Source organism: Lissotriton helveticus, chromosome 3_1 (assembly GCF_964261635.1).
Source record: "Lissotriton helveticus chromosome 3_1, aLisHel1.1, whole genome shotgun sequence".
Lineage (NCBI taxonomy): Eukaryota > Metazoa > Chordata > Amphibia > Caudata > Salamandridae > Lissotriton > Lissotriton helveticus.
The window spans coordinates 1,429,508,239-1,429,652,417 of NC_136061.1; the positions used below are offsets into that span (position 1 = coordinate 1,429,508,239).

At 45.3% G+C, this 144,179-nt stretch overlaps 2 protein-coding genes and 1 pseudogene across 5 annotated transcripts; all 3 read right to left on the bottom strand.

Moving 5' to 3' along the window:
- Nucleotides 1-2,849: 2,849 nt before the first annotated feature.
- On the bottom strand, nucleotides 2,850-112,459 carry TMEM177 (transmembrane protein 177). Of its 4 annotated transcripts, none has more exons than XM_078682086.1 (2): nucleotides 112,399-112,459; nucleotides 2,850-3,957 (listed from the first exon to the last, which is right to left on the bottom strand). In XM_078682086.1, the coding sequence occupies exon 2, from the start codon at nucleotides 3,941-3,943 to the stop codon at nucleotides 2,981-2,983; it is 963 nt and encodes a 320-aa protein (XP_078538212.1). In that variant the 5' UTR covers nucleotides 3,944-3,957; nucleotides 112,399-112,459; the 3' UTR covers nucleotides 2,850-2,980. The 4 variants fall into 4 exon arrangements, with proteins under 4 accessions (XP_078538212.1, XP_078538210.1, XP_078538211.1 ...); XM_078682084.1 differs by having other exon boundaries at nucleotides 112,346-112,458; XM_078682085.1 differs by lacking the exon at nucleotides 112,399-112,459 and adding an exon at nucleotides 112,224-112,358.
- On the bottom strand, nucleotides 103,847-112,376 carry LOC144824262 (calcium-transporting ATPase type 2C member 1 pseudogene; annotated as a pseudogene).
- A 165-nt stretch (nucleotides 112,460-112,624) lies between the features above and the next one.
- LOC144823509 (glutaminyl-peptide cyclotransferase-like protein) lies at nucleotides 112,625-114,373 on the bottom strand. Its single transcript, XM_078682083.1, has one exon. The coding sequence runs from the start codon at nucleotides 114,336-114,338 to the stop codon at nucleotides 113,190-113,192; it is 1,149 nt and encodes a 382-aa protein (XP_078538209.1). The 5' UTR covers nucleotides 114,339-114,373; the 3' UTR covers nucleotides 112,625-113,189.
- Nucleotides 114,374-144,179: the final 29,806 nt, after the last annotated feature.

The window sequence follows — 144,179 nt, forward strand, 5'->3', positions numbered from 1 at the left end:
TCAGGGCTCTGCACTTAGTCCCACCTTATTTGATGTGTATGTCACCCCCTTGGTCGATTCGATTCACAGTTGCAGGCTGGCTGTATTTTCCTATGTGAATGACACACAGATAGTGATGTCTATCTCCTCACAGGTGGAAAAAGATGCAAATAATTTCTGTAGATGCATGTCCCAGTTTGCATATTGGATGCAGAAAAATTGTCTCAAACTGAACTCTACCAAAAAGCAGAACGTCTGTTTCGTCAAAGAAATCTCCTTTTGAGATGCATCCTGGTGGCCTCTGGAGCTGGGTTCACTACAGAAAACCAGTGCAAAAGGCAAAAAACCTGGGAGTTATTTTTGACACCAAACTGGGTTGCTCTGCCCAAATCAACGCTGTAACCTCGGCAGGTTTTCATACGCTGAGGGTTCTTAAGAACAATCTTCTGTTCATCCCGCTTGAGGTTCAGAAAACTGTGATGATGGCCTTCATCTATTCAAAGTTAGACTACTGCAATGCCCTTTACTTGGGTGCCGCTAAATACGTGCAAAAGAAACTTCAGTCCTTACAAAATGCGGCAGCTAGAACGCTGTTGAAGGTGCCCAAGTTTAAACCCATTTTTCATTTAATACATGACCTCCACTGGTTGCCGGTGGAGAAGAGGATTTGTTTTAAGGCTCTGTGTATAATACACAAGGCTCTTTACAGAGCCGGCACTTCCTTCTTTCAGGATCGGTTCTCCTGGTACACTCCCAGCAGACACCTCAGAATGAGCTCCGCACAAATGGTCACAGTACCAAGAGTCAGCAAAGCAAAATGGGGCGGTAGAACGATTCAGTTCTGTGGTGGGAAGTTATGGAATTCTCTGCCCATTGCACTACGCTCCCAACCGATCTAGCAGCAATTTAGGAGACAGCTGAAGACCTGGTTGTTTGTACAATTGGTAACTGAGCTATCCAAAGTTACCCCCCAGGTCAGATTACCATCCTGGTTTAGAACCTGGTTTGGTTCTTCTCATCGCTAAGACACCTTCGGGTATTGCGCGCTATACAAAACTATTTCATTTCATTCAAGAGAGAGGTGGGTATGTTGGGGTGAAACATGGTGCACTACGGTATAAGTTGAAATAATAATGCCAAATAAGACGGGTTTTCCAATAAGATTACGTTATACTTAACACAGCATTCGATCCCTCAAAAGAACTCTTTTTTATAGGTCATGTTATGCCCAGGTTCTACTAGGGTCATACGGGCTCCATCTAGTAGTGACGTTGCAAACATAGGAACCAGGTGGCTAGACACTGGGAGTCAACGATCCCTGCTGTTGTACACCTCCAGGTGGTCTTTAGCCTGCAATTGACACTACAAGAATAAGCCACTCGTTTCCAGTTTTATCCTCCTGCTCAGTTTATGGAACTCACCCTTCTAACCGACGAAATCTTGCACATTTCCTGAATGAACACATTGAGTTGTTTAACGTCCTAGCTGCAATCCTCTTTATTTAATAAACTCCACATAGGCATGATTACCTGAGTGAATATGTACCATGTTTTTTAAGGAATCCAACTTGTTTTAACCTTGTTCCTTCACAAGTGCCTAATGTTTACTTTTCGACTGTTAAAAAGTCAGGAATAGTACTTCAGTCAGGTGTTGCTCACTTGTGGCACGCCTGTCAATGGTTGAAAAGGGACAATTGCATGTACACTTGCATGTACTGGTAGTAATCTTAGCCACTGACACTACTTCCTGATTAGTATTATGAGAGACAGTAGCTCCTGACAGTAAAATTAAAGATCATAGGCCCTTTTAGTGTCAGTTGCATCTTTAAACTTGTTCTGGGATGTATTGGTTACCGCCACAACCTGCTCATGGGAATTTACAGCGTCTTGGGATGTATTGGCTACCGCCACAACCTGCTCATGGGAATTTACAGCATCCTGGGATGTATTGGCTACCGCCACAACCTGCTCATGGGAATTTACAGCGTCCTATCTTTAGCTCCCTGGGTCGAGGATGAATCCAAGGTTATTTAAAGATTCTCAGGGATGATTGATGCTTTTGGAAGGACCTCAGTGGTTACCGTCCCTAGTACCCCATCTAGTATCAGCTGATCATCCACTGTGCAAGGGTATGAATCATCGCCATTTGGCTGTCTTAACTTCACAGCAGATGGTCACTATTTTGGTTTTTGCGTTTGGCCTTCTCTTTTTAAGTCTAGTTGCTGTCCACCACCTCTGTAAGTGTACACCACCCATATATAAAGGTCTTATCGAATACTTCCCTTAAGGTACATTTCTTACAACTGGGGCCTACGGTTCAAAAGACTGCTGAGGGAGGAGTAATTGGTTTAGTATTACTGCTGATATATTCTCACACACCATCCATTGGATTGCCCCAAGGCTACACTACTGCTACTGTATCAAATCATATGTGTGAGTGAATTTTGAGATCAGAACACATTGATTGATCTAGCAATTAAATAATGTACTATGCATAATTGCAAATTTTCAAATCATAATAAAGGATCGTGCTAAGCAAAATCGTGTCTGCCACAGTATCGGTAAACCTATGGCATTCCTAATACTAGGTTATGACAATCGTAGACACTGCCACCATGTCCATCCTATAGCATTTGCTTCACTCAATAGAAAACTCACTCTCGAAAACCCTACGACCATCTCTGTTTTTTTTTTCCATCTCAAGGACAAGGGTTGAGATTGTTAAAATGAATTAAGCACGTCTCCTCTCTGCTCTGTTATTTTGATTAGAGATTAGGTAAACAATACAAAACTGCCTTTTGCAGTAGGAACAATAACTTTTTTTAAATTCCATTCCAAAATCTAGGTCATTAGAAAAATGAGAACGTTCGATTGTTTATCAGGGTGTTTATTAGATGTCGAATTTACATGGTTTTGGGTAACAAAAGCACAACATTTCAAGGACGAACTTCATTTCTGAAAGTTAAACAAAAACAATTTAAGATGTAAGCATTAAGAATAATTCACATTTCAGAGCTTGGCGTGCAGCCCTGGGTATGGTTAGCTTTGAAAATATTCAAAACCAAGTCTCTTCTGGAAGTGTATGGAGCATGTTTCAATCTGAACCAGAACCTTGGGAACAGGTTGCCACTTGCAGCATATATTTCTTCTCCTTGTTTGCCCATAAGGTGACGTAAAGTCCGGTTGCATGACAGCATTTTATTATAAAATTCAACTCCACCTTTGGCATAGTCTTTGGAAATGGCAGCAGCTGTCCTGTCGGATTTGTAATCCAGCCACTGGTTGATTGCATCATCTGTAAAAAAAAAAACAACTAACCCAAAAGTCATAACTGCCAGGTTACAGAATCCGCGCAACAAAACTGGGCCCAAATACAGTCCTAAAAGCTGCTTTATAGCTACTCCAGACAGGCATGTGCCAAGCAGGCAAAATGGGGCAACTGTGGCATGGATGAGGGGGCTATTGTCTTTGACATACACAATTTCTCTGGCTAAAGCAAATTTCTGTGCCTCATGTGACAATGAAAGAGCATCTCTAAGAGCAGCGCCATCTGTACTATCCCAGTCAACTACTTTATCATTTAACACCACCATGCGGTTCACAATTCCTTCCCCATCATCTTCTTGGTTATTGAAGTTTGCAGGGATTCCAACCAAAGATCCACTGGGCAGCCATGGTATTCCAGCACTTACAGGGTGAAAGCCAAAAGCCGCAAACACAGTGTATTTCTCGGCAGATTTGACACCAGTGTCTTTAAGGACATCCTGGAAAACATCACATAGTTTTCTTGATAGTTCGTCTGGTTCCCCCTTAGACCACGACTGGTACACGGTCTTGAATGTTTCTTTGGGAAAAACATGATACGATATGTTGGCACCAAATAATCCTGCGCAGGAAGCAGCTAACATGCCACTTCTATATTTCTGGATAAACGTAGTAATCCTCCACAGAAATGTATTTGCCATGGCTCATACTAAACCTGCCAGAAAGAGAACAATAAACATTGTTAGATACATCAAAAGAAATAAACATTGGCACTCTTAAAATAATGTTCTGTCCTCCTACTCATCCAGCAATTCACAGTAACGGCAGACGATTCTTTGTTCTACACATTACCATAAATAATCCTAGTATGAATTCCAGTAACTAATTTACAGTACCATTGATGAGTAACAACTGAAATATGTTAAAACCTGTGTTGTACAGCGCTGTCAAGAGAAACAAGCGTTGGCATAGCCAATAGGTCTCGTCTTTGGAACCTTATAAATGTTTAGACAGAACTATTGGATTTGCCAATGTATTTATGCTATGCTGTAAAGCAGTGCTGCATGTTGAAAAGATGAAAAGTTATAATAAAAAAAAGGGTTGTAAGTATTTTTCGTTACCTTAAATGCAACCAATAAGACATAAAACTGCACGACCCTATTAAAAAAAGAATTAACTTAAAAAATGTCTTCTAGTTTTCTTGTTCTTGCAATGCTTATTGAGAAGAAGTGGAATTAAAAGTATTATTTTTTCTAAGATTACAAGTACTTCTTTTTGCCTGTGTCACGCTTAAGGCATCAGTAAGACATGTAACCTTCCTTATATGGTGGAAAAACTTATTTTTAGTCTTCCATGGTACTGCCGGGTGGGGGGGGGGGGGAGGAGAGGGTGTGAGGGGGGATTCAATGTTAAATCTCCTTGCATGTATGTATAAGTGAAACTCACAATCGCAAATAGGTATGTTCACAATTACAAAACCTTTTCAAAATTGGGAGAAAATTGCCTGTGCGTGCAAATTGCCTCTCTTTTTTTGCATTTTTATGTAGCACAAACTCTGACCCAAAGGCATTGGGGTGCTTTACGTGAGCACCAATTACATTGCACAAGTGCACATTTATTTTTGGTAGGCTAGAGGAGATTAAGTGAATTTCCCAGAATAGATAGACAGACACTACAATAAACACATTGAAGTATACTTCCATATTCACACAATAACGTACAAAGGCTAAAACCAGGGCCACTGGAATTATACGGCACGGCTAAGTAAATTATGAGGCAGAAGGCAAAATTACATCAACTCACCACAACTCAAACAGACTAGGTATGGAGATCGGTTGATAAACACAAGACCTCAAACACACTTACAGTCACATCACAGACTAAACAAAAACATGAACACACATGCTGCTTTACAGTATAGCTTAAATACATTGGCAAAGCCAATAGCTCTGGCTAAACACTTATAAGGTTCCAAAGGCGAGACCTATTGGTTATGCCAATGCTTGTTTTACTAAAGTTGCAGTAGTCTGGACATTCTTCAAGCTGTGGGGATGGAGTCTGCACTCCAATAGTCTAAACCCGAATTACCAGTCCTCTGGATCTTGTTTTCCTTTTATTTATGCCCACTCTTGATCAGCTGAAGTTTTTTGCTTTTCTTTTTTTTGCTAGAAAAGTAGATTTAGAAACAGGTCTTAAAGGGCCGGATCTGAGGAGTGAACACGCGTTTTCCATGTCAGTGTTTCAGTCGGTTGGTTACTACCGATTGTTCATTGACAATATTTATACAAATCGGAGCTCTACTTTGTTGCTCGGATAGCACACACTTAACATTTTGAGGATGGCACTTTAAATCTGTTGCACTAACTTCGTTGTGATTTGCATTTAAAATGTATGTCTTCTTTTGAAATGTGTGTCACTCTATACAATGCAGTTTTAGTCATTAACTGTGGATGTAGTTATTAATAGTAACTTGTTTCGCATGTTGGAAGTACTGCAGATGCTCAGTCCGATCTGACATGTGAATGACTCCCCCAGCCCTTCGGCCTTTAGAGACGCTGCCACTGCCCCGGTTCCACTGTGCTTTTTGCAGCACTGGCTCATCGTGAGTTTCTCAAGCGTCATCATAGCAGCGCTGCTTGCACTTAGCTCGTGAAGGTCAGTCTGCGCGTGCCCCCTGCTTGCACCAGACTCAAGCAGACAGTCTACTCTCACACCAGGCTCAGATGGTTCAGTGTCAATCACGTGACATCACATACTTGTGTATGTGGAAATAATAGCAGGGGAATCTCCTGAAAGCTGAAAAAACGTCTCGGGTCAAAAGCCAGGGAAAAGACCAATATTTTGTGAAAAGAATTACGGATCAATGCACAGTCCTTTCTCATTTGAGAAGGGACGTATCGGGTTTCACCCGCCTTGAGCCAGGGAAAGGCGATGCCCGCCTCTTGGAAAGGGCAAGGCTTCTGTTGAACAGCAGAACACACTCTGCCATTCAGCATGTGCCGTTCACATAAGCGTACACGAAGCCCAGAGTCCAGAGAACACACATGTAAACACACAGTGTGAGCTCAACACACATGTGCGCGCTGCAGCGTGCAGAGAACCTATTCGTATACAAACTGGATTTAAAGTGGTAAATTGAAATAATGGCACAGCTGAGCTCCGAGCGGAGCACTGGAAAGGCAGACCATCTGTGCTGTAAAGAGCTTGTGACTCGGCTCTGCCATTACGTGAGGAGCAGATACACAAAAAACAAGCAGGGGTGGTAACAAAGAAGCACAATTCCCAATTAGAAGCTAGTAAACAAGCTTAAAGCACACCCTTCTACGTCATCCGAAACAAAGATGGCGTCGGACTGTCCAGATGGGCCGTCCTAAAAGTGGACAAGGCGGTAACCCAAAAGTACGATTTCCAACCACGCACCCTCATTTAACATAAACGATGACGTGTGCCAATTAGAAACAAGGGCGGGGCTTTAAGTCCCTTCAGAAACTGTATTGATTCCAAAAGGCCCTCGCATGGCGAGAGCAGCGAATGCGCGCTGCCAACGCCAGGCGAGACCTAAAAATGTTTGCAGGTAAGTGTTTTAAGAACTAGTTATTATTGTGCCCAATCCATAGCATTTGGAATTGCGATATTCCCTTCAGGACTGGGGAATTATTTGGAGACTCAGTAATTCTGGTTCGTAATCCACCATGATGTTCTTTCCATCCTACCACTAGTTTCATGGGGAGTTATTGCCCGTATTCAGCAGTTGGAGTTCCCGGCTGAAATCTACAAGGCCTGCGGACCTTGTAATTGCCTATTGGCCGTTAACTCAGTCACTTCCACCATTGGTAATTCCCGGGGCCTTGTAATTGGCTCTTTGCATTTATTTACATTCTCAAACATAGTACATTAGAAATTTTAAATGGGACCTCAAACAGGGGGGGGAAATAACTTCCACTTTGGTGGACATTAACATTCTAAAATGTGCACTTACATTTTTTTTGTTCTCTGAATGACTCTGAAAGCAACCAAGAGCAGCATATTGAGCCTGTCCGCTTAGGCAATTAAAAGTAGCTTAGTGGAGGGTATCTTATGGGTGCCCAAGCAAAGAATGGCCAACTAGGTCACTTTTAGGGTCAGAGTAGTGCCATAAATATTTACTGTTTGGAATTAGATACTCTCGATTTCAGATATGACCTGAAAGGGGGCAAACACTAGATATAAACGCTGTTGAATTAATGACACCAATTAAGAATCGCTGTCAAGTGTAATGTGTATATAGATGTTAGACCTGTCAGCCTTAGGGTGGCCTTCCCCTCAATTTTTTGCTTTCCTCCTCCATACAGTTTTGCTGGCCTCAGGACTCTGTGCACTTTACCACTGCTAAACAGTGTTTTTGTGTGCCTGCTAATATTGGCTTATGAATGGGGAACATTTGTAGAGCATGAGGCTACTCAGAAGCGTGCCCCAGCGCTAATTGGCATATTTAATTTACTTGCAAGTCCCTAGAAAAGTGGCATTACATGTGCTCAGGGTTTGGAAAGTAAATGCTACTAGTGTGCCTGCAGCACTGATTGTGCCACCCTCTTAGGTAGCCCTTTAAGCATGACTTAGTTTTGCCACTGCAGCCCGGGTGTGCAGTTCTGAACTGCCATGTCGACCTGGCAAAATAAACCTACAGGAAAACGCTCCCGCTAGGCCTACCTCTCCTATAGAGAAAAATTGAAGTTAACTTATTACATCTTAGAACTGTATTCTCCAAATGGGAAAAGGTAACCAGTTAATGTTTGGGGTCTCTGGATTTGGAATTTAAAATCCTAACTTACGGTGATGTCGGATTTTAAATTACAATTTGGAAAATGCCACTTTTAGAAAGTTGCAAAATGATTGATGGACAGAATGATGAACAACATCAAACACTCACCCCAGTACAGAGATTGGGGCGTAAATCCATTGTTTTTTTGCTCCCCATGGCATTCCAGTTTAAACCCAGCCATATGCAAATCAGTCTTGACCCTGCTCCACATAGGAACAGTCTAGCCGGAACTGCCAAGCCACGTCCACCCTGGACCAGAAACAAGCAGCCTAGGACCGGTTTCGGGGCATTACCCCTCCTCAGCCTGTCTAGCTTGACTCTAGTGGCATGGAGAGCACGGGACCCACTTCTGGGCCTACCAGTCCCACTCGGAGTGGGACTGGTAAAGAACAATTGATGGACAGAATGATTAACAATGTGAAACATTCACTCCAGTACGTTATCACTAATAAAAAGCAGCTTCAAATGCATTAGTTCAGGATGACTACCATACGGAAAGTCTTGTATTTGATTTAGAGATCAACTTGTTGCTCCATTTATGATACAAATCTAAGCCAGGTTTAGGGTTTACACGACAACTGACTTGCCTCTCAGTTAAATAAATTGCATTGTTGGAGCGGTGTTTATTTGGGAGAGGAGACACTGCTGCCCAGTACCCAGGGCACATGCGCTGGCCCCTACAAACATGCCACGTTGGTCTACACCTAGTTGCCACATACAACGTACAACGTACCTGAAAGTGCCTAATATATGGCACAAAGTGTATCCAGGACCTGTAAAGTTAAATCTCACCAGTGGACTGCAGCACATATTGTGCCAACACTAAAGTGGCAATGCAAAACATGACTGCAGGCATGACACAAGTAACCTGGCTGTGCAGATATACACTGCAAATAAATTTGAACTGTCAAAATATCCCTCTTTGACAGGCCTAAATGCTTTTAAATACTAAGTCTCCCATAAGGCAAGGGGCATGATATATTAAAGTAGGACATGCAAAAGTTTAATGTTAAACATGTTCTTACAGTGAAAATGCCGTAAGAACTATTTAATTGTAGCAGAGTTAGTCCATAAGAAAGTATTGGGAGTGAATATTAAAGTTAAATAAAGCGATCTCCGACCAAAAACCACATAGAAAGTTCATTCTTTGATATTTTAATAATATTTATTACAAATTCAATTCATGGCTAGTCGGATTTGCAACAAATAATTTACAAAATGTACTTTTAAAACAAATTACCTTTAGCCTGCCTCACACTGCTAAAAGCCCATTTATCTGAGCGACCAACTGTCAACCAAGAACTGAATAGCTCCTTGATTACGTGTGAAATAGCTCTGAGAAGTGTGAGGGTGTGTGTGTGTTTTGACCTTTGCGTGACAGGATAGCCTGGGGGCTCTGCCCAGCACCTTTTATACAAGTCAAAGGATGCCTACCTGCACTGGCAGATACTCGCACCCGAGCCTGCCTTCCTTTTGTCCAACTAACGAGCCAGGCACCAATTTCAATGGGAGAGGAGCTGCCCCTAGAACAAGGTTTGAGTCACCACAGAGGAGTTTGCTCCTTCTACTGACTATACTTCTTGGTGGACACAGGAGTGCTGCACAAGGGAAGACCGGCCCTGTTATCTGGGTTTTAGGTAGAGAGGGGCAATATGTGATTATATGCAGTAGGGCACAAAGGAACTGTTGCAAACGTGGGTGGGGTTACTCCTGGGAACCTTTTCCCTGTTGATCAGGCAGGGGCCAGGAGTCACCCCCACCCACAGACTTCTGCTAGGCATATATGTGACCCCCCCTTTACCCCCCTCTCCCCCAGAGGAGTACCTTCTTCAGAACCCTGCTGGACTTGTGAAAAACAGAAAGATTGCTGCGCATGCTGATGTGACCTGTGAGGTGAACTTCAAGGGCGGGACCTGATCCCACATGTACCCATGACTGAGAAGTGGATTCCAAACGTCATTTAGCTGACCTCCTTTTAAGCTACCGTTATACAAAAGCTGCAAGAAGACCACATTCCTGAAAGAGTCCAGCTGGACTTGCCCTGGACTAAGCTGGTGGTATCCATGGAGAGAGTATTGAGCCCAAAGTCCTGTTCCTGAGGTCCTGGAACCCTTGGCAGGCATCAGAGCCTAAAACTAAAATCTGTGACATAGAAACTTTTTCAAGACGTTTTGTTTGGAGAACAGATAGAAACCAGGGTATGACCTGCCAAGTGAAGCAGAGGAAGGTGTGTTTCCACTCGGCCAAAGATTCAGGTTGCTTACGCTGGGAGCTTTTTTATAGCAGCAAATCCATTTCAGCGGGACATCATGGAGAAAGTATCTGTAACATTGGAGCCCTCTGGCTACAGCTTGCATGCTTGCCCAACTGGAGGAATCTGAGTTCCCAAAAAGTGACCAAGTTCGAAGAAGAAATCTTCAGTGGACGAATGCGCCAAAGCTATCCATCCAGCAAGAGACCTTCCTTGGGCACGAATTTTGACTTACTCCGGCTCCGAGGTTTCTCATCAAAAGTCAACCGTGTCATTGAAACTTTGTCCGACAACTATCTAGCCTTGTGGAACCCATATCGGGCTTAGCCTGCTGCCTTGCTCCGCTAAGGATTTTTGACTTCCACTTCTGAGATTAATTCAGAAGGCAAAACTTCCGAACAGGACAAACCTGGTTTCTGTAAACAAACCTGCGCTATATTTTGACTCAGGATTAACTTGCACTTAGGTTCTGGTCAAACACAACCAGATGACTATGGTTGAGGCTTAACGCTTTTTGGCACCATTTTTATTTAAAAGAGTAAAAAAAAATAATCATATTTTGGGTTCCTCTTACTGGATTTTTGTTGTTTTTGTGTCGTTTGTCTGCACAGTGCCATAGCAACTATGTGTTGAGCACAGGTGTAAATTAGTGAAACCTCTACTTGGACTAACAAAAACTGTGACCATATTACTTGTGGTGGACTACCATCCACTCAAACTAATAGTCCATTTTCTCACAGTGCTTAATTACATGTCTTTGGAAAGCATTCAGCGCTACGCTGCTGTGACCACCATTTAGACACCCCACCACCTTTTTCATTCCACTTAAAGCATTGCTAAAAACAGTAGCAGACTATTATTGCAGAATGTTATCCGATTCCTTAATTATTTGTTAGGCAGTAGCTCTCACCATGTCTCAAATTATTAGGACCAGGACTGCTGTCCTATTTTATTTCCAGATGCACTCTGCTACCTGGCGCTGTTATGAACCTTAATGTACTCCAATATAGGCCCAAGTAGCTGCACGATCATTTTGCCTACATTTGTCCTACTTTGCTCTACATAACGGCTTTGGCGCTGACCTTTTACCTAGTTAGGTGCTGAATAAATGATGTGTGGTTTTCTTCGAAAACTAGCCTCATTTATTATGCATGAGGAATCTTAGTATCACAGCAGGATTACCATCTTCTGCATAATAACTCTGTACAAACGTCACCGCCATCGTCTTCCATAGACGATAGGCCTACAGTACAATGACCCATCTAGGCAGAACCCCTGAGGGTACCTTTCGGGTACATAAGTACCACATCTCCGCTGGGCAAGCCAGAGGAGATGCTTCCATGCTGACACGAGGCGCTGAAGTCCCTGCACGCAGACACTCCAGCATGCAGTGATCTGACATCCCTCGCAGGGTGTCCACCTTGAGACCAATACGGGGTCTTTCGTTCTCTCCTTTCAGGTAATGCGGTTGGCTTTTTCCTAGGGGGATTCTTGGCTATACACCTAGATACATGCTAGGTACAATTAGTTAGGGTTTGCATTTTAGGAATATTTATGACTACTGCCATGCATGCCTGCATATATTCACTGTTTTAGCACCATGGTAGAATTCTACGTTTTATTTACTTTGCTGGTGTGTATAATCATATATATCCGTTTCTGTCTAATGGTTGTTGCAGCACACGTATTTTATACTAGAATCACACTGGTTCAATAAATGCTTATTGATAACGTCCCCTCCGTTTATTCTGTATCTCTCTGAGACGAAGTGAGCACGAGTGACTGAGCGAAAAGTACTGTACTGTTTCCATGATCCCTGAGGGGTAAGGGTTGTCATGTTCGATAGTTGCCAGAAACTATTCGCTCCTTGGTAAGGTTGTGGGGCTTATAGTGGCACTGTGAGCTAGCTTGCCTACAGACCAACATATCCTGTGGGCGGTGTCTGGAATCAGTCTGGACACCAATTAATTAGTTTACGTTGTCTTAACGCGCAGATCCTCTATAGATTTGTAGGAACTACACGACACGCTACTTTCTGTAGATTCCCCCAGGGAGTTAGGCTGGTAGCAAGAGAATGAAGCGACTAACACAGCAGGTATGACGGGCAGAAGCACGGTGGTGTTATAACGTTAAAATGCAGCAAGAGTCCAAAAGTTTAATAAGCACTGCATTAGTATGTAAAAAAGACTCAAAGACCGTAGTTTGCGATAAGCGCACAAATGTGTTAAAGCAACATTTGATAATAACTGTTCGTAAGCGGGGTTACTTTCGTGATGGCAAACAGATGGTGATAATGCTAAAAAAAAAAAAAAAAAAAAAAAACCCTCCGAAGTCGAGTAGAACGGACTCCCTAAGATAACGGAAGTTTAGTATGTCGCATAGATTGCCATAAGGATGCGTTTGTTACGTTTGGATAGCACTGAGATATGTCGAATATAACACTTGGAATAAGATTGCTTGTGGCATAGATGAGTTGTTAAGATGTTGCTCTTTTTTAAAGAAACAGTTACAATTTTTTTAAAAGAAACAGTTACAATTTTTTTGAAAAAAACAGTTACAATTAATAATGTTACTACTCACAATTAAAACATTGCTTGTAATTATTCACTTCCAGCTACCCCTGACGAAGGGCTGAACCGCAGCCCGAAATGCATTGGGTGTTAAAATGAAATAAAAGACTGCTACTCTGAACAACTTGATGTATTTGGATCTTATTTTCACGAGAGGTCCGGATGGACACATGTAAATATGAGAAGTTGCCAAAATACAGTATGAACATCGTGTGGATTGGTCAAACAAGAATATAACGTAAAAAGTAATGAAGAAAAAGATTAAATTGAAAAAAAAAAAAAAAAAGCTGAAATGGTTGAAACTGACGTTGGATTTGGAATCCTCATTAGCAGTGCACCTGGGAGTGGAGTGTGTCTTTACGCACTCCCCATATGTATATACTTTGGTAGCAAGAGCAGGACTTGTTACCCACTTAGCTTCATTTCCAACTATAAACGAGAAAGAAAATATGCCCAAGTAATTTGTTGTATCTCTTTAGGAAAATGTAACTCATTTATGAGGTTATGGCAAATCAGTCAATTATATTGGTGAACTGAAGTATTAAAATAGCTCACATAACTTGGACACTCATGTAGCAGTTTTAGTACAACATTTGAGAGGGGAAAAAAAGAGGGTAACATGACAACAGACATGGGCCATATCTCAAACAGCATCCTGAATTTCTTTTTGGGGTGACGTGGTCATGACTTCTAACCAGCTCACCTACTTCGCAGGTTCTACAATGATTCAGGAGAGAAAAACACCAATAAACAACAAGCATTGGTGTAGGAATGTACCCCTTTTTGCGTGGTTACACTCAACTTTATGTGCCCTGGGTCCCTGCCAATCAGATTCACAGGGCTCAAGTTCTTTCCCAAGACAGGGCCTTTGTACCCACACATCCTTGGCCACAGGTAAGCCCCTTGTAAAAGGTACCCTAGGTACCAAGGGCACTGAGACCAGGGAAGGCGTCTGAGGGCTGCGGTACCTAGTGTGCCACCCTTAGAGGCCCTGTACCTTAACACTCACACACTGCCACTGCAGGCTGTGTGTTTTGGCGCAGAGAAAAGTGAAGAATCAACATGGCACACATTTCTGTGTGCCATGCCTACAACCCACTGCCTGAGGCCTAGCAGAGTGCACTAGCCCTCAGGTGAGGGTACAGTGGCATGAGCCCTGTACCCCTACAGTGTGTAAATCATGAGGGAACAAAATGTACACGCTTGTTTGTAACCATTTGGGGAGAGGACGAGGTAGTCAAGATTTCCCTTTCCACAAAACTGCGATCTCAAAGGCTTTACGGTTGGATAGATAAGGTCTGGAGATTTCAGTTGGTTCAATTACAGCAAATAAGGACACAAAAAAAACTGGGAAGTTTGGTAGCAAACTTCTCAGCACATTAAACCCACACTGACAGCAGTGTGGGATTTAATGTAAAATGCACTCCTAAGGCATCTTAGAAATGCTCCACTCCCCCCCAAAAAAAAGGAAAACACAAACGACCAGCCGTAGTGTGGTTCCTGAATGGCTGCCTATCATTTGCCACCACCAGACAGGTTTCTGGACCCCTCTCCTCTCTGGGTACAGAAACAAATCCCATCCTGGGCAGAGGCATCATGCCTCCTCCCTCAGGATGGGCTGGGTTCATGAACGGGAAGCTTCGGAGGCCTGCTGCCTTTAGGAGCTGTGTCTGCCTTTTGCTGCTCCTAGCAACTGGCTACTACCGGTTTTGCCTCCACTTGGGACTCTGCCAATTAGGGAGAGGCTCATACCCCGCTGGAGTGTGGCATATTAGGAGGAGTACCAACCCCAAGGAAAGGACCCATTGGTCCCAACCTGCATACCCCTTTAAACGCCCCTAAACCTAGTATTATGCGGCAACCCTGAACCTCGCCTCCTCAGATATGAGTAAGAAAGAAGGACCGAAGAGCAGTGCTGACCCAGGAAGAGGCGACATTTACTGCTTTGGCCTCAGCCGTACAGGCCCATCCCAACTCAGATCTGCCTACTGCGATGAAACCGGCGCGGCCAGCAGCCAGCAGCCCCCCAGAGCCCAGAGGAACTGCCCTGTACTCACCTTACAGACTGTCTCCCTCGAGCACCGGATTTGCTCAACTAAGACTCCAAGACCGGAATCGGGATTCTAGCAACTCCGCAATTCTGCACCACTGTGCACCCGATGCCATGAGTTTGAGTGGCCCAACACCACAAGGAGGTCTCCCTAGTGATTCTGGCCTCTGGGATATAGTGATCCCCGACCTCCCTCAAGCCTCAAGACGACACCTGCAGCCTCAACCTGAAGGGTCCCTCCCGACTGGAGCTGGTAAGAAGGACCCAATGCCAAAAGTCACCCCTACACCCGATGCCCCACTGCCTTGGGTGGCCTAACTGATGTTGTACAGGCATCCCCCTCAAGACCCCAACGTACCTCTCCAGCCCATGTTCGCCTTCAGGAAGCCTCCCTGCTTGAGCCTGCAGCAACTTTGCCAAATTGAAGGTCTCCACTGAGAAGCCATGGGTCCCAGACCTCTTCTTAGCACCCTTCACCGGCCGCACCAGTACTGCTGGTGGTGCAGCTTCTGTGCTGGTCGTCGGCCCGGCAGTGCTGACTAGCATAGCAGGGCTTCAGGCTCAAGCCAGGCTTTAGTCTTCACTTGCTCGCCCACCTCGAAGGTTGCAGTGAACAAAATAATGGCTATGGTGCGAGGGCATTGGCTGTTGTCTGATTAGTGGTTGCAGGAGCGCCGTCCATGGTGTGACCTGTTCTATGGGAGCACAGGCTGTGGTCTGTGCTGTTGCACACTAGTGCTGGCTATGATGTAGCATGTGTGCATTGAGTTCTAAACTGAGCAATGAAAAGTGGATCCTATGGCCTAGTTTTGAGTAAAAAAGAACCACAGAGTATGGTGTAGAGGGTTCCCCAAATGTGTGAGCGTTGCTGCACTCTGGTGCGTGTTATGGTGCAACGACACAGACCGTGTGTTGGGAGGGCTAATTGCTGCAGGTGTGCAGAACGCTGGCTGATGTACAAGCAGGGGTGCAGGAGCAACCACTACGGCGAGACGCTGCTGGCTATGGTATAAGACGTGGTGTAGAGGAGATATCTGTGGTATAGAAGAGCATTGACAGAGATGCAGTACCAGAGCATAGACTGTGGTAAATGTTGGAACCCTGAATGTGGTGTAAAAGTGTGGTCCGTAAAGCGCAAGCTATGGTGCAAGAGCGCTGTACCACTGGAGTGCTTTATCAGCTGAAGAAGAGCTGACTGCAGTGCCTGAGCACTGGCGGTGGTAAATGACTGGGTTGCAGCTTTCTGGATCAGCACCTGAGCTGCCTGCCACAAACTCCAAAATGAGGTAAGCGAGTTCAGAAGGTTGCGACTGCAGGGACCAAGGAAACAAAGGCATATTCATAGATCATCTTCCGATTTCCCAATACTGGTCTACTCAGGCAGATTAGATCACCAAAAAAAACAAGCATTTGCAATGCAATAGGTCTCACATTAGGAAAGTTTGAGCTATTGGTATTGTAAATGACAAATTTTGTATTTATGTGTTGGTTTTGAAAATAGCTAAATGAATAGCTTTGTTATTTACAATGCCAATAGTTTTAACCTTCGCAAATGTGACACCTATAGCATTTGTAATGCAATATGTGTTGTATTTACGTGACTTACATGTATTGATATTACAAATAACAATGGCTTTTTTTTATAATGAATACGTAAATAAAAGTTATTGTAATTTATAATGGCAATAGCTTAAACTTTGGTAAATAACTTTTGTGAAGATTATGTTCAGTGTATTTTATTGTGACGAAAATCCAGGAACAGAAGTGAAATATTAACACTTTTTGGGACATTTGTAATAAAGCTTGAAACATTTAGAGAACATATTTGAACCAGTTGTTGAATGGTTGCACAGATTGATGCTGTGGTGGCGCTGAGTGATGTTGTGGTGCCCCTGAGTGATGCTGTGGTGGTGCTGAATGATGCTGTGGTGATGCGACAGATAGAAAGAGCGAGAGCGATATATAGATAAAGTGAGGGTGACAGATAGATAGAGGGAGGGCGATAGATAGAGTGAGGGCGATAGATAGAGTGAGGGTGATAGATAGATAGACAGATATAGTGTGGGCAATAAATAGATAGAGTGATGGCGATAGAGTGTGATAGATAGACAGATAGAGTGACGGCGATAGATAGACAGATAGATAGAGTGTGGAGTGTAGAGAGAGGGGTATAGAGAGAGGGGTATAGAGAGAGGGGGTATAGAGAGATGGGTGTAGCGAGAGGGGTGTAGTTATGCGTAATCTTTCTATTTGAAATATATATTTGGATGTATCTGTACAAAACGCGAGTTAATAGCTCGGAGTTCTTGTGAGCGCGGATGGTTGTGAGAGTGATCTAAAGGGATTAGTGGGATGCGATGCGAGTCAAGAGGACAGTTATCTAAGAGAGGAGCGAACAAGGAGGAAGAAAGTTAGGGAGGAATTAACTTGTGAGTAAAGGTGGTTTAGTTCCCTTTGGAAGTTTCAGTCAGGACTCTGTTGTTACACTTGTGTGCTCAATAACAAAATCGAAATGGCATGTAAAGATTTTCCGCATATACAATCAAGACTTCCCATTGAACTTGTGTTATGAAAAAAGTGAACAAAAATGCACTTCTTTATCTTAGGGTTGAATAAAATAAAGTACAGCAAGAAGAAGAGGAAAACCATCTTTACTTCATCTAGTATCAGGTGACGCACATATCAGATTTAAACAAGTGCACCGCATCGATGCAACTTCTGCAAAAGGGTTGTAAATTATGAAAAAAGTGACCGTACCACTGCTCCCATCTATGTTAGGTGGAGAGGTCATTCATGACGTTTGAGGGGAGCAGAATGGCTTGCTGTCAGAAAGGCATCAGGGGCATGAGGTCTGGCTGTGTCGCTCCCTCCAATAGGTGCAGTAATATTGTAAAATAAAATATGCCACCAGGGACAAGAAAACATACTGGTTTTACAAGAATACAGAAAAAGTAAGCAGTGACATATTTACAAGGCAACACTGATGTTGATACATTTGACATAGTGACATGATGCGCCATATGTCTACTTAGCAGTGGAGTGCATTATTTCATTCTTACGTTTGTCGCACTGGTACACAACTTTAAAAGGAAAGACTACGGCTATTTACAGTTTTGAACGAGTAATCCAAACTCCCTGTTGTGCTCTTTTCTATTCTCCACCTCATCAGGTACAAGCAGAAGGCATTTCATGTGGCACACAAAAACGCAGCGGGAAAGGATGGACAAGTAAGGGTTAAAATCAAAGCTGATAAGGCTACTTTCGGCTTTGACCGGGTAGACCAAATTCGCTGGTTCTGTTCTTTTCTCCCCCCTCACCTGGTACTGACCAAATGCCTTTCCTGGGCAGACTGTGGAAATGAAAACGCAGCTGGTGAAACTGAAAACGCAGCTGGTGAAACTGATCTCAAAACATAGTGCCCCTAAGGGACGAGTCTACTCACCTGCACAGACAGATCACGCAGACGATCACTGCTCTCTGCAGGTTTCTTGCTCGGCTCGGGCCCAGGCGCCGGTGTTCTCAGGCATGCAAAGCAGATGCAGTGGCCCAATAAGAATCAACCTCTCAAGTGGACCAACCCACTGGTAGAAGACTGCAGGGACGTGCAACTGGCACGTGCAACCTTTGGAGCCTCATAGCCAATGAAAATCATAAAAACTCCAATCTCGCTCAATCGTAAACCTCAGTACAAGCGTCACAGGATCGACATCCAATGGGAAACTGAAAAGTGCTCTCTCAGCCAATCACATGGCAATGTTTTAAAAGCACTGGGCAGAGAGTATTTGGGCTGCGAGGAGACGTGGGAGGGCGGGGGCTACCCGCGCATGCGCAACATACGCCATTCGCGAGCCCGGAGCCAAAGCGAAGTGCGCGAGCCGAAGTCCCGGGTCCCAGGAGGGGGCCCGGGTGAAGAGCAGCGAATAGCACGGCGGGGCTCCCATGCCTAAGGGGAGAGCCCCGCATTGTGCTGCCAAAGGACCTGGAGTACAGAGATGAGGTAAGGGGGGGGGTGCGCATGTGAGCGTGTGTGTATGCAGTGTGTGTGCGTGCGTGTGCCTGCCTGCGTGTGTGTGTGTGTATGTGTGTGTGAGTGTGGCTGTGTGTATGTGTGCGCGCGCGACAGAGAGGCATGGCTGACTTCCTGGGACTCTGAGATAGGATATGTGCACCGCGCCGGCCTGGGCGTGCGCGCCCACGAGGTGCAATCGGCGCGCGTGTCCGAACCCTGTCTCAGATTCCCAGGAGACTGATAACAATAGTTGTCGAGCTAGACGCATGCTACGCATGCGCACTCTAGCTCGACCTAAAAACACGAGCGGGATCAATGAGAGAGTGCGCCTACACTCACCAAGCAGCAGAGCACCCCATACGCAGTAGATCCGATTGGAGCACAACAGCTGTCTTTTTCGACTACGGTCGACGAGGAAATTAAAGGGTGCACAGTTAAAGGCGGGGCACAGGGGCACGAGGGTTGTTAAAGGGGCAGGCAGCAGTCATTCCGAGGAGGAGGCAAGGAGCAAACTGCCTAAACTCAAACCCATTTAAGAGCATTTCTTGCTCAACCTAGACACACGTTCTATTTCGAATCACATTTGCTGTGGGGGTATGTTTTAAAGATAATTGCTTCTTTGCTTGTAATACATTGTGCTTCACATTCTTCAATTATAAAAATATGAATTGCAAGCACATGCTGACTTTATAACAGTAAAGGACAAAGAACACAAAAACAAACAGGCTACAAGGCTACAGCAAACACGGGCAGAAAACGAATACAATCAAACACTGAGGCGTAAAGATACCAGTCAGTCAGTCAGTCAAAATACTTTATTTCGGCTTTACAGCCATAAAAGCAAGATAAAAAATACATGCATCCAGTATAACTTATAATTAAGAAGGTTACAGGAGCAAATAAAGTTGTGAAATCAAAAGACCAAAATGTATAATATAAACAATAAAATACAATAATGACAGCCATAGCTCATAATAAATAACTTGCCAATCCTACAGATTTCGTGAACACTTACAGAAAGATACCAGTACTTGGGGCGCTACATTTGCGGGAAGAAACAAAACCCAACAAGCAGTTCCCCAAATGTAATAACGTGCTTGAGCTAGGAATTAATACTATTTGTTTTTAAAAACACAGTAAGTGTGTCCTTTAAGCTCCTTTTTTTGGCACAGCAAAGTTTATAATAAAAACTTAGGTTGAGGCTGAGGTACAGTCACAGCTATTGTTTAAAGCAATCTAAAAAAAGAATTGAAAGGCTGCATTGTTTGAGAGGGAATAGAATTTTGTGGTTGAGGTGAAATTGCAAATATTGCTTAAAGCTGTCTTACTTAACAAATGAAAGGCAACATCTTTGAGGTGAAAAAAAGGAAAATTTAAAGCTGAATGTAAATGTTGCACTCTTGGTCACTTATTGGACACCCTTAAGCTAAAATAAGTGAAGTGTAAAATTTGTCTGTGTACATTGCACACATCCTGTGTTTTTGCAGTCACAACTATTGTGTAAAGCTGTTCAACATAAAATTGAAAGGCCACATTGTTCAAGGGGAATTAAGCTTAGTTTGTGGTTGAGATGCAGCCACAAGTATTATTTAACGCTGTCTAACTTAACAAATGAAAGGCAGCATTGTCTGAGGTGGAATAAAAAAAGCCTTCACATGCAAGGTCTTTTTCATTTGAGATCAGAAAACATGTTTCCCACACTGCTTTTACTTGTAATGTTAAGAGGGACGTTAGGGCTGGAATTTATTTTTAGGTCGAGGCCTCGTCCGCACTGCTGTAAGCAGTGGGCGGAGCTTAAGATTTTATGTTTTCCAGTATGGGGGCTTGAACCCACCCCTCTTCTCCATTGGCTGGCCTCGTAAATGCTGGCCAGCCATTGACGGAGAGGGGCGTCACTCGGTTCAAGCCCGGTCTTTAGCAGATTCGGGGGCGTTTCTCGCTCGTTTTTTAAGCCCCGCCCCTTTTCTAGTGGTGGGCGTTACACCCTCCCTCTCGCCGAGGTCCCAGTCTATTCCTTCTGTAATGTACCCTTTGCTACTTTTGCCTCATGTAACTTAACGTATGCTTTTGTAATTTGTTCACTCGTAATCTTCTCATGTATCATTACTGTTCCTATTGTGAAGCGCTCTGACGCACCACCTGCAGTGACCTGAAGGGGCCGCCGCGCTGCCCGCGGCGACCCAGAAGTGCTTCCCCCCAGGACCCGGAAGTACAGGCAGCCAAGCAGGAAGCAGCGGGAGTGAAATGTTACTTTGTCTGGATTGGGTTTAAGCTAAGCAATCACAGGTGGCTGTTAGAATGCACGGATGGATGCCCTTACATTAATAAACGTATGAATGGGCGATGGAATGGAAGCGCCGAGTGCTCATCATGCCTGGCGCTCGCAGGCGTCATGTCGGTCCTCCGGTCGGCAGGGGTCTGCAGAGAGCAGGCAGGACTCTGCCTTTTCTCTCTGCTCTCAATGAATGCAGAGCCTGCAGGCAGGCAGAGACCGAGGAGGAGGAAGAGGGGGCCAGCGGAGCTGGGACAGAGCCCGGGGGAGGCAGCAGCCAGTTGACAGGTACAGACTGGGCAGGGGACAGGCGGTGCGGGGAAGTATATACTGGGCGGGCAGAAGAGGTGGGCTCTGTATGACCGCCCACCCCCCGTTTATTACCACTGTCCATTGCCCCATGGGACAACCCCTCTACTGCCTGTCCGGCGCAACGCAGCACCTACCTCTCGCCGCACACCCACCCCCTACCGCAGAGGACACTTGCACCAGCACATCCTTCTGACTCCACTGCTGCCACATCCCAATCCCTTCCCCTCTCAGCCACATCTCAGCCCCATCTCACACCTGACTTCATCTCACACCTGCCCCCAAACTCTTCTTCACCGACCTCTGTGTCCTGACGCTACTTATGCTGCCATGCCCTCCAACCCTCAAACCTTCCTCGTTTATCAGCCCAGGTCATACCTTCTCTCTTACAGCTTCCGCTTACATCATTACCCACGCTGCCTCACCCCCCTACCTGCCATGCATGCAGCCATCATCCACCACCTTGCCTTGCGCCCCTGTTTGCTTCGCTTCCCTCTGCTCCTGTCTGCCCACCCTTCTCTCCCACACCACCATTGCTCCAGACACCTCGCCTTACACATCTGCTCCATACAAGTTGTTTCCTTCCTAATCTTTCTCAATACTGGTCCTTCATGTAATGTCTTCATCTTTGGTACTTGGTTGTACCATAATATGCTTATTATATATGGGTATTTATGGCAGCCGCCCCTCCTCCCTTTCCCAGTTCGCCTTTTCTCTCCTTTAACGTTCTCCAATATCTCCTCTTCGTCATCTGTCCAGTTCTGCTGCCTCTTCGCTTCACTCGCTTTCTCCGGTGTCCTTATCTTGCCCAAGCACGTGTCCTCGTTTCTCCTCTTCCTTTTCCCTCCTCTTTCCATCTTCCTTTTCCCTCCTCTTTCCATCTTCCTTTTCCCATTGCCTTTTCTTCACGCCTCTAGAGGCTCATATGTGCGATCCGGACATGTGGTCCAGGAGGTGGCAGGTCACGTTCACTGCAACCAGTGGCAAGCCGTGACCTTTGGGCACAGCACTCATGCACAGCAGTCTATGACCTGCCACCCAGGTGAGGGTTAAAGGTCGGCAGGTAGGATAGACCTGTTAGGTAGTTGTACCGGGTGACCTCTTTGTTTGTAAAGAATGAGCTATAGATGTTTAGGAGGTGTAGTATACAGGATGTTAAGCGATTATGATTGCATTTATATAGCGCCTACTACCCTGACGAAGTGTTGATTTGCTTTGCTGTTGTGCCTGGATATGGGGTTGCACAAAAGGGGGTGGTGATGGACGGAGCATCTGAACCAATCAAACACTCACACCCAGTCAAAAGATCTGGGTTTAATCCATCACCGTTCTTTAGCCCACTCTGCTACCCCAGTTCAGACATGGCCATCTGCAAATCAGTCTGACCCTGTGCCTCATGGGAACAGTCCAGCCCGAACTGCCAAGCCATGCCTCTGTTCCCTGCTTCTGGTCGTTTTTGGGTCTCGCTGGCAATGCATCCGCAAGGATGCATTTGTCCAGTTGGAGACCAATAGCGATCAGTCTGGGGGGAAGGAGGACAAGAGGGTGTACGAGCTTTTCAAGCTGGATTCGTGTGCGCGAACGCGCACGTCGCGTCCCGTGCCGTACACATGCGCGCGCAGACAGACACTCGCTCACACACACACACACCCCCTCCCCCACAGTCACACACACGCACTCCAAGACACACACACACACACACACACACACGCACGCACGCACACACGTGCACACACACACACATACACACACATACACACACACATACACATACACAGCCGGCCCCCCGCACGCGCGCGCACACACACACACATGCTCCCCCCCCCGCCCGCAGCTCAGCAACCCACTTACCGGCTTCCTCTCCTCAGCTGGGCAGCAGGACTCTTCTTCCCTCCTTGGGCACCGGGGCGCAGGGTAGGCTCCTGCCTGCTCCGGTGCTCCCAACACGGCTCCAATCGCGGCTCTTCCGTGGGAGGCGGGGTAGGCTCCCGCCCTCCTACTTCCTGTTTCCGGTTGTCGCGCCGGCCTGCCTGACTTCCTGGTCGCAGGCCGGCAGAGTGAAGAGGATGTTTGATTTGCGGTATTTATTTATTTAGTTATGCATTTTTATATAGCGCGGACTTTACCCGAAGGCAGTATTTATTTATTCATGTATTTATGCATTTTTATATAGCGCGGACTTTACCCGAAGGCGGTATTTATTTATTCATATATTTATGCATTTTTATATAGCGCGGACTTTACCCGAAGGCGGTATTTATTTATCCATGTATTTATGCATTTTTATATAGCGCGGACTTTACCCGAAGGCGTCGGAGGCTTCACAACAGGAACAGAAATGAAACATAATGAGAAACATTACAAAAGAACAGGTTGCAAAAACATACGTTACTTACATAAGGTAATAGTGACAATTGTGAGCAACCAAAATACATGAGGTAGTCAAAAGTGCACAAGAGGAAATGAAAGTGACAAGTGTGCAGTTATAAGAGAAAACAGAGTATGATTAGAGGTATAGTCCTGCAATAAGTGCTAGACACTCAGGCTCAGGAACAAGCGTTACATGGGCAAGGTGGCACTTGTGCAAGTATCAAAGGTAAAGACATGTGAGAGGTAGCAGCCGTGTGTTGCAAGGGCAGAGTGGTGTGTGCATGTTACAAAAGGGCACCGAACATCAGTACATGGAAAATACTGCAAAAAGGCAGACCCTCCAATCACAGGCATACACTGGGAAGGCACTTCCATGGTCATGGAAAGTAGAAATTATCAGTAGTGGGAAGTCTTCCTCACAATAGCAAGAGGACGTGAATTACTTTTGGAGGTGTCTCTGGAGGAGGAGAACTTTGAGGTCCCTTTTGAAGGCCTGGGAGGAGGCGGTGGTCCGGAGCTTTTTTTTGTCCTCTCGCGGTTTGTAAATACAAAACATATTGCATTACAAATGCTATAGGTATCACATTTGCGAAAGTTATAACTATTGGCATTGTAAATGACAAAGCTATTAATTTAGCTATTTAAAAAAAAAGAAACATAAATAAAAACTTTGCCATTTACAATACCAATAGCTCAAACTTTCCTAATGCGAGACCTATTGCATTGCAAATGCTTGTTTTTCTTGCCTCTGTTCCCTGGGGTGTTACTGGGCAGAGATGGGCGTGTGGCTGCCCTCGATTGAGGGGTGTGTGTGTGTGTGTGTGCGTGTGTGTGTTGGGCTGTGTGTGTGTGTGTTGGGCTGTGTGTGTGTGTGTTGGGCTCTGTGTGTGTGTGTTGGGCTCTGTGTGTGTGTGTGTGTGTGTGTGTTGGGCTCTGTGTGTGTGTGTGTTGGGCTCTGTGTGTGTGTGTGTTGGGCTCTGTGTGTGTGTGTGTTGGGCTCTGTGTGTGTGTGTGTTGGGCTCTGTGTGTGTGTGTGTTGGGCTCTGTGTGTGTGTGTGTGTTGGGCTCTGTGTGTGTGTGTTGGGCTGTGTGTGTGTGTGTGTTGGGCTGTGTGTGTGTGTGTGTGTTGGGCTCTGTGTGTGTGGGTTGGTGTGTGTGTGTGTGCGTTGGTGTGTGTGTGTTAGGCTCTCTCTGTGTGTGTGTTGGGGTGTGTGTGTTGGGGTCTGTGTGTGTGTGTGTTGGGGTCTGTGTGTGTGTGTGTTGGGCTCTGTGTGTGTGTGTTGGGCTCTGTGTGTGTGTGTGTTGGGCTCTGTGTGTGTGTGTTGGGCTCTGTGTGTGTGTGTTGGGCTCTGTGTGTGTGTTGGGCTCTGTGTGTGTGTGTGTTGGGCTCTGTGTGTGTGTGTGTTGGGCTCTGTGTGTGTGTGTGTGTTGGGCTCTGTGTGTGTGTGTGTTGGGCTCTGTGTGTGTGTGTGTTGGGCCCTATGTGTGTTGGTCTCTGTGTGTGTGCGTGTTGGGCTGTGTGTGTGTGTAGGTGGCTCTGTGTGGGTGGTTCTGTGTGGGTGGCTCTGTGTGGGTGGCTTTGTGTGGGTGGCTTGGTGTGTGGGTGCAAATGCAATAGGTCTCACATTTGCGAGAGATTAATCTATTGGCATTGTAAATGACAATGCATTTTATTTATATGTTTTAAAAACAAAAACAAAGAAAAATAATGTCATGAGCAATGCCAATAGCTCTAACTTTAACAATGCCGAGACCATTGCATTGTAAATGCTTGTTAATTTTTTTTTTACCATTTCCACATTAGCTAAATTGCACCAAAATCACAAGAAGTTGTGGTGCTGTTGGGACTTGAATGGGGTTCGCCACTTCAAATGACACAGCTCAGTACATAACAAAGCACACAACAATATGGGGGTCTCATCATCTGCAGATCAGTGGCCTTTGAAACAGGGGAACCTGTAAAAAGGTGAATAAGACATTTTCCCGTAACATTGTAAATGAAGAAAGTGTTTGAAGCACATTTTCTTAACTCAAAGGTAATGGAATGTGACAGAGCGTGTTGTATAACAGGCAAGCAGTCCCCTTTATGTGATAACGTGTGATTGAGCTAAGAATAAACATACACTCACAAGGTCCTCCCCAGCCATGCCTTAAACACAAACTCAGGCAAGTTAAAATTAACAAAAAAAACACAGTAAGGATCTGGCTAAGATGCAGTTGCAAACAGTGGTGAAAACGAAATAGACAAGGGTGGGGGCACAGTAGTGGGAGGAGGGAGGGGGGGACAAGCGCAAACAGACGGGCAACAGGATGGAGCAGACGGGAGAGCCAGCTAGGAAGGTGGCACTCTGTAGAGTGGCTCAACAAAAAGAAAGGAATAGGCCTCAAAAGGGAGAGCAGTGCAAGGACACAAGTGCTAGGTCAATGCTCTTGGGGAAGGTCACATGCAAGAAGAGAGAAGTACTAGCCAGCAGAAAGCAAGCAACTGAGAGTGGCTTTGAAGCCCACCAATGGTAAATAGTGGAAACCCACGAACAGTAAACAAATGTCTCAAAGAGACAGCACATACGCAGTCTATGCGAGACCTAAAAAGTAGTTGCACCCAAATGTGAGCTGTGGAAAGATACAAGTCAGCTAATCATTGTAAAGAAGCTGTGCTCCATCGTAGAAAAAAACCACAAGAAGAGATCAGCAAGCTGTTGAATAAGAAAGAAGAAAATGAGAGTCTGCAATAAAGCCAACCAGTGGTAAGCAATGGGTAAGCCCATTGTAAGTTCACAATAAGACCTTTGCAGCCAGAGAGTTTTCACTCATAAATCGTGAGGTACTGCTATATGACAGATGCCTTAAGGTCACTGTTGAAAGTAAGTGATGCATCAGTGATGATACAGAGATACGATCCGGATAGTTTTGAATGTCCAAATGAAAATATTCAAAAGCTTCTCTACATACAATTTAGAAGTATGTCTATAGGTTATTTAAAGCTATTAAGAGAAACGTGAGGGACCCAAAAAAAATGTGGATTGCTTTTTTTTTTTTTTTTAAGTATACCTTAGTATTTTCATTTCAGCTGAAATCTCACTTCTGCTAGCAGTAAACGTAAACAGCGTTATGCAAACATGGATTCTTTAATCAAGTCACTGATTCAAAGTATAGATGTTTCTAGTGTGTGCTGGAACACTCTTTGAAACGGGAAGGCAGACGTGCACAAACGAACCTGTCATGAACTTTGTTAAGTTGAGGTGCCTGGGCTTCTTGCTGCCTCACTAGATACACACGGAAGGAGAGGGGGGTATGAGAAATGGGGGAAATCCTTTCACTTCGAGTCAGAGATTAGACCACAATTTACAGCCCTGTTAACAGAAATGCTTGTGGCTAGTCAAAACACAACCACTCGGGCGAAATGTGGTTTCAGGAGTTTAAGCATTGGCACAGCCAAAAGGTCTTGCCTTTGGGACCTTATAAGTGACACTAAGTCAATCAGTTTGATCCAGGAATACATGCTTGCCTCAGGAAACATTTTTGGACACATTCCCAGACAGAAAAACAAGTGGCTTGATGCAAGTCAACATCACTTTAACATTGTAAGTGTTGCCATCTTGAAACGGTTTCTTTGCTAAATGTAACAAAAAACGTAGCATATACTAATACAGCATAGCCAAAAGCAACAAGAGGAAGCAGATGTTAAGAGTGCTTTAAACTGGAAGAATGTGGGGCATGACCAAGATGGCGGCTCAATAGGACGTGATGCTTCGTGTCTCCCGCCAGCGGCCCAGCAAAGCACCGGTGTTTCGCAGCTAATACAAGGCAGATCCTTGATACTGCGTGCCCACACATCGAGGCCGAGGCAGAGACGGTCGCGGAGGTGAGCGACTGCCGGGATTCTCACCCGCAATGTTAAAAAACAGCAGTGACGCCGGGAGCAGCCCTGCCGGGGTGCGGGCTAGCATGGGAGCGGCCTTGCAATGGTGCGGTAGCGGACGGAAAGGCGAGGTCCGAGAGCACTCTGGCTCTCGTGAAGAAAGAGAAGCAGAGGGAGCGGGCCGAGCTGTCTAATTGTTGGTGATCGGAGTGCAGCGGGAGACCCAAGGGCACCTCACGCTGGGCGGAGAGCCAGCCGGTTCCCGCTGAAGCAGTCAGCAGCGGTGCAGTGGGAGGCCTGCCATCTTGCGGCGCGGCCCAGCAGCAGAGAGACGATCCTGAAGGATGGTGGATCGGCAGGCCTACGGAGCTCCGTCCGCCCCGCCGCGACTCAGGCAAGTGACCAGCTCAGGGAGGAAAGTCGCAGTGTTCAATCGACACTAGGAGTGCGTGGAGAGGGGCGACGATTTTCACCCGGGGGCGGCTATTGATGTGTGAGTGACGCCCCAAAACAACTGTGTCTAGGCCTGGGGACAATATCAGGAACATCAATCCAGCCCAGAGCCCTGAGGGGGCCTGGAGCAGTGCAGCACTTTGGAGGTGTAGCGGAAGGTGCTGGACTCGAGGATTGCGGCAACAAGCTACGCCTAGCCCTGGGGGTCGAATCGTGCCCCTTCGATAGAGGGGCTCGATGATCTCGTGGGGGCGCCCAGAGGGCAGGCGCGCCAGTTAGAGCCTACGCTTATTACCAGAGACGCCGCGGACCCACAGAACTCCTCGACCAGAGAATGGGGTAGTCACCGGCCATACTGAAGGGGACGGTACAGCGTCAGCGGGGGAGCGGCGCCAGCAGGCTTCCACCAGGGAACGAGAGGGGACCTCCTGGAGTGTCGCTGTAGTTGTACGGATGGAACACACAGACGGCCCTCAGACGGAGGGTCCGCCTAGAGTCCACGGCACGCGGTGCCTCAGAGGGGGCAGCGAGAAGACATCAGGGTCTGGTGCCACTGCACTACACTCTACCTAAACTCACCTGGGGACCCATCAGCGCCCGCTCTAGCTGAGACACAGCATGTCCTCTTCCTGAGGACGGAAAGAAAAAACCCTAAAGGACTTATTTGCAAAGGCCCAGGGTGGAAGCCAGGCGGGCGACACACCCGCACATACTGAACAAGCTGCACAAATGAGTGATGAAGGTGGGCAGCCCATAACAAAGGCCTTCCTAAAATCCTTGTTTGTTTCACTGCGAGAAGACCTTCAGACACTCAAGCAAGACCTCACGGCCGAAATTAAAGTAGTCCGAAGAGATATGGACAGCATAGGGGAGAGGGTTGCCGAGTTGGAAGAGAAAAGTGATGAAGCGATACGGAGCGGTCGACTCTTCAACAAGAAGTTGTCCGAATTCACGTTAAGCAGGTGGAACTACAATCCCACCTCGAAGACCTGGAGAATGGCTCCCGCCACCATAATATCAGGATACGAGGGGTGAAGATCAATGAGGAACCGGACAACATTTTCACCTATCGTTTCACTCTCTGAGGTCTCACATTCGAGGTAGGCTCAGTGTACGCCCCTAATGAGGGACAGGAAAGGTTTCTGCACAGCACTCACCGAAGCGGCAGCCACAACAGAACAACGGATCCTATTGGGGGGGGGGGTGGGGTGACCTGAATTTGGTGTTTGATAATGACGTAGACAGATCAAGTCAACGCACAGGGCAGACAGGGGCACTATCGACGGCAGGGTTAGCACGCTTGCAAGACTTAGGCCTCAATGATTTATGGCGCTGCTTCCACCCCCATAGCCGTGAATATTCTCACTACTCTATTGCGCACAAACCGTACGCTAGACTAGACTATCTGCTGGCATCGGCACCTCTGCATGCACTAGCAACAAACGTAGAGATAGGAGTAGCTTCTCTTTCTGACCACGCACCAGTAATTGCCACTTTCACTTTCCCACCCATGCAGCGACCCTCGGGACAATGGCGCCTCCATGATACTCTTTTACACCGTGCAGTATTAGTAGAGCAGTTACAGCGCTCAATAAAGGATTTCCTCCCTCACAATGATAATAACGACACTTCCCTCTCTACACAATGGGCAGCGCTTAAAGCGGTCATACGCGAGGAACTGGTGCCCATCTCAGCAGCAGAAAATGCAGAGCGTAAGTGCAAGAGGGACGACCTTACCCAACAAACAAAGGAGCTAGAACAGATACATCAACGGACAGGGGCACCACAGGTCTGGCGTCAATTTAAAGCCACGCGACAACAGCTCGCGGCACTAGGCCAAAACAGAGTGGAATATGCAGCCCTCAGGCTGACACGCCTATTATACGGGGCAAGATACATGTGGTTGCCTCCTCGCCCACAAATTGCGGGAGACCAGACAGAGGCAGGGGGTTCAGGAGATTCAACGTGGGGATGGGCGGAAAGTTTCAGAGGATTCTAAAATTGCTGAGGCATTCCGAGATTTCTACGCCCATCTGTATGCCAGCTCGCCTCGGTTTACTGCGGACGGAGCTGCTTATCTCGCAACCACTGACCTATCCGCTCTGACTAAAGCCCAGGCTGATCACTTGGACAGATACATAAGAATAGAAGAGGTCATTGCGGCCAACTCACGCCTTAAGCTTGCCAAGGCCCCGGGCCGGATGGCTTCTCTGCAGCATTCTACAAAATATTCCGTACACTGGTGGCAACAATCCTCACTAAGATTTTTAATTTGTTCACTAACCTGGAGCGATACCGGGAGACATGTTTGAAGCTTCAATAGTGGTTATCCCAAAATCGGGAAAGGACAAGACTAAATGCGGAGCTTATTGCCCCATATCTCTTCTCAACGTTGATATTAAGCTATATACCGGGATACTAGCTGCTCGCCTTGTGCCCCACATGCCTGGTCTGATTGACCCGGATCAGGGAGGCTTCATCCCTCAGCGCCAAACAAGCGATAATACAAAGCGGGCACTCCACCTTATCGAGAAAGCCTCTCGGACGCAGGGGGAATATATGCTGCTCACTATCGATGCCAAAAAGGCCTTTGATAGGGTCCATTGGCCATACCCAGAACAGGTCCTTGAACGGGTGGGGATGGGGGAGAAGTTTCAAACATGCGTCTTAAATTGCTATCGGTTCCCAACAGCCACCGTACGAGTAAATGGCTACACATCATCCCGGTTCCCCATAGAGAGAGGCACGAGGCAAGGATGCCCCCTGTCACCCCTTCTCTTTGCATTTTATTCGGAGCCTCTGGCCCACCATTTTCGACATAACCCAACGATAACGGGGATTACATTTGGGGGTGATATCCACATGATTAGTCTATATGCAGTTGACGTTCTGAACTCGTTGTCGAACCCAACTCTCGCACTACCAGCGTGCCTCACAGAATTAGAGACCTTTGTGCAAGCCTCGGGGTTCAAGGTAAATCAATAGTGCTGGACCTTTCCCTAACATCATCCACCTGTGCATACCTCCAGGAACGTCACCCCATTCAATGGGCGACAGGCTCAGTTCCCTATTTAGGGATCCAATTAGCACCCTCCCTACCGACCATAGTGACCACTAATTACGCACGGTTGCGGTTGAAATTCTGCAAAGAATGGAGCCAATGGAAGCACTACCCACTTTCCTGGCTGGTAAAATAGCTGCAGTCAAAATTACTATATTACCTCAGATCTTATATCTGTTCCAAACCCTGTCTCTCGGACCTCCAAAGGGGTGGATACAACAAACGCAGTCCGAACTTGCACAGGTCTTTTGGAATGGTCGCAAGCCACGGATGAAACAAGCATGGACGATGCTTTCACTGGTAGAACGGGGCCTTGGTGTTCCTGACCTCCAAATACATTTCCAAGCAACACAACTGCGTTATTTAGTAGAATGGAGCCGACCGGAGTCGGAGAAACACTGGTTGTTCCAGGATCAAGTAGTCGCCGCCAGACCCTTAAAGGGGATCCTCTTCCTTCGGAAGGTGCACAGACTGCTCAACCTATATGCGTCCTATATCACCTGGGTCACCCTTGAAACATGGGACGCACCAACCTCAAACATAACATAACTACCTTCCCTTCACCACTTACTCCTCTGCTCGATAACCCCGATTTCCAACCAGGCATGGATGTGGCTGCCTTTACACGGTGGAGGTCCTCAGAATGCCACTCCCTAGGCCATCTCTTTGACGTAGACAGGTTCATACCATTTCAGCAGCTCAGGTCGGACTACGGATTACCTGAACCTGAACGGCTCCAATATATCCAGATTAGACACTGGGCCTTGCATACCCAGGTTAGGCCGTCTGCCTGTAGACACCTCTACGCTTACGAGAAACCTAGACCGCACCTAGGTGTCAAATACTGTGCTTTCCCACATATGTCCACCCAGGCCTTCCGAACCTTTTGACCTACCCGCTAAAATCCCGTAGAGGCCGCTTGATTGCAATAGCGCTGGGTTCGGCAGTACAAAACATTCTAACACATTGGCGCACCTCTCAGATCCCTACCTTCACAGGTTGGCTATATAGCCTTTGGCATGTCCTGGGAATGGAGAAGTTGACTTTGACAATAGCGGGGACGGGATCCATGTTCAATGATCTATGGCAACCATTTTTGTCCCTTCTCTCCTCTGAATTCAGATGTCCCAGATATCTCCGCCTCCTGCGGCTCTCTGATCCGCAACTGACAGGGTCGCGATGTCTCAGTTTAAATAGTGGAATCAGGCAACGTTTATATTTGTTTCTTTGGTGGACAAGGGACAGGGTGGGGTGTGGAGGGGGTGGGGGGTGGTTAGAATAAGTTTCCTTTTCAAGTCATGTTATGTTTGACCTCATTGCGATGTGTTCTTTACAAGCTCTGACCTCCCAGCTATGGCATTCGCTAGTTGTGTGCCTATGACTATGATACAGCCCGTGAAAATGCCGAACATGTTGAATGTTGATCAATTTCAATAAAAAGAGTTAAACCATAAACTGGAAGAACGTGTGATTGAGGAGTAAAGAGTTAGAAAGCGCCCAATTTAACAACACAGTACTTTTTTCTTTTAAAGTCACCTAAAATAGTTACTACATGGAAGTTTTCTGAACCCGAAAATGCATGTGTGCCATTTGTTATCAGACACCAATAGGGAGAAAGCTAGTCTTTTTGGAAAGGACAAAATCAACAAGTGATACTGCATTGCACCACAATGCCAGCAAGGCTTGCTCTTTAGCTTCTGCGGACCTCAAGCTGCCTTCTCCCGTACTGCGCAGTTACCAAGGAAATCAGGATTCAGTTATGAAAGATTCGAGGGACGCATAGCTGCCATGTAGGACATTTCCATAATTTCAGTGTAATTATCAATGACATTCAGAAACTATGAGGGACAAAAATTACATAATTGCATGTTAAACTTGGCTTTTACAGCGGGTTTACCCTCAGACTTTTTGGCCTACTGTTTTTTTACTTTGTTTTTGCTGGTTTTGTGTCTCTGCGCACTTTCGACTGCTGTTCAGTGTTAAAGTGCAAGTGCTCCTACCATAAAGTGGGTTATGAATGGTTTTCCAGGACTTGCTTATTTGATTTACTACTAAGTCTCTAGTACAGTGCACTGTGTGTGCCCAGGGCCTGTAAATCAAATGTTGCTAGTGGGACGGAAGCACTGATTGTGCCACCCACAAAAAGCAGCCTTTTGAAGGGTTCTCAGACCTGCCACTGCAGTGTCTGTGCACAGTTTTTACTGCCATGTCAGCCCTGGCAAGAGCACCCACTTGCCAGGCCCTAACTTTCCCTTTTCTTACATATAAGGCACCCCCCAGGTAGGTCCAAGGTACCCCTGTGGGCAGGGTCCAGTGTATGTGAAAGGTGGGACATGTACTGGTGTGTTGTACATGCCCCAATAGTGAAATACTGTGCATTTCGTTTTCACTATTGAAAGGCTATCTTTCTCATATGTTAACATTGGGGCTGCTTTGTAATACGTTTACAAATGTATCTGGCCAAGTGGAGCTGATAGAAAAAGGAGAGTTTACTGTTGTGTGATGGATCTTTCCATCCCGCATGTGACCTTTTAACGATTGCACTCGCTGCGCTATATTGTTGCTTACTCCCTATGGTCGGTTGAGCCGATCCGTCAGCGTAAATAATATATTCAAACTTATCTAGAAGCATTATTTTATTAGGTAGAGGATATTCTTGTTCGTATTGCAGGAATGCTTGCGTCTTTAAATTTGGGTCTTACCTGTATTCTACATCTGTTGCAGTGAGAGAATTAGCCCATTGTATCCATCTCGGATGTAGGGCTTTAGTGTTATGGACGCTTGCTTTTGTCGCAGCCTCTGAGGCTGTGACTGGAGTCCCTACTATTATTCGTTTTCCCTGAGCCAGTGCTCTTTATCTTACTACCGGATGAACAACACAGGGTCTTGACTCCTAACCCAGCAAGGCTAAGCCAGATATAAATAATAAAACAACACAAATGCCAATACTGGACTTAACTTTCAGAATTTATGTTAGCACCTATATGAATAAAACATAATGGTCTGTTTACTATAACGTCACTAGTTTATTTATTTATTTGTCTCACTAGTCACTTTCTTTTTACTTTTTTATTTCTCAGAACCACTTTTTTGTGCCTATACAAAATATACAGTAAAAACCAATCAATTACAATGACATATTCACTATACATATTTACAACTCATCCACTCCAAACTTTGACTAGTCCATTCATACTACACTCAAACACACACATGCATATAACATGAAATCATAAGGTATGGCCCTTTGCCAACAGAAACACTTGAACGTACAATTTATGTACCCTAATCGTTATCTCAGTGTGACTATGTTACATAGAAATATACAGTTAGAACCTAATTTCTTAGAATCCTAACAAAGTCCTTCTAAACCTTATTGTTTGACACAGGGCCAAGTAAGGTTGACGCGTTTCGAACCCCCTGATTGCGGGGTTCTCTTCAGGACCATAGAACTCTACAAAAAAACAAAAGACAAATGTGCCAGATTAAGTCACCTATTCCGTGAAACTGCCTTTTTATATCAACATACAGCCGCCAACCGGCTCACTTCCACCTACCTTATTTCTAGTGGAATTGGTGTCCCTTGGGAGGTCATGTGGTGTAGTCACAATGTTCTGGACATAAAAACAGTTACATACAGACATTTACTATAAACAGATGGAACCTCCACATATTTGCATAAATGGGTACAATCGTGAAGCGACGGTCTATGGCACCCACCTTTATTCACGATGTGTAGAGCGGTAGCACTAGATGGAAAGAAACTCAACATTAATGGAGGAAGAGGCAAACTAGTGCATCTACAAAGTTACTCAAGGCTAAATACACCTTAATTACGTGTTGGGGAGGCTCGTAGTGCCTAAAAAATTAACGTGAGCCGAGAATTACTTTCAGACTCCCGCCGTGATTAATCACATTTTGTTAGAAAACATGGAAGTCTCAAGCAGTAAGACTTACCCGGTCTCCTATGCGGTGCTTCCACACCGGGTGGGATGATTACTGCAGACGATTACTTGCTAAGCGATTCTATGGACAGAAACAGGGGGACTAAGTTAGAACATTAAAGGAACCGGACAAGCGGGGGGAACAGAAAACTGCCTCATTCTCGACTTACGTTCTTGTCCGGTATGCTCTCCGTGAAACAGTCCGAAAGTTTGCCGTGCACAGCCGGCTATTACGTATTTCACGCTCATTCCTGGCCACGTGATCAAGTTTTCCTTAAAGGAACAGCGCCTAGTGAACTTGATGGAACTTTATTGATAGTCAAAGAAGTGTACGTTAACACACAATCTTTGATACTGTTCTACACAAGTGAGTAGACCGTTAGACAAAACGTCTCTTTTGTTAAGTTAACCAGCATTGTGTTCCCAACCACTTTGGATTATACTCCTGACACACTCACCAATGGCACGGCCACACGTGATCTGAAAAGGGCATTACATCAAAACGAAATTAAAAACCGGGCTTCGTACGCGTGGGTTTCTTGAAGAGGCCTGGCTTTGACACTCCGATGGATCCAAATCATAAATCCGAGGCGTGCGCAGTCTTAAGCGCTATATGGAAAATGACACTAGGACACCAAAGCTCACTCTGGTGCCACCTGATTCCAAAAACCTCTCCGCATGCTTTATCTATGATTTCAGCCCTCACGGGCTGTGTGGTCCATCCCCCATATAATTTGCGAAGCGGGCAGGTTGCTAATGTCACTAAATCACGGGTTCACTGTCTTAGGGAGTAGCTCTGAAGATTTCAGAAATCTCATTCAGGCCATTTAGGGCAGTATTGTACTTCATTATTAGTAATGCCTCCCGCTGTCCCAGCCTCAGCTCCATATCCCCCCCTCGGGGGTCCTGGTCAATTTTTGAGATAATGGTCCAGCGTAAATCCTCCTCTTTATGTTTTTTTGATATCCAGTGTTGGACCAATGGTGCGTTGGGTACTTCTCTTCTAATACGGGATTTGTGCTGCGTGCTCCGCTGGCGTGCCTCCTGTGTGGTTTTACCAATATATAGTTTTGGGCACGGACACATGATCCCGTATACCATATTCCTTGTCTGGCAATTAGTGAATTTGTCATGTTTCCAGTGAATTCCATCAAAACTGAACACTGCACCTTCCTCCGTTTGTGCACAGCATGCACAATTACCACACTTATGATGTCCTACTATTGGGGGTAACCCCAACATGCCTCTTAATGTGGGTTTAGTTTCACGAGGAAGGGCTGCCCGCACAACATGATTTGCCACACTTTTCTCTTTTTTAAATGCGAACAAAGGCGGTTCTTGAAAGTCACAATGTAGATTTTTTACCAGATGCCAGTTCTGCATTACCATTTTTCGTAGTTGATGTGAGCTAGGGCCAAATGAAGTTACACACACAATCCTCTTTGTGTCAGGTTGTTCCTTCTTTTGTAACAAAGTCTCACGAGGAACCCACCACGCTCTTCTTAATGAATGTTTTAATAGTTTTTTCGGATAGCCTCTTTCACGTAGCCGTTCCATCAAACCATTAGCATGCTTGAAATATTCATCTTTGTTGGAGCAATTTCATCTAATTCGTAAGAATTGACCGAAGAGCAAATTTTGCTTGAGGCTTCTAGGGTGGTGGCTTGTGTAGTGGAGAGCTTTGTTTCTATCGGTCGATTTCCGAAACAATGTGGTTCCCAATGCGCCCTCCGTTGCATACAGTTCCACGTCAAGAAAAGTGATACTTTTATTGGATGCAGTGTGGCTGAATTTGATGTCCTCAGTCCTCTGGTTAAGCCATGTCACAAAGTCATTTAGTGTCTCTTGGGTCCCCGACCAGATGAAAAATACATCATTGATGTATCTGATGTATTTGGTAATAAATTCAGCGAACGGGTTGTTGTTGTAAATAAATTTGGTCTCATAAAGCCCCATAAATAATACTGCTAGCTCCGGTGCAAAGGAGCAGCCCATGGCCACCCCCTTCGTTTGAAAAAAGAAGTCAGTATCCAACTGAAAATAATTCTTTTGCAGGGCAAACTTCCATCAAGTTCACTAGGCGCTGTTCCTTTAAGGAAAACTTGATCATGTGGCCAGGAATGAGCGTGAAATACGTAGAAGCCGGCTGTGCATGGCAAACTTTCGGACTGTTTCACAGAGAGCATACCGGACAAGAACGTAAGTCGAGAAAGAGGCAGTTTTCTGTTCCCCCGCTTGTCCGGTTCCTTTAATATTCTAACTTAGTCCCCCTGTTTCTGTCCATAGTCGCTTAGCAAGTAATCGTCGGCAGTAATCATCCCACCCGGTGTGGAAGCACCGCGTAGGAGACCGGGTAAGTCTTACTGCTTGAGACTTTCATGTTTTCTAACAAAATGTGATTAATCACGGTGGGATTCTGAAAGTAATTCTCGGCTCACGTTCGTTTTTAGGCACTACGAGCCTCCCCAACGCGTAATTAAGGTCAGTTTAGCCTTGAGTAACTTTGTAGATGCACTAGTTTGCCTCTTCCTCCATTAATGTCGAGTTTCTTTCCATCTAGTGCTACCGCTCTACACATCGTGAATAAAGGTGGGTGCCATAGACCGTCGCTTCACAATTGTACCCATTTATGCAAATATGTGGAGGTTCCATCTGTTTATAGTAAATGTCTTTATGTAACTGTTTTTATGTCCAGAACATTGTGACTACACCACATGACCTCCCAAGGGACACCAATTCCACTAGAAATAAGGTAAGCGGAAGTGAGCCGGTTGGCGGCTGTATGTTGATATAAAAAGGCAATTTCACGGAATAGGTGACTTAATCTGGCACATTTGTCTTTTGTTTTTTTGTAGAGTTCTATGGTCCTGAGGAGAACCCCGCAATCAGGGGGTTCGAAACGCGTCGACCTTACTTGGCCCTGTGTCAAACAATAAGGTTTAGTAGGACTTTGTTAGGATACTAAGAAATTAGGTTCTAACTGTATATTTCTATGTAACATAGTCACACTGAGATAACGATTAGGGTACATAAATTGTACGTTCAACTGTTTGTTGGCAAAGGGCCATACCTTATGATTTCATGTTATATGCATGTGTGTGTTTGGGTGTATGATGAATGGACTAGTCAAAAGTTTGGAATGGATGAGTTGTAAATATGTATAGTGAATATATGTGATTGTAATTGATTGTTATTTACTGTATATTTTGTATATGCACAAAAAAGTGGTTCTGAGAAATAAAAAAGTAAAAAGAAAGTGACAAATGAGACAAATAAATAAATAAACTAGTGACGTTATAGTAAACAGACCGTTATGTTTTATTCATATAGGTGCTAACATAAATTCTGAAAGTTAAGTCCAGTATTGGCATTTATCTATATCTTACTACAGCAGTCTGTACTGCTGTCAGAATTTTTTCTATGGATGCAAAGCGCATCTTAGCATTTGTATACAAATGTGACTTGTATGCAATTGGTACTGTTTCACCTTCATTGTATGTCAGATAGGTGTACCCAGATTGACCCGCAATTATAGGGATCAACAGGTTGCGTATGTTTACGCGTGTCTGTAAATGTTTTGAAGCTATCATGTCAGCTTGTAAGAAACATAGTGTATCTTTGTTTTCCTGTGTCCAGTTTCTCGCTGAGAAATCAGGTTTTATTAAGTCATAGAAAGGTTTTACTCTTTCTGCGTAATCCCAAATGTATTTTTTACCGAAATTTAGGAATCCCAGTATTGATTATAGATTTTTTAATGATCTTGGAGGTTGGAGCAGTGTGCATTGTTAGAAAAAAATTGGCTGCTAGGCTTTTTCCTTCACTTGAAAGTTCATATCCTGGAAACAGGACACCGTGGTGGGGGATTTTAGATTTCTTAATAGTTACATTTGTAGCCCTCAGATGCAAATCCCCAAATTATGGTGTTCACCCTGTTCAAATGTTCATCTAGGTCATCGTCCGTCAGACAAATATCACCCACAAAGGACAATGCCTCATCTAATTTTTGAAGTAACTGTTACTCTGGTCAAAAACAACCCTGGGCTGTTCTTATACCCCTGGGGGATTCAACAAAATTGCCTCTGGGACCCTAGCACTGAGAATGCGGCGAAATACTTGCTTTCAGGCGCTATATTTTGCCCAAAAAATCCATTTGAGATATCAAGTGTTTTATATTTTTTCCACACAATGTTATTCATGAATGCGGCACTGTGTGCATTTTAGAATGTGAATGTCGTAGTGCAAGTGTTTAAATGTCTAATCTAAAACTAGATGATATGTATTGTTAGGTTTCATGACGGGAAACAAAAAGGTTGTCATTTGAGAGGTGCAAGTTTCAATCGCCCCTTGGTGTTCAAGTTGATCTAAGATCTCCCTTACCTGTTTTTTTTAGCTTCTTGCTTTATTGGATACTGCCTCTGTGCAGTTGGTGTATTTTTTAAAGTAATTATGTGGTGGGTTGAATCCTCATCCCATCCAACATAGTTTTTGTATAATGCCGGAGCATGGGCTGCCGCCCACTCCTGCGCATATGTATGTTGCAAGTGCCTGGGAATGTGATCTGAAAAGGCTGGTGGAATTGCCATTTCTCCTTTAGGGCTATCCAAGACGTATGCTGGCGGCCAATCTTGTTCAGCTAACAAAACGTCATAGCCAAACGTAAGGTTCTCCCAAAAGAGACCTCTCGCTTTCCTACTCTTGTGCCCCCTCTATTTAGAGCGTTATTTCATACAATTTATGTGGGACACTTAATCTAGTATCATGTGTTTCCACCGTGATATAATCATTCAAGTCCGCTGTCGCCAGAAAGTCCATCAGGTTCGGGCGAGCTATTGTTACGTCCGCCTCACTGTCTAGCATCATCAGAGCCCATTCCTTGTTCAGTCGTCGAGTCCTCAGAATTCTGGGCATGTCTGATCTTTAGACCTACAACGTCCTTCTTTTTGAACTGTGGCTTTTGCTTTGGCTTCTCTTCTTGTGTGCTGGTCGTCTCTGGACTTTGTACGCTCTTCTTGTCTTTCTGACCGTCCTTCCCTCTCTGAGTTTTTTGATGAACTCTGAAAGGAAAAAGAGGAACGTTTATCAGCATCATGATGCCTGTCAGGTTTCCTAATAATATCCCTATTCCTAAGTTTATACCTCTTTTCTGAGATCTACCTAGGGATTGAGATCGGTTTCCTTTAAAGTTTTGGTGTTTTTTATTATTCCACTTCTTTTTAGAAGAAGCAGGTGTCTGCTTGGAAGTTTCCTTTTCAGGACTGCCCATCAGTTGTGGTTTTAAAGCTTTCACACCCAAACTGTCTCTGCCTAATTCCGCATATGCAGTTGCAATTATTTTAGGTAGTTTGTGTTCCTGTTCTAAAGGACTGAACTCCCTTAGGGGTTGGTGGATTGCCACTGAAGCTGCTTCCCCTTTAATATTAGCTAGTATTACGGCTGATACCTGGGCATAGTTACCTAGTAACTTCATCCCTACTTTCAGAGCAAACTCTGCTCCGTACTCGTTCTGCATTTGTCTCAATGCATCAGGTATCACTGCTAATGAAGGAATACCAGGAGTTCTAGTATATATGGCAGCAAAGACTGTACCCCAAGTGGTACAATCTTCTAATTGGGGTGTTATCCCCATGGGGAAGCAGATTGTTAGCATTCTGTGTTTTTCATATGGGGTAGTATTCGGGAATACTGCCTTGAGCTGTGTAATTTTCTAAGCTACCCAGAATGGCATTTGTTCACGTTTAGAGGGCACTTTGCCCATCACTGAGTGTAATGTTTGTGGTATGATTTTAGTCGCTGTACCCTGAGATTGAGTTCCATTTGATGCAAATGTTGCTGGCTGGACTGTGAAAGTCCTCATGACTAATTGCGTCAAGTTTCTATAGATTTTAATTAAATCTTTGTGTTGTAGGAGTATGTCTCCTGGTGGCATGGTTTCAATGTCAGGATGTAGTGTGTAGGCCGCTAATATTGGCCATGTTGCCCCATCTCCTCCGAGTGGGCCTAATCTTCCTCTTCCTCTTATGTGGGGTAGGGCAGCTTTAAACCAGTATAAATGTTCCTGGTACGCAAGTGGAATCTATGTCCTCAAACGGACCATATTCCACTGGTGCATCTCCTTCTGTGTAAGAGTGAAATGTCTGTGTTCTCGCACCTGCTGCCGGGAATGTAACCCACAAATAAAATACCTCTGTTTTATTTGATTTGTGTGCCTCAATAACGAAAACTACTAAGCCACCCCTAGCTGATAAACCATTTTCTAAAAGCTTCATGGTGATTGTATGTCTGAATTCTTCAGCAACTGGAATTCTGTCTGCATTGTCTTCCCCTGAGAGGTGTAGATTTACTCTTACGTCGCCTCCTGTCTCAGTCATTTTGTAAAGAAGAAGATTGTTCTAGGGAACCAAGATAAGGTTTTAATGCACAATTTTTAGGAACACTGTGTCCTCCAAGCTTCACTAACCAACAGCTAATAAATAGGATTTTTTGCCTACTCAGCTGTGGCGGAGTTTGTGCCCACCAACTCCAGACGTCTCTGGTGTTTTTTGAGTAGGGGTCTCTGAGAATAGCACGACTGAACTACTCAGATTATACTGTTAAATAAGTACCCAACCAACGTTGGTGGCGACATGTCGTGTAGTTCCTATATTACCTATACATGATCGGCGCGTTTCCGATAAACCGTGGGTTTGGTGGCAGACTGGTTCCGTGCACCCACACCAGATACTTTAGCCTGTTTGCATTAGCTAGCTCACAGTACCACTAGAATATCCCCTTATCAGGGAGAGAATAGTTTCTGGCAACCTCAGAACATGACAACCCTGATAATGTACTACTTTTCGCTCAGTCACGCTTGCTCGCTTAGTTCGTCTCAGAGATACACAGAATAAACAAGCTGGGCGTTTCAATAAGGATTTATTGGACAGTTAGTATTCTAGTGTAAAATAGATGTGCGGTAACAACCATCAGTAGCAGAGATATACGGTTAGCAATACTACAAGAGTAATGGGATGGTATAGTTCTACCTTTTTGCAGAAATTATGAATGAATACAAGTATAAAGAATAAATGATAATAGGTCCTTACTCCTACGATGTCTCCCTAACTAGATGTACCTAAATGTACCTAGCATCTGTGTGGGTGTTATGCCAAGAATTCCTCTAAGGTCTAGCCACCCCATTACCTGAGAATTAGGGAATGTGGGACTCCGTCCTGGTCTAGAGTTGAACACCCTGCAAGGGATGTTAGACCACTGCTAGCTGGAGAGTCTGCATGCAGGTACATCAGCGTCTCTGGCCAGTGTGTCAGCCGGGAGTCACAGTCTCCTCTGTCTTTCTGAAGCAGGACATGATGAATATATATACACCCACAGGTTTCCCCAGGAATCCTACCTTGCTGTGTTACTGTGTTGTCCTAAAGGATGACGTTGGGCTTAAACTTTAACATAGATATTATACAGGAAATGTTCATCCTGCTGTGCTTCTAAGAAGCCTCATGCATAAATGTAGGAGTATCAAACCTGGGAAAAACCTGCATTCTGAATACAGTGTAGTATCTAGGTAAAAGGTCAGTCCCTATGAACCGTTGTGTGTAATGTAGGGAAGGATTATAGGTGAAAGGTTGCAGTGTTACCCGCGCCTATATAGGGTACCCATATGGAATATAACATTACTATGCCCGAACTCAGGATTTCAAAATACACATTTTAGTAAAGATGATTTTTATATTGGGTGTTTAGAAATACCCCTTTTTAGAAAGTGGGTATTTCCTTGTCTAACCCTCAATGTGCCTCTGCCTGTTTTGTGTATTAGCTGTCTATGCTTTAGACGGACAGGGCTGGGGATGTGCATTCCCACTAGACAGATAGAAGAGGGGACTGAGGTGTGTCCTGCCTTTCCTGAGTGACTCCTAGCCAGGCAGATTAGACCTGTCTGTATATAGAGTAGTCAGAAGAGTTGTCGCTTGCACCAGAATGGACTGTGTCTGCCTCTCACAAATCTTTCTCCACCTCCTGTGGTGAACCTGGCCTGAGCCGGGGTGAACTGGTTTATGTATCCTAGTGGTACTTTCTTATTACCAACATCAAGGGGAAAAGTGATATAAGTGTTGGTTATGTGCAGATGCTTTACACACTGCCTCTGAGATAAGCCACACTGCCCGTGCCAAGCTACCAAGGGGGTGAGCAGGTTTTTTTTTTGTTTTTTTTAGAAGTTTGACTCCCTTATTCTGAATTGGAAGGGTCCCTACTTGGTTAGGGTAACAACCTGCCAACTAGAGACCCCATTTCTAACATTAGTGTGTTAGTTTTTTGCAGACCCCTCGCACAACAAACACAGCTCTGACTGCGATTTTCAAAATGCAAGAAACACGTATAAGTTGTTTTCAAGGTCAAGTAATTACTTGTACGGAAAAACAGTCCAAAAAGAGAAACTCCAACTTTTACCCTCTTCGGTCCCTACCTTCTGTACCCTCTCTACACATTCTCTACTGTTGTGAATTTGCTTTTTATCTAACCTCCATTCTGCCAATGCAATGACATTGCAGTGAATTCGCAGTATTCCGGGACCATCGGCGTAATTTGGGCAGAGGACCTGGGTTGATTAAATAAAATGAGCCAGTGCACTGCATCAGGGTTTGTTGCTGCAGTAAACCCCTTTGTGCCTGTACTCCAATGAGGCAGACCTCATATTGAGTTACAATCCAACCTTCTATTTCCCCTGCTACTGACCCGGCCCAGACCCCCTCATATCTTCTCAAAGAATGCCATATCCTTCTGCCAGCGCCACCTATCGGCCTACAGCAGGTCAAGTCCCTGCCCCCTTGGCGTCCATCTGAAAGTGGAGAGGCTAAGGGTGACTTCACCATTGGCACCACAGATTGGATCCCCTCTATCTCCCCTTCTCTAAACTGCTCTCCACACTTCTAATCTCGAAGGCTGCCCTACTACTGATCGATGCCCCGTCCCGTCTGCCAGCCCACCCTTCAATGGGCCCATTTGGATACAGCAGGTCAACTTCGTGCCCCTCTCCGCCATCCCTGCTCCTTTGGGTCCATCTGATGGTGCTTCTCATTTTATTAAATCGAATTGCACTCTTATCCCAGGATTACTAATGAGCAGCTGTCACCGACTCACTTACTTTGTGAGGCGAGCGGAGCAGCAAATTAGCCATGGGCAGCCTCTTGGCGAACTTGCCGGGGGCAAACACCAACCACCCGGGCATGTTTCAGACTGAGGCTCAGCAGTACATCCACAGTATGTGCTCTGGGCTCCAGCAGCTGCCACGGTTCAGGGGTTCGGCTGGCTCCAGCAATAGGGATCATTCTCATGTTATTTAAATAAAATGTACCTGTGAGCGGGCAGCGCTGGCTGCCATTACCACTGCAGAATTCCGCCCATTCTACACTTCCGGTTAGGACGCGGTCTAGTCGTCCACCGGAATCATATAAAACGGCAAGCCTGTCTGCGCCTGGACCGGGCCCAGGGCCAGAACCTCTGGTCTTTTAAATGCTCAGGCGCACAGCTATATCGCAAGGGAGCTACTCCTTCTCAATAACCGCAGGGACAATTGTCACCTGTCCACTCCTGGCTATGGACATGCAAACTGTCCCTGCAGTTTTATACTCCTGCAACCACAAAGGATTAGTGCCTTCCAACCCCTGAAATGTTCCCAGTCATGACCCTTCTAAACTTACAGAGAACGCTGAAATTAATTGTGGCCTCACAAATGTCAGATCACTGGCAAAGCACAAATATGAAATTGCGCACATGATCTTAAACTTGGAGTTAGACATAATTTTCTTATCAGACATCTGGACAGATGCTGCCTCTGACCCTGACTTTGTCACTGCAACCCCATCTGGATTTCGGGCTATCAGAGTCGATAGGCCACTAAAACGAGGTGGTGGAATAGCCATCATCTTTAGGGAGCATTTCCCAGTAACTTTCCATTCCATCTCCACACCTCTGTATGAGGCTCTTCACTTTGCTCTCGAACTCAGCCCAAGGCAGACTTTCAGAGGCATCTTGTTGTACCGGCCTCCAGGTACTAGAAGTACCTTCACTTCAAATCTAGATAGCCTGCTGTTAGCTATTGATTTAAACAATGATTATACCATCCTTTGTGATTTTAATTTTTACCTTGAAGACAAGGGTAGCAGGGAGACAGGGGTACTGCTAGACACATTGGGAGCTGTAGGCCTAACCCAACTAGTACAGACCCCCACACACGAGTCAGGGCACACGCTAGATGGTATCTTTACCTCGGCCTAGGGTCTCGTATTAAAAGAAACCCTTCCTCTGACTTGGTCAGACCATTCATTAATTAAGTTCAATCTTTCAATCTCCTCTCTCGGGCTCGGAGGGACCTCCAAGCCCCCAGCCTTCACTCATATAGAGTGGAGTAAAACTGACAAAAAGATCCTCCGCACACATTTGGAGTTCACAACCACAATTAAATGGTCACCCAGAAGTAATGGTCACCAAATATACTGAATGGCTCAATAAAGCAGTTAAGGCCTCAGTATCAATAAAAAGAAACTCAGGTAATAGGAGCACCCCTTCTGCCCCCTGGTTTTCTGATGTACTACGGAAAGGAAAGCAAACATTTTCTCGACTCGAAAGGTGTTGGCGAACAAATTATCCCTCACACGAGGAAAGCGTACAGAACGGCCCTAACACAATACAAAAATCTACTGATATCAGAAAAGAGAGTTTATTTTACTAAACAGATTGAGGAAGCAAAAAAATCCTCTAAAGCACTATTTACAGTAGTAAACAAACTCCCTATACCTAAAAATACAGGGATAAAGGGCAATCAAAGGTTTTGTAATGACATTGCAGCGGCTTTTAAAACCAAAGTCATGGGCATTTTTAAAGACTTCGAGGATACAACAGTTCACTTCCCCACAATTCTAGCTACAAGCCCTGACCTCGAAAAGAACACCCGGCTTAGCTTCGCCGACACTTAATCTGAAATAGTGGAAAAATATATTAACAAAGCGAAGTCGGGATCCCCCTCCGACCCATGCCCGCCAGCATTTCTGAAAGAAATAGTGGTCCTGGTGAGTACTGGGCTAACATAAATTTTTAACTAAATGTTTGACTGTCAATTTTCCTTCCATGTGGAAGGATACCTCTATCCTTCCGCTGCTAAAAAAAAACCAACCTGGATCCGACCAACTACCGTCCCACAGCCCGGTTGCCACTGCCAGCTAAAATAATAGACAAACTCATGAATATTCGATTAACCCAATTTATTCGTGAAAATAATTTGCTCGATCACTCCCAGTTTGGTTTCCGCCAAGAACACAGTATGGAAACGGCACTCATCAAAGCCACAGATGAGATGAGATCAGAGCGGTGATGGAGGGAGGAGACACAGCTGCCCTTGTGCTCCTCGATCTGTCAGCCGCTTTTGATACAGTTGATCACTCCTTCTTACAACAGTGGCTGGAGAGTCTGGGGGTCAGGGGTTCGGCACTAGACCTTCTGCCCTCCTTTCTCAAAGACAGAAGACTAACAGTTTCGGTTGATGGGTATCACTCAGAGCCATATACCCTCCTGTGTGGAGTACCACAGGGCTCCTCCTTGAGCCCCTCCCTTTTTAAAGTTTACATCTCCGAACTGGCTCCTATGATCCGAGACTTTGGGTTCAGTCTGACGTCTTGCGCAGATGACACTCAAAGTGGTGGCTGCATATAAAAATCTGGCTCCTCCTACTCAAAAATGTCAGAACTGCATGCGTACTATAAACAGATGGATGAGTACACACGGTCTTAAACTCAACTGTGATAAAACAGAGGTCCTGATCTTTGGTAATATGGAGCCAAAACTGGGTCAATCTGTGGTGGCCAGCAGAGATGGGAGAATCACCAAAATCAGCGGTTGAGGCTAAGAATCTGTGAGTATGGTTTGACAACAAACTTTCGCTCTCTCATCATACAAATGCTACTGTCTCAGCCTCCCACCTCTGTAGTGTAGTTCCTATTATCCCAATAGGCTCTGCGCATTGGAATAATATCTTCAATAGTATAGACGTAGGACAGAGGTTAACTAGGTCTTCTACTGTCGATATTAGACTTAAAGTTTAATGTTTGCCAGCTAGCTCAGAGTTCACTAGAAACTTTCTCGAATAGACAAGGAGGAGTTTAACCTCCCTGGATAGACAAGAAGGGATTTAGTTTCTGACAACCATAGAACATGACAACTTTGCTCTCCCCTAATCAAGAGTGTATCTCTAGAGTCGTGTGAAAACAAAAGACAACTTATTTTACTCAGTCAGTTCAGTGCATTCTTAGTTTCACCAGATTGTAGAGAAAAGGAAGAGACGGGTGTGTTCAATAAAAAGATGTTATTTATTGATCAGTCTCTTTTCTCATACAAGAGAAATGAATCGCTATTATTGCAATACTTATAGTTAAGTAAAGTGCATACAGTAATAACAGAATTATAAAATAATACTGTAAAAGCATCGATATGGTTTCTTAGCCATATGATACTTAAAATGGATAAAATAGATACATACATATATACATTGACTAATCGTACTCAACTGGTGCTTCTAACTACGCCTACCCCAATGTACCTGACCTAAGCCTAATACGTGGGCGGGAGTAGATAAGTAGCAGTTTAAGTTAAGTTTGTTTTGCCAAGAGTCTGCTTCAAGAATTCTCTACAAAGGGTTATTCAGTTCAGTACCTGGGATTTAGAAGGCTGGAGGGTTGGTATCTCTATCTCAGGGCTTGATATTCCAGCTGCCTGCAAGGGCGGCTTGGAAGCGCCGGAGCTGGATTTCTCGGCAGGAGAAAAGGCAGCGTCTCTCTCTCAGCGCGTCAGAAAGGAGGGGCAGCGTCTGTGGGCTTCGCGGTCAGCTGGGCTCCTCGGCAAGTCTCGCTGCTCCAATCTTGTCACCACCTCGTGTGTTTGCTTAAGGCAATGTCGGTATTATTTATACCTGAAAGGTGCCGAGATTGACGTAAGGATGGACATAAATACGTCAATAAGGATGTCATACGAACTGATCGTTCGCACATTCTTTACTGAAGTTCTCGGTTAAATCAAAACAATGGCTGTGGGGATTTCCCAGGTCGTGGTAGGTTTGATTTGTTTTGAGAACACCGTATGACTATTAGGGGGCTGGAGAAATAGTGCTTGCCTAATGAGATGGCATGCGCTATGACCTAATCCGATAACGGGTTTCTGTGCAGTTGAATGGCTGCTAGTTAATTATTAACCAGACAAGGGTCAGAAATAGGGGGATCGATACAGTACCCATAGTAAATACATCACAACTCCTTATTAAGAAAATAAGGAAGATGCTTACTTACATTTCAGTTTACACTAGAAAAACTGTGGTAACATCGCTAATTCAGTCCAAACTGGATTACTGCAACGGGCTTTAGCTGAATATACTGTCCAACACCCCTAGGTGCAAATCTGTATCTAAAGAGATTCGCAGCCTGCACTGGCTTCCTGTGGCACAACACATTAAATTCAAGGGTCTGTGTTTGGCTTATAGAGCATTTACCCACACAGGTCTTGTCTTCCAGTAAAACCTTTTTGCCTGGTATGAACCAAAAAGATAGCGGAGCGTGGCTAAGCACGCAATGGGAACGGACGGGTTGAGGTAGAGCTCCGATCCGAGCTCCGTCTCCCCAGGCCATTACTCCGCTAAAATTCTCCTGATCCGGCCTCCAATTGGGGCGCTGTGTGGGGGCATCGGCAACCACTGGCTGGCGAAGTTTGGGGCCCATCGGACGCATCCGACCGCACCGGTGGTTCCGGCCGTGACGAGGCCGCTTCCGAGGCAACTTGGCCGACGGGCCTGCTCAGGAGACCGAGGCTTCTGGAGGTAGGCGAGGCCCCGAAACGCGGCCTGGAGGTGGAAGAAGTGTGGCGCATCTGTGGCACTAGGCACTGCGGAGACGCTTGCTGTGACGACCCGGGAGCGAGTAGGGGTCGGATCACGCACCTGGCTGTCGCCTGATCTGGGGAGCCCCCCCCCTGCACTACTGCGCCAGGGACATCATTGAGGAGCGCGGAGGGCGCTGGACGAGTCGCTGACTACCGGGAGCCCTGCGGGCTGGGACTGCCTGGGGTGCGGCAGGGTGCAGGTACTGTCTGTGTGGAGTCGGGGGGCACATTTCACCCCCCTCCCAAGAGAGAAACCAGCTGATGGACTTACAGGCCCGGCGGATGATCCAGGCTCCACAGACGATTGTGGGTGTGCCGTGGCCGCCCCTAGCGTGTCCTGACCGAGAGAGGCCGGGACCCCTGTGGGTGGTCGGAGTCACGGGTTGTGGCCTTGAGGAAGAGAGGCCTCCTTGTTATCGGAGGTGCTGTACTCCGTGGAGAGGACTGCTGCGGCAACTCGGAGGCGAGCCGGGGTCGGTACCCGTGCCCAGCCATTGCCTGGCCTGGAGGGGCCCTGCCCGCGCCGTGTTGAGGCCAGTGCTGCGGCACGCGGGGGCGCTGTGCGCGCCATCGACCGCTGGATGCCCTGCGGAGCTGGGGCTACCTGTGGAGAGTCAGGGTGAAGACGCCGTCCACTTGGGGCTGGCGCGGCGGGCCCCCCCCTTTGCGTCCACACAATACGGACTCCTTGGGAGTGGATTCCGGCCTGCACACTTTGCTGAAGGAGACGCATATCCTGCTCATTGCCCAGCGCAATGTGCAGTACTGGACGGCATTGAGGAGGGATGCTGGTGGACTCCCCCTCCCCCCCCCTCCCCTCCTCCGGTGCTCCGCCGTCCTGCAGTGAATCGTCTAAGTGCTCCTTGCTAGAAGCGCCCAGTGGAGATATCCCTCTTATCACCTGCTGTACCTGAGTGCCCGCCCTCCCCCGTCTCCTCTGGTGCAGGCCAGAGCTCTACCAATTATTGGACACTGTTACGCTAGACGCCGGCTCCTTACTTACCACGCTACCCATGTCTGGAGGTATCAGGGCGAGGACTGGCTCTAGCAGCTCGCAACCGAAGAGAAGGATGGAGAAGTCCATGAAAGCGACGGACTCTGACCCAACGGCGGCTAAACTTGATACCATGCTGGCAGCCATGGAGCGTTTGGAGAAAATCGATGCAACTCACCTACACCTCACTAGAAGCCAAGATAGATGGTGTGGCTGTCGATCTAACACACTTGCGTGCTGACCACAAGAAATTAGCGGAACGCACCACTACCTTGGAGGGCAATGTGGCAGATCTTACACCACGAGTCGCTCAGTCTGACAAGTAGATGAGAGACCTGCTGAACAGAGTTGAATTCTTAGAGGACCTTGCTGAGGATGCGGAAGGGAGGGCACAGAGAAACAACGTGAGAATAGTAGGAGTGCCGGAGCGATGGGAGGGGAAGGAGCCGGCGACAAATATGGAGAACTGACTGAAAACACTGTTATAGGAGGACGCATTGTCACCCCACTTTGTTGTGGAGCGGGTGCACCGAGTTCCGACATGATCACTGCCTACGGGATCTAACCCCAGACTCATGCTCATCAGAATCTTGAACTACCGTGATCGGGACTCCATACTGCGTGAAACCAGATTGCTCCGAGATGTTCACATTGACAATGCCAAAATCATGTTCTTTCCCGATTATACAATTCAAGTTCAGCGTCAAAGACACTCCTTCCTAGTAGTTAAACAAAGGCTCCGCCAGCTAGACCTCAAATACTTCCTTCTTTATCCCCCGCCAGATTGCGAGTGATAGCCCAGGACAAAACGCACTTCATCGCCAGCCCGGAGGAAGTTGAAGCCTGGCTGGACAGTGGAGTAACTGCGGACTCCAGGCAGTCTTCTGCTCTTTCATCTTTGCGGCGTTTCCAAAGGGCCCCGCCGCCGCCGCAGGAACAGATCATCACCAGCCCGCGAGACACGGACGGTGGCAGAAATTGACCTGCCTGCGGAACTTGTGCACAGTGAACAGCAGGATGCTCTCTGAATGGTAGCGGAACTCAGTGGGTCGCCAGACACGGACGCCGCTTTGGAGGCCAGCCCGCAGGAACTGCCCAGTGACGATGAACTCATCTACGGGCTGCCGACTCCCAGATGTCCACGGAACAACCAGATGCAACTCCGCAGATCGCAGATCTGATTCATTGAATGGACGACTACATCACTTAAGGCTGATTTCCTGCTTTGCAGTGCGTAGGTGCTGCTACTCAACTGTACGTCAACCATGCCCACGACCTTAGCCGCAGCCAAGGCCTGAACGCCTATCACACTCTTTGACATCGGCGCAAGGCGCAGTGAGCATCAGCTCTGTGGTGGTTGCTTTCTGGGGGTAGGGTATCCCAGCGGGATCTGCCTGGCGGACAACCTGGGTGCAATTGCACTGGCGCCTCGCTGCCTGAGTGGAGTGCCGTTGGGATTCCTGGGCCCCCTGGCGCCCTTACTGATTCAGTCACTCAGGTGTAATAGACTATGCTATTCCCCGATGGGACACTTTATGCCAGTCGAGGCAGACGCAGACTCCCTGGGGAGGGCAGCGTTCAATCTACTTGTTCAGCAGTTGAACTATCATCGTTGTGCCATGTGCGCAGCGACCCCCCTGGACCTAAATGTTCGATACCTCATTGGAGAGTTTGGACGGCGGCATGTTTAGCAGTCGACCTTTCGGTATTTTCCGGTTGTTGTGTTCTGTTTGGTCCGACGCACCACTTGGATTGCGTCTCTCTCTTTATTTTGTGCAGTATTTACGAACATTCACTGAAAAGTCTTTGATGGCTGTGTGTGGGGGGATGGTGGGGGGGCTGAGGTGGCGACTTGCTGTGGAGGAGTGGGAGTGGGGTGACCACCTGAAACTGCAATGTCAACGATAAAGATATGCACGTGGAATGTAAGAGGAATGCACACACCCTCGCGCAGGTACCAAATCTTTTCCTATCTCAAACGACACCGGATTCAGGTAGCCCTCTTGCAGGAAACACACTTAAATGACGCAGAAGTTGCACCGTAGGTGGCGCGGGCAGCTTTATGCCACCACATATTCGTCCTACGCTCGTGGGGCGCTGATATGGGTGAGACCGGGGCCACCTTTTGCGGTCTCACATTCCCATATAGACAAGGAGGGCAGATGTGTGCTTGCTCGTGGTAAACTGGATGGTCAACTAGTGGTCCTGGCTTCGCTATATGCCCCTAACACAGATCAGGGAGGATTCCTTGCGCAACTAACTATGGCCCCTGTCTGCGGCTCCTGTCCACGGGGCTATGAAAGCGCTGACTAGCTGGGCATTACAGTGGGATCTGCACGATGCCTGGCGGAGTCGCAACCCAAACACAAAGATATACTCTTATTACTCCGGCGCACATACACTGCACGTCAGATTGGATAGATACATGCTGTCAGGCGAGCTGCTCCCGTATGTCACTGACACCTTCTATGTGGGCCGTACCCACTCGGATCACAACCCGCATGTCCTGGAGTTGGCATGGGCGCGCCCACACCCACCTGTGCCCACTTGGAGGCTTCAACCTGATCTCCTCCTTGATGCCTCCTTTCGCAATTCAGTAAGTACGCGTCTTGTTCAATACTTTGAAGAGAATGCCAATACAGCGTCCACCCCCCAAATTGAGTGGGATGCCTTTAAAGTTGTAATCAGGGGCCACTGCCTAGGCACACAAGCTGGCATGCGGAGACAGTTCGATAGGGACCTGACACATATTGAAGCGGATTTACTTCACAAGGAGCGCGAGGCGGTGGGGATGACACATCACTACACGAAACGCGTGTGGAACATGCGAGGTTCCTAGAGAGATTACGTCATCTTAACTATGAGGCCCACTCGGCGCGCACTCACCATCTTGGGGATAGCCGTGAAAGTTGCTAGCATGGCTGATCCAGCAAGATACTCGGACGACACCGGTGGCAGCAATACGCGCTAGCGGGGGTGGTGTCGTATATACACAACAGCATACATGAAGCTTTTGTACAACATTAAACGTTATTAAATCAATCTAGACTACGAGTCTCTCTTGCTCACATAACTGCATACCTTTCTGACATTGTGCTGCCAACAATAGACGATACGCAACGAGACGACTTGGAAGCCCCGCTCACGCCTGACGAACGGCGCAGCGTCATTTTCTCCCTTTCTAATGGCAAGTCCCCAGGCCCGGATGGGCTGCCAGCTGAATTTTTTAAAGCCTATTCAGACTTATTGATCCCCGAGCTATTGAGAGCATATGCGGCGGCCATATCGGACTCCTCCCTCCCTCCCACGTTGAATGAAGCTACCCTCATTGCCCTCCCTAAGTCCGGCACGAACAGCACCCATTTAGGCTCATATCGCCCACTAGCCCTTCTCAACACTGATTACAAGATACTGGCTTCCGCATTGGCTCAGCTACTGGCCCCCTTGCTTCCCGCTCTTGTACATAGCGACCAAAATGGTTTCGTACCCACACGGAGCACCTCCCACAATATACGGCGCTTGTTCAAGGTGCAAAGATACGCCACACAACAATGGCCCAGATCCGGGTGCCTGGTACTGGACCTCGAAAAGGCTTTCGACTCTGTGGAGTGGCCCTACCTGGTGGCGGTGTTAAGGAAATAGGACCTTGGAGATGATTACATGCAGATGGTGGGATTGCTATATCAGAAGCCCGCAGTACGAGTGCGCTCCGGTACGCTGCTGTCAGACACCATTCGTGTTAGGAGGGGTACCAGGCAGGGATGCCCTCTGTCCCCGCTACTTTTTTCATTGGTGATGGTACCCCTGGCGGCACTCCTGAGGGACCAAGGCATGGAGGGGGGGATCCCCTAGCGGATGGGCTGCACAGTGTCACTGTATGCCGACGACTTACTTTTATATATCAGAGACCTAACCCGCTTTCCGTTGGCCCGGTCTGATACTTTCTGCGCCTTTGAAACCATGTCGGGACTGAAGGTCAACTGGGCCAAATCTGGAGTGTACTCCTTCTGTGCGGACACACAGGAATGTGAGATCCGCATTAATAATGAGAGACTCACTTGGTACCCCACCACGTTTCGATATCTTGGGATTTATATTTACAGAACTCTACCTGATGTGTTGGAGGGCAATCTAGTGCGTGCTATATCCTCCTTGCAAGCACAGATGACTTTCTGGAAAACCCTCCCTTTGAATGTGCCTGCTCGCGTCACACTGGCGAAAATGATCGTTTTACCCAGACTGTTATACTATTATGCTAACATCCCAGTGTATGTCCCGACTCGCATATTCCGAGAGCTAGAAACCTCAATTAGAGGCCTAATATGGAACACAGGGAGATCGCGCATGGCGCTGAAGAAGCTCTATGCGCCCCCCCCCCCCGATGCTGGAGGCATAGCAGTCCCCAATCTGGAACTGTACTACCTGGCGGCACAGATGCAATGGGTAGCCGGATGGCTAAGTGGGAAGAATTTGTGCGATACCCCCACGGACGCCACGACCTGGACCCAAACGCAAATTAACACCCTGTTTCATCCCCTGACCAAGACACCCTGCCCCACACAACTGCATCTGGCAGTGGCTCGCAAGTGCTATGTCAGGAGTCTGAAACTCACCTGTGCTGTCACACCGTACGCCCTGGTGCTTCCACTGTTGGGCACACCCAGGGATGGAGGAATAGTGACGGAAGCAGCACTAACACGATGGACGCAGGCCGGAGTAGACACAGTGGGTGACCTATATACTGAAGGCGTCTTGGTTCCGTTCGAAACACTAGCGGCGGATACGGGCCTTCCAGCCGGGCAGTTTCTCCTGCATGCAGCACTTTTGCATATATTTTCGCGGCGGTGGGGAGACCTCTCGGAAGAACTGCAGACACACTCATTAGTACAGTACTTGCACGTCATGGGACATGGCTCCCAACTGGTTCATTGGCTGGTACAAGCTCTCCTGACCCACACGCAATGCTCCTCCCAAACCCTGCGAGATAAATGGGCAGAAGATAGGGGAAGGGCATGGACGGACAGGGAATGGGCAGCAGTGCTGGCCGGTGCCACCAACATACCACGAAACTCCCGCTTCAAGCTTATCCAACTCTATAGAATACATCGCGCATACTTGTCACCTGATAAGGTCAATAGGTATTTTGAGGTCACAACGTCGGTGTGCCCGAGGTGCTCCCTTGTGGGTGCGGATTTACTTCATATGTTGTGGTCCTGCCCCACACTACAGACATACTGGCACACCGTGACTGACATGCTGACAGAGGGTGTGGGCGAGGAACTGCGACACACATGGGAGATATGCATACTAGACCTATACAAGAGAACAAAACTTATTAGAGTCCCTTCCAGATTCTGGGACCTTGGTCTTATCACGGCGAAGAGGCTCATCACCAAACATTGGAAGCGCAGCGGACCCCCCCCTGGCAACGCATAACTCTTCATAGAGAGGAAACTGCGGGGCTGCGTAAATACCCCATCGCACAAAGCTGGGATGATGCCTTGAAGTCTTTCCACCGGGCATGCCACAATAGAGGAATTGATTAGTAAGGTTCTCCTCAGGCCCCACCAGGACGACAGGTGGGGCAGGGGGGCTATGCGTCTACGTGAATGCTTGGCACCTGACGCTATTAAGTGGCACTACTCAGATATACTAGGAGACAATACTACTCCCCACTAGGTGAGGACCCTGCTCCCTCGAGGCCACGACCCTGGTGTGATTACAACATAGAACATCACCCTTTTCTTTGCCGAGGATTTCCACCCGCGGTGGACTTCCCAGACCACCGGCTCCCACACTAACCTTCCCCCGAGACCGAAGACACACAATCAAAGCGTTAAATCGACAGACTCCCCGCACACCTGTTGGTTTTTTTTCTTTTTCTTTACTTTTGATGTTATATTTTAGCATACTTGCGTTTCTTTCACAATTGTTCTAGTTGATATGATGTTTTGAATAACATGCTCTCCGAACCTTACATGACATATATCAGCATCCATCAATGACACTGTCGGGGATGACACACCCTGTATCCGTCTTTTCCATTAAGAGCAACAAGAGGTGCACGGCTAGAAAATCCGCCCCTTATGTCAAGCGCTCGCGACACCCGAGAAATACAATTCTTAAGACCATATAGCTGCACCATCTCTAAAGTCACTTTTACCACATTAACCCTCTATAACCGGTTGAATTACGACTCGGGCCTTGTTGTATTTCCCCGGCCCTCACAACGCCTTCCTTAAGGTACACTATAAACATTGCTTTTGAGGTATGTGATTTCTTTTAACACAGGAAGCGCCCTTGAGGATGTACTAGCTTGATGTAATGTGATACCTGACTGAAGTCCTGTGATGACTTACTGCTTTTACCTATGCAAATTAACATGAGTACAGGAAGTCAAGTTGAATTTCTCAGATTGATGTTATGATATGTATTGTACAAGCACAGTGAAAACCAATAAAAGATATTCAAACAAAAAAAATGAACCAACCAGATAGCTCCGCTCTACAGGGGCCAGAATTTGAACATCGCAATGGGGTGGCCGCAGCTTTCTCCATGGCACCTCCAAACTCTGGAACACTCTTCTGAGTGCGCTCAGAAGTGCAAGCTCCCTACCCACTTTCAGGAAAGGACTAAAAACATGGTTGTTCCAGAACTAGACGCTAGAGCAGGCTTACTGTTTTCTCAGCGCCAAGACACATCCGGGTATTAGTGTGCTTTATAAATCCCACAGCGCTCTCATTCCCCATGATGTCACCTATGAGGAATGCCGCACTGGTCATTCTATTGTTACATTAGAGCAGCTCAGCCAGTCCCCAACCCTGCCGTGAGAAACACACATAGCGCACTCTTCAGCTTTAATTTCAGCCAGCATTTTTGGTGCATGATTATCAAAGCCTCGAACAGCTTGACAGCCAAGAAGGTGCTATGGTAGTACAATGCCCGACTTTCCATTTCAGTGTGGCGATGCGGACCACCACACTGAAATGCGTTGGTCTAACACCTGATGCATGGTACTTGGCTGGGCATGGGATGAAAAAGGCGAATAAGCAATCAATGTTTGTGCCGAATAAGTATCTGCAATTGGGATAGACTGATAACGTCAGGAACATACATGGTGTGGCCAATCACAGATTGACACACACTTCCACAGGCCAACACTGAGGAGTGTGAAATTATGGAGGAAAGGCGCCAAGATTGACTGGTATCCAAGAGCTCCCAAACTGCAGGATTTCATAGATTTTGCAGTTTATTGCATTTACCAAAGTTATGACTAGAGGACAACTTCTGACAAAAGACCCCTCTCCATTCTCCCAATCAGTGATAAAATCCTGAAGGTCCAGCCAACACGTGTTTCGTCATTAGGAGTGTTAACCCACGACTTCCTCAGGCCTGTCTTGATGAAATAAACCACCTTGAAACTCTGTGCCATCTATACGTCCGTCCCTGTCAATGTCAATAGGTAGCGCAATCAGTGTCCAATGATAAGCACATAATCTGTGAAGTATGTAGATACTATCCAAGTACACCTCCTTGTCTAGGTGTTATCACCAAATTAACATAGGATAAAATATCCAATGCCTTGTGTTGATCTGACACGCACGCCGATCTGCGTTGCGTCGTCAGGTAGTATCAGTAAAGGGGCACCAAGTGTGGCCCAACGGACAACTCAAAAGGGCCCCTATCTGCATCCTGACCGGCTCCAACTGTGAGGAAGGTGTGGGTTAGCTACCCAGACGACGAAACACGTGTTGGCTGGACCTTCAAAGAAGATAATAAAAGCACAAGAAAGTCTACACTGTCATGTGCAATTATGCTTATTACAATATTATAATTCAATAATGTGTGCTCAGGCTTAGAGTTGTTTCCAAGGCAGATCCCCAGCGGTCATACTTAGGGGTTTTGGGTGGTTCCCCCTCCCTTGAGCATCATAACAATAGTCACCAAGCACAAACATATCCGTCAAAAGTGAGTGCCATCACCACATGGTGCCTCATCACCCGCTACATAGTCATCCTCAGAAGATCACGCATGTTTACACAACTTCTTTCATTGATGGGAAGGTGGAGCCAAATGTGAGCGATGGCCAACCTCCCATTTTGAAAAAAGTATTTTTTCAGCATCAAAGTTATATTTGTAGCAGAGCCGGACTAGGAAACCAAAGCAGCCCTGGCAAGTTTTGTCCGACCGTGCCAAGCAAGTGAGCCCGACCACTGCATGGGGAAAGGGGCGCAGCGGGGGTTCTCCACCCAATAACATTTTAGAAACGCAGTACATTCTACAACACATTTGTCAGTATATACTCAAGGCTTAAGTGCGGAACCCAGTTAAATAAAATAAAAAAAAGACAAACAAAACTAATAAGCCCCCCACTTGCAGCCCAGCCAATTACTGAGAACACAAGCGCAGATGTACGCTGAAGTGGGTACAAAAGGTGATTCGCTGCAGTCGCAGTGAGGAAGTTACGGCGGTGAGAAGCAGTGTGGAGAGATACACCTGATCTTATTAAACCACAAGCTGGTCCAAGATCTGCCACAGTGCAAAAAAGAGTGACTCTCGAGAATCCCAGTAAGGAGAGAGGGATGAGAAGGGTCTAACAACAAGGAGGGTGAACCCGAGGGCAGTCGGGGTTGAAAAGGAGGCATGACAAAAGTCGTACAGCAGTCCCACAGCAGCCCCTGGGGATACTACCCACAGCACCCCCACAGCAGTCCCTGGTGAGGGACGAGCTTTAAAAAAAACAACAAAAAAAAACGGGAGCTGTCAGCCACGGAACAGCGCGACAAGTAGACAGCCAGGCAAACCTCCTGAGAGTAGATCGACAGAACGTGCAGCGTGCGTGCGCCCCACACCTGTCAGCCTACTGTGTACCTCTACCAGATCTGCACCATAGCGAGCCTCTGGGTGCTAAGTTAAACGTTACAGGTGCCCCATAGCCCTGGGAGAACCCTCAGCCAAGTAAGTGAGAGCGAACAGGCTCAGAACACGTTTCCCACAACCATTGCAAAGGTACCGCCAACAAAGGCTTAGCAGATGGTATAAAAACTGACCCAGGCGGCTCCTTGGCACTGAAAGGAACATACTGTAGTGTAGTTTCTATATTCCCAATAGGCTCTGCGCATTGGAATAATATATCCTATAGATTAGACGTAGGACTGATGTCTACTAGGTCTCTATCGGATATACTAGACTTAATTTGTGAGTGCCAGCTAGCTCAGAGGTCACTAGAAACTTTCTCGAATAAACAAGAAGGGATTCGTTTCTGACAACCGCATAAACATGACAACTTTGTTTCCCCAAGATAAAACTGATCTTCAGAGTCGTGGTAACAATAGATAGATATTTCACTTAGTCAATCGTGCATGCTTCGTTTCACCAGAGACGCCGAGAAAATAGATAGACGGGCGTTTTCAATAAAAGGATTTATTGAACAGTCTTCTTTCTCAGGCATAAGAAATTAACTGCTAAAATCGTAAAACTGGTTGCAAAATATAATGCATACAGTAGAAAGAGTAGAATAAAATAATACTGTAAGAGCATTGTATGGTTCCTAAACCATAAACAAATACATTCATAAATAACAAACGCTAAAAGTACTCAACTGGTGCTTCTAAAATACGCCTACCCCGATGTACCTAACCTAAGCTTAGTACGAGGGAAGAAGTAAGTGAGGTGTAGCATAAATATAGAATTCTTTTGCCAAGAATCTGTCCAAGATTTCTCTTAGGGTCTAATCAGCTCCGTACCTTAGTTAGAATTAAGAAGGTCAGGCTCAGGACTCGATTTCCCAACACCCCGCAAGGGGAGCTTGGAAACACTGGAGCTGGATTTCTTGGCAAGAGAAAAGACAGCGTCTCTCTCAGTGCGTCTGCTGGAGGGTCGGCTTCCTTCGGCACTTGCTGTAGCAGGATGCGTCGGGCAAGTAGATAGTCAAACTGCTCCAAACTACTGTGTGTTTGCTAAGGCAAGTGTGGGCATATTTATACCTTGAAGTTGCGGAGTTTGACGTAAAGGTGGACATAATAACGTCATTAAAGAGTCTCAGTTCTTTGAAAACTCCATGAGTTCTTGGACAAGTTAGTTCTCGACAAAGGGGAAGTCCCTAGCTGCTGAAGCCGAGTTTTCTGAGAAATCGTTGTAGATTTTCGGAACTAGTGGAAGTATCCCTGCCGTATTTGGACTGCATGAGCGAAGGCCAAATATGGTTATGATTTCTATGCCTATATAAGGATATGATGTTTTATACCTATATAAGGGCATTAAGTGGGAAAATTACAATAGGGTCCTAAAATGGTACACAATACCCACTCCACATTATCATGTTAATCTAAGATCAAGTACTAAAACATATAATCTAGAGCATGTGTGTACAACCCCCAGAAATTCATATAAAATGCATTTGAAATGGTTGCACACGGAAAAATGAGCATTTGCATAGTACGCATTAAAAAGGAAATTATGTCATTGTAATATGGGAAATGCTAACCCAATGAATCACGAAATTACATTTATGAAATGGCTCTTAGTTACAGAAAAAAATCGAGACCATCCCATAGCAGAGTATATAAACTGCCTTGGTTTGTAGATAAAGTCAAAATTGTTCCGAGGATGTATTCAAAGAATTCTTGTTCTCTAAGAATAGTTCTACTTTATGCAGATTACTTTGTGCCCAAAAAAAAAATTCAATTTTGGAGAAAAAAAAAGTCAAATCAAATGTTAGAAAAATACAGTTCCAAAGTTAGAAGTTTTGTTTTGAAAAAGCGAAGGTCGAATTCAGAGTTCATAGAACGCTGTGTGCTAATTTCAAAAGTTATTCTCGGTGTCAGGAGAAAAAATGTAATCGTCTAGGTTGGCAAAGAAATCGTCTACCACTGTAGATGAAAGTTGAACCACTTTATTAAGAAGATCAATTGTATACAGATGTGAAGCATCGCCGTCAGCGTCAGCCGCATTAGCAATGTTCATAGCAGATGGTACCTGTGTGCCTGGAGGGCCGTGCATCTCACCTTCAGCTGGATTTGCCGGTGAGATCTCAATAAATGTCGTCATCAGGATTGGCAGCTGTTGGGGCAACACAACACATGAGTCGTTACCGGACCCAGTAATGCGTCAACATCCGTTGGCATTGCCGATGGTAGTGTTAGACAGATATCTAACACGCATTCCTCTCCACAAAGCAGGCATCGTAGAACATTTAAGATGCAATCATGCCAGATTGGTCTGAATGACAGAAACCATGTGGTATTCAGATCTCTTAAACGAGCTTAGTCAAGGATCTGTGTTTAACGTTCAAGATACTGAATCGCCAGAAGAGCATTTTCCATGGTAATCTGGGTATCGTTGGTGACTGGACTTGCCATATCGGAGCAGAAGGAACAAAAAAAAGTATCCCTTCTACGAGTCCCAAGATGAGTGGCAGGCCGCCGAACACAGAGTCCACGAAGTTTGGAAAAATGCCCAGGACTGCTTCAAACGGTGCTAACAGTTCCCAAAAAAAATCGCCTTAAATACATGTACAATACCACTGGTATCAGACATGTTTAAGATACGACCTAACATTTCTGCAAAATGTATTGGGCAGTTTGTTGATAATAATGCATGTATCTCTGCAGAAGTCCTTGCAACTTGTAGATCATACGTCTCTTTGGATGAGATCAGTGGCACAGTTTTTTGCAAAAGAATGGCTTTAATTCTGCTTAAAGTATCAATTCGTATAGAAGAGATGTTCAGTGAAGGCCATAGCGGTGACTCCCCGTCTATCTTGCTTTTTGGAAACAATACTTGCATACAACAAGTGGCCCTGGCTGACACATTAACTAGATAGGCTATTCCTGGCATCATTCCACAACAGCTGTGATCAATAACATTATGTAACTACCACTGGAAAGCTGCCTAAAAACTGGATCTATCACCGCTGTGGGCGAACCCTCCAGGTGGCAAGAAAGGTTATTTGAAGAACCCTCGCAGGCTCCGTGTAAATTAATACCTTGACAAAACAGTGTACCGCTTAGTGAGTTTTTACAATTTTTACCACTAAGAAATACCTCCTATCCCCCACTCCAACATTTGTGTGTGTATGGTAAATCCCAGGTCGACTTAATGTATTCTTTACCCAACCTTTCATACAGGCCTGCTGGTATGTGTTTTAAGCAATACTGAACCTGGAAAATCGTCACTGGTATCGTGATGGTGCCATGTATTATCCATTCAACGGCTGGTTTCTCAGTGGTAATCTCTCAAGTTTTTTTATGCTCAGCACCGTATAGTCTGCTCCCCTTTGTGATAAAGAGATTTGTTTATCTGTAAGGTTAAACCCAGTAAACAATGACGTGGTGTTGATTAGACGCCAAGGCACATAGCCAGAACGAAGGATTTGTAGCGTCCAACCTAGCAGCATTATAGGACGTAATTGAGACTGGCCGTATTGTAACATTAGCAAGTCTTGTTCCATTATGTCTATGGCAGAGGATACAGTGCTGTCCAAAGAATAAATTCTGGAGGACAGAGTTGTTAACCCATTGTCAACTACAGAGAGGGCTTTCTCTAGATTACTACGATCAATTTCTTGTATTCGTTCAGCTGTTTCCATTTGCGTGACTTTCCATGCTTTGTGGTTCTGAAAATTCTAGACTCGTGTAATTATTCTGGACTCGAGAATAAAAACTTCATCGTAACATGACGAATTTAGTATCAAAAGACCGAGAATGACGAGTACACTATGTACAAGCATTTTCAGCATATTCAAGTGACGATTTAACCTCGAAATCGTCATTTTCGTACAGAACCCTCAACTTCCATTTTGTGTATGGAAGCCATTTTGTGAGTTGCCCTTTACATAGGCTTGTAATCCAGCTGAATTAGATTCCACAAGGACACGTACACCTTAATCGACTTTCCTATGACCTGTACAAGTTGGAACCATTGCCCCAGGCCGAACTCGTTAGGTCAGTTCCCCTCCCAGTGGCCGAACAAGATAGCATCAAGGCTCAACAAGCCATAAAACCATTTCAGCGCACACACCTGCCGTATCTTGCTCGCATCTGTCTCTGCTCTTTTTGCTTCACTTGCTTTATGGTGGGAAGGTGCCCGTTTTTATTGGGGGTCCACCGATATCTGATGAAATGTTGGGCCTTACCGGGTGATTTGTTGTGGGCAGCACTAAGTGAAATATGGACATGTCATCATCATGACTCTGCCTTTTCTTTGTACTAGAAATATGTCAATGATCTACTGTAAAACCAAGAATGTTTGCCTGAAGCTTAAAATTCTGTATAAGAAGAGAAGCCTGACTTTGTAAATTCGAGCAGTCTCCTGAGAATATACTTCCCGTGCGTTGTACTTCTAGGACACTTGTTACCTTGGTTGCAGCCAATAAAATCGATCCTTGACTTCACCTAGAAGACTGAGTTTCTGTGGTCTGAATCAGGAAGGACTCGAGGTCTCTGGGTGTACCCTGACACCACTGGGCTGCCGGTTCTGTGCCGGTTCTTAAAAACCCAGTACCTCCGCTGGCGCCCAACGTGGGGCGATTCCAGCGGTACCAGCCCAGCCAGAGGTTCGTGAGGAGCTTCGTGTGAAAATTCCGGAGGACGGCCAACCACTTCATCGACCCCTGCATGTCGACGTGGTCCGAAGGTCTTTGCTGCGAGGTTCCCCGCTTCCCGACGGCTACGAAGGACTGCTGCCCTGGCTATCGCCCTGATTTGGACCCTTGAAGTTTGGTAGAGCGAAACACTAAGACGAGTCTTCTGGTGACGTCATCGATATTTCAGTTAAGTATAAGTGGAGCGTCTCCCAGTCCTTAGTTGGTCTTAGTCTTGGGTATCCTTTGGGATAATTGTTGGTACTTGCAAGCACCAAAACCGAAGGACTCGTGTATTCACGATAAATATCGTAATCGATAATCCTTTGAAGTTTGGAACTAGACTAGAGAGCGAAGATGCCTAGTCTTAGACTTAGAACTTTGTTTTGTCTTGGTTGTAATAATAGGGACTCCCGATTGGAGGACTCATGTCCGGTTCCTCCGGTTGGAACTCCAACTTCCGAGTTATATGTCAAACACGGAGTAGGCCCCATCACATACAATGAAGTGTGGATCAAATACACCAGAAAAGATGGTGTTTTAAAATGGCCCCAATATGGTAGCTTTGATACCGAAATCTTAGATAACCTCGAAGTTAAACTGTTCAAAAAGAAAGCCCGGCCGGCGATGCTCGATTCTTTCCGCCTATGGCGTAAAGAAGCCAAACAAAAGGAAATTAAATTAGAGAAGAAAAATGATAGAGAAAGGGGTATTTCCGTAATGCAAGCTGCTATGCAGTTTAAAGATAATGAAGAAGAACAGATGAGTGAGCAGTTGCACAGGCAACGTAAAATGGCAATAGATAAGTGCTATCCAGTTTTGCCGCCTCTTAAACAAGATGCAGCGGAAAACCTTGAAAAAGATCAGTTAATGACGCATTTATTAAGTTCGCCACCTCCCTATGCACAGAATCCTATAGCACCTCCGCAAAACTTAGTTGCACAACCTGTGATTACATTGCCTCCTGCTCCGTCGGTGCAGCCTCCTCCAGGCCCACCGACCACATCTACCTCACCTGTGCCTTCTACGACTTTGCCTAGTGCACCCTCTGCTATGGCCTCTACTTCTGCCTTATCTCAGCCCGTTTTTCCACCTGTTCTTCCTTCAGTTTCACCTTCCGTTCGGCAGGAAATGGCCAGCACTGTTACTAACCTTTTCTCACCTTTTCTCGGGTCGCCTACTACGACCCCTAACACAGGACGAAGACAGTTGCGATTGCTGAGGAAAGCAGGGATATTTTTTCCTTCAGTTTAGGAGGACGCAGCTTCCGCTTTAAACGCGCTCCCCAGGGCTACTGTGAAAGCCCATCAATATATAGTCAAGCTTTAAAAATACAGCTCGACACGATTGTTTTACCTGAAAGTGCTACTCTTGTACAGTACGTTGATGATTTGCTCATTGCTGCAGATACTGAGGAAATATGTAAGAAAGCCACATTGTCATTGTTGCGACATCTGTGTGATTTACATCACAAGGTGTCACTTTCCAAACTGCAATATTGCCGACAAGAAGTGACCTACTTAGGTCACCTCTTATCGAAGGAGGGAAGGAAACTGACCCCAGAAAGAATAAAGGCCATAGCGAAATTGAGTGTGCCAAAAACACAGAGAGAAGTGCGTGCTTTCTTGGGCATTACATCGTACTGTAGACAGTGGATTCCAAATTTTTCGTTATTAGCCAAGCCTTTGGTGGCATTAACGTGTAAAGATACACCCAATCCTGTTCCTTGGTCTGAAGAGTGTCAGAACAGTTTTTCTGAATTGCGCACAGCATTATGTTCGGCTCCTGTGTTAGGTACCCCCAACTACAGTAAGCCTTTTACATTATATGTCCATGAAAAGGAAGGTTGTGCTTTGTCAGTTCTGACTCAGTTATTTGGGGACAAACAACGTCCATGCGCGTATTTTTCGTCGACTTTGGATCCGGTAGCTAGAGCATTGCCAAGTTGTTTAAGAGCCACAGCGGCAGCAGCTGTTTCTATCCGACAGTCTGCTGGTCTAGTAACGAATAATACACTAGTCGTGATGGTCCCACATGCAGTAGACACGTTGTTAAATAGAACCAAGACACAGCACTTAACTAGTGCTCGATTGTCAGGTTACGAATTAACACTATTAGCGAGTCATGTGCACATAAAAAAGGTGCAGTACTTTAAACCTAGCTACATTGTTGTCAATTGTAGATGAATCAGACGCTTCAGAACAACATGATTGTTTTCTTAGAACAGAAGAAGAGACGAAAGGAAGAGTTGATCTTTATGACACTCCTCTTGCTGAATGTGATGGTACATTATGGGTGGATGGTTCATGCTTCAAGCTCCCGAATGGTGACACAACTGCAGCATATGCTGTCACAACTTTGCATACAATTGTTGAAACTGCACGTATTTCACATAATTCAGCTCAGGCAGCAGAATTAATTGCACTTACAAGAGCATGTGTGTTGTCAAAAGGAATGAAAGTGACTGTCTACACAGACAGCCAGTATGCATTTGGTGTGGCTCACAGTTTTGGGCGATTATGGAGAGAACGTGGGTTCCTGACTTCGCATGGAGCTAAGATTCAGCATGGTCAGTTGGTGAATGAGCTTCTTGAATCACTGACTTTGCCTCTGCAAGTGGCAGTTGTGAAATGTAGTGCCCACAAGAAGGTGACTGACGATATTGGTCGTGGGAATGCATTTGCTGACGAAACTGCGAAAGAAACTGCAAGAAATGTGATGAGCCGAATGTATGTTGCAGGCCCTGCAAGATGGACTGGTGATGTTGGAATGTATGAAGACACGATAGAGAGTGTGAAGTCCATCCAAGCTGAGGCCACAGAGAAAGAGTTGAGCACGTGGAGAGAAAGTACGGGTAAAATGGATGCGAATGGTGGATGGAATTATCAGAGCATCAGAGATGGTTGTTACCCGATGCATATGTGCTTGCAGTAGTTACAATGGCTCATGGAATGGCTCATATCAGCGTAAAAGGGATTTGCGAGTTGTTGGCCCCAGTATGGCAGAATTCAGGGATTCCCAAGTGTGCAGAGAATGTCGTCAAGAATTGCATGGTATGTTTGAAACACAATCCTGGTAGGGGAACCCCAACTCCAGCTGGTCATTTTGCACCTCCTACATATCCGTTCGAGGTTTTGCAGCTAGATTTCATCCACATGGAGAGGTGCAACAACTTAAAATACGTACTCGTTGTTGTTTGTGCCTTCTCGAGATGGGTAGAAGCATATCCCTTAAAAGACAATACTGCCTTATCCACAGCGAAAGCCCTTGTGAAAGAGTTCTTCCCCAGGTTTGGAATGCCTAGAATGATCTGGTCTGATAATGGAAGTGAATTTGTGGCTCGAGTGATGAAGAGAGTATGTGAAGGGCTAGGTATACAGCAGAAGTTTCACGCTGCAAACCACCCCCAATCAGCTGGATTAGTAGAATGCTACAACGGCACTTTAAAACTTAAACTGGCCAAAATTCAAGCGAGCACAGGTCTTAAATGGCCTGACGCTCTCCCTTTAGCACTCCTGTCCACCAGAATGACTGCGCATTCACGAGTGAAACTTAGTCCTTATGAAATTTGGCCGCCCGGCCAACATATGGGGAGTGCCACGACCCACCAAGTTCAGCGAACTTCTACACCCTGTTTTGCTTGCTTATCTGTATGAACTGACGGCTAAATTGCGTGTTTTGCATCAACAGGTTCACGACACCCTGCCTCCGGTTTCTGAGACTCCAGGCCACTCCATCGACCCTGGCTCCTGGGTCCTTGTTAAAAACTTTCAGGGAACCAAGAACGACCAGCCCAGGTGGACCGGACCGCACCTCGTCCTTCTTTCCACAAGATCCGCCATTCGAGTGGAGGGAAAGGCCAACTGGATCCACGGGGTCCACTGTAAAAGAATTCCTTTTTCTCTGCCTCATGACCCGTGGGTCCAGAAGGGTGTCACTGACTCAGAAACTAAAACCGTGCCACATCACCTACCTTTCAGTGATGCACGTGTAAAAAGAACTGACTCTGAACGAGAAAATGAGAACATTTCGCACGAGGCTGTGCCACCATCCAAGCGATTGAACACTACAGAGCCTGAACTCTTGTTCCAGGATCAAACAGTACCTGGAAGACAACGGTATAATTTGAGACCGAGAAATACGAACTAATAAAAGCGATTTCTTTTGCAATTCGAGACTAAGATCCATGGACTAATGAAAAAAAATATTTTTCCTTCCAAACACCATTTTTGAAAGGACAGCTCTCCCATCTGAGAAACTTGCTTATTTTTGTTTTTCGTACCGCCATCCGGGTTCCGCTGCTAGGGCCGCGGTTGCTTAAAGTCTTTGGGGTGCAGCTGACGACGTTAGGTCGGTAGTTCTAGTTGGTCCAAGGGAGTTGCCCTAGACTGACAGAAGCATCCCTTAGCAGAGTCAACCTCCCACCGCGGGCAGCACTTTAGAGAGGATGGAGTTTTCCGAGATGGAGAGAACTGCCAAACCAACGAACTTTAAACGCAAATTATGTAACGTGATGACAAAGAAAAGTTTTATAATATTGTGCATTTTTATGCTATTCAGTGTAATGATATTTTTAATAAGTTATGTTTTATTCTCTTTTCGTGTAACATTTGCACCCACTGCATCACCCATACCTCCTCCTACTGTTTCCTCTCATTCTTTCCACCCTCTTCCTGACCATGATTCCAATAGGAGATTGGAGTTCATTAATAATTCCTTTGTTCAGCTCTTGCACCAACACCAACTTGTAATGAACACAACTAACTGTTGGGTGTGCGGTCTTATGCCTCACACAACGGATAAAGGTATCCCTTATCTGGTCCTGCCTTTCAGCCACAATGGTTCTGTGTGGGCATACAGAACAATGTTCATATAAGCGCATGAAGTCTACCCCCTACGTTCTGTAACAGACAATCCTAGAAAAAGTGCTCTAGTCAAGGGTATAGTAGACATGTTTAAGGAAGGTATTTCTTATGAGACTATCCCGAGAGACGAGACACTAGTATACATAGGATGGAACATGACTGGATATGGAGCTACTCTGAGTGAGAAACAGCAAGCTAAGAGATCTTCCCCGATTTGGATTGTACCCCATCAGGGTCATCTGTGTCTGCAAGGTAATGGCACAAATCCCAGAGCTCAGTTAGGGAAGAGTATCTGCACTGAAACGTATGTTTTTGCAGCCCAGACTTCCCCTGCGTTTCTAGCAGCTAAGGGTACTTATTTCATCTGCCACGATAGAGCCTATACATGGTTGCCCCCTGACTTTTCGGGCTCATGTTTTGTTTCATTTCTGTTGCCCCCCACCTACACAGCAGCGGCAGATTACCACAAGACAAGGATAGTTAGAGGTGTCTTGGGTAAAGAAGACACTGCAGGTCAAGAATTTGGGGACTTTGCAAAGGGTTTTCTGCCGTTCTGGGGATCCATGGCTAACAGCAGGAACATAAGGCAATTGACAAGGGTAGTTGAGTCCACCGTGATTGAAACTGCTGGTGCCCTTAGTAACTTGACTGCTGAGCTCCAGTCGGATCGACTTATGACCCTTCAGAACTGGGTCGCGTTGGATGTCATACTTGCAGACCGAGGTGGGGTATGCAGATTGATCCAATCGAGTTGCTGTGTTTTCATCCCAGATAACGCTCCAACAGTGTACCAGGCCATCTCCAAACTACATAAGATTTCCGAATCTATTCATGTGGATAAAGGAGATTGGTCGTTAATGGGATGGTTCTGGGAACTGATATCCGCCTGGGGATGGAAAATTCTGATGGTCATTGGGATGGTCTTAGCCATTCTTTTCCTGTTCTGTCTGTGCATACAGTGTGCTCCTGCAATATGTGGCCTCTGAGTCACATCATGTGTAAGGAAACCTGTATCAAGAGATGAACTAAGTACTAGAATGATGTTACAGCAACATCTCAATGACTTTAGGAATATAGATCTGGACTCAGATTAGCATGAGGATAGATTAATTGCCTATGTAAGGGCAAAAGGAGGGTTTGTGGTTCTGAAAATTCTAGACTCGTGTAATTATTCTGGACTCGAGAATAAAAACTTCATCGTAACATGACGAATTTAGTATCAAAAGACCGAGAATGACTAGTACACTATGTACAAGCATTTTCAGCATATTCAAGTGACGATTTCACCTCGAAATCGTCATTTTCGTTCAGAACCCTCAACTTCCATTTTGTGTATGGAAGCCATTGTGTGAGTTGCCCTTTACATAGGCTTGTAATCCAGCTGAATTCGATTCCACCAGGACACGTACACCTTAATCGACTTTCCTATGACCTGTACAAGTTGGAACCATTGCCCCAGGCCGAACTCGTTAGGTCAGTTCCCCTCCCAGTGGCCGAACAAGATAGCATCAAGGCTCAACAAGCCATAAAACCATTTCAGCGCACACACCTGCCGTATCTTGCTCGCATCTGTCTCTGCTCTTTTTGCTTCACTTGCTTTATGGTGGGGAGGTGCCCGTTTTAATTGGGGGGTCCACCGATATCTGATGAAATGTTGGGCCTTACCGGGTGATTTGTTGTGGGCAGCACTAAGTGAAATATGGACATGTCATCATGACTCTGCCTTTCCTTTGTACTAGAAATATGTCAATGATCTACTGTAAAACCAAGAATGTTTGCCTGAAGCTTAAAATTCTGTATAAGAAGAGAAGCCTGACTTTGTAAATTTGAGCAGTCTCCTGAGAATATACTTCCCGTGCGTTGTACTTCTAGGACACTTGTTACCTTGGTTGCAGCCAATAAAATCGATCCTTGACTTCACCTAGAAGACTCTGAGTTTCTGTGGTCTGAATCAGGAAGGACTCGAGGTCTCTGGGTGTACCCGGACACCACTGGGTTGCCGGTTCTGTGCCGGTTCTTAAAAACCCAGTACCTCAGCTTCATTATAAGCAGCGTATATGAAACGTTTATGACGTGGATTACAAGATCCAAGTAAGAAGTCTCGTAAAGTCGATGCCATCTTTAAGCAAAGATAAGTGTTGTTTTATTTCTGGAAGTGTGGATTTCTGTAGCCACTCATTGCATAGTTTTCCTACACTGTAAGTGGTTATTATCCCTGCATGTTGTCTCTGGACATATCTTGAATCTGGCCTAGTGACTGTAAACCCTTGTGTCTTGTTCAGGAATCTGTTTTGACAGATATTCGTGTCTGTGGGCCAGATTAACCATTTTTTCCATTCAGGATTTGTTCTGTTTTGTTTTAAAATATAATTTACGTCTACCTCCTCATCTGTAGTGCTATTACTGTCAGGTGTGGGCTGAGGTATGGACGGTTTGTTTAAATCTTTAATCTTAGCCAGGCCAAGACAAGATGTCTGTTGAACAGTCTCATTTAAGAACAACATTTGTTCTGGGATGATGCAGGCTCTGAATAATGCTTCTAGACCTTGCACCTGCCAGTGCTTTGTGCCCCAGACAGTTTTTGTCTCAATGTCGTCTTTCCAAAAGTTAAACCCCAATGTGGACAACTGAGCATAAAAGGCTGCAGAATCGATCTGTTTAGTATTAGTCAACATACTTTTCATGCCGGTCTTATTAACATTTCTAAAGAAAAATGTTTCTGGATTTGTGGTATTGAACCCTGAAAAGTATGGAAATTTTCTATACAATGTTTTAGAGCTACCCTTTGGTGGCGTTGGACAATGTTCCCATTGATTAGAACTTAAAACATTTCTAGGGTTTGCAGATTTGTGCAAATAATGGTGACCAAAATGATTAAAACAATACATTTGTTCATAATCTGATGAACCTTCTAAGTAATCATGATTTGTAAATTTTGCTGACATTTCTAAGTCTGCCATCATGTTATTAACCGTCTCAAAGTCCCAATCATCAGAAAATGTGCTGGGTGAAACGAAATCACTCAAGGAAACCTTAAATTGGTGTGGAATCTTCAGCAGCTCGACAGGACCATAAATGTCATAATCAGTTCTAGCCCATGCTATTCCACCAGGTAGAGGAACGGCTGTGATGTTCACTGATGATGGGTCTCGTTGTTCACGATGAGATGATTTGTGTGGCTTCAGAAGCAAGTTGATGTTCTTACTTGCTGTGTCCACTTTACTGTATTTTCCATCTATCAGCTTTCCCAAAATTAAAATGAGAATCAGCCAGAGTAGGAGAAAAAGTACACCTAACGCAATACAAAATTCAGCCCATGGTGAAACCAGATATGTATTTGCAAGCTGGTGACACAGTTCCGTTAATTGTTCCATGAAAGTTTTATTTGCTGGCGTTGTTTCAGGTTCACTGGGATCCTCAGAAAAATCATTAAAGTTGATGAAATAGCCAGAGGCAGTTCTGTCAACTGTTGGTATTGCATCTGGATTATTTGAAAATCGCTGGAGCTGCTTGTTCCCTTGACATATTCGTATAGTCAGATGCTACATCAGTGTAGATGGGAGTATCTTGACAAACTTATTTGGGTTTCAAGAGGCACAAGTTCCATGGCTTTGTTGCATAGTCCTTCTTTACTCACTGTAGATTCTTCAAAGGTGATGACTCTTTCAGTTTGAACGTCTTGGATAGTAGCAAGATTTGGTCTTCTGCTACATCTTTGGAGGCCACTGGGCCTACTACTTATTATCGGCCACATGATGTGGTTTGACCAGGTCGATGGACACGACTCGGTTATCCTTTCTTCCAGCAAGGGGTGGCAGTAACACTGATCTTGTTCCATGGATTGCTAGCACAGGTACTGGTTTTCTGTAAGAAGGCCCAAATTCCTTCTTGACCGCGATCTTTTCCCGGACTAGATCCCCGATTTTTGTAATCCAGACAGGTCTTGCTGGGACAGGTGTTTTTTCTTCAGTGGTTTTTGGCTTCTGTAATGTGTTGCTTAGATTTCTTCGTGTTTCATTTAAGTCCTGCAAAACAGCCAAACGATCTTTGATATCAAAGGGTTTTTAGTTCTACCACTGAAGTGTGACGATCGAGGTCTTCAACCAACATTCTAGTACCAAAAAGCATTTCATATGGAGTGATTCCACCCAGAGAATTTCTTGGCAGATTATTAAGACTACGTTGGACACTTATTAGATGTTTGACCCACCCATCACCCGAACCCAATACCCTAGCTGTTATAGATCGCTTTATGTCACGTTTCTATCCACAACCGAATTTCTCTCAGGATGGAATAGACTCGAAAATCGCAATGCAACGCCCAAATTGGCCATGGCCTCCTTGTAAGCTTTGGAGCTAAACGCAGGACCCTGGTCAGAATGTAGCGTGCCGATTGCATATATGCCGATAAAGACTTCCAAATCTTTTATAACAGTTCAGGCGTCAGCCGAGCGCAAAGGCGACATCCAAATGAATCTTGAGCAGGAATCCACTGAGACCATGATATATTTATAGTTGCCATCCCTCCGTAAGGGACCGCAGTGGTCCAGGTAAACGCACGCTAATGGTTTATTTGAAATTAGAAGGGGTGGCTGCGCCGAGCGTTTCAGTGTTGAAACTTTCATTTTCTGGCAAATTTCACGTTCCAATATATAGTTTCTGGTTTGTTTCCTCATGCGCGGACACCAGTATCGTTGCTTTAATAATGAAACTGTGGCGGAAATACCTGCGAGTGCAGAGGCTAGCCCTTCAGGTGCTGCTAAGATCAGTCCTAACCTGTGTTCCATGTTTGGGATTACTCTATCCCCCACTCCAGGTATTCGAGCAAATGGAACATTATTCGCATCAGGTATATAAGAGTACTTGAGTGGAAAGCCTTTCGGTAGTGGTTTACCACTGTCTTTTATTGAAGCAGTGACAGCTTGCATTATTCTGCTGTCTATTTTTGTTTTTGAACGAGTGATTGCAGCTACGGAAGCCGTTTGTATAGCTGCCTTCATCAGCCAATGAATTCCCTTCAACGTGAACGCCATCATGCTGATGACTCAGTGTATGGATCACGTGAGTCTTTTGTAGTTCTTTCTGCAAAAGAACTACTTGTTCCCAAAGCATTTTGTGCTTGATTGTGCCACCTTTTGGGTCTTTGAAACCATTTTGAACCCAATTCTGCAAGTATTCATTGTAAGACTGGACACAGTAATATGAATCGCACACTATGAGTGTGGGGAATTCGCCATCGGTATTTTACAGCACCATCTTGAAAGCTTGGAGTTCAGCTCGCTGAGCTGTTCAGTCTCCTAGTGATTGAGTTTTTGTGACCATGGGTCTGAATTTACCATCGCGCCAGCGACACTTAACAATCACGCATGCAGCACTATAAGCTTGTTTACCCCCAATTGGGGGGATGTGCTGTTCCGTCTGTATAGATTATACATCCGTAATGTTCTAGAGGCAGAACCTCAGTTGGCAGAGGACATTCTTATTCGTATTGGAGAAATCTTGAGTTTTCAAGTAGGGATCAAAAACGTATTCAGCGTCTGTTGCAGCAAGAGAGTTAACCCATTGTATCCATCTTGGATGTAAAGCTTTTGAATTTGGAATACTTGCTTTTGTCACTGCCTCCAAGGCAGGTGCAGGCGTAACGACCATTATGGGTTTCCCCGTTGCCAGGGCTCTCTCTTTTGCTACTGCAGTTTGAACCGGTCAGAATTTTTTCTATTGAAGTGAATTTCATTTCAGCTTGAGTGTACAAGTGTGATTTGTAAGCTATTGGTACCTTTTCACCTGCATTAAAGGTTAGGTATGTGAATCCGCATCTCCCTGAGATGATTTGGATTACAAGGTTGCGTACATTGTCGCGTGTTTGTAAATGTTTTGTTGCTAACATGTCTGTTTGCACTGAACCCAAAATTTCTGTGTGTTTTTGAGTCCAATTGGTTTGTTTGAAATCAGGTTTGAATAATTCATAGAGAGGTTTTACCCTTTCGGCGTAGTTTAGAATGTAAGTTCTTCCGAAATGCAGGAAACCTAGAATTGACTGCAAGTTTTTCCGCGTTTTTGGAAGTTGGAGCAGCGCACACTTTTCTAAAAAGTTGACCACCAGGCTTTTGCCCTCACTTGAAAGTTTGTATCCAAAGAATAGGACATTGAGGTGGGCAATTCTTGACTTTTTAAAATTGAACTTGTATCCTTCAGAAGCGAACCCAAGTATTATGGTGTTCACTCTTTTCAAGTGCACATCCAAGTCAACGTCTGGATGATAGATGTCATCGACATAAGATAATGCCTCATCATCATACATTTTTAGTAACTCTGTTACTCTAGCTGAAAATAACCCTGGACTACTCTTGAATCCTTGGGGGAGTCGGCAAAATGGACGATGTGTCCCCATTATTAAGAAAGCGGTCAAATACCTGCTTTCTGGTGCGATATTTTGACAGAAGAAACCATTTGAAATATCTAATGTTTTATATTTTTAGCGCACAAGGTTATTCATCAGTGCTGCACTGTGTGCATTTTGTGCTGCAAATGTTTTGCAGCAGTTTAAGATGTCTGTAATTCAAAACTAGACGATATATTTCGTCTGGTTTGGAGACAGGAAACAAAGGATTGTTCATTGAGGAGGTGCATGTTTCAATCACCCCCTGGTATTCAAGTTGATCTAAGATCTCGCGGACTTGTTTTTTAGCTTCCTGCCTAACTGGATACTGCCTCTGAGCAGTAGGTTGATTTTTTTAACTGGATGTTAAGGTGAGGAGAGTCCTCCTCCCATCCCACATGATTTTTATATGATGCTGGAGCCTGGGCCACAGCCCATTTTCTGGCATAGGTGTATTTTTTTATTAATAGGAATATGATTGGAGAAGGCTGGCATAATGATTTCTTCGCCATGTGGGCACTCCCTGACAAATTCTGGTGGCCAGTCTTGTTCAGCTAGAAGAATGTCATAACCCCTAGAGAGCTTCTCCCAAAAGAGTGCTTTTATTTTCCTAGTTATGTCCCCCTTCATCCGGAGCGTTACTCCATGTAACTTATGGGGTACACTAAACCTGGTGTTGGCAGTTTCAACTTCAATGCATTCATTCAGATCCACTGTCTCCAGATGATCTTTCAGGATCCTGCGAGCTATGGTGACCTCTGATGTGCTGTCCAGCATTGTCTGGGCCCACTCACCGTTCTGGAGTTGTGTCTTCAAGATCCTCGGCATGTCTGATTTTATTACTTGCTACCTTCTTTTTGGAGAACTGAATTTTCTTATTTTGTGGAACGTGTTGATCGTCTTTGGACTTCACGCGTCCTTCCTTGTGTTCTGATCGTCCTCTTCTTTCTGATTTCTGCGAGGAAGTCTGAAAGGTACGAGAGGAACGTGTATCAGTATCTTGATATCTATCAGGTTTTCTCAAATGATCCCTATTTCTGAGGTTATACCTCTTTTCAGAGTGCTCCTTTTAAGGAGATCTACCTCTGGACTGAGAACGCTTCTCTTTAGGAAGTGACTGCCTACTATTTTCCATTTCTTTTTAAGAGTAGTTAGATTATTTTTGATAAAAACTTTCAGGATTATCTGTTAGTTCGGGCTTTACAGGTTTCCCTCCCAAACTATCTCCTCCTAGTTCTTCATAGGATTTCTCAATATTTCTGGCAAGTTCATACGGTTGCTCAGTAATATAGAGTTCTTTTAAATTTTGGCAGATTACCAAGGATGCTGCTTCACCTTTAATGTTAGCTAATAAAATAGCTGAGACCTGTTTGAAATCTTTCAGTAATTTCATACCAAGATTCAAGGCCAGTTCTGCTCCGTATTCATTTTGAATCTGTCTCAGGACGTCTGGTATTACGGCCATAGACGGGACACCATGTGTTTTTGTGTAGATTGAAGCAAAGACTGTACCCCAAGTGTCACAGTCCTCCACGTGTGGTGCTATCCCCATTGGTAAACAGATTGTTAGAATCCTGTGTTTCTCATGAGGTGTACTATCGGGAAATACTGCCTCTATTTGAGTAATTTTTTGAGCTAACCAGAATGGAATTTGTTCCCTTTTTGCGGGCAACTTACTGATGACTGACTGTATAGTCTGTGGTGTGGTTTTGTTTGTGTTCCCCTGATGAGGGGTGTGCTGTGGAATCCTTATAGCAGGTTGGACTGTAAGAGTCCGCATGACATATTGTACCAATTGTCTATGTATTTGTATTAATTGTTTTAGCTGAGCTAACAGTTCTGGACCTGTCATTTGTTCAATAGCAGGATGTGGTGTATAGGTGGCTAGTACCGACCATGTTGCTCCTGGTCTACCTAGTGGACCGAGCCTGGTAATGTGATTTTGATGTTGTAGGGCGTCTTTAAACCAGAGCTGATGCTCTTGGTAAGTTAGTGGAATTTCAACGTCCTCGTAAGGAACGAATTCCGTTGGATGTTCCGCTACTTTGTAGAAGTGGAACACGTGTTGTTGGATTTGCTTCAGGGAAGACAATCCATGAATAGAATACCTCTGTCTGCCGATATTCATGTGCCTCTATGCTAAAAATTACCCTACCACCTCTTGGTGATAGGCCATTTTCTATAAGCTTTATAGCTGTGGTTTTCCTTAGGTTTTACGGGATGATTATAGCATCGTCGTCTTCATTAAACCCTGTGGGGTTAAAACCTGGTCGGGCTGCTGCTGCAGCTCCACCGGCTTCGTTTTCAGTAATTTTTTTTACCAAAAATTTGCAGAGCAAGTTTCAAGGAAACAAAGATAAGGTGCACAATATTTTGGAACACTGTATCCTTCAACGTTGAACAAACCAAAAACTAATGCATAGGAATTTTCGTCATACTCAGTAATGGCGCATATTTTATCCTTTTACCCACTCCAGACGTCTATTGGAGTATTTTACGGGGGAAAAGGTGTCTCTGTGAAAAGCACAACTGAGTTACTCTAGTACCTAGTCTTACCAAACGTTGGGCGCCATGTAGTGTAGTTCCTATATTACCAAAAGGCTCTGCGCATTGGAATAATATATCCTATAGATTAGACGTAGGACTGATGTCTACTAGGTCTCTATCGAATATACTAGACTTAATTTGTGAGTGCCAGCTAGCTCAGAGGTCACTAGAAACTCTCGAATAAACAAGAATGGATTAGTTTCGGACAACCGCATAAACATGACAACTTTGTTTCCCCAAGATAAAACTGATCTTCAGAGTCGTGGAAACAATAGATAGATATTTCACTCAATCGTGCATGCTTCGTTTCACCAGAGACGCCAAGAAAATAGATAGACGGGCGTTTTCAATAAAAGGATTTATTGAACAGTCTTCTTTCTCAGGCATAAGAAATTAACTGCTACAATCGTAAAACTGGTTGCAAAATATAATGCATACAGTAGAAAGAGTAGAATAAAATAATACTGTAAGAGCATTGTATGGTTCCTAAACTTCAAACAAATATATACATAAATAACAGAGGTTAAAAGTACTCAACTGGTGCTTCTAAAATACGCCTACCCCGATGTACCTAACCTAAGCTTAGTAAGAGGGAAGAAGTAAGTGAGGTGTAGCATAAATATAGTATTCTTTTGCCAAGAATCTGTCCAAGATTTCTCTTAGGGTCTAATCAGCTCCGTACCTTGGTTAGAATGAAGAAGGTCAGGCTCAGGACTCGATTTCCCAACACCCCGCAAGTGGAGCTTGGAAACACTGGAGCTGGATTTCCCGGCAAGAGAAAAGACAGCGTCTCTCTCAGTGAGTCTGCTGGAGGGTCTGCTTCCATCGGCACTTGCTGTAGCAGGATGCGTCGGGCAAGTAGATAGTCAAACTGCTCCAACCCACCGTGTGTTTGCTAAGGCAAGTGTGGGCATATTTATACCTTGAAGTTGCCGAGTTTGACGTAAAGGTGGACATAATAACGTCATAAAAGAGTCTCAGTTCTTTGAAAACTCCATGAGTTCTTGGGCAAGTCAGTTCTCGAGCAAGGGGAAATCCCTAGCTGCTGAAGCAGAGTTTTCCAAGAAATCATTGTAGATTTTCGGAACTAGTGGAAGTATCCTTGCCGTATTTGGATTGCATGAGCGAAGGCCAAATATGGTTATAATTTCTATCCCTATATAAGGATATGGTGTTTTATACCTATATAAGGGCATGAAGCGGGAAAATTACAATAGGTTCCTAAAATGGTACACAACAATACCAGAAGTGGATCATAAAAACCCCATAGCAAAACCAACACCATCAGCACTACAAGAGGACACAACGAAATACAACAGCAGAACCCAAACATCCTTGTCAGGCTGACGAGAAAACACAAAACCACAGTGGCCCAGGTACAGGGCGAATTGGGCTACACCAAGAAAACCCGGAGACTCACAAACATGGCGGGGAGTGAGTCAAGACTCCAGAAACAGCTTAAAAGGAACAAAGGTGAACCTGCAATATCCGACTCACCACTCAAACAGAAGCCAGACATCAATGGCACCATAGAGATGATCTTAAAAAAGCTGGCGGATTTCCATTACCTGGCGAAGACCACGAAGCAAACCACAGACGCAATAAAGTTAGAGATAGCGGCGGTCAGGGCAGACATGTATACCTTGAACAACAGACTCACTGCAGCAGAACAAAGAATAAGCGATATCGAAGACACAGATCTAAGCGCAAACAAAGAGCTGAAGACTAACAAGAATCACAGCGACACTCCAGAAAAAAACAGCAGAATTGGAAGACCGCAACCACCGGGGAACATCTGAATTCTAGGAATCCCGGAGGGGGCTGAAGGCGCGGCGGGCTCATGCTTGGCTTTCCTAGAAGATATGGTCCCCAAACGTACTAACCTAAAATTCGATTGTCAGTTTGAGCTTGATAGGGCATATAGAGTCCTCACCTTCAGATTCACAACGGCGGCCCGACCAATAATCTGAAAGCCTCTGAGGTCACAGCACACAGAAGCCATCTTCAACTTTGCACGTAAAAAACACCAAATCACATGGAATGGGCAGAAGATCATATTCACACAGGGCTACTCTAAACCCACCGTGGACACTAGAAAAGATTTCCTTGCCTTACAAGATAAAATGAGGAAGAAAAACATACAATTCTCTTTTATTGGCCCAGCCAAATCCAGGATAAGTGACAGCGGACGTTCCCACCTTTTTGACGACCCTAAGGAGCTAGCCAAATACCTGGACGGCCCGACAGCCCAAGAAATGGAGACCTCTCAAGCCGGGTCCAGCAAAAGGAGAGCCTCGCCTGAGCTGGGGAGTGAATGAACCTGCACAAGCCTGTACAAGAAGCTTGCACCCTGCAACTACCTCAACAACCACTATCTACCTCATCAGATACCTCATTAACTACAGGGGTGGGGGAATCATATCGCCCGACGCCCGAACCAAATAGATTGTTATAATGGGCAAGAAGATTTAATGTCTATTTTGTCCGATGGACTAAATCACTAAAAATATACAAGCTGAGGGCACTCTGGAGCGCACAGCACAGTGACTCGCTCCTCTCCCTTGGGCTGAGTGGTCGCTCCCCAGTGTCCTCCTGCTGTGTGACTCGGTATCGTTGCTGCTTTCATTTGTTTATATTTGTGCCTAATAATTGCTGCCTGCTGTGTGCCTAGCTGCCGCTCTGATAATCTTGCACTTTACAATTTAAAAGCGCCGCATTTTTTCCTGTTAGCGCGTTTCCGCTGTGCTCCCCCCTCCGCCTCCATTTTGTTGGTGTTGTTGTTGTGGTGGTCATCTATAGCCCGCCCCGCCTCCCAGCTGAGACGCCCTCGCCCCTCCCCCTCCACCACCCATATATGACAGTTGCTCCCGCGCGCAGCGTTCACGCGCAGCGTCCGCGCCCAATCCGCGCCGAAGGTGCGCCAAAGGTAAGCCCGTCTACGCCCGTCCGCGCCTGGCCCACGCCCAGCGCCAGACCCCCTGCCCCTCGCGCTGCCCAGCCCTCCCGCATTACCTACGATGCCGCCACCCTCCTAGCCCTTAACCCCGGCCGCGCACCCAACTGCGTCCAAGCCGCCCCTGGACAAACGCATGGACCTTTCTCCTGCTTCTCCTGCAAATTCAGCGGCACCCTCAACATCTCCGCTACGACCACACCACAGATTCCCGACCCCAACCACCTACATTGCATCCTTCTCAACACCCGATCGGTCCACAGGCACGCCATTGACCTATGGAACCTGCTAGACACCATTTCGCCGGACATCGCCTTCCTTACGGAAACATGGATGAATGCTTCCTCCGCACCAGACATCACCATTGCCATCCCTGAAGACTATAAGATCACTCGCAAAGACCGTACCAGCCACACAGGAGGAGGAATCGCTATCGTCCATAAGAAATCAATCCGCATCACAACCAGCTCTGACGCCAACCTCGCCAACTCCGAACACCTTCACTTCCAGATCCACATCGACCCCAAAACCACACTCAGAGGCACCCTCCTCTACAGACCACCAGGACCCCGCGCAAAATTCAGTGAAGACATCACAGACTTCATCACCCCACACGCGCTCCCCTCCAAAGACTACATCCTTCTGGGAGACCTCAACTTTCACCTCGAAAAGATCAACGACCGCAACACTGCCATCCTCGTGGACAACCTCGCCAACCTCGGACTTAAACAACTAGTCACCTCCCCCACCCACATCGCAGGTCACACACTCGACCCCATCTTCACATCCAGCAACCATGTCTCCTTCAGCCACACCACTGACCTCCTCTGGACTGACCACAGCTGCGTTCACTTCACCTACAACAAACCAAAACCCAGCATCCACCTCCAACCTACCCTGCAAAGAAACTGGAACAAAATCACCACGAACCAAATCTCCGCATCGCTCCTTCAAAACACCCCAGCCCTCTCTTCTAACGCTAACGAAGCCGCCGCCAACCTCACCCTATGGTTATCCAACACCGCTGACACCTTAGCACCACTGAAAAAACGTCAAAACAAACCTGGCAGCAAGAAGGCCTCATGGTTCAACGATGATCTCAAGAAGTCCAAGAAAACCTGCCGCTCCCTTGAAAAGGCCTGGAAAAAAGACCCAACCACCAGCACCAAGGACGCCTTCAAAAACGCCACCCGCATTCACCACCAACTAATCCGAAAAGCCAAGAAAACAGCATTCAAGGATCGACTTGACAACAACGCTCACAACAGCAAGGAACTTTTCAACATCGTCAAGGAATTTTCCAATCCCTCGGCCAACTCCAACGACATCACCCCCTCTCAAACCCTCTGCGACTCCCTAGCCTCATTTTTCCACCACAAGATTGCAGACATACACAACAGCTTTGACAACCAACCCGGAAACCAACCCACCCTACCATCTGCTGATCATCCTCCCCCCGTGAACACCCTTAACGACTGGAACCCTATCTCCACTGAGGACACCATCCGCCTGATGAATTCCATCCACTCAGGATCCCCCACAGACCCATGTCCTCACCACATCTTCAACAAAGCAGATTCCGTCATAGCACCGCACCTCCGAGACGTCATCAACTGCTCATTCAACTCCGCCACCTTCCCGGAAGACTGGAAACACGCTGAACTCACCGCCCTTCTGAAAAAACCCACAGCGGACCCCACCGAACTCAAAAATTACCGCCCCATCTCGCTTCTCCCATTCCCGGCCAAAGTCATCGAGAAAGCTGTCAACAACCAGCTCGCCGCCTTCCTCGAAGCCAACAAATCCCTCGACCCCTCACAATCTGGCTTCCGAGCAAAACACAGCACTGAGACCGCCCTCATCGCAGCAACAGACGACATTCGAACTCTACTGGACAATGGAGACACAGTCGCCCTCATCCTCCTTGACCTCTCTGCAGCATTCGACACAGTCTGCCACAAAACCCTTTTACAACGCCTCAATAACATCGGAATCCAAGGAAAAGCACTTGAATGGATCACCTCGTTCCTCACCGGAAGAACCCAGAGAGTCCGCCTTCCACCATTCAAGTCCGAGGCCTCTGAAGTCATCTGCGGCGTACCACAAGGATCCTCACTCAGCCCCACCCTCTTCAACGTATACATGAGCCCCCTCGCGGCCATCGCACGCCAACACAACCTCAACATCATCTCTTACGCGGATGACACTCAACTGATCCTTTCTCTCACCAATGACCCCAGCACCGCCAAAACTAACCTACACGAAGGAATGAAAGAAGTTGCCGAATGGATGAAACAAAGCCGTCTGAAACTGAACTCAGACAAAACAGAAGTCCTCATCTTAGGTACATCCCCCTCTGCATGGGATGACTCCTGGTGGCCGGAAGCCCTCGGAAAAGCACCCATCCCGACAGACCACGCACGGAACCTAGGCGTCATCCTGGATTCTTCACTCTCAATGAACAGACAAGTCAGCGCCGTATCCTCTTCCTGCTTCAACATTCTTCGCATGCTCAGAAAAACATTTCGCTGGATCCCCGCCGACACAAGGAAAACAGTCACCCACGCTCTGGTCACGAGCCGACTGGACTACGGAAACACCCTCTACGCAGGTACTACCGCAAAACTCCAGAAGAAACTCCAACGAATCCAAAACACCTCAGCCAGACTCATATTAGACATCCCACGCAACGAACACATCTCTGATCACCTTAAAGACCTCCACTGGTTACCCGTCAATAAGAGGATCACTTTCCGACTGCTTACCCACGCACACAAATCACTCTACGACATCGGTCCAGAATGCCTCAACTCACGACTGTCCTTCTACACCCCCTCCCGCCAACTACGTTCTTCCAGCCAAGCCCTCGCCACTGTACCTCGCATCAACAAGACCACCATGGGAGGCAGATCCTTTTCATACCTGGCTGCTAAAACATGGAACTCACTCCCCGCTTACCTTCGCCTTACCCAGAACCACCTAGCATTCAGAAAGCAACTTAAAACGTGGATATTGGACAACTAATCCTTCTCCCCTTCCTAAGCGCCTTGAAACCCTCTGGGTATGTAGTGCGCTATACAAATTATATGACTTGACTTATGACTTGACAGCCAATTCGAAATACATTCGGAAAGCCTTTGGGGGCCTTTGAGAGGCTAAAAGCCCGTGACTGGGCTCTAGCCAGTGATTGGCTGGGGGAGTCTTGAGTCAAAAGTCAGCTCCACACTGGTGCTGCCCGCATGCTTAACCCAGCTGCTGTACATGCAAGGGTGGGCGAAGAGGTAGGAAACACGTTTTCTGCTGCCAGGTTCCAGTTCCTTTGGCCGCAAAGCCTTGCGGTCTCTCTGCCGCTGTTTGCTGCGTGGCTTGATTCCCCCTTGTTCACCGGTATACGTCCAAGGCAGGCCACAAGTCTTTGGTGCGCTTTGGCGCACTTCCTGGAATTGGGAGCGGCAGGTTTCTGTCTCAGACAGACTGTATGCTCACCACAGTGGTGTAAACGTTCGCCTCCGCGGTGGGAGGGGGGGGGACCTCCCTCCCCTGACTTAATTACTTTTCATTACACCACTGGCTCCCCCGACATGCGAGTCAGTCTGATAATGGTTTATGCAGCGGTCACAGCGTTAAGAAAATTACGTGAACTGTGATGCTGCATGTTATGGGCTGGGTTCAGTGAGCGTGGGGGCAGGTTAAAATTAATGGCATTTTAACATAATTTACAATATAGTGAGAAGGAGCCAGCCGATCAATGAGGCCCCTGTTGCAGTGTAACAATGGAACCAGTGCAGCGTTGATCATGAGTGAAACACGATGAAAGGAAGTTCACTACATAGAGATATTGATCTTAACTTTGTCTCTGCTTTTATGGAGGAGGACGAGAAAACAATCATACTTTAAACATCTGGCAGGATATCAGAAAATGCTGCCTTGAGAGGTTATGCGTGCGCTGTAAATATAAACATTCCTGTGGTTATGCAAATAAAGTAACATTTGAATAAAAGAACGGCCACATAATGCAGAAGGCATCTTTGTAATTCAGGCAATGCTATGTGTGCAGCGTATGTCACACTGATCACTCTTGCCATCCAAACCCAAACGAAGTCTCCTTTACCAATACCCTACCCCACAGTCTTGCCTTTTCCTTATTCCAATACCCCCACCTGGCCACCCACCCCTTCGCTCCACGTCTTCTTGCTTAATCAGTGCCCACACTTTACTTCTAAATCTTGCCACTGCGTCCGTGTCAATTTTAGAGGCTTTAATCCGGTCAAGAAACGGGTTATTGTCCACATTTTGGACTCATTACTGTTACCCTGTACCTTTACTTGGTTGCATTTTTAGTCTCCTAAACCTAATCTAAACAGCCCTCACCGTGCATAGCGCTCTGGCGGTTTGTGCTAAATAAGCACAGCCACTGTAATGAAGAGGCAGGAAAGGTCTAACTCTAAACTATGCAGTAGTGATGACTAAATTATGTGGCCACAAAATGAGAATTATATAGCATAATGCAGCAAATTTTTTTAAAGTATTACTTCATTATTTTCCCATCTGTACACGGTAACACTGTCTATATAAATGTTTTGCCTAATTACTTTCAGATGAACTCCCAAATACAGCAATAAGCAATGTAAAAGTGACCAGTCACTACTTGCGATGGGCTTTCCACTGAGCGGTAGGATGTGTCCCTACCTTTTTAGTAACGTTTGATTTGTTTGAGCTAGAATCAACATTTTTTGTTCAAATTTGCAGTTTATGTAGCATGTGATTAATTCTATTTCAAATGATGTGGAAAATGACGCAGCTGTAAAACCTCATAATTAGAGTGGCTCTGTATATGAGTCACAGACATACACAGGATCTACCATCAGTGGGGGACCATCTGTCATTTGCTACAATATAAAATGGCAAAAATTGCAGAAGCAAACTAAATTATCGAAATATAAATTTATAGGTCTCACAATCACTTTTTATTGACCAATGCTTGGAATTATACAATATTCCCACCTCAGAATTTTATGCAAACACTGTAGTTTGTTGCTCAGTTACGTCAGCAGTAAAAATAAGTAAATACCAGATCCAAGGAAAAGGGACTCTTCCACCTGTGTGAATTTTCGTCCTATGTAGACATAAAGGTTTGTTTTTCTATCCCTACATGTTTTTCCTGTGTGCCTGTCTTAGTGCCTTCTTAATGCATGTGCCCATTTTAAAATATCTAAGCATCATACCGTAGACCCTTGGAATGCTCAGCTTCTGAAAGAAACAAACTGATTAAACAAGTTGCTGCAACGTTAAAACTGTACATTTCACCTGGCTTCCCACAACTCCCATGTCAGCATCCAGCAACAGAATTACAAGATTTTCCGGAAGATAACAGACATCTGGGTAGGCAGTGGGAGGCTGGGGACATTGGAAGGAGAGAGACTAGTGGCAGAGAACTCGGATTTTAAAGAAAAGAGTGACTACTTTACAAATCTCAGTGAGAGAAACTTGCACATCTATTGCTGAGCTGCATGTCTGCTAGGGAAGCTTACTCTGCTGGTGCCATTACTATACCAGTATTGTGAACAATGGTCACCATCTGTTTGTTTGTTTATTATTTTATTATTCAGTTAGTTAAAACCATAACAATACACCAAATTCTAATATTAAATGTTTGCTACACATAAAAAAGTGCATCTCTATAAACATAAAATCTTAGAAGATTATACAATTGCAAAATACTTTCCAAATTATTAACATTTAGTGCATGCTCATGAATTTGTAGAAATGTAATCAATGTACAATTCATTTCGGGTCATTGGAGTCTAGTCCACATATGATAGCTCTCCTGCCCGATCTTATGCCTCTGTCCTGAAATGCTCGCTGCAATATTGTGGTTCGCGCTAGTTGCAATGTCTTACAGTGACATACAAGATGAATGAAGTCTTATATTTTATAACCACAATGCCGGCAATTATCATTTTCTTTTGGTTTCCAGTGAGGGGCTTCCGTAAGAGTAGGGAACTGTCCGAACCTTAACCTTATTAATTTCCTCTTTACGTAAATGGAATATGTGGAGTCTAGATAGGCCGCTTGTTTCAAGGTTTTATAAGTATTAATCAGTGTCCACAAGTGACTTCTTGTTCGAAAAAGATCTTTATCGGTCAATAATGAGTGGAACTTTGCAGCTTTATTTATTATTAATTTGAATGCTTGGTAAGGCATTTGTTTACTCCACAGCTCCCTTGTATATGTCATCTTTAAGGAGTGTTCAAGAAATTTGTATGCTGGTGAATATTTATCTTGATCCATTTCCTGCCATAAGGATTCATTAACACCTTCGAGTCTCATGACGAGCTGAGCTCGTCATGAGCCACGGTGCTCGTGTGCTCATGACGAGCTGAGCTCGTCATGACCGTTAGAACGCTCGCACGCTGGGGAAATTCCCCTGCTGTGCAAACGTTCTGCACAAACGGGTGTGGTAGCACACGACCACCGTGGCTAAAGACGAGCTGAGCTCGCCATGAGCACGGGGGCGCTGTGCGCGCCCCCCGCCCCCAGCACAGCAGGGGAATTTGCCCCGCTGTGAAGGGGTTAAGGCCGTTTTTTTCTATGTTTTGTTTTATTTGATACCATACTTTAATATATGTATAGAGCCTTCCCAATGTTTCATTCATTAGCCCAAACTCCAAGCGCATTTGAGCTTGTGAGGCAGTCTTCAGAAGTAGAAGAACCTTTTTGTAAATGCGCGTAATTAGACTGTTTAGCGTTTCTGCGTCATAACCATGCATTGCAGCACTGGCATATGATAGTGTTGGCAGTGCTTTGGCTGACATTACCGTTAACCATGGTTTCAGAGACGGCCTTCCAACTTCTTTGCAAGGGTTTTGAGGGCGAATGTTAGGGCCCCTTCTCGTTGTTTCATATATTTTTTTTGATCACGAAACAAAAGTTTGTCGTCAGTATAAAAACCCAAATATTTATAGCATGATACATTCTGCAACAGATTTCCCTTTAATCTAATTCATTGAGTCGTGGCTGTGCAATTTGTAATAAGCATCGTTTTAGTTTTTGTGAGATTTAACTCCAGGTTATTTGCCGACAGAAATTCAGAGAGTTCGTTTAGTAGTCTTGTCAGGCCTACCCGAGTCAAACTTAGGAGAACAATATCATCTGCATAAGCCAGATGCGATAAATGTAGTTTTCCTAATTTGGGTGAATGGGAATTAATTCCATCTAGCTGTCTTGAAAGGTCTGAAATAAATAAATTAAAAAGGTGCGATGCTAATACGCACCCCTGCTTTAGCCCCATGTTGGTGTGCACTTTCCTTGATAGTCTGGCTCCATTTCCAAGTTTCATGCGTACCCAGGTATCTGTCTAAAACAGTAGTAGACCTTTCAATATCCTGTCCGGTATGCCCCAGGATTTTAATTTGGACCACATTAGTTTCCGATCGACGCGGTCGAAGGCAGCTTTTAGGTCGATGTAACACAGATGAAGATCTTGTTTTCTGTTTTTACATCTTTCTGCGATCAACGAAAGAGACAAAATATTTGTAGTTGTTCCGATACCCTTCCTAAATCCAGTTTGATTGATTGTTATTAGGTTACAAACACTAGACCATTCAGCAAGATCTTTAGGGATTAATGAGGCAAAATATTTGGCTTCAACATCCTGTAAGGCTATTAGCCTGTAATTTTTTGGATTCGATCTATCCCCTCCTTTGTAAATTGGGGTGATGTTGGATCCTTGCCAGCTTTCTGGAATTTGATTGAGTAATTCTACATCAGCATATAGTTTCCCGAGTATTGGGCTCCAGTACTCCGAGTCATATTTAAAAGTAGCCTGGGGAATGCCATTTGGACCGGGTGCACCGTCGCTTTTGCCTTTCTTTATTATGTTGGTTATTTCTTCTGTTGAGTAGTTTACTCCAGTGACCTGCAATTTCATTCCTTTTTCACTAGTGGACCTCTCAGTTGGAAAATAAAGGTTATCCATGTCATGGGGTTGTTCTTCTTTAAATTTATCCTTAAGGAATTTAACCCACTACTGCTCCTGTATATGCGATGTTAGGATATTTAGAGGTCTCCTCAAGTTGTTTATGGACTGCCAGAATTTATTTACATTTGAGTGTTTTGAGTCATAAATTAGTTTAGTACTGTGAACAAGAGAACCCTGGACTGCTTCGTCCAGTGCTCCATATACTTCTGTGAGAGAAGAATGTGAAGATGTAGCAGTGAATACACAATAATATAATCACACCACACCTGCCCAGCAGTGTAAAAGGAGAGATTGATTTAAATTGCCCATTCCTTCCTTTTGTGTATTCTTTAGTTGTGGATACTGTCTCACTTAATCACAGCACCTCTGCTATGTAATGTTTGCTGCCCCATAAACAGTTCATAAGCTCTGCCAAGAAGTGCAGTTATTTCCATCCACACATTTATCAGCGCATCACATGGGAGTATTTTTGAAACTGGAAAGATAAGAGTTGGCGCTAGGATGGAGAACACTCTTCTGTCCTACAGGTTCATATTCTAACACACAGTCAGTGCCAAAGATGCTTCAAGAAATGTAGTCAATTACTATTCTGCATATCTACCTTTAGGTACTAATTCTCTACATTTTAAAATCTGTCACATGCAAACTGGTTGATAATTGGGTGCAGTGCACGCGGATGCATCTGCACACATGCTGTACAACCAGCCTGTAAAACACTTGCATTTAAGGGTACATGACCGTGCACTGAATAATTGGACTTGCATTGGATATAAATATTGGACAGTATGTTGCACTGATTGCAGTGCAGCTTCTCTCCGTGCAGATCTACTTTAGTTAGTTATGGAGTAGGTAGGGCAAGCAGATATCTTCCCAGGGCAAGTAGATTTCTGTGACATTTTGTCCCTTAGCCAAGTAGATTTTTCAAAAATGTACACACCCCTGAACTATCTCAACAAGTTACCACAATGCCCACCTGAAATCTTGTACACAGGAAGTATTGCCCTATGGAGCAACGAACAATCGCCGTCGACGGCAGCTCCTCAAAACCTGACACTCTATGATGGCTCCCTACACAAGAGACAATCTGAATAACCTTTATCCTGTACAGAAGCTGGGACAATCTTCATATCCTTTGCCCTATATAGACGCGGGGGCAGGTGATAAGGGGGGGGGTCATAAACATAGAAGTAGTACAACTAAAAGAATAATAAGCAGCTAGATAACTCTAGACTCTTTTGGAAAAATAAAGACATTGAACACAATCAGTTAATCCTCGAGAGACGGGACGGCGACCCTGTCGCCGCACGCCTACCATACAATGTTTTTGTGACGGGGGAGGGGCTGGAGGTGGACGAGGGGGGGTCACTCAGCTCTATGATTTCTTTATTCTCCATCTTCCTTTCCACTTTCACCCCTTTGTTCTTTACACAAGGGTCCTGGCAAGTATGATAACCGGCAGTATTTTCAAGACATGGAAGTCCAACAAACAATGGATAGTGATCATAATCCTTTGGTCCTATCAATTGCCCTTCCGTGGGAAGTAGGGAATTCATTATCGCCCAGTTCTAATTGGAAATCATCCCACGAAGTTGTTCCAAGCAATTGTGGTAGGCGATTAAAATGGGCAAAAGTCGCCGCGGACGAAATGAGAATGGTCCAAGCTGGGACCATAATGATGAAAGCTAAGTGCCTTTTGGGTGCGTTGGATTCCGATAATGGCGTTCTTACGACATTTACGGAGACCATCGCATCGCTTAGTGACCTGTTTATAGTTCCTCAGGGTAGGGCCAGGGCTACTCGGAAAGCTGTAATTAGGGGTAGAGACCAATGGTACTCCCCCGCCTGTCGTGCAGCCAAAAGCGTACTTATCCGGGCGGTTGGTAAGAAAGATGCCGCTCAGATTTCACTCGCTAGGAAAAATTACAAAAAAGCCCAAGCAGTGGCAAAGGACACCCATGAAACAAACTTTTGGAGAGACCTAATGGACACCTGCTCCAGTAAGGACTCAAGGGGTTTCTGGGCCTTGCTTAGAGGAAGGGACAGGCCGGTCGACTCACTGCTGACATGTAACATCACAGGGGAGGCCTGGTTGGCTCATTTTTCTAAACTCTATTCTAACCCATTAGGGGCTTTGGGCCAGATCAGGGGTCCCAGACACAGCGTGCCGGAAGCTAGCATAGATTTAGACTTCACTTTTACACCTAAGGAGGTTGAAGTAGCGATCAGGTGCCTTGTGTCCAATAAGGCGGCAGGCCCAGATGGCGTCCCTGGCGACTTGCTCCGGACTAACTTGGAGGCGTGGAGTTTATTCATTGCCCAACTTTTGAATGAGGCCATGAAGGGCGGAGGCCTCCCAGATTCATGGAGGGTTGCGGAAGTCGTCCCTATTTTTAAAAAAGGTTGCAGGGACGACCCTGCCAACTACCGTCCTATAAGTCTGCTTGATTCCACCCAGAAGGTAGCAGGGAAGGTAGTTTTAGGGAGGATTTTGCAGTGGGCCGAGGAAAAGCAGGTCTTGTCTGACTTTCAGGCCGGTTTTAGAACAGGTACTGGCACGATTGAGCAGACATTTCGATTCCTAATGCTTTATTGGAAAGTGGTAAAACTGGGCAAAGGCAGTCTGTATCTCGCCTTTATAGATCTGCGGACTGCCTTTGACCTAGTCCCACGCAACCAATTGTGGGCTGTCCTTGAGGGCTTGGGGATGCCCTCATACCTGCTCGCATTGATCATTAAATTCCACGAAAGCAATTTTGCTCAAGTTAGATGGGGCGCGCAGGGCCAAAAAACACCTCGCATCTCTGTAGACAGGGGCGTCCGCCAGGGGTGTGTGCTAGCCCCCACTCTGTTTTCACTATATCTAAACGGAGTGGTGGAGCATCTTCTTAAACTACCAGCAGATGCACCCTCCCTGGCGGGCAGGAAGATACCAACTCTCCTGTTTGCAGATGATACCCTGTTGATCTCGAAATCCCCGCTAGGCCTCCAAACGTTGCTATCAAGGTTCCAGGGCTTTTGCGACTCCAGGGGCTTGGCTATTAACATCAGCAAAACCAAGTTCCTGGTGCTGAATCCCCCTAGGAAGACAGTACACCCCCCAACCCTTGACTCAGTCCCACTAGAAAGGGTAAGGGAATTCGATTATTTAGGCATCCGACTCTGTGACTCTATGAGTTGGAAGGCACATCACCAAAAAATTATTCTGACGCATAGGAGGGTCACAGGTGCGTTATTAAAAGAACATCGTGCCTCTCCCCTAAAACCTATTGGGGTGATACTAGATATTTATAGGGCAAAAGCTGTGAGTGCGGCGTTGTATGGGGCAGAGCTGTGGGGCACGCAGAAATTTGACACTCTGTCCCAGCTTGAGAATAAATTCCTCAAAGACCTAATGAGGCTCCCTCATAGCTCTCCCACTCTCCCTCTCTTACTTGACACAGGCACACGCTCCATAGCCGAGCAGGCAAAGCTACGCCCTCTTTTATTATGGGCCCGCATATGGAATGTCCCTGAACTCTCAAGTTACGCAGACGCACTACGTGAACTCCTCTCAACCCCGGGGTGGTATAAAATCGGCTGGCTCATGGAAGTAAAGCGCCTCCTTTTCGAACTGGGCCTGGGAGACGCTTGGGACAATAGATCTTCACCACCTAAACAGCTGCTAAAGAAAATATTTTGGTCGTGGGTGGAAAATGAGTGAGCCACTCCAATCTTTGTAGATCTGCTGCTGAGTTTTTGGTTATTAAAGATTTCCTCTTTAGAGAACCCTACCTGGATGTGATCTCCAACCCTTTAGATAGGGCACTGTATTTTAAATTCAGGGTTGGAGTTTTGCCCCTTTGTACATGGGCAGCGAACTGGAAACCACCCTGGCAAACTATAGCAACCTGCCCTTTCTGTGCTAACAGGGATGAATCCATCGCCCACTTAATGTTTGAGTGTTCAGCGTATGCTGCCCCACGCCGCAGATGGCTGAAACCTCTTTGCCTGAGGCTGGGCACTCGGTCACATGCGGAGGCCTTACAGATGCTAAGATCAGACACTCACCCCTTCATTGCTTGTGGCCTGGCAAAATTCTTGGGATGGGCTTGGAGGATAAGATCTGTGAGGAAAATGATCCTGCAGTAAGGTTATCTATCCTGATTCCTCTGGTTTTAGCCATTCGATGTTGTGTTCTTTTTCCTCTTCTTAAGGATGGTTTATTATTGTATGTTGTATAAATGTATTTTAGATGGCTGATTTGCACAATTGTTGTACATATTATACTGTCTCTTATTGGTCTGCCTTTATGTATTGATGGTCGAACTGCATAACTGCTTTATATTTTATAATTGTTTTTACACTGTAATGCTTTTAAGAAATGATAAATATTTCGAAATAAAGCTATACAACAGTATGATAACCTACGTAATTGAGAGATCTAACATAGCTATCCACACAAAGCAGACACACAGTCCATGCGCAGTTTACAAGAGGCCTATAACCATACTGCACGGGGGTGTAGGGGGCAAGCAACAACATCCAGCCCAGGCCCCGGAGGGAGTATAACCAAGTATCAGGTAGTTAGTATAAACTCGCCAGGCACGCCTTACCACAGATAATGGCCAACAGTAACACTCCCAGCCTGGCTTCTGACCTAAATATAGTATCTCTCAATGTCAAAGGTCTCAACAACCCCATTAAACGCAGGAAGATCCTAGAATACTTGGCGAAAACTAAAGGAGACATAATCCTCTTACAAGAGGCCAAACTATCCATGGAGGATGCTAGGCTGGTGAAAGGCAACTGGATCTCACAGATGGCTTGCTCACCTGCCGAGAGGAAGCAGCGGGGGGTCATCACACTGTTATCTAAAAGATCCAACCTAACACTAAAATCACAGTACCAGGAGGAAGAGGGTAGACTTTTGGTCATACATCTGAGAAGGGGAGAGGAGCTAATCCACGTAGCTAACTTATACGGCCCAAACAAGGAAGACCCGACCTTTTGGGAGTGGGTTTCACACAAACTAGATAGCTTCCTCATAACGACCTCATAGTGGTGGCAGGGGCTTTTAATATACCACTGGACCATATATTAGATAGACAGTCATCCTGCCAATCTCAGCCGACTAACGCACACACCACACTCAAAAATATTTGCTCTAAATTTAACCTTAAGGACCCTTGGAGCCTCCAGCACCCGGACACTAGGGACTATACATTCTACTCCAACTCACACAACTCGTACAGCAGGATAGACTTCATTCTAATCTCAGGGCCCAAACACACATACCTAATAGAACACTCGGACATAGCGCCTAGATGAGTTTCAGACCACTCATGTATTAAGCTAAAGCTGAGCGGCTGCCACAATGAAGCCGTACCTCAGAGGTGGCGGTTTAACAGCGACATACTAACAGTCCCCGCAAACAAAGAAAAGATTGAGGAGGCCATAACGGACTACCTCAAACACAATGACTCACCGGGGACTAGAACTACCACACTATGGGACGCCCTGAAGGCAACCATTAAAGGCATAATCATTGAAATAAAATCCAAAATAAACAAACACACAAACCTGCAGCTGGCACAGCTCGAGCAGGACATTAAAAGCCTAGAAACGGCCCATGCCATGACCACTCAGGATACCAAACTCCTAGCAGACATAACCAAAAAAAAAAGTATGAATACAACAAAATCCCGAGTGAGAGAGCAGGACTGTGGTTTAACAAATATAAGGCCCTTAACCTATGAGAAGAAAATAAAGCAGGTAAACTGCTTGCCTCCTACTTAAAACACAAACACAGCCAATTTACAGTTTCATCCCTCACAGATTCAAACAACAAAACCCACACAAGACACAAAGACATCGTTAAGAACTTTTTAGAGTTCTATCAGAAACTATGAAAACTACAAGACCATGGATCTAGATGCATGCACAAAATACCTCAACAAACTCTGTCTTCTACGGCTAACCAGTGAAGACGCACGGAGTTTAGGGGAAGAAATTAACGTCGCAGAGATTGAAATGGCGGTCAGGGCAATGAAAGATAACAAGGCCCCAGGGCCGGATGGGTACACAGCCACCTTCTATAAGACCTTCCTAGAGCAGCTGAAACCTACCATGAAGCGGGTCTTTAACCACTGTGCAGATAGAGGGAATGTGTCTCAATCCATGTCCGAAGCCAACATAATAGTTATCTCAAAGGAGGGCAAGGATCATCTGTCACCCAAAAACTACAGACCCATATCCCTTATTAATGTGGACTGTAAAAGTTATATAAAACAACGTTCAAGTAGGGTCCTAGGGCTAGATTAATGACCCAACAGATACATGCCCTGTAAACACTTTATAAACGAAAAAAGTATCTGGGGGTCAAGGACAACTACAAAACTACTGTGAAAACATTAGCAGGAATGGTGTCAAATGAACCAATAAATGTGACTGTGTGTCATACTGCACTTAAATTCTCAGTTTTGAAAAAAGTGCCCATCAGCTCCCATCCGATACCGCCCTACATCATTTGGGCTCTCCTTACCCAGGAGAAGGTGCAGTATATCTATCAGTGTGGTATTGATAGAAGGACAACTTCAGAAAACCTGGAGTTGTAAGTTGGAAAGTTGTTCATTTCGGGTAGCTGATTTACAGTGCCAAAAATAAATGTGTGAAAAGGGTGCTATGTTAAAATTAGGTAATTATTGAGTGGAAAAAAAGTTTTTTATTAGATACCCTCAATTCTTCTAATATAAGGAGTATTGAGGGTATCTAATAAAAAAACTTTTATTTTTGGCACTGTAATCAGCTACTTTTTTCGTTTATAGACTGTAAAAGTTACGCAAAAATCTTAGCAACCAGACTCAACTCTGTCCTACCCAACCTGATAAGCAACTCCCAGGTGGGTTTCCTATGTACGCCAGGGGTGTGGAATTTAATAAAACATCTACTTGTCCATGGGGCAGGTTACTTCATAAATCTACTAGTCCTGTAACAAAAGCCACTTGTCCCTTTGGTGCCATGTACTGTGGCGATAAATTATGGCAGTAATCTCATTATATAGGAACTCTGATTAAGCCTCTCTGATTATGTCAGGGCTCATACCGTAGTAGTGTTTGAATACTTGCAATCCCCTTATGTTGCCACCTTTCCACAGATCTACATACTAGGGCTCAAATGAATTGGTAAGCAATAGTTCCAGGGTTAGAATGCCCTTTTGAGTCTGTCCAAACCTACTAACTTAGATGTTTTAAGGGTTTTCAACAACTCTTTTCTAACCTGTTCTCATCCTGAGAAATGTTAGTAGTTTACTCTTGACAATGGCAGACGTAAACCTTCTTCCAGAGTTGGGGAAAAAAGTGGTTGGAGGGAAAGTGAACATGCAAACACTGATTTTCGTATGAGAAAATCTACATATGCAACTTTTGCTCTTGCTAAAATGCAGTTCATAAATATTTTCTACGAGTACTATTTCTTGTCCTACTTCTGTAAATTCTTGGGAATTCACGAAAGCCGTACAGCTGCACTTAATTCAAGGACATATACCAGGGGTGCACTTTGGAGACTTTATTCCATAATTGGGCCCCTATTTTGTCTGGCGTTGACCGTGACTTTTTGAGTTTATTAAAATACTGTCTCTCTCACTGTATCGTCTAGCTTCACTGTGAGTGACTGCATTCTGCTCTTTCACAAGGAGTATATAGGCACACAAAGTAGTTTTGTTCAGTGCCAGTAACTACTATGGCTGTGTGCTTTTTGAGACCAAAAACAACTTTTGCCAATGCTTGTTATAACGGTGAGGGCTGGACAGCTCCCACACCAGTGAGGTTTTACAAAAACCATGCCAAAACAAGTCACACATTGCCAAAACTAAAAAGCGGACCACCAATTACAGACCTACTGGCTTTGCCAATGCTTGTTTTTTTTTGTTTCCCATAATCCTACTGAAACTGGTTACACTGATTTTCCATTATGAATATTTTTGGGAAATACCTAAAATTTTACAGTGGTTTAGAGAAATGTTTTTGTGCTTTCAGTTTTTTATGAACATTTTATTTTGAAAGCAAAGAATCATCAATCTTGCTTTCAAGCTTCTGCAAATATTTGCATAAAATCAGAGAGCATTCTGGGAGCATTATAATAGCCTCACATTGCTAAACTTTGAAAACGTGTGTACACATTTTAATACTGGAACCACTGTCAGTAATGCAGTCAGAGCTTACAACATTAATTAGAGCACTCACCCTAATAATAAAGGCTTTCAAATAATGAACCAGAAATACAAGTTTGAACAGCATTAGCATATGGACAACAATATTACCTAAACTGCAGACAGTGCCCATCCCTGATCCATAATGTGGTACTGCAAACTGGCAGCCAAAGGGTTTCTGCTGCAGGGGGTTGGGCCCACTTGTCCCAAGGACAAAATACACATAGAAACTTGTTGTCCTTGACCCCAAAAAACATGTCCTGGGCGTCGGGCTATGGGAATTCCACATCCCTGGTACGCGGATGTCAAACGACAATACTAGACTTCTCTGCCACATACTGGTGCATACGGCCACAAAAGTAGAGCCAGCAGTAGCCATTACCCTTTATGCCGAGAAGGCCTTTGATAGAGTTTCCTGGTCCTTCCTGGAGCGATGCATGCAATCTTTCAACTTAGGGGAAGGGTATATACGGATGGTGATGGTCCTGTATGGGGACCCAAAACCCTGTATTGTCATTAATGGGTCACTCTCTGAACCTCTCACACTACAACGAGGCACAAGACAGGGCTGCCCACTGTCCTCCTCGCTATTTTTGCTGGCAATGGAGCCCATGATCCTTGACATCAAGATAAACAGAAAAATAAAAGGGGTGGATGTTAATAGCATTGAAATAAAACTCGCTTCATACGCGGATGACATACTAATAGTTCCGGAGCAACCAAATAAATCAATTGAGGCCCTGATAGACACCATAGGAGAATACTCCAGGCACTCAGGATACAAGCTCAACAGGGACAATCAGAATGTAAACCGATGAACATCCACTGCACTAGGACGTCCTAGGGGGGTCAGGTCTAGTCTGGGAAACAGGATTTATCAAATATCTTGGTATACACTTTGAGTGTGACTTAATGAGCACACTAGGCCACAACGAGAAACTATTGCTAGAAAAGATAAAGAAGCTCCTGGAGGCCTGGACCCCAAAATTCATAACATGGTGGGTCCGAATTGAGATAAAAATGATGATCACCCCAATGATTAACTACCTGATCTGTATGCTCCCACTCCTACTCACAGATGACTTCCACCGCAAGTTAGACATCCTGATCTCCACGTTTCTATGGAGAGGGAAGAAAGCGCGAATAAGCATAAAAAAACTAAGATTAGAGAAAAACCTAGGGGGGTAAACCTAGCAGACTTCAGGACACTCCAAATAGCCTTTCTAGCAAAGCAGCGATGTTACTGGAATATCTCCCGCTAACGGCTACACACCGTTCTGGCTACAAGTAGAGAGGGCTATACTGAACAACCTGAACCCCCTGGTGCTGTTAACAGCAAATAGCGGTTGTCTGCAGCGAGGACGGCTGTCTCGGCGTTAGACACGAAGTTCAGTACAGCGGGAGAAACTGATCACGGAAGAAGATTTGGGCTGACATTAATGTAGCCGAGAAGGAACGCGGGGACGGGCGCCTTGAGCTTTTTGACATTTCTGAGGACCGGCTGAAAGAAGAAGATAGTCGTGTCCAAAATGCTGTCATAAGTGAATACAGAGCTTCCCCCAATCCCTGGTCCCCAGCAACACAATACATTGGAAATATTTACCGTTTTCACGAACCAAGCAGAGACTCAAGATTAATTACGCCTTTGGCTGTCCTCCACATTTTGAAACCCATTAATATCCACAATTTGAGAATCGTCTCGAAGATCATCCATCTTGTACATAGTAAGAAGCCCTGATGAAAGCCCATGAAGAATTTAAACGTGGCTGGAAACGCGTTGGCATTTTTTGGCATTAATCTTGAATTGCATGAATTAACTAAGACATCAGTATTGATAGAATCTTGTATGGTGCTTTAGAAATAGGCAAAATTCAGTTATGCTACTCGTGGTGATGAAATATGTCGAGTTGCATCATTCTTTCAATTGAATATTGGAGCAATTGTTGTATATTAAGTGTGTTTATGTTGTCAAATTGATTTTGTTTTATAATGTTTGTATATATGTGTAATTAATGTCTTATTGTATAAATTGTATGCGATTCTGAGAATAGAAGAGATTTCCTATTCATAGAAAATATCTAAAACGAAAAAAATGAGAGGCTGATTAAAATAGCCTAACCACCAAAAGAATATAGTGTGGTTTTTTCGATAAATTGAAAAGTGGGAATCCAGGTACTTTTGTATATATGTTGTTAACACCAAATAGGCATAATCACGCCTCCAGGTCAATCTTTAAAAACACAAAAATTGCCTTACTGAAGATAGATAAGAAAATGGAGAGCAGCATCAGGGGCTCTAAGCTGGAGTCACTCTGGGCCAACAGTAGAATCCTATGCAAGGGGGAAATGCCTAGCCTTCAACACATGGATAGAGAAAGGTATTCACCACCCGCACCAACTAGAAGATGGGGCGTACCCCACCACTTTTGCAGAACTGAAGTCTAGATATAATCTGACAGACATTGATTTCTACAACTTTTTAAAAATCAAAACGGCCCTGTCCAAAACCAAATTATCTCCCGCACAGCCATCAATATCCCAATACATGGCAAACATCAACAGACTATGGCACCAGGTCTCACACCTCTACAAACTCCTATGCCCAAAATCCACCAAACACTAACACAATTAACTATTGGGAAAAACAAACTAAACACACACTGGGTGAACATGAACTGGCAACACTATGGACCTCTGCCTCGCGCAATAAAATCTCCCCGGTGCTCTCACAAACAAAATTCTGGCTACTCCACAAGGCCTTCTGGACCCCGGCACGCTCATTCTTGCTAGGTCTCAGGGACAACCAACTATGCTGGAACGGTAGCAAGGAAAAAGGGGACCTAGCACACCTTATATACCAATGCCCAACTCTCAAAACCTACTGGGAGAAAATGTTTGGGTTTATAAACAGGGTACTGGGATGTACACTAACAACTGAATTTTCCTCCCTCGACCACCGCATTTCTGACCGCAGAACTAAGATCAGAGCACGATAAGGACCTACTAAACCTGCTGCTGAACGCAGCAGTGAAAATGGTCCTAGCCAACTGGAAAGACACAAGTACGACCTCATACAAAGGCTGGTTCAGCTGGATTACGCACCTCAGAGGTGCGGACAACATTACACTACAGAACTCACCCTGGAAACCAGCAACCAGAGGGATGTGGAAATCACTCAACACATACCTAGACTTCTTCGAACACCCATGAAACCAATTCGACCCAGCGACACAACCCCCTGTCCCCTTCAAGTGCGGTAAAAAGAATGTAACTGAGTGCAATCACTAGGGCCCTACGGATCAGTGGACTGACGTGTCTCTATCTCGCTATAAGCAGCCCAGTGATGTGGCGGCTTGGGCAGGCGTTTATAAGTCTCACAATTACAGAACCTTTCTTGTGTCCTACTTTCACCCCTTTCTCTCCTGCTTTTTTTCTAACATCTTTTTTCTTGTTCTCACTAAACCCCGTCAGGTGGGGTTAGCTAAGCATATGTTTCGAAGTGACTTAACACTGTAGTACAAACTACGATTGGCTAACCTTGTAACAGAAATGCTAATGTCTTGTCTGTAAAAATGAATAAAATACTTTGAAATCTATAAATGATAACCTTACAGTGCACGAGGATACCCAGTCATTCCCACATTCTTACAGTGAACCCAAAAACAGCAGCCCAGAAGAAAGAAAACAAAAACTAAGACAGACAAGTTGCTATATGGTGCATGGCGAGCCTGACCACTGCAAGGTCGATTTGGAAGAGTTATCACCCCCCAAAAAAACTAATTATGACAAAAGTGGTGCGTTTTACAACACATTTTTCATTATATATTCAAGTGTATTAACTTTTAAAGCATAGAAAATGATGGCCTCACAGTGCACTGTTATACCAAGCCATATCCATATTCTTACTAAGAACACACAAAAAGATAGCAGAGAATAGAGAAAAGAGACTGTTGGACACTGCCCTTCACCCATGTAAGGGCGCTGGCTGTATAAACCTTATTTTGACCATCCCTCTTCCTGGTGTCTTAACGCACTGAAGCAGACTTCTAACTGCTTATAGCACTCTTTAAATCAGCAACTGCATACTGCATCCCAGAAATATAACATAACACAATGTAAAACCACACACATAAAAAAACTGGCACACCAATGAATTTCCATTATAACATAACAAGATATATGACTTGGCAGCTCTTACAAAAGTGGTCTGATTCTTACAAGGTGGTCAGATTCTTACAATGCTTCTGTAATTGTTTTTTTGTTCAATATATAACATTTTATATAAAGATCACAGATTTTTAATGATTGCAAAATCCTTTTTAGAATCACGCTTTTGCCAAACAATGTACTATCCTCCGTCTTCTTTTAAAAAGAACAATGTTGCAACTTCCAAACAGGGCCAGTCAGAGGGATGCGTCAAATATTGGGCCAGCCACTTATAATGTAATATAAGAAATGTGGCAATAGAAAGCCGTGTCAAGCTAACTAATACACGAGACAATACACAAAGCTAATGCAAGCTCCCTTAGGTGTGGGGCCTCCACATAAAGGTATAGGAATACTGGCAGAACACCTACAGTGTGTGGGAATGACATTCCAATGCAGGCACCCTGGAGCAGCATCGGATGGGTAATTTGGACCCTTGGGCAATGCCCGAGGGGCCAGTGCCGAAATCCAACTGTGGGCTGATTTTTGGAGCAGTCTGGGTGCAGATTTAGGCGGTGTTGCTGTTGTTCGGATACAGCCAGCGGCCCAGTGGGTGTCTGAGTGGCCTTTCTGGAGGTAGATGGGCGCTAATTACCTCACGTTCAACATCAGGCAGACGTGTCACTTTCTTTCTCTCGCAGGGCCGGACCACTAATGTATGCATACCTAGCGGGGCAGGGGGCCTGAGCAGAAGTGGCCTCACTTGTTTTCAGTCACCAGTGTAAACTAATCTGTGCATTTTTTTGTAACTCCCCCTTTTTTCTTAATAAAATGTTGTCGAAGCAGTGTTTTGAGGAAAGGCAATATGCAAATGTGGGCCACTTTTTTTTGCGTGCCCTGGACGATTTTGAATCCCAATCCAACCCTGCAGGACGGTATGCAGTGTGGGAGGAGAACCATTGTTGTCTATGTCTTCACTTTTGTATTCCAACAGATAATTTAAAACCCAGAGGCAGAGGGAACCAAGTTAAAACAGTGATAATGGACAGTGTCAAAAGCACAGCTAGTCTCTAGATAGGGAAGGCAGGGAAACAGGTCGTGGAGAGGGGATAATTTAACTGAATCATGGGTTTTTGCTAACTTTGTGTAGTGCAAACCTAGCTAGAAAACAGCTGTGGAGCGCTTTATGGAAAACATTTTATTGTACACGGAGCATCTCAGCCACAAGGTGCTGGGGATAAAAAACTGCTATCATGGGGAATCATTAGGAAGAAGTGAGGGGAGAGATAGTCAAAGGGAGAAAAACTAGATAGCACCTGCATGGTTTCTTCTCTCATGATCAATTGAAAGTGTTTGGCTGTCAAATAATTTGACCAGAATTAAATGTTTGGTGAAATAAGAAGCCAAAATTAGAAGCCAGCTCTCAAGGTCCTAAGGTGAGTAGCTCAGTTGCCACTACCCCCTTTCCTTCAATCTCAGAAGTGGGGGCAAAGCAGCAATTGTAAAACCTTCACTGGAATTGGGAAAAATTACAACTTTGTATAAAAAAAACACAAGGATGACATTACTATAGGAAAGTTACGACAGATGACAAAACGGCCCACTGTTGGGCTTCCCCTTTAAACCATGGCAATGGTACCTACAAATGATGTGTTGTAGTGGTTGTAATCCTCTACTACAACTCCCAGAATGCAACAGACTAAAATGAAAACACTATATTAGACCTTAGTATTCTAGGGCTGTCAGACCTGGGCTCTATCCAAATGACCTTGCCCTGATGGGGTTTCCTCGGTTCATAAAGAGGCTGTCTGTGATCATAGGTTGTACGCCCAGCTGTGGTTCTGCATTTCAGACTTGGCAAAATTACCTCGAGGCTACAGCCACAGCTGCCTCAGAACACTGCAGATCAACTGAAACCAGGTGAAATGCACGACCTAAAAGGTCAACCAAGTGGCATCCGGTTATAAGAGAGCTTCAAAAGAAGTGATAACTCCATCCATGTTGGTCTCCTCTGAAAGGACTGATAAGAGAGTTGCTGTGGTCCAGTGTTGATCACAGACGCTGCGGTTTTACACCCTCTTTATGAAAAAAACATTCGCAATTAATTCTACGCACCAACCCAGAGAGTTGGGATGTAAAGTATAGCTATTTTCGCTGAAAAGAACTGGAAGACGAAGCTTTTTAACGTGCTTGAATATCGGTCTCCTAGTCGCACAGCATTCGGAAATGTATTATTTATTATATCGGTTTCCCCAAAGAGAGCAGAATAAAGCTTGCCATTTTCTGTTTGGTTGCTTTCGTTCAATAATGCTTGCACCAATATGACTTTAACAAACACTGACTGCAAATAAATGACCTTTGTTCCAGGTCCTCAGTCATGCGGGTGAAAATATGCCGATTCGACAGGTGAATCTGAGTGTCTAGATGTGGCCTCTCTGTTGTGCCGGAGCACTTCTGGGGGTGTCGGTTAAAGAAGTAGGATGGCTCTCGGGGTCCGGCTGGTTTAACACTGAGCAGTCAACACTGCCTGTAACGCTTGTATTAGTCAGACCCCCCAGGATTCTGCGGCATGGATTAGCAAACTGTGCGGCACAAATATGGAAATTTAGTGGTACAAATTTAGAAATTGTGCTGCATTTTTGCAGCACTTTATTTGGCTATTGTGCATTAAATAATGCCTCCCAGGGCCCACCGTGTGCCCCATTTCCACCATGATCACCTTCCAACCCCCTGCCTTCCTGCCCCCAACCTGCTGGCATCATTGCAGCCCTCAGTTATACCTTTTGTAATACATTAAGAAAGAATCTTGTATTAAATGCTAGATGGCTACAGAATTTCCACAGGAAGCAACGTTCAGACTGCACTAAATGGAAGTAGGAATATTTTAGATGATGGCTGGCGATTTATAAGCAGCTACATAGGATTACTGATTCAAAAAACGAAATGCGCACTATTGGGGTGTCCTACATATAATTAATGTATGCTACGCAGCCGTGTGGCTGCGACAAATTATACCCCAGCTGAATCTAGATAAGATGTCCTTTACACCCATGTAACTGTGGGAACGAATAAAATAATTACTCAGCCTTTAAAGTGAGCAGTGAGTTTAAAAACCAGCAGGGGCCAATGTACCAACTTAGTTAACACTGGTTATCATCCTCAACAAGGATCATACCAGCGGCTTCTTTACCGATGTTTGTTCCATTGCGTCCCATTGCAATTCCAATATCTGCAGCTTTCAACGCCACAGCATCATTTACCCCATCTCCAGTCATGGCCACCACAGCACATTGTTCTGCAGAGTCTGAGGCTGGCTCTGTAAAACACTGAGACCTTTGGTACAATTTGTGACAGCTGCTGAACATCCAAGACATCAAGTTCGTCACTGGAAAGGGACTGTGAGCCTTTGGGATACAAGCCCAGGTGCCTTGCAATAGCTACTGCTGTCTCTAGTGAATCATTTTGATGGTAACCCCAGAGCCAATGAGCAGGTTGATGGTTTCTTTCTCACCAATTCGAGGAGGATCAATCATTCCCACAAGGCCAAGGAAGGTCAGCTGCTCTAGTTCAGGTCCAGAAGCTAAAGCTAGCACCCAGAGTCCTGAAGAACCCATGTATGTCTTCTCTTGATGGTACAGTTCCTGTTGTTGTTTTGTCAGTGGCAAATTCTGCCCTTTCGACTAGTAAGTACTGCAGTATCGAATCACTTCTTCAAAGGCACCATTCATAAAGCAAATCTCTTGTTTATTATGTTGTGGTCTGTGCACACATTTGACAGCCATCCATTTTTAATCCAAGCTGAAGGGATACTATGCTTTTCTGATGTAGTCTTGTTGGAGGCCTTCAAGTCCCATCTTCATAGCAAGGGTGATCTAGGCTCCTTCTGGCGGCTTTTCCCATCAACATGCTGCTCCTTAATTCTGACCGGTTACTCACCGGTAATATTCATTACTCCCGAGTCGTAGCCCTCCCCATCCCAGTCCTTACTAATGAGCATAGCTCCTCACACCAGAAACTCCCAAGCAACTAAAAACCCATCCCTTCCCTCCAGGCCACACCCACACCCGAAGGCATATAACCCTGCGACACGCCCATCCACATCCTGTACCACCAAGCACAAGAAGCCGAACAGGGAGGGAGGGATGGATGGATGGCAACCTGGACTGGGACGGGGAGGGCTACGACTCGGAGTAATGAATATTACCAGTAAGTAATCAGTCATTACCTCCTCGTCAGCCCGCCCCGTCCTAGTCCTTACTAATGAGCAGATACCAAAGCAAGAATCGGCATCACTCAGTAGCAAAACAGACGTAAGCAGCACAAGCAGAAAGTCACGCAACCCGAGCAGAACGCAACACTGCATCCCCAAACCCAGGAGACACAGTTCCACACATCACCCAACGACCATGGGACATAAAAGAAAAGTGTGAGGAAAACACCAAGCAGCATCCATGCAGAACACGGCCAGGGAAGCCCCCCGGAAGCAAGCCCATTATGCAGCCACCCCCGAGGCGAGCAACCCCGAAGCGAGCAGGCACCAACACACCACAAGTCCAAACGGAGGCCCACAGCCAACTCAGCCACTGACGGAGAGTAGCCACAGAAGGCCCCAGATCATGATCAGCCAGCCCAAAGGAAACAAAAAGGCAAACCACCCTATGAAAAAGGCACAGCAGGAAGGAGGCACACCTTCAGAGCCCGCACAACGGCCAAAAAGAGCAGCTGCACCTAAACTCCAGAAAGAGGATCATAACAGAAAATAGGCAAAACCAGAAACTCCAACAAGGAGCAAAGGAATAAAAGACCGGCCTCAGGAGGAAACAACTCCACAACCACCTAGACCCCAAGGGGCTCACCGGCTCAACGCCCGAACCCCGAAAGGCCCACACAGCCGCCCACAGAGTTCGCAGGGAGGACACAGCCTGACCCAAGTCGGAGCCAACCGCCAAGAAATCCAAGACACGCTCCAGAATCCAATGCAGACACACCCTGTGTCAGACAGCAATCCAGGAAAGAAAACCCCATGACTGGCATAGTACATGAGAGGCGAAGGGCTCCCGGACCGAGAGAAAACTCAGCCACAGAAGGAGAACACCCCAAAGCCAGGAGGTCCAGACACACCACAGCCATCCCGCAAGCGAACCAGACACCCCCAAGACAGAGGGGAAATAACAAGGGACCACTGGCAATCACCAGCAAGGCCCCACCACCAACCACAACAACAGAGGGAACCAAGGCCACCCAGACCAAACCGGAGCCACCAGGACAAACGAGGCCCGACCCAGTCCGACCCGCAGCAGGATCCGCAGATCCAGCGCAATCGGGGGAAAAGCACACAGCAAGCCCCCGAATCACAGAAGGACAGGGCAACCACTCTCCAGACAGGGTCTAACCGAACCAGAGGACAACCTCAACCCAAGGCGATCCCCGGAGATGCAAAATAGGTCCAACGGGACCCCGAACCCGGTCAGCGACAGGCTCAACTCGGACAAGGAGGAAAACACCCCACGCAGGTGAGCCACCACCAAGAACAAAACCCCCGGCAGATGTAAAGCCCAAAGGGACCACAAGGAAGATCCCACCCCCCCCCCCCGGCCGAACAGCAGAACCGTCAAAAGAAGCCAACCTTGCACACCAACGGCGGATGACATAACATACCACCATCGCACAGCCCAACCGGACATCCCGAACCTCAGAAGGACCCAAGGCAGAAAAGAGGCCAGGCCAACCAAACCGACCATGGGACACACAGAAAGCATAGGCAGGATTCAAACCCTGAAACCGGTGCGACATACCATTGAGCAATAGCTCCCTGGTCAAAAGAAAGCACCATACGAACCAAAACCACCATGGGATAATACGAAAGCAGAGGCAGGATATGAACCCTTGTCCTGTGGGAGCCTGCACCAGCAGAGGCACAAGACATACTATAGAGTAATAGCTCATAGGTCAATCAACTCCCAGCAGTTCCAAGACATCCACAGGACCAACCGCTCTCGGGACACAAAAAGACAGCCCCCAAAGAGGATCGTACCCCCAGCCATCAGGACAACCCACGGCCAATGGCCACACCCCTAGGAAACGACAGCAGACATCCCAGAGAAGCTGGAACCCAAAGCCCCAGTGCAAGACACACCAAAGGGAACAAGTGCCAACGGGCCCAAGGAACAAACACCACAGCAGCAGACAACAGCTGCTGAAAATGGAGCCGCCGGGGAGCAGTGGAAGACTGAGCCTCCAACAACCACCGCAGTCCACGCAACAGAGCCAGTCTGCGGGGCACCGACAGGAATACCTCTCCAACCTAGGCGCCAAAACCACCCAACGAACAGTAGCACCTGAGTGGTGCAAAGAATGGAATTCTCCAAGATTAGAATCCCCCCGAACCAACGCAGGAGCCAGCAAACACCAAGTGAAAGGGCTGGAGTCGGAAGGAAAAAAGGAAGAATCAACCAACCGTTCAAGGAAGGAAACACCTGGAACCCCTGAGTAGGCAACAAACCCACCAAGGGCGCTAAAACGTCAGAAAACTCTCCAGGAGATGCAGACCATCCAAAAGGAGGCACCAAAAACCGGTACCGAATAACACCACACCGAACGTTGGAACCACCATGAAGCTGCATGAACCGGCACATAAAAGCAGGCGTCTCAAAGAACCAAAGAAGCCAGGAAACCCCCACCAACAGGAAGGGAAGAAACAACCAAAGAGACACCATCATGAAGGAATGATGTGGGAGAGACAGGTGTACAACCACCAGAACCAGGACAGAACAGTAGCCCCCAAATGGCTTCCGGACCAGAAACAGAATGAAAGGAATCCCCAACCCAGTAGACACAGGCCCCCACAACACAGGCCTATCAGAAACTAAGCCCCGAACGCCGTGAAATAAAGCCAAACATATCGCCAGAGAACCAGGAACAATGGCAGCGCAGAACACATCCAGTAGCCCAGCCCAACAAGGAGGGACTAGAAGAAGAGGAAGCACCCCGAAAACCACGGGACATGCTGAAGGAAGGGACCCAGCGGCCCCGTACCACACCACAAAAGGGCTGGGCCGTCAAATCGAATTAAACGCAGACCAAAAGCCCACTGACAACCTGCAAACTTCCCATACCGAGAAATCGGACCGGAGCCAACAAATTATTGTCCTCAGCAGTCATACCAATCAAGGCCTCCAACGGATTCCCAAACAGTATAGAGCCCCCGAAGGAAAGCTCCATCACGGTAGCCTTTCAAGCAGCACCGCCTCCCAAGGCTAAAAGCACAACTGCCACTGAGCAGCCACAGAGGTCCGAGCAGCCACAGAGGTCCAAGCCGCTGCCGCCGCCGTACCAAGGAAACCGTACCAAGGGAACTGAAGGACAAATCCACCAGGAAACACAACAGCAGTCCCAACACGGAAAAAGATTCAGAGGGATCCACATCCAGCAAGAACTGCACAGAAAACCCCGACAGCCATACAGAAGCATCTGAACCCAAAAGCAGGGGCAAGACACAGACTGAACTGCAAGACCAGGGGCAGTAAAAACACGATCCAAGGCCCCGCAAAAAGCAGGACCACAGAATAAGAAGGAACGGGGCACCCACGGACACCACCAGGCACCAAGATGTCAATCAAAGCTTTATTTAGATATAAAAAATATCTTAAAAGCACATAACAATTAAAATGCAATACTTTTTTTGATTTAAAAAAAAAAAACACTTCATAAATAGTTAAAAGACGAGAATAAAAAGACATTAAACCATTTACAGCTTTGAGCATGATTTTAAAAGTAAAAAATCAGCTAGTGAAATTTGTCACAGGCCTTTAAGTCTAATCACCCATGCCCAGCTGAGGAATTTTGCTACCCCACAGGCCAATGTAGTGTTAGGATCTGTCCGTAGAATTCTTAAGGCAGAGACATGGCTCCTAGTCTCGAGCTACCGACAAACAGGTTTTAGCCATTTCGATCGGGGTTTGTTATAGGCGCTGCAAACGTAAAAAAGGTGTGGAATAGTTTCTAGTGCAGCGTTACAGAACGGACAAATGGCAAGTGTTTGGTGAGGGGGTTTCCACTTAGAAGTGCGTTCTTGAACCGGTAGGGTTCCCAATCTAAACTGGATGTATAAGGCCCTATCTTTTGGGTTTTCTGATAAAGTCCATATAAGGTTCAAGAGAGTGTACTGTCTTGTGCAGACGAAACTCGTCTGTGAGTCTACCCAGATTTTCAGCTCTAGCATCTTGGGCATCGACCCACAACCAATATGCTGTCTTGACCTCCAGTTTAGAAACCGATGCACCGGTCTCCCATGCAGCACCAAGATGTCACACCAGCTAGCAGGGATCCACCATCACCACAGCCAGGATACCATACTGAATCTCTTTAAAGGATACCCCGCCGCCAGAGACCGGGGAAAAACATGTTTGACAACACCCTTCCACTCCCCCTCAAGAACATCACTCACAGATTACAGGAATATGGAGGCCTACAAGCCCCACCAACTGGAAAATGGCGAAAAAGTCTACAGACTTTTCACCTCCCAAGGGCCTAGGGAACCCCAAACCGTCCCGAACATGCAGCAGAACACTGCAAAGCCTGCCCCCAGGTCTCATCCGAAACCATGTCCGGAGCCATGTCAGCAAAGGCATCCTGCACATGACACTAGTGAAGGAGCAGAGGAAGACCCAGCGACCACCACCACCTCCATACAGCGGAGCCCACTCACACCCAAACCACTCATGTCCATGATGTGAAGAGAACAGAGAAACCAGTGCCCAACAAAGCACACCAGACCAAGCAATGCAAGACCATAAGTGCAACCAGGGAACGCCAAACTCAAACAGGACAGCAGGCCGGCCCAACAGGGAGACAAACATCAAAGAAACGACTAAAAAGCCCCCAATCGGAAGGAACCCGAATGAGCCCAGAAGCCCCAGCCACAGGAACCAACCCATGCAGACCTCGGCCCTATAACATACATAATAATTGAAGCACAGAAACCAAAACACCAGGATACAAATCCATATCCTTTGGAGGCGAGTCAGAGACTTCAACCACAAGGCCACAGAGACAAATCGTGCAGGAAGTACACGTCAGAGAAAACTCACTCAAATTACATGGAAACATGCACCAGGGCGCCCCCCACCCATGTAATGACAAATTAAAACGTGCAACCGAAAGTACAGGCAGCCCACTTACGAACGGGAACACACAGCACCAAATAAACGAGATGCTCTTTAAATATGAAAGCAGAAGTACAAACTGAGCCGAAACCCAGGTTCTGAACCAGGGACCATTCAGATCACCAGTCAAACACTCACCCAACTGAGGATTTCAGCCTGCTTGGACAGGGAGCGTCTCGTGTCAGGGTAAGGAGGCCCGGGGTGAAACCAGGGCTACACAGCACAGCGCCCCACCATTCCAAAGCACTGTCCCGAGCAGGAGTCACGAGGCGCAGACTATCACCAAAGCAGAAACAGCAGGAAGAAAAACAAAAGGGAAACACAGGCTCGAGATGAACACCGAGCCCCTCACAAACACCTCCGAGGAGGAGCCAAACCGCCATGCCCCTGGCGCGCAGAGAAGCCAGCTGCGCCTAACACACCACCCCTACCTCCCCAGGTGTTCCCGCTAGAGCAGGAAAACGAACCCAGAAGAGGGGAGGCCGCAGCAGGTAGTCACCACCCCACACCAGGCAGTCCGGACCCCTTAACCCCACGGTCCCGCTAAAGCAGGGACTCAAACGCACATGTAACTATGGGTACTTCAGGGGATTAAACGGCCGCCTAGCAGACCGTTTCACACTCACCCGAAAGGAGGCACAGGTCCAGCACCCCCCCACGACGAAGTTGCCAGGAATGATTCCGCAGAAAAAACAAACAGGATGTGGATGGGCATGTCGCAGGGTTATATGCCTCCGGGTGGGGGTGTGGCCTGGAGGGAAGGGATGGGTTTTTAGTTCCTTGGGAGTTTCTGGTGGGAGCAGCTATGGTCATTAGTAAGGACTGGGACGGGGAGGGCTGACGAGGAGGTAATGTATCATTGCATACATATCCTGCCTCATTGTTAGTGAAGGATTTTATGCTGAAGCCATGAATAACTTTGCCTTCATGGATCACTTCTCCACTTCCATTGTAGCCAACCCAAGTGACCTCTGCATGCAGTCCACCAGAAGTAAAGATGCGAGTAAGAGTCATGTAATTCTTTAAGAGTCTAAGTTTTATCAGAACAGATGACATTGCAGCAACCTAGAGTTTCCACAATGGGCAATTTTTTTACAATTGCCTTCTTAACCATCCTCATAACACCAAGTGCTAGTGTCACTGTTACTACGATCGGTAGACCTTCAGGAATAGCAGCCACATCTAAACTTACACCAATTGTGAACATGTCAAGAATTTGCTTTCCTTGCAGCCAACAAACCAGCATGATAACAACTATAATACCAAAGGAGTACAGGGAGTTTCTTTGCTAGTATATCCATACTCTTCTGCAATGGGGTCTTTGGAGCTTCTTCAGACTGCATCGTTTTAAAGACTTCATCAAATTCTGAATTTTTGTTCCAATAACAATTCCCTTTGCTTTCCCATATCGGACTAGTGTTCCTATAAAAGTAATGTTGCATCTACCAGTGGTATCTCCGAATCCGGAAACCTTTATCTTTCCATGAGAAATACTCTTTAGGGAAGTTGAGTCTTAAAAAATAAAATAATAATAATAATAATAATAATAATAATAATAATAATAATAAGTGCTTTCTTGGTGTGGAGGCCAGTGTAAATCGGAAAGAGGCAGCTGGTCTTTCCTAAAATGAGAAGGCGATCTTTCCCAGGGGAGGAGGCGGCACCGATAACTGAAGGACGAGGAAGCTTCTGGTTACCGGGGACTGACAAGTGAAATATTTATTTGCTCAAATCAGGAAACATTCAAGACAATAAGTGAGGCACAGAAAAGGCATCCGAAAGGTTTGCTGATATGGATGAGCAAACTCACTGGGTGAGTACATCCAAGTGTACTCACCCAGGATTGTTGATGCATTAGCTGGGGTAAGGCCCCACCCAGTGGTAGTCGGAGATTGAAATGGTTTTGGATATTCATGCCAAACATGAAGATAATAGAAAGAGTTGCTCTGCTGCTGAAGACGCTGAGCCTCCTCTTAAGTTAGTTGCGCTCAGTGGGGAGGGCAAAAGCTCAAAATTTCGCGGGCACTTTTGTAAAAAGCCCGACCTTTTTACAAAAGTGCTGATTTCGCGATTTTTTTTTGCAAATCGTGAAATCCTGGAGGGTCTAATTAGTGAGGAAAGCCACTGCTGAGGGTTCGTGCTAGCAGTACTAAAGCGCGGCAGATGTGTAGAAGAAGCAAGGGCGTGAGACCATGCAAGCAAGGGCGTGAGACCGTGCATGCTGCCCTGAATAGCGGTTTGCGCCTGCTGCCTGAATACATTCAATAACTGCTATGGCCTGTCACACAATAATGCTGCCCAAAAAGTTAAACATTACGAGTGCTCTTACTTTAAACTGCCAACATTCTGACTAAAGATGGTTGTATTATCCTGAACAGCACGCATCATCTTTCGAGCAAACGCGTGCGTGCAACACAGCATAAGAAGCGGGCGGCTTCCCACCCCACCAACCTGAGCCACGGTCACTGAAGCAGAATATCATCAAGGTCAGACTGGCGCTCTACCTGCTGAAAACGAGTGCATGAAGTCGGCGCTCTGTTGTCTGTCTTTAATTTCCACAAAGTTGTGGAAATGAAAGAAGGACTAGAGGTGCTTAGTTTTGTCAGTGTGTCGTCCTTTTAGTCGGTGTTCCGTCATTTCCAGCCCATCTTCTGTCTCCACTCCCCCTCGCGTTTGCGCATTCGTATCATCGCGCGCATGCGTACTTCGCTAATTTTCATTGCGCAGGTATTTCTGAGCTCCAACACTGTTTTTTTATTGACAACATGTACATGTTTATTTCGACATTTGAAAGATTGCACGATAGTGAATTTCAGGATGTCCGTTCAGTGGGAGGGGCACCAATGTGTAAACTGAAGCTAGTCATTAGCAGGAGCATTGAACAGTCAGAGATAGCATGACTACCATATTTACACACCAACTGTTTCCACTCGGTTTGGAATACAAGTAAAAACAGTATCTTTCTTAATCCAACATATGATGGCGTTTGCCATCTGCAACAAGCTCAATAATGCTGGGTTGATTTTATTAGACTACTTTTCTGGATAAAAGTAATGCTTTCCCACCCACACACCCTCTGAGCATCACCAGTAAGCTGCTTGACTGCACAGGAGAAATTCTTGAGCAATAAAAGGTCAACATCAATTAAATTTTCTTAGCTGCAAAATCACAATTGATACTTTTAAGGTCTGTCTCCCCCTTACAAAGCTAGCTTTTATTTCTGCTGGCATCAACCATGCTTACTACGCAGTCAACAGGGAATCACAGGGCGAGAAAATAGGGATTATAAAGAAACTCAAATCCGCAGATATTCTGCTACAAAGACTGTGAGGATACGACTTAGATTTTCCACGGTGGGAGGGTGGAGATTTTCCTCAGTATCATCCATGGTATGCCATACGTGCGGGAAGGGTGTAGCAATAAGGTGGAGAATGGGGACACCTCTGTGCAGGAAAGGCACATGGTCGTCATCCACATTCATGTAGGCAAGATCCCGGCGGAAGTAAACCTGCTCTGTTGGGTGGAAATGTAGGAGACGCATCTTGTGCAGACGTTTTTCTATTGTAATGAGCTGATCAAACCAAAATGATGTCTGAGGGAAGTGGCTTACGATGAGTGTTTGACTGGCCCCAAGGAGATCCAGAAGGACAAACAAATTTATGGCCTGGATTTCGGTGCCACCATGGATGTGCTGTGTCTGTGCCATGCGCTCCGCCAGATGTCGAGCACCATAGAGTGAGTCTATGGCTGTCCACTGTTCAAAAGCTTCCTCTCCATCCAAAAACAGCAGCTGCAGAGTTACCTGCCCATTCTGCTCCTTCAGGCTCAGCAGCTCTTTGTCCAGGGCTGACACTACCTCCAACATTATTGAGCATGGCACAGCAGAGTCGATAGCACCAACAAACGACCGCCCCGACTGGTCCCGTGGAAAGTACTTTGAGTCATAATGACAAGCAATCACAAGTCGTCGGTGAGCCATAGGATCTAGAGTGGCGATGATGTTGGTGAAGGGCAAAGAACCTCGGGGAGTGAGGCCATGAAAGAAGTCCAAGTCGACAGTCCATCCAGCATCTAGTGCACTCAGCTGATTTTTTATTAGCTGCTGGACAATCTGGCTTCCTGAGGTTCCTGGGTATCTCTCTATAAGCATAGGTTGTAGCCTAGTGGTCCAAAGGCGTTGCAGGTTAACCTGGGACACCAGCTGCTTCACACGGGCACCAGGGAGCTTCTTGGGCTTATGACGTATCTCACTCCTTTCAATCTTCACATCCGGCGCCGGGCCGCTTTCCACTGAAAGATAAACTCGCAACAGCAACGCCGCAGTCAGCAGGAAACCTAGAGATAGACCGAGCCCACGGAAGCCAGAACGGGGTCCGGGGCTAGGGGCGCAATATGACGGCTGAGGTCCCATTGAAGGACGGCGACGGCGAGACTGAGACATCATTGCGGCGGCAGTACGCTCAGCAGAGTGCGCATGCGTGTAATTGTACGCATGGCAACTATCGCTGAATTTTGTCATTTATTTTGAAACGCCTCACTGTGAAGCACTAGCCTATCAGAGGAGTGTGACACATCAACAGACTGCGTGAACCAGCCCTGCCATAGAACGGAGAGGATATGGTCTCGCTCTTGCTGCCAGACTGCCGACCTTAGAGCTGAGAAACTAAAGGTGCGAGCCTCGGGTCGACTCCGCATCCTGTGATTCTGGGCAAATCGCTTAATCTCCCATGCCTACCAAAAATATGAATGTGTCTGTCTTTGTGTAAAAGTAACTGGTCCTCTCATGTAAAGCGTTCCAATGCCTTTGAGTTCGCGCTATATAAATCTGCCACAAAAAAAACCCGTGAGAAGCTGGTACAGGTACTATCTGCGTGCGTTTGGATTTTTTATTTAATACAGATTTATATAGCGTGAACTTTACCCAAAGGTGTTGGAGCACTTTACAAAAGAACCATGTAAGTTACATAAGGTACACAAGATACACTAACTAGCTAAATATAAACAGTTACAAAGGTACACAAGAAAGACTCAGCATGCTAACAAGTTACACATATACAGTGCCAACTCTATTTGCTTATTTATATAGTAAGATGTAATGTATCAGCGTTGTAAATAAAGACTCTGCAACTGTGGGGTCACGCTGTATTTATTCATTTGATCTGCCCTATGGAGCGCCGAGCCGATCCTCCGTAGGCACCGGCTTTTCGCGCCTCTCAATGTGGATGCGCGCGCATCCACCAAAATGGCCGATCGCACGTCACGTCATGACGTGACGTGCAACAACTAGTGCGAGTCACTACATAAGATATAAAAAGGTGTCAGTGTTAGGTTAAAAGCAGGCGTAAAATACACATTCACAAAGTTGACCTCATGAAAGTGCTAGATGACTATAAGGTGTAGTGTTGCTGCCAGTGGGGTGTACCACTGCAGCACACGCCCCCCTCCCACTGTTGTATAGTTGCCCCCTCCAGCGTAGAGGGGTTTTGGTTTAGCCCAGCGTGAGCGTTGGGGACGTGAGAAAGCGAATAAATAGCCCGGCGCCCCGGGCGTGGTCAGTCACGTGCTACCACTACCAGCACAAGTGTGTCGTTACTGCCTGATCATTAGTAGGCCTAATCCAGGACACTACACTGGCGACGAGGTGGTCTACGATCCACCCCATCGCGTGCCCCGGCCGCACCACCGCAACCCGGGCGTGCTCCGCTGCCCAGCGCCGTGCAAGCTTGCACGCGGCGCACTGCCCTGCACTCCCGAGCGCCGTCAGCCTGCTGTGGCCCGCCTCGGTGACACCGTCAGCACGCCTGCCCCCTGCAGCGCCTCGCGCCACTCACCGGTGCCCCAGGACGTCTCCAGCCTGCCTCCTAGGCCGTCCTGTGTCCTCCGCAGCACCACGGACCTGCTTGCTGCCTTCAGGTACCCCCAAGGAGCCCCCGCCGCTCCCCGCTGCCTCCAGCCCCTGGCTGCACCACTCTGATCGGCCCCCAGCCCCGGACGGCTCCGCAGCTACCCCGCGCGTGCGCTGTGAGCGCCCGGCACCACGCTTCTGGCGCGCAACGCGACCTCCCTACTATCCCTCACGCATCTCGCGTATGACCGGACCCTGCCAAACCTCACGCATCTCGCGGAGCGAGGCCTACGAGCCCTCCACGCCTCCAGGATCCCTTTCTGGTACCTGCAGGAGCCTGCAAAGCCGCCTACAGCCCCTCCTGTCACCCATTCTGCCTTATTTCAGCTGTCATGGCCACCGTGCCGCCTCTGGAACCTTTTGCCGTCACAGGGACACCCCCCTCACAAGCAGCCCGGTGGAAGAAATGGGTGGAGCGTCTCGAAACCTACTTCATCGCGGCGGATATTGCTGTGGGGCGACGTCGCGCCATGCTCCTGCACCTGGGAGGGGAAGCGATCCACGACATCTCCAAGGACGTCACGGAAGGAGACCCGCCCCACACGTACGCCACCCTGAGGGATGCCATCACACGGTATTTTGAGCCATTTGCCAGCGCGGACTACGAACGTTTTCTGCTCCGCCAAGCCCGCCAACTCCCAGAAGAGTCCGTAGATGTATTCTACGCTCGGCTCAAGAAGTTAGCCAGCACGTGCACCCTCCCGGATGCAGAAGACGAAATCCGCGCCCAGTTCATACAGGGGTGCGCCTCCCTGAAGTTGCGGGAGAGGGTGCTAGAAACGGACGCCATGTCTATGCGCGACATCCTAGCCCTGGGGCGGTCCAAAGAACTTTCCAAAGCCCGTGCCGCCCACATGGAGCCTGGCCCAGCTGTCACGATCAAAACGGAACCCGTCTGCGCCATCAGGTCGCAAACTCCAGATAGCCGGACGAGACCACCCCGCAAAGGGCGACCGAGGCCAGCCCAGGCCGTCCATGACCAAGCATGCATGTGGTGCGGAGGCGCCACTCCCCACAAAGGCGCGTGCCCCGCCCAAGGCAAGATCTGCAGCGCCTGCGGCAAAGCCAACCACTATGCGAGTGTCTGCTTGTCGTCGCAGAGGAAGAAGCAGAGCGGCCCACCCAGGAGAGTGCGTCAGATGGCTCCGCTACCGAACACATCCGCCAGTAGCGACATGGATGACGATGAAGAAGACGCCGCATCCGTCCACGTGGTATGAATGCTCAACACCCTAGCAGCCACGTCATCTACGGAACCTATGTGCACCGTCCAAGTGCATGGCCAATCCGTCAGAGCCCTCATCGACACAGGCGCAACAATAAACCTCATGGCCGCCAGCGTATACCAGGATCTAGAGGATGCTCCCACACTCCACCCCACCAGAGTGCAAGTCTTCGCCTATGGGACTCGTCGCCCGCTGCGTCTATGCGGTGTATTCCGATCTACTGTGTCCCACGACTCGACGCAACTGCAGACAAAGATATACGTATCCCAGGAAGGATCAGGATTCCTCCTTGGCTGCAAGACAGCGCGAGAGCTCGGGCTGATTCACTTTGCCCTAACAGTGCAAGCCCAAGGTTTGGATCACCTGGTATCAGAACATTCCTCGCTGTTCGAAGGCATCGGATGTCTAAGAGGGCCTCCTGTCCGACTCCACATCGACCAGTCAGTAGCCCAAGTGGCCCTCCGGCACAGACGCATCGCGTTTCATCTCAGACCGAAAGTCGAAGCCGAGCTGAGAATGCTCGAACAGGCCGGCATCATCGAACGAGTGACCAGGCCCACACCATGGGTATCCCCCATTGTGGTCGCCAGGAAGCCAAAGCAACCCGATGCAGTAAGAATCTGCGTAGACATGCGCCTCCCCAATTTAGCCATCAAAAGAGAGCGTCACCTGACACCGACCATCGACGACATCATCGGGGAGCTCGCAGGATCCAAGTGGTTCTCCAAGATGGACCTAAGGTCGGGATACCATCAGGTCCCTCTTCACCCAGACTCCCGCTCTATCACGACCTTCTCCACCCACGTAGGCCTCTGGAGATACACCAGGCTCAACTTTGGCATATCAAGTGCAGCCGAAGTCTTCCAGAACATCATCCACAATGTACTGCAAGGCCTCAATGGAGTGCTCAACGTGAGCGATGATATCCTGGTCCACGCCCCGACCTTGGAGGAACACATCCAACGCCTCCAGGCAGTATTCACCCGGCTACAGGAGAGAGGACTGACCCTTCACAAGGACAAATGTGAATTCCTACGCAAAGACATCAGCTTCTTTGGGTACAAGTTCTCCGATCAAGGAGTAGGCCCAGATCCAGAAAAGGTCAAGGACATCCACAACGCACCAGCCCCCACGTCTGTGACAGCCGTCCGCAGCTTCCTGGGCATGGTAACATACTGCGGGCGTTTCATCAAGGATTTGTCGGATTTGACAGGCCCCCTTCGTGACCTCACAAAATCTACTGCTTCCTGGACATGGGGCCCGGAACAACAAGAGTCGTTTGCAAAGACCAAAGCAGCTCTATCGGCAGACACAACCCTGGTCTATTTCAACCCGCAACACGAATCACAACTAGTGGTCGATGCCAGCCCAACAGGCCTCGGAGCGGTTCTGTCTCAACAGCAAGCATGCGGAGAGTGGGCCCCAGTTGCGTACGCCAGCCGCACCCTAACACCTACCGAGCAAAGATACTCGCAGATCGAGAGAGAGGCCATCGCCATTCTGTGGGGATGCCGCCATTTCCACATCTACCTCTACGGGCACCCTTTCTCAGTGGTCACCGATCATAAGCCCCTCATCCCACTTTTCCAAGGCTCATCCTCTCGCCCACCCCCAAGAATCGAAAAGTGGGTGCTGCAGTTGCAAGAGTTCCAGTTTACGGTGGAATATCGACCCGGCACCCGAAATCCGGCAGACTATCTATCAAGGCACGCCCGTCCAGTCACCGACGCAGAAGCAGCCGAGGCAGCTGCCACGGAAGAGTACGTCCGGCTAATCGTTGAACGGTCAAGACCACGGCCGATGTCCCTGGAAGAAGTAGCAGGAGCCACCAAGAACGGCGACTGCCTCCAGATTGCGATCCGGGCCGTGGAATCTGGCGACTGGAAGGCGCTCCAAAGCCCAGCGTCATTTCGCACCCCAGATGCCCAGGCTGTCCTGAGAGCCCTGTTTCAAGTCAGACACGAACTGTCCATTTCAACCGAAGGATGTCTCCTGAGGGGCCCTCGCCTTGTGCTGCCCAACAGCCTTGCCCAACAAGCCGCCTTGCTAGCGCATGGATCACACCAGGGGATTGTGAAATCCAAGAACAGACTCCGGAGCAAACTGTGGTTCCCGGGGCTCGACAAAGCCGTCGAAGAAGTGGTCCAGAGTTGCCCAGTATGCTTAGCGACAAGTCTGCCCAACCCCCCAGCACCCATACTTACCGAAGAAGGGCCTACTTCCTCGTGGGTGCGAGCGAGCGCAGACTTCGGCAGTCTCCCCGGCGGCAAGTACATGCTCGTGGTGGTGGATGATTTCTCTCACTATCCGGAAGTGGAAATCGTGGCATCTACGGCGGCATCTGAAGTGATCCCGAAGTTCGAAAAAATCATTGCCACCCATGGGCTAATGGAGGAAATCCGCACAGACAATGGACCCCCGTTCAATGGCAGCGAATTCACTGAATACCTGCAGAGCCATGGTATCAAGCACAAACGGATAACACCAAGATGGCCCCAAGCCAACGGTGAGGTCGAGAGGCTAATGAGAACTCTAAACAAAACAATCCAAATTGCAATAGCCGACGGCCACAATCTGGAGCTAGCCCTATACCGATTTCTTCGAGAATATCGCCTGACTCCACATTGCACCACCGGGATTTCCCCAAGTCGAATCTCTTTCAACCGAGCGATCGTGGACACCATCCCACACCATCCCACGTGGGAGCTAGCCCCAGCCCCCAGGAACCGGTCCATGGAACAACGCGCCAAGAACAACCAGGATGCGTCCCAGAGACGGAGAGCGGTGGACAGCCACATTCAAGTCGGAGACTCAGTCCTAGTCAAAGACCGTCATCCTGGCGGAAAGTTCCGTCTACCGTTTGAACTTGGTCCCTGGAGAGTGACGGAGATAAAGGGGACAATGGTCACCGCTGTCAGAAATAGAGAAGTCGTGACAAGAAATGTCTCTTTCTTTAAAAGGATACCCGAAAGGGATAATGATCTGGAACTGGACGACTGGCAGCCAGCCCCTCAAGGCAGACCGTCAGAACCAACTGAAACTGAGACCCTGGTAAGCCGATCCGACAACGCCACCCCGAGTGATCAAGAACCAAAAGGACCGGCAGAGGACCCCGACGCCAGCGACACCAGAGACTCTGAAGAAACATCCCAGACCGTGGCGGAAGGGCGGAGCCAAGCGAAGTACAGTCTACGTCCATGCCCCAGACCCTCCCAGAGATATCGGGACTTTGTGGCACAGTGCTGGCGCTGAGCAGACCGAGATGGTGACCCCGCCGAGAATAAAGTAAGACTGTTCTGTTTTAGTATTCTGCATGTTTAGGGTCACATGGTAGTTCCCAGGACCCTGCCAGCGACACGCTTAAGAGAGACTGTCAAATAAAGTACTTTATATCTGTTACAGCACACCTAATGACTATAAAGCGATTTGTGTGCTATCGTGCTCCAGTTTTGTTTTATTCCCAGGTAAAGGAGGAATGTAGTGTTGCTGCCAGTGGGGTGTACCACTGCAGCACACACCCTCCTCCCACTGTTGTATAGTTGCCCCCTCCAGCGTAGAGGGGTTTTGGTTTAGCCCAGCGTGAGCGTTGGGGACGTGAGAAAGCGAATAAATAGCCCGGCGCCCCGGGCGTGGTCAGTCACGTGCTACCACTACCAGCACAAGTGTGTCGTTACTGCCTGATCATTAGTAGGCCTAATCCAGGACACTACATAAGGGTCAAGACATGGGTTGAAGTATTTCAAGAAGTGCCTCTGTAAGAGGAGAGTTTTAAGCTCAGTTTTAAATGTCTGGAAATCTTGGCCATGGTATTGATATAGGACTGTAAGTTAAGGCTTTTGTCTAAGATGACACCTAGAGATTTTGCAATATCAACAATGATAGGTTTGTTGATGAAAATTTTCAGATTGTTCATCCAAGATTGGAGTACTGATATAGGCAACCTTTCCCCCCAAGATGAACATAACATACACTGCAATAAATAATCACACAAAATAGGCTTGTTGGAAAACAATTTGCTGCAGGTTTATTTCATACAAGAAGTATGCCACTGTGGTGGGTAACTTACGTGCGATTCAAGGGCAGGTAGTGGTGACTAACCTAAGCTGATACCCGCCTGATGAGCCAACTGCACCATGGCCAACCCAATCAGTGCTACCATTTATGTGGGGGCAGTCCTGCCAAGCATCACGTGCGACACTAACGCATTTCAGTGTGGTGTTCCGCATCACCGCACTGAAATGCTATGTCACGCATTTAAAACCTTGTTAGCGCACCGCCTCTGCTGTTTCCCAGCAGACTTTCCCAGAGCAGCTCTGGCTCAATAAACAGCTAACCATCATGTTGACTGCAGCTGCTCCTCAGCTCTGGCTGAGTCACTAAGGGCTGCAGTGCTACATTGTTGCGTTAGTGTCACACGTGATGCGTGATGCTTGGCAGGACTGCCACATACAGAAACCTCTTAGCTTCTGTTTCAGGAGTATAGAACACGTAGGTTTTTAGGGATGTCTTACAGCTGTGGAGGGCGAGAAGAACTCTGAGATGTAAGAGAAGGGAGTTCCATAAGATCGGACCTACCTCTGAGAACAGGGTTCTGCACATAGAATTCTTAATTCCAGTAGACCCGGTAGTGTTAAAAAAAGATCCTTCATCATCACTCCTTGTACCAAATACTCAAATACAGTAGCTGGTTTACTGACTTTTGCCCTTTGTTGCACAGTCCATTGCCATCCTTTCATTTCCTTTGCTTGACCTCCTTTACGTCCAGTAAATACATGCCATCTAAAGAAAATGTCTGCCTTCCTTATTGGTAAGAGAAGTTGGGTGTGGGTGCCTGCGAGAAGTGACATTGATAAAAGGGTACTTATGTGCCTCTGCTTTATCTGCTTGAAATAATTTTTCATTTATAAAGATGCTCTTTTCGCAGCAAGTTGAAGTGGGCACATCAGCGGTGCATTCTGCCATGGCGAGTTTGTTTGTTTCTAATCTGGATCTTCCTATGGCTATTGTTCTGCATAATCACAAATTCTTCCCAGCACTCTACATTTAAGGAAGAAACATCATATGCCCATTTTATGGCATTGTAGTAATCAAATGAAGACGTCCGGTAGTCCAGGTGTAGAAAAGGTAAGATACTTCATTAAGATGTTAAGATCAGTGTTGTAATGAAGAGCCCAACCAGGAGCAGCCTTCCTGCTGCTCAGCCTATTCTCCAACTGAATCTCTCACATCCAACATTCCACAGCATCATGACTCACCAACATTCTACACCACAGTCACACTGGCAGGTACAACACATCTCCTTTCTTTAAATGAGCAAGACTAACATTGCTACTACCCAATACATGCCACAAATGCATAACAAGAGGGAAAGACCCTGGCAGCATGTAACATGTAAACAATGTAAAGATTATAGAGACCATGCATGCAAAACAGAAAACATAATTGAGCAAGAATAACCTTACTACTACTGCATGTACAACTCACACATTAATATAATAAATGCACATGAGGTACATATTGACATATTCAATGTAAATATGGTAAAATAGTCTGCATACAAATATAAATAACATATTAAGTGTAAGGATGGTAAATGTCAAAATATTTAATGCAATCTAATACATGTAAGGATAGTGGAAGTCCAAGCAGAGAAAGATACATATATTTAAATCAGGAAATGATAGAGCACAATGTAACCAACAATGTCTCTAAATTAAAAACACAACAACACTCACATCTCCTCCCTTTTCACCAAACAAAAAAAAACAAATCACACACCCAACCACACTCACCTCAACTACCAAACCCAAATGCCACGACCATACAAGCTCGTCAGGCTGGCGCAGCAGACACCACCCAGGGAACTAACCAACGAAGGTGCAGTAGGAACCAACACGAAGAACAAACTTGCATCACAGAAGGGTTTTGCCCTCATAATCACACCACACCAAAAAAAACAACTCATATTGAACCTAAAGAATGACCAACACATCTTACAAACAGTCAGAAATAGGTGGCGTGCACCCCACACAGTCATCCAAAATGTAATGCAAGCAATGGGTGAATCACACCCCACACAGTCATCCAAAGTAACAAGTAATTCTAGAATAATGCAAGCAATGGGTGACTCACACCCCACACAGTCATCCAAAGTGACAAGGAATTCTAGAATAATGCAAGCAATGGGTGAAACACACCCCACTCAGTCATCCAAAGTGACAAGGAATTCTAGAATAATGCAAGCAATGGGTGTATCACACCCCACACAGTCATCCAAAGTGACAATAGAATTCTAGAACAAGCATTTGCAATGCAATAGGTCTCGCATTAGGAAAGTTTGAGGTATTGGAATTGCAAATGACACATTTTTTATTTATGTGTTGTTTTTGAATACATTGAAATTAATAGCTTTCTTATTTACAATGGCAATAGTTTTAACTTTTGCAAACGTGACTCCTCTAGCATTTCTAATGCAATATGTGTTGTATTTACATGACTTAGATGTATTAATATTACAAATAATTTTTTTTATTTGTTAATAATTGATACTTAAATAAAAGTTATTGTAATTTATAATGGCAGTAGCTGAAACTTTTGTAGATAATTTTTGGGAAGATTTTTTTTAGTGAATTTTATTGTGATGAAAATCCAAGAACTGAATTGAAATATTAATATATTTTCGTGACATTTTTATTAAAGCTTGAAACATTGAGAGAACATATTATAACCATTTGTTTTTGAATTGTTGCACAGAGTGATGCAGTGGCGTTCATTGGTGCTAAGGGTTGCTGTGGCCTTTAGTGGTGCTGAGTGATGTTGTGGCCTGCAGTGGTTCTGAGTGATGCTTTGGCGTTGAGTGATGCTGTGGCATTGAGTGATGCTGTGGCATTGAGTAATGCTGTGGCGTTGAGTAATGTTGTGTTGTGGAGTAATGCTGTGATGGGTAGGGATGCTGTGTTGTTGTGTGTTGCTGTGGCGTTGAGTGATGCTTTGGCATTGATTGATGTTGTGGCGTTGAGTAATGCTGTGACGTTGATTGATGCTGTTGCGTTGATTGATGCTGTTGCGTTGAGGGATGCTGTGCGCTGAGTGGTGATGTGGCGTTGAGTGGTGCAGTGGCGTTAAGTGGTGCTGTGGCATTTATTTTTTGGGTGGCGTTGTGGGGTGCTGTGGCATTTAGTGGTGCTGATTTTTTCTGTGGCGCTGAGTGCTGCTGTTGCGTCGAGTGGTGCTGTGGCGTTGTGTAGTGCTGTGGCGTTGAGTGGTGCTGTGGCGTTGAGTGGTGCTGTGGCGTTGAGTGGTGCTGTGGCGTTGAGTGGTGCTGTTGCGTTGAGTGGTGTTGTGGCATTGAGTGATGCTGTGGCGTTGAGTGATGCTGTGGCGTTGAGTGATGCTGTGGCGTTGAGTGATGCGGTGGCGTTGAGCGATGCTGTGGCATTGAGGGATGCTGTGTCGTTGAGTGGTGTTGTGGCATTGAGTGGTGCTGTGGCGTTGAGGGGTGCTTATTGATTCTGTGACGTTGAGTGATGCTGTGGCACTGAGTGATGCTGTGGAGCTGATTGATGCTGTGGCGCTGAGTGATGCTGTGATGCAGAGTAATGCTGTTGCGCCGAGTGATGCTGTGGCGTTGAGTGGTGATGTTGCATTGAGTGGTGCTGTGGCGTTGAGTGGTGTTGAGGCATAGAGAGATGCTGTGGCATTGAGTGCTTCTGTGGCGTTGAGGGGTGCTTATTGATTCTGTGACGTTGAGTGATGCTGTGGCACTGAGTGATGCTGTGGAGCTGATTGATGCTGTGGCGCTGAGTGATGCTGTGACGCAGAGTAATGCTGTTGCGCCGAGTGATGCTGTGGCGTTGAGTGGTGATGTTGTATTGAGTGGTGCTGTTATATTGAGTTTTTTTGTAGCGTTGATTGTTCCTGTGGCGTTGAGTGCTGCTGAGTGATGCTGTTGCATTGAGTGATGCTGTGGTATTGAGTGATGCTGTGCCATTGAGTGATGCTGTGGCATTGAGTGATGCTGTGGCATTGAGTGATGCTGTGGCATTTAGTAATGCTGTGGCAATGAGTGGTGCAGTGTTATTTAGTGGTGCTGTGGCATTCAGTGGTGCTGTGGTATTGAGTGGTGCTGTTGCGTTGAGGGGTTGTGTTGGAGGGTGGAGTCGGAGGGTGTATTTGGAGGGTGGAGGTGGAGGGTGTAGTTTTAGTCGGAGTGTGGATTTGTAGGGTGTATTTGGATGTTGGAGTTGGAGGGTGGAGTTGGATGGTATTTTTGGAGGGTGGATTTTTAGTTGGAGGAAGGAATTGGAGTGTGTATTTGGAGTGTTGAGTTGGAGGGTGTAGTTGGATGGTGGACTTGGATGGTGTAGTCGGAGGGTGGAGTTGTAGTTGGAGGGTGGATTTTGTTTTGGAGGGTGGAGTTGGAGGGTGGATTTGGATTTTGAGGGTGGAGTTGTAGTTTGAGGATGGAGTTGGAGTTTTAGGGTGGAGGTGCATTTGGAGGGTGGAGTATCAGGCTGGATTTGGAGGATGGAGTTGGAGGGCGGAGGTGGAGATGGAGGGTGGAGTTTAAGGGTGGATTTGGAAGTTTGAGTAGGAGTTGGAGGGTGGTGGGTGAATTTGGAGGGTGGAGTTGGATTTGGAGGGTGTATTTGGAGGGTGTAGGTGGAGGTGGAGTTGAAGTTGGAGGGTGGATGTGGAGTTGTAGGGTTGAGTTTGAGTGTATAGTTGGATGTTTGAGTTGGAGGTTTGAGTTGGAGTGTGGAGTTTGTTTTGGAAGGTGAGTTGGTATTGGAGGGTGGTGTTGGAGTTGGAGGCTGGATTTGGAGGCTGTAGTTGAAGGGTGGAGTTGTAGTTTGAGGGTGTAGTTGGCGTTGGAGGGTGGAGTTGTAGGGTGTAGTTGGAGGGTGTAGTTGGAGGGCGGAGTTGGTTTTGGAGGGTGGATTTGGAGTTGGAGGGTGGAGTTGGATTTGGAGAGTGGAGTTGTAGTTGTAGGGTGGAGTTGTTTTTTGGAGTTTGATTTTAGATTTGGATGGTGGAGTTGGATGGTGGAGTTGGAGGCTGGAGTTGGAGGGTGGAGTTGGAGGGTGAGGGTGTGTGCGGGTGAGTGGATGTGAGGGTTAGGGGGTGTGAGGGTGAGGGGGTGTGATGGTGTGTGAGGGTGATTAAGGGTGTGGGTGTGAGGGTAAGGGGTGTGAGGGTGTGTGATGATGTGTGAGGGTGAGTGAAGGTGAGGGTGTTAGGGTGATTGAGGGTGATTGTTGTGAGGGCGTGATGGAGAGTGAGAGTTTGTGAGAATGAGGGGTGAGGGTGTGACGGTTTGTTAATATGAGGGGATGTGAGGGTGTGTGGGTGTGAGGTTGAGGTGTTGTGAGGGGGTGTGAGGGTGTGTGATGGTGTGTGAGGGTGAGTGCGTGTGAGGGTGTGAGGGTGAGTGAGGGTGTGAGGGGGGTGAGGGGGGTGAGGGTGAGTGAGGGTGTGTGAGGATGAGGGTGTTAGGGTGAGGGGGTGCTTGTGAGGGATGGTGTGTGAGGGTGAGTGGGTGGGGGTGAGTGAGGGTGTGTGTGTGAAGGTTTCTGAGGGTGTGAGGGAGGGAGAGGGTGTGATAGTGAGTGAGGGTGTGTTAGGGTCTATGGTGAGTGAGGTTGTGTGAGGTTTATTGGGTGTGTGAGGGGGTGTTAGTGTTTTTGATGGTGTGTGTGGGTGAGTGAGGGTGAGGGTGTTATGTTGAGTGAGGGTTGTGAGGTTGAGAGGGATGAGGGTGTGAGGGTGAGTTAGAGTTTGTGAGGATGAGGGTGTGAGGGTGTGAAGGTGAGTGAGTGTGTTTGAGGGTGTGAGGGTGGGTGAGGGTGTGAGTGAGGATGTGAGTGTTTGTGATGTTGAGGATGTGTGAGGGCGAGGGGGTGTGAGGGTGAGAGAGGGTGGTTAGGGTGTGAGGATGAGTGAGGGTGTGTGAGGGTGTGAAGTTGTGTGAGGGTGAGGGTGAGTGAGGGTCGTTGAGGGTGTGAGGGTGAGGTGTTGTGAGGGTGAGGGGGTGTGAGTGTGAATGATGGTGTGTGAGGGTGAGTGGTGTGTGAGGGTGTGAGTGTGAGGGGGTGAGGGGGTGATGCGGAGTGATGGTGTGTGAGGGTGAGTGGTGTGTGAGGGTGTGAGTGCGAGGGGGTGTGGGGGTGATGCGGAGTGATGGTGTGTGAGGGTGAGTGGGTGAGGGTGTGAGGGTGAGTGAGGGTGTTGTGAGAGTGAAGGTGTGTGAGGCGGTGAGTGTGAGTGAGGGTGTGAGGGTGAGTGAGGGTGTGAGGGTGAGTGAGTGGCTGTGAGTGTAAGTCAATTGTAAGTGTGTGTAGTTGTGTTGTTGTGAGCTTGTGTGTGTGTGTGTCTGTGTGTGTTTGTATGTGTGTGCGTTGTGAGTACGCATATTGGCCTAGTATTAGAAATAGTCCCTTTTCTCTATTTTTGCCTGTTTCCCTGTGCTAAAAAATGGCGGACGTTACCTTGTGCCATAACGCTACCAATTTTTTTCTGTTAGCGTTCTAGTTTATTTCCCTCATTTACCTGGCATTTTGATTGACGTCTATTCCGTCCAATCAAATTGGAACGTTGTGTTACGTAGCGTTGCAATTGTGTCACGTTAATTGGGAAACTTTCAGATCTTCACGAGCCGGCGTATGTGGAAGGCGTGTCGTGCTTCCTGTCTTGTAGCTGCGTCGTTTGACAGGTTAGTTGTTAATTTAATTTCTTTTTTGGTTGTTGTTTACCTATAGTTTCTCTAGTATCGATTTTGTGTACGTTTTTTAATGTTTAGTAATGTTTTTTATTATTTTATTTTTGCGATCGTACTCTGCTTGTGTATTTATGTATTCTACTTCCGTGGAATGTTTATTATTTTCTATAATCAATGTATTTTTGCTAAATTTTATATAATATATTGCAAACAATTTTTTTTTTTGAGGACTCTTCCCACATGTTGCTATATTTTTTTTGTTGACAATGTGTTATTTTGACGGTACTGTTTTGTATTAAACATTGTGCTTTTGTGTTGCTTAAATCTTATTTATGCAGTTTTTTTTATCCGTATACTTTGTCATTTTCTACCATCTTTAAAGATTTTTAATAATTATAGTAATGGTACGGCAAAGATATATTTGCTGTATAGTTTGAAACCTACATGTTTAGATGAGTATGAGCTACAATCCCTTAATGATGATGTTTGAAATTTATTAAAATGCATAAGCAATACTTATGGTGTTTAAGCGTTTAGTTTACAAAACATGTATTTTTCCAACAAAAAGAAATATTATGTTCTCCATACCATTGGAATGACTATAAAGTAGTATGTATGATAATTAATGACAAAGTATACATCTGAATTTACTTTTATTAATAGTTTATATTTTTGTTGGGTGTTTGTTCGAAAGACAGTATTGTAGTTCTGGAATAATTGCAATTAGGCTGGGAAGTCTTGTGCTCTTGTGAATACGCACTTTCTTTCTTTTGTGGATAATTCCCGGCATTGTTTTTTTTTTTTTTTTTGCTTAGTTTGGTAACTGCTCTATGTTGTGTATACATGTTCTTTAGATCGATTAGTCCCCCTTTAAAATGCTCTATTACTTGTAGTGTATTTAGTTATTTCCCTATTTTGTTTGCAGTTATTGTTTTCTTGTTTTAAAATGTTTGAATTTACAATCCCTTTCTGCTTTTTAATGTATTAATTGCTGCACTGTTCTCGCGATGCATTAATTTTTTATTTTTGAATACATACACGTGTGTAATGTGATGTTTATTTATTGAAATCAATGTTGCCTAACGCTATTTACGTGTGGAGTTGGAGGGTGGAGTTGTAGTTGGAGGGTGGTGTTGTAGTTGTAGGGTGGAGTTGGAGGGTGTATTTTGAGGGTGTGAGGGTGTGTGAGGGTGAGTGGATGTGAGGGTCAGGGGGTGTGAGTTTGAGGGGTTGTGACGGGGTGTGAGGGTGTGTGATGGTGTGTGAGGGTGAGTGAGGGTGAGGGTGTTAGTGTGAGTGAGGGTGTGAGGCTTGTGAGGGTGAGAGGTTGAGGGTGTGTGAGGATGTTGGGGTGAGGGTAAGGGGGTGTGAGGGTGTGTGATGATAGGTGAGGGTGAGTGAGGGTGAGTGTTTGAGGGTTGTGAGGGGGTGAGGGGGTGAAGGTGCGTGAGGGTGTGTGAGGATGAGTGGTGAGGGTGTGCCGGTGTGTGTGGGTGAGGGGATGTGAGGGTGAGGGGGTATGAGGGGGTGTGAGGGTGAGGGGGTGTGAGGGTGAGGGGGGTGATGGTGAGTGATGGTGTGTGAGGGTGAGTGGGTGAGGGTGTGAGGATGAGTAAGGGTGTGTAGGGGTGAGGGTGTGAGGATGAGTGAAGGTGTGTGAGGATGAGGTTGTGAGGGTGATGGTGTGTTGGTGAGTGAGGGTGAGTGGGTGAGGGTGTGAGGGTGAGTGAGGGTGAGGATGTGCGAGGGTGTGTGAGGGTGTGAGGGAGGGTGAGGGTGAGTGAGGGTGTGTGAGGGTGAGTGTGAGGGAGGGTGAGGGTGTGAGGGGGTGTGAGGGTGAGGGGTTGTGATGATGCTTATAAGTGATCATTTTTCCTCCTTTAATATTGGACACATCAAATGTATTAGTGTTGTGAAGTGTTGTTTTAGAAGCTAAAAGAGACATATGTAATCTTTTTGGATCATTTGAATACTTTCTTTTTTGCCAGGACGTAATATGTGTTGTTGGTGTTGTAGGCTATGTTAGTAAGTCCATACAAAAAGTATTCCCGCGTACCCTATTTATAGAATGTACATATTTGTCATTGCCTAAGTACATGTATGCATTAGTGGTGCATTGGAAGCAGTAACGCTTGGGCTTATAGGGTGAAGCTTCTGTATATACTGTACTGCCGTGTAATGTTGATAATTTTCTATATTAAATGTTATTTTTGTTAATGTTCTGTCATATATTGCAAAAAAAAAAATTGGGGGAGGTACTCTCCCCACATGTTGCTATATTTGTTTTGTTGAAAATGTGTTATTTTGACAGTACTCTTTTGTATAAAACTTCTGCAGCACCACAGCAGCACTTTGCACAACAACATTATCATACAGCACCACCACCTGAGTGGTGCTGTGTGATTTTGGGCTGGTGCTGAGTGGTGTTGAGTGATAATATGGTGGTTGTTAGTGATGCTGTAGTGGTGCAAAGTGATGCTGTGGTGTTGCTGCTGATTGGTGCCTGTGGCGGTGCAGAGTTCCTCTGTGTTGTTGCTGAGTGATGCTGTGGTGGTGCTGAGTGATGCTGTTGTGTTGGTGCAGAGAGATGCTTGTGTAACTCTAACTGGATATGTTTGTAATTTAGTGTATGTTTGCTATTTTGTGATGCTGTTGTGGTGGTGACTAGTGCTGTAATGGTGATGTGTACTGCTGTGGTTGTGCTGAGCTGGGCTGTGTTGTTGTTGAGTGATAATGTTGTGGTGATGAGTGATATTATTTTGGCATTGTTATGGGCTGAGTGATACAGGATTTTTAGCAGAGTGATGCAGGAGTTGCGTGAAGTGTTGCAGGTGTTGTGCTAAGTGATGCTGAGGTTGCGCTGAGTGATGCAGTTTTTGCACTGACTGATGCAGTTTTGCACTGACTGATGCAGGGGTTGTGCTGAGTGATGCTGGAGTTGCGCTGAGTGATGTAGGCGTTGCGCTGAGTGATGCAGGGGTTGCGCTGTTTGATGCAGGCTTTGCGCTGAGTGATGCAGGTGTTGCGCTGAGTAATGCAGGGGTTGCACTGACTGATGCAGGTGTTGCGCTAAGTGATGCTGGTGTTGCGCTGAGTAATTTAGGTGTTGCGCTGAGTGATTTAGGTGTTGCGCTGAGTGATGCAGGGGTTGCGCTGAGTGTTGCAGTAGTTGCGCTGAGTGATGCAGTGGTTGCACTGAGTGATGCAGGGGGTGCGCTGAGTGATGCAGGTGTTGCGCTGAGTGATGCAGGTGTTGCGCTGAGTAATGCAGGTCTTGCAATGAGTGTTGCTGGTTTAGTGCTGAGTGATGCAGGTGTTATGCTTAGTGATGCATGTGTTGTGCTTTTTGATGCTGTTGTGTTGCAGAGTTGTGCTGTGGCGTTTCTTTCCAGATGTATAGTGATGCTGTTGTGTTGTTGAGTGTTGCTGTGGTGGTGCATAGTAGTGTTGTGGTGTTACTGAGTGCTGCGCTGCAGGCGGTGTATGAGTGTATTGTAGTGGTGCTTTGCTTAGTGTGTGTTTTTTTTTTCAGAAGTGATGGTGTGTAAGTGTGAGTTTGATAGTTGAACATGTGTGTTTATTTGTGTGTGTGTTTTAATATTTTGGGTGTGTTGTTTGTGGCAGTGTGGTGTTGAGTGCTTATATATATATATATTTTTAAATGGCGTCCGCAATGCGTCGCCTTTACGCTAACTACGTTGTGTAGGTTAGCGTTCTAGTTTCCCCCCCGTTACTTCCGTTCGTATTTGTTTATTGACGTTTTTTTAAGCCAATCGCAGCGCTACGTTTTGTGACGTAGCGTTGCGATTGACGTGCATTAACGGGGATTTCCCCAGTTCTTCGAGAATTGTCAGGTGCGGAAGGCGTGTTGTGCTTCCTGTGCTGTTGCTTCGTAGTTTGACAGGTAAGTGTACATTTTAGTACTATAATGGAACTTTTGGGACTGTAGTATTGATTGTGTTTTTAAATTTGCGAATGTTTATTACTGTGTTTATCTTTTATTGAATATTGTGTATCGCGACTTTATTTCATTTTGCGTATGTACATAGTATAGGTATGTACATTTTTTTAAGGTTAATGTCCTATGTATATATGTTTTTGATAAAAGTTAATATTGCAATGTATTAATTTACGTTCTGTTTGTTCTACATTCAATGTTTTGAAGTAGTTGCGACGTTATCTTTTGTAATTTTATTATACGTAATGTACTCCTGGTGGTGACCGATGCAGTGTTTGTGTTGATTGATGCTGGTATTTGCGCTGAATAAAAAAAGATACATATCAGTTATTGTTAGAATATTGTGGATTTAAAAAGTTAGCCTATGTTTTTAAAGGTATACATAAAATTGCACTGCAAAAGCTTTGCTTGCATTAACATAGATGCACAGTAATTTTGTCTGTGTTTGATCATTTGAGACAATGCATACCTCTTTTACATTTTCCACCACAGATGCGTATTAATTGCTATGTTTATATTTTGTTACTTTTTGCAATTCTTTATTTTTGGCGCATTTTTATAATGAAATGTCACAGTATATGGTTGGAAATTAGTATAAGTTAGCTATTTTGTGATGGTGCTGTTGTGCTGACAGTGTTATGGTACTGGTGTACTGCTTTGGTTGTGCTGAGTGGTGCTGTGTTGTTGTCTAGTGATAACGTTTTGTGACGTAGCGTTGCGATTGACGTGCGTTAACGGGGATTTCCCCAGTTCTTCGAGAATTGTCAGTTGCGGAAGGTGTGTTGTGCTTCCTGTGCTGTTGCTGCGTAGTTTGACAGGTAAGTGTACATTTTAGTACTATAATGGAACTTTTGGGACTGTAGTATTGATTGTGTTTTTAAATTTGCGAATGTTTATTACTGTGTTTATGTTTTATTGAATATTGTGTATCGCGACTTTATTTCGTTTTGCGTATGTACATAGTATATAGGTATGTAAATTTGTTTTAAGGTTAATGTCCTATGTATATATGTTTTTGGTAAAGGTTAATATTGCAATGTATTAATTTATGTTCTGTTTCTTCTACATTCGATGTTTTGAACTAGTTGCAACGTTATCTTTTGTAATCTTATTATATGTAATGTACTCCTGGTGGTGACTGATGCAGTGTTTGTGTTGATTGATGCTGGTATTTGCGCTGAATAAAAAAAGATACACATCAGTTATTGTTAGAATATTGTGCATGTTAAAAGTTAGGATATGATTTTAAAGGTATACATAAATTTGCACTGCAAAAGCTTTCCTTGCATTAACATAGATGCGCAGTCATTTTGTCTGTGTTTGATCATTTGAGACAATGTATACCTCTTTTAAATTTCTCACCACAGACGCGTATTAATTGCTATGTCTAAATTTGTTTACTTTTTGCAATGCTTTATTTTTCGCGCATTTTTTAAAGGAAATGTTACAGTATATGTTCGGTAATTAGTATAAGTTAGCTATTTTGTGATGTGCTGTGGTGCTGACTAGTGTTATGGTGCTGATGTGTACTGCTGTGGTTGTGCTGAGTGGTGCTGTGTTGTTGTCTAGTGATAATGTTGTGGGGATGAGTGACAATGTAGTTGTGGTGAATGGTGATTTGGTGGTGCTGAGTGGTCCTGTGGTGGTGCTCAGTGATAACGTGGTGGTGCTGTATGATAATTTTGTTGTGCTGAGTGATGCTGTAGAAGTGTTGAGTGATGATGTTGTGATGGTGAGTGGTGCTGTGGTGGTGGTGAGTGATGCAGGTGTGTTGCTGAGTAGTGCTGTGGTGGTGATGAGTGCTGCTGTGTTGGTGTTCACTGATCACTACCACAGCATAACGCATCACCACAACAGCACCATTCTTCACGACCACTGCATCACTGAGCACCACCAAAGCACCATTCTGCACCACCACAGTATCACTCAACACCCCCACAGTCCCACTCTCCACTACCACAGCATCACTCTGAAGCACCACAGCAGCACTTTGCACTACAACATTATCATACAGCACCACCGCCTGAGTGGTGCTGTGTGTTTTTGGGCTGGTGCTGAGTAATTGTTATAATATTGTGCATTTAAAAAGGTAACCTATGTTTTTAAAGGTACACATAAAATTGCACAGCAAAAGCTTTGCTTGCACATAGATGCGCAGTTATTTTGTCTGTGTTTGATCATTTTGAGACGACAATGTATACCTCTTTTACATTGTCCAATACAGATGCGTATTAATTGCTATGTCTAAACTAGTTTTCTTTTTGCAATGCTTTTATTTTGGCGCTTTTTAATATTGAAATGTCACAGTATATGTTTGGCAATTAGTATAAGTTAGCTATTTTTTGATGGTGCTGTGGTGCAGACTAGTGTTATGGTGCTGATGTGTACTTCTGTGGTTATAATAATGCTGAGTGGTGCTGTGTTGTTGTCTAGTGATAATGTTGTGGTGATGAGTGATAATGTAGTTGTGCTGAATGTTTAATTTGTTGTGCTGAGTGTTCCGGTGCTGTTGCTGAGTGATAATGTGTTGTTGCTGTATGATAATGTTGTTGTGCAGAGTGATACTGTAGTAGAGTTGAGTGATGATGTTGTGATGGTGAGTGGTGCTGTGGTGGTGGTGAGTGATGCCGGTGTGTTGCTGAGTGATGCTAGTGTGGCTCTGATTAATGCTGTTGTGGTGCTGATTAGTGCTGTGGTGGTGATGAGTGCTGCTGTGTTGGTGTTCACTGATCACCACCACAGCATAACGCATCACCACAACAGCACCATTCTTCACGACCACTGCATCACTGAGCACCCCCAAAGCACCATTCTGCACCACCTCAGTATCACTCAGCACCCCCCACAGTCCCACTCTGCACTACCACAGCATCACTTAGCATAACGACAGCAGCACTTTGCACAACCACATTATCATACAGCACCACCACCTGAGTGGTGCTGTGTGATTTTGGGCTGCTGCTGAGTAATAGTTAGAATATTGTGCATTTAAAAAGTTAACCTATGTTTTTAAAGGTATACATAAAATTGCACTGCAAAAGCTTTGCTTGCATTAACATAGATGCACAGTCATTTTGTCTGTGTTTGATCATTAGAGACAATGCATACCTCTTTTACATTTTCCACCACAGATGCGTATTAATTGCTATGTTTATATTTTTTTACTTTTTGCAATGATATATTTATGGCGCATTTTTATAATGAAATGTCACAGTATATGGTTGGAAATTAGTATAAGTTAGCTATTTTGTGATGGTGCTGTGGTGCTGACAGTGTTATGGTACTGATGTGTACTGCTGTGGTTGTGCTGAGTGGTGCTGTGTTGTTGTCTAGTGATAATTTTGTGGTGATGAGTGATAATGTAGTTGTGCTGAATGTTCATTTGGTGGTGAGGAGTGGTCCTGTGGTGTTGCTGAGTGATAATGAGTTGGTGCTTTATGTTAACGTTGTTATGCTGAGTGATGCTGTAGTAGCGCTGAGTGATGATGTTGTGATGGTGAGTGGTGTTGTGGTGGTGGTGAGTGATGCTGGTGTGTTACAGAGTTATGCTAGTTTTGAGCTGAGTAATGCTGTTGTGGTGCTGAGTGGTGCTGTGGTGGCAATGAGTGCTGCTGTGATGGTGTTCACTGATCACCACCACAGCATAACGGATCCCCCCAACAGAACCACTAATCACGACAACTGCATCACTGAGCACCACCAAAGCATCACTCAGCACCACCACAATATCACTCTGCACCCCCACAGTCCCACTCTGCACTACCACAGCCTCACTCTGCACCACCACAGCAGCACTTTGCACAACAACATTATCATACAGCACCACCACCTGAGTGGTGCAGTGTTATTTTGGGCTGGTGCTGAGTGGTGTTGAGTGATAATATGGTGGTGGTGAGTGATGCTGTGGTGGTGCAAAGTGATGCTGTGGTGTTGCTGCTGAGTGGTGCCTGTAGTGGTGCAGAGTGCTGCTGTGTTGGTGCTGAGTGATGCTGTGGTGGTGCTGAGTGATGCTGTTGTGTTAGTGCAGAGAGGTGCTTGTGGAACTGTAACAGGATATGTTTGAAATTAAGTATATGTTTTCTAATTTGTGATGGTGTTGTGGTGGTGACTAGTGCTGTATTGGTGATGTGTACTGCTGTGGTTGTGCTGAGTTGTTCTGTGTTGTTGTTGAGTGATAATGTTGTGGTGATGAGTGATAATATTGTTGTGCTGAATGGTGAATTGGTGGTGCAGATTGGTCCTGTGGTGGTGATGAGTGATAATGTGGTGGTGCTGTATGATAATGTTGTTGTGCTGAGTGATGCTGTAGTAGCGCTGAGTGATGATGTTGTGATGGTGAGTGGTGCTGTGGTGGTGGTGAGTGATGCTGGTGTGTTGCAGAGTGATGCTACTGTGGCGCCGAGTAATGCTGTTGTGGTAATGAGTAGTGCTGTGGTGGTGATGGCTGCTGCTGTGTTGGTGTTCACTGATCACCACTACAGCATTACTCAGCACCACACAAGCACCATTTATCACGCCAACTGCATCACTGAGCACCACCAAAGCACCACTCTGCACCACCATACTATCAGTCTGCATCCCCACAGTACCACTCACCACCACCACAGCATCACTCTGCACCACCACTGCAGCAATTTGCACAACAACAGCGTCATTCAGCAACACCACTGCACCACTCAGCACCACCACAGTACCACCCAGCACCACCATAGCAACACTCAGTATCACTAAGCATTCCCACAGCATCACTAAGTACAAACCCAGCCTCACTCAGCACCACCACAGCACCAATCAGCACCACTATGAAAGCATGCATTTACAGCTGGTATTGTGTGTTCCTCGTTGAAGCATGTACTGACGGCTGGTGTTGTGTTTTGATTTTGGAAAGTAATGCACTGTTGCCCGTTAGTTTGTGTGCCTGGCGGAAGCATGCTGCAACTGCTGGTGGTATGTGTGATGATGTTATGGTTGTTAATAGTTATTATAAGCGAATATATCCACCTCCAAATCAACAGACCATACAATTGAACATTTAACAATTTGTACATTTATTTTTACCAAACCAAACACTTTTATTTATTTATTAACTTTGTACATATAAAATGTTCATGTTTAATTAAAATTTGTCAATCTGAACTTATTTCTTCCTCAGTTTTCTCTTTTACAATTTTTATAATCTTCCCATTACAAAAAACAACTTCACAAGTTTGTGGTAAATAATGTAGAAGTGCGTCGCCAATGTTGTCCACCTCTTCATCCAACATAAACCACTGTATAAGTGTTTCATTTTGAATGTCCATTGATTGAAAAATCTCCGTGTTTGTTACTTTTGTTGTTATAGTACTAGAATCTCCTTTGGTGCTTTCTACTCCATGTATGTCCACTTCAAGTATTTCCTGTGGTGCTGCTGTTACCTGTTGTAGTAAAAAACGACATAATTAATTCCTTTATTTATTTTTATTTTTTTATTTTTTCAAACTACTGTTTTATGCGTTGGAGTGTGTGCGTGTTACAGTGTGTGTGAGAGTGATAGTGTGTTTAAGAGAGAGTGTGTGTGTGAGAGAGAGAGTGTGTGTGTGAGAGAGAGAGTGTGTGTGAGAGAGAGAGTGTGTGGGCGAGAGAGAGTATCAGTGTGAGAGAGTGTTTTTGTGAGAGTGTGTCTTTGTCAGAGTGTGTCTGTGTGAGAGTGTGTCTGTGTGAGAGTGTGTCTGTGTGAGTGTGTCTGTATGAGTGTGTCTGTGTGAGTGTGTCTGTGTGAGAGTGTCTGTGTGAGAGTGTTTGTGTGTGACAGTGTGTATGTGAGAGAGAGTGTGTGTGTGAGAGAGACTGTGTGTGTGAGAGAGACTGTGTGTGTGAGAGAGAGAGTGTTTGAGAGAGAGAGTGTGTGTGTGAGAGGGAGTGTGTGGGAGAGAGAGAGTGTGTGTGGGTGAGAGAGAGAGTGTGTGGGCGAGAGAGAGAGTGTGTGGGTGAGAGAGAGAGTGTGTGGGCGAGAGAGAGAGAGAGTGTGTTAGACAGATGTAATGATGTGTTTAGTTACATGGGTGAATGTTTAAAGTATGTATTAACTTTATTCCTTACTTGTAATTTGCTGTACCTTGTCGTATTTAAGATTTTCTGACCATTGAATTCATGTACTGTCACATGAGTCAACATTACATAATCGCCAATATTTATCTGGAATAGAGTTGCTTCCATCCACAATGTGACTTTGATGTCATCCGTTGCATCTTTTATTGTAATGGATTTCAGTGCTGTATTTTGTCCGTTAATAAACACATTTTTATTTTCCTCTTCCTAAACAACAAAATTTTAAAAATTAGTAACGCATTAAAGACAGAGTTAATAAGTGAAGGATATATTGTTCTGCCCAACTTAACCTATTGTTTCACAAGCATGTCAAAATAATCTTAACTTGTATGTCTGATTACGGTGTTTATCTTTAAACACTTTACTAAACTACTTTTTTGAAGTTGCACATTGATATTTTTGGACAGAGCTATAGCTCAGACTTTTGTTTGGAGTTTACAATTCAATACACTGTTACAGTTCATACAATGCTGAGCTTTATAAAAATTGTGCATTGTACCTAGTTAGACACAGTGTAAACTGTTATTATTTGTCTGCTGTACAGATCATTTATTAGAGATGTAATGCCTGAGAAACATAAGTAGATATACTGTGTTAGAGAGACCACACACACAACTACACACACGCAGAAATAAATAACATCCAAACAACCAATCACACACACAACCACACATATAACCATACAGCCCACGACATGCATAACCACACACACAACCATACACTCTGCAAGTAACACAACACACACACCATAAGACCCACCACAACCCCAAAAACTACAATGACATCCACAACAACATAAAAAATTACAACAGCACACAATAACATGCCCAACACCATACACACACTGACATATACAACCACACACACACTAACATCAACACACACAAGTACATACCAAACGACACACAAAACTACACATACAAAAAACACTTACAAACACAAAACACACAATGACAATGCCATAGACAACACCACACACAACACAGGACAACACAAGCTGCAACACACACAGTACAACACACATATACTTACTTCAGAAATTGTCCCACAAACTGTCATAAGCGTTTTTACAGTCCCACGCTTGATGTCCTTAATTGGAGAAGCAGGTGGTGTAGGCGGCTGCAAAATGTTTTCTGCTTCTTGAATTATAAATTGATTTAGAGGCATTGCTGGATATTTTGTTACTTTGCTTTGCTTTGTAATGAGAATTATATTGGTTTTTATCATAAAATTGCGGATTAGTAGGCCACAGTTGTTTTTTGTCTGTTGGTATAATTCCTCTTGATAGCAGGTAGCTTTAATTGTTCCAGTTTTATCAGCTAGAGCCAAATGATAGAGAACTTTATTTTCCTGTTTTGCATTTTTATAATTAGTTTTGCCTGAGCACTTGATAACATTGACCCTGATGGGTTTCTGATAAGGTTTGTTTTCATTGGTGTTAAGGTTAATGATTTCCTCAATAGTCATCATCTGAAATAGAAAAATATGTTACAAACAATGTTAAATACAAACCCCTAGTGCTTTATGATCACTATAATAGCATTCTAATGTACCATAATTTTGAAGTATGTCATTAGTATATATATGATCTAAGATACTTTGGTAGTCAGTTGTGTAATTGTCTATGAGTTGTTTACATTGTAAGTTTGTCTCAAAGAACCCAATTAGTTTGCTAGTGTGTGAATTTGTTAGAGATACATCCAAATTGAAATCACCCATAATGATGAATTTGTGTTGTGGGAAAAAATTTGTGATAATCGTGATCAATTCCAAAAGATAACTAATACATTTATGTGGTGGTTTGTATACTATAATAATAAGGTAATCTGTGCTATTAATATGTAATGTAAAATGTAAAATGTCTATCCCTTGGTTTGTTTCATAAATAGGTAATATAAAAAGATCTTTTTTGTAGTACAGTATCATCCCATCGTTAGTGTTGTATGAATGAAATTCATCAAATATAATGTGATGATATTGTTCTACCGTAAAATCTTTTGCAGTTGCCTTCCTTGTAGTGTTGATCTCAGTTAAGCAAATAATGTCTGCTTGCATCATGTTGCTATCAGCTATCATTGATGTGAAATGCTTCTGAAGTGATCGTATATTGTGTGTGATAATATTGAAATGTGCAGTGTATGTATCTAATTGTGGGATAGTTATTTCAAGTTGCATTTCTGTCCTTAATCTTTCCATTTCCTCATTAACTTTTGGGTGTATTATAATTTTCTCTACATCAAAATTCTGGACATATAAGTTCTGTATACATTTCGCTCTGCTTATAGCAACATAATGCAAATGATGTGTTTTGCTGTTATTAAAGTGTATATAAAGTGGTTCTATAGTGTCCCCTTGTGTGCGATGTATAGTACGTGCTGATGCTTGTCGTAACGGAAATTGTTTGCGTATAACTGTAATAAATTTCTTTGTGTATTGGAAATGTCTAGCTATAGCATGTATTGGTGTCCATGATTTTTCAATTTGTGAATGGTATAAATGCTTATATTCTTGCCTTGTTTTTTGTCCAACACTATTATTGTCAAATGCTACCCAAAAAATAAAAGGTGTATTGTTAATAATTTCAACAAATTGTACTACACCAGTTGCGCCATTTGTTAAACCATCATTAACATCCACATTGCAAGTTAAATCATAACATAGTTGTAAAGCTATGTGTAATGTATGTGCAAGTCCCATAGTTTTTGCAAGATCCTTGGGCAATTGCTTAAGTATAGTTTTTTTTTACATTTTCGGACACATCTGAACTCACGGTATCGTTAGCTACTGTTATGTACACTGGATATTCCTTGCTATGTTTCTCCAAAACAAGTCTGTTAATTTCATTAACTTCAACATTAGTAGACATGATATATGCTATTTTTTCCAAGAGACTCTCATCTGGTGGCATTTCTCTTTGCTTAATTTGTACAATATCTTCCTTAGTATGCTTCCCCTCTCTTAATCTGTTTAGTAGTTCAGCAAATTGAAGATCTTCTTTTTGGCGCATAATCTTAGTTAATTCAAATAGTTTAAAATGTTCTTTCCATAAGTTAGCACTTAAAGGTCCATACAAATTTGTAGAGTCCTGAAAAATGTATCTGTCAAAAACAGGTTTCAATTGGTAAAAGTCACCAATAGCTAAAATAGAAATTCCGCCAAATGGTTCATTTGATGATTTTATTTCTTGTAGCCTGTTATGTATAAAATTGAACATATTTTGAACCACCATTGAAGTTTCATCTATAATAACAACTCTAACATGCATCATTTGAATTTGCAGAGAAGTTCTATTTTCATGAGTTAGTGCTTTATAATTAAAACTTTGTGACACAGGTATTTTGAAAGTACTATGCAATGTTTTCCCATTAATATTATGTGCTGCTTTGCCAGTTGGAGCAGTAAGTAAGACATATATATTATCCGGATTTTCACCTGCCTTTGTATTATAGTAGCGTAGTAATGTTTGATATAGTGCAGTTATTAGAAAGCTTTCACCAACACCAGCCCCCTCCTGTGAAAAAGTATAGCATGGAGTGCGTTTAGTTTTTAACAAATGCAAGTGATGGTAAACAAAATTGAGTTGTTCCCCCGTTAAGTTTTGCATCATTTTTTGGTATTTATCATCAGGTAAAATGGAGTTAGTTAAGCTTTGTTCTTCTGTTATTGCTCTAATTCCTAAATCTAACGACAAATCATATAGATGTTGATTTTCTTTATTGTTTCCTTCATCGCATCTATTTTCTGTTGGTATTAACAGAGGTGATAGAGGAGGGGATATTAGATTTTCATTACACTGTTCATTAGTAATGTTTGTAACCTACCCGTGATGATGGTTATAGATTTTAAGTTGTGCATCAACAACATTTTTAACTTGGAGATACCTATTATAGTAAGTGTCCTTGTTTAATATAATTTTATGTTCTTCCCTCCATGGATGGTGCAACATTAATATTTGTCTATAATAATCTTCTGGCTCATTGTTTTTGTTAAATCTACAATAGCGTATTATTTTTCTTCGTTTGCGTTTACTTAAAGCATACTTGTTATTTTTATTCTGCATTTCTCCATCCTCTTTAGTACATTCTATTTCTATTTCTTCCTCATCTGAGCTGTAAAAGTTTCTTTCGGCAAGTAAATCTTCACAATCATTTATTTCTCTGGTATAATTCTTTTTTTTTGGCATAGTTAAAATTTGCTGCATAATCAGCTAAATTACACATCTCTAATGCTTTTGGCCTCTTGCAGTACTTAGCAATAATATTTTCACATTGAATGTTAGTTGAATTTTCTGACAAAGCATTAATAGTTTCCATATCCCGCATTAAATAAGTTCTTTTTTCAGGACGGCTAGTATTAATAAATACAAATGCACGTGAACTTTTCCGTAATGGGATCTGAAGAATGAGATATGCTGCTTCTTGCGCACTAATTTCTGTGCAGTTGAGAAATGTATTTCCTATGTGTTTAAGTTGGTCTTTGACATTACTATTGGTTTGCACCTCTTTAGCAGCTGGTGCAATAAGTTTGCTAATTTCTCTTTGCGATTTACTGATATATGAAATAATGTAGACCGCACAAGCATAAGCATCTAGTATAAACTGTAAGTCTATGTTTGCTCGCCAAGCTTTTAAAATAGTACTATTGTAGTTATTAATGAAGCATTCCTCTGGTGTTCTTTTTAAAAAGATTGTTGTTTTTTCTAAACTAGTTTGTATAGAAGTTATATATTCTTTATCATCCATCTTAATGTTGTCTAAAAATTCTGCAAAAGAAAGTGTAATAAAAGTTGTAGTATTCATTGCTTCATGGATACGTTTTATATTATCTTTCCATTGCTTATCTGTCCCCTCAAGTGTTAATGGCTCTAATATGAGAGTATTTGACATTGGATATTTTGGGTATTGATATTTGCAGGTTCTTCTTTTTTTACGCCTGCAATTTTTAGTGTGTCCATGCCTTTGTAAATTTATTAAAGGCTGTAGAACTGTGTCATCTGACTTATTACATTTTATATATTGGTCAATAAAAATATTGACTTCCTCCACTGGTGATACACCATAGAGGGGTGCATTTTTTACCCATAGTAATGCATGTATATGTGGAGAATTGGACTCTGTAAAAGTAGTCTACTATTTCCCCAATTGGATTTGTCCTGTCCATCAAAACACAATTAAACAATTTCCTAACTTGATAGTCAAACTGTCTTGCACATGTAATCGGATCTTCTTGTATTAATCTACATTTTGTTTCCCAAGACATGTTATTGAATTCTTCCACTGTGCATTCATTTAAGTTTTTAACTCGCAATAGTATATTGATTAAATGGTGCCATTTTGTGTCTGCAGCAGATAAAGTTAAAAAAAAAGTTGGTATGCCAAGTTGTCTTATCGTAGCAAAAAGGTCTTTTTTGCAACTTTCCCAATATGGAGGGGAACTGCGTATAGTTTTCAATACTTTATAACCTTCATTAAATTGGAATACATTTTCTATATTATATTTTATGTCTTTAGCAGTAATAGTTTTACCATCTGTATAATTTTTCCTTATAGAAATATTTATTTTCCCGTGGAATTGCTTAATATATAATTTTTTTAGTTTAAAGAAATCATTACTAATCGATTTAGCTACTCTTCCATCATAACTTCTTATTTCAGATTGACAAATAGTACTATAATGTACCAGTATGTGTCTTTCCTTATTGTTTGGCCTTCGTTCCCCACAAAAAGTTGTAGGAAAAGCCAAAAACTCAGAATCTTTATCCTCATATAAACCTCTTGGCGTATTATGTTCAGCTGAAGCTAAACTTAATACATTTACACTATTACTGGTAATAGTTTCATTTGTTAACATAGTATCTAAATTTCCTGCTTCCATGTTGTCAGAAGTATCAGAAGAATTGTTTGTCTCTGAACTATCAGTCAAATTGTCTATTTCCTGAGATATATACTCCCAGTCGGAGTTAATTGTCACACCATATTCATTAAACATGACACTATTTCTAGCTAGCCATGTAGCTGCCTTTTTAACGGTGTTTGGTCTAATATTTTCATAATGCGTGTGGGATTTGTACACTAATTTTCTTTTTAATTTAACTGGGATTGTCATGGCATCATTAATTTGCCTTGGTAAAATGGTAACAGTTGCCATAACATCTGCAGGTACATTAACTACAGCACCTGATAATGATTTTTGAAATCCACGTGGTAAACTACGAATTTGTAAAAAAGGTATCCTAGGAAAAACTAATCGTTCTTCTAAATCATATCATTCTAATTCTATTGGTACATTTTGACCTGCAGATAAGGGAGTATGCGATTGTGCGATAAGTTTTGTGCAATCTGTGTATGTTATGACGTAGTAGCGGAGGATGAACTAGAGACTGGAGCAGTGGC

What these genes read in the sequence shown, in the direction of transcription:
- LOC144823509 (XM_078682083.1), bottom strand. Translation starts at nt 114,338, where the DNA reads ATGATGTCTCAGTCTCGCCGTCGCCGTCCTTCAATGGGACCTCAGCCG.
- TMEM177 (XM_078682086.1), bottom strand. Translation starts at nt 3,943, where the DNA reads ATGGCAAATACATTTCTGTGGAGGATTACTACGTTTATCCAGAAATAT.